A 144,179-nucleotide genomic window follows, 5' to 3' on the forward strand; every position below is an offset into this window, starting at 1 on the left:
AATCCACAACACAGGCTGGAGCATATCCTTAAGAACCTGAATTCTCCGCTCTGACTGACTATTTGTCTGTGGATGAAGAGTTATACTAATATCCACTGAAGTTGCCTAGTCCTCCTAAAATGCCCTCAAAAATCTCAAAGTGAACACAAAACCACGGTCCAAAATAAATGAAATGGACACACATTTAAAATGGGTTGTGTCCTGAACATAGATATAGGCTAACCTCTTAGTAATGAAGGACATCTAAATAGAAATGAAATGTGTTAACTTGGTCAAATGATCAGATGACCAAAATTCCATCTAAACCATGGGAAGTGAGAGGAAAATCACTAATAAAATCCACGATAATCCATTCCTACTTCCACTCAAGAATGGGTAACCTCTGAGTCAAACCACCTGGTGCTAATGCTCGGCCTTTACCTGCTGAAAGCATAGGTAACAAGCTACAAAGTCCACCACATCATTCTTCGTACCGCTCTACCAATAATAGGGTCTCAAATCTCTATACATCTTAGTTGTGCAAGGATGAATGGAATATCTAGAGTTATGAACCTCATGTAAAATAAAAGGAACCAAGCCATTGATCTTTGGAACACAAATGTGGGCATCAAATCTCAAAACACCCTTAACATCGATGGTGTCCTCTAGGACTAACAACTTAACACGCGATCATATTGGAAATGATGCTTAATATCCTTAAACAAATGATCTTAAATCTTCTCAAATAATGCCGACCTCAATTCAAAACTAGCAAGATTACTCCTGCGATCTTAAATATTAAGGTGAACCATCAAGTTGGATAAGGAATGAGTGTCCCATGCAAATGATCTATCAGAAAAAAATACAAACAAGGCTACCCATACTCACCACCTTCCGACTCTAGGCATCTGCTACCATATTATCCATGCTCGATTGATACAAGATGGAAATATTATCATTCTTAACCAACTCCATCCATCTATATTGTCTAGTATTAAGCTCCCTCTGGGTCATAAGATGTTAAAGACTACAATGATTGGTCAAAATCTCATAATGCACAATATAAAAGATAATGCCTCCAAATCTGAAATGCGAAAACTACCATCTCCAACTCTAAGTCATGACTTGGATTGTTTCACTCATGCACCTTAAGGAGTCTAGAAGTATATAAAATAACACAACCCTGGTGCATTAGTACAAATTCCAAACCGATAGCAGACGCATAATAAAATATAGTGAATCTCTCACCCTTAATAGAGAGAGATAAAATAGGAGCTGAAGCAAGGAAAACCTTGAGCTTACTAAGGCTCAACTCATAATCCTCAAACTATTGAAAAGTAACCTCCTTCCATGTCAATCTAGTCTTAGGCCCTAAGATTATAGAAAAATTCTCGATGAATCACCAATCATAATTGGCCAAACTAATTCAGCTACGAACCTCTATCGGAGATGTAGGTCTAGCCTAATAATGAATCTCATCAACGTTAGCCGGGTCTACCATAATTCCTTCTTAAGTCACCACATGTCTAAGGAATGTCATTGACATAAGAGAAAACTAATAATTGGAGAACTTGGCGAAAAGAACATGATCACTCAAAGTCTGGAGCACGATACTCAATGTCTACGTATGCTCCTCTCTACTCATAAAATACACAAGGATGTCGTCAATAAACACAATCATTAAGGATTGCAAATAAGAACAGAACACAAGGTTCATCAAATCCATAAACGTGGTTGGAAAATTATTCTACCCAAATAACATCATTAAGAACTCATAATGAAAATAACGGTTTCTAAAGGCTATCTTTGAGATATCCTCAACCCAAATCCTCAACTAATGGTAACAACGTCTCAATTAACCTTAGAAAACATTGTTGCACCCTGAAGATTGTATAATTAATCCTCAATGTAAGGCATTGGATAATAGTTCTTCATTGTCACCTTTTTAAGATGCCTATAATCAAAACACATATGCATGGAGCCATCTTTATTCTTCACAAACAATATAAGAGCCCTCCAAGAGGACACAGTCGGTCTAATAACACCCTTACAAAGAAGATCCTACAGTTTAGATTCAATTCCTTAAGCTCGATAGGAGCCATATGGTAAGGTTCCATTATCACGATCTAATTTATAGGTCAAGATAGAACCTACTAAATCTCGCTAGTACGTAAGCCAATACCATAACTCGAGGTTAATAGAATAGGTTAATTCTATAAGAAAAACCAATATATTCAAAATTCATTGTAGACAATTTAAAATATCGTCAAAAATTTCTAAAATACATAAATAGTCGTTATAAGATACCAATCCCATGACCTAGTAGAGCCGGTAAAAGTGAATCTAATGTCAATATTACAATCCAAAAGACTTAGTGTATAGTAAATACATCGCTATAGTAATACAACCAAAAATACATAGAGTATAGTAAATATCTATGACTAATCCTTCGTAATCATTAATTACTAACTACACCACTTTATATGCATTTAATACTGCTAGGTTACTCGTGGTAGCCAAATCTCAACAACCTACCCTCATTATATATAAACTTTTGTATAAACATACTATCATACAATTGCCATACATAGGTCTAGTCGTACTAGAACTTGTAAATGTACACATAGGTACATCAACAATCATCCTCCAGTCTTGCTGGGTGTATTACTATAGTCACCCTCTGCCCTGTCGGGAATCATCCTTATCATTACAATATCCTCCGTCCTTGTCTGGTATCAATGTCATCATCATAACCCCCTCTGTCCTGGCCAAGTATAAATATCATCATATCATCCTCCTGACTTACTTGGTGTCATCATAATAAGATTAAGCAAATCAATGTCAATTATAACGGATAAGCCCCAGAAGGGCTAAAGTAAATCCCAAACCCAATAAGGGATAAGTAAATTACAAGCACATAGGGGCTAAAGTAAATGAACATAAACTAAAAGTAAAGAAGGGCATAACCTCCAATATTCATCATTCATCGTAAATGTTAATTTATCAATATATAGAGAGAGAGACAGATAGATAGAAATATAGATAGATAGATAGATAAGGTTGTATAACACGAATATTATGACTATCATATGATTTCTAATATTATTAGCAACATAACATCCCATGTAGTCAATAAGTATGCCTTCTTGAATTCTTAATATCATGACTCACAATATTAGCAATGTGAGGTCTATCTAGAATTGTTACTAGTTTGGTTACTAAACAAGAGTACAACATGAGTAATAGCATAGCCCAAAGCCCAAAACAACCTCTTAGTTAATTGCTCACATAATAAGATAGACATGGGCTTAAATGATAGCATAAACAATAGTTTCTCATAGAATTTAGGATGATTTTGTGGGCAACCCATATACATCACATATAATGTCATCACTATAATCTATTTAGCCAACATGCTTCCAAGGGAGCATTTCCTAGGAATTTAGTATTCGTCTAATGTCTTCAAGCGAACTACATCAATCTAAGCTTATAGTGGGTGAAGAGCCCCCTTCTACCTCCCCTAATACATTTTAAGTCCAACTTCTACCTGAGTTTAAGCTAAGGTATCTAAATCTATTGTTAGATGTATAGCAAGCCACCAATAGTACTAAGGTAAAGATCTTTCCCAAAACTACACCTAAGTCAACCATAGTATCTAAAGCACTTCCATTAATTAAGAACTAGGGTCAACTACCCAAAACATAAGTGACAAGGTCACTCACATCAAACTACACTAAATAAGGCATCCTTATCAATGCCATGAGACATGGGGTCCAATTTCACAAGGTTCAAGCCTACAAGTAAAGCATTTCAAACAATAAGTACAAGTGACATAAATGATGCAACTTTTCTAAAGCCTTACAATTCATCAATCCAACACCTAAAACCCCTCAAAAATCTTTCAAGCTATAGCAATTATACTATAACAGAGCTCAATTTATCAAGGAACAAGCCTAACCTACCTTAAATCCAAAGAATGGTCACGAACCACTAAACCTTGGATGTTTCTTCATGACAATATTATTTAACGTTCCTAGCTATCAAAAACACAATTTACACATCATTACAAAAATATGATACCTATATTACACCATTGTGCTTTGGGTTTGAAAACAACATCAAAAACCCTAACTGGGTTCAACTTATGAAAAACATATTTTTGAGGTCAATCAAATGTTCATACACTATCAAAGAATAATAGACCTCAAGAAATTGGTGATGAATATACTTATTTGGGATAAAATCATGCCCTCATGCTATTTTGATTTTTTGCCAATTATTAGAGAAATTCAAGTATGAAATAGATGGATTAATATATCAAATATATTGTTAATCATGATACTATATGTTCACTAAGCTCCTAAGATATTCCCAAGAATCAATTCGAGTTTAGTATGCCACATGAAGGTTCCTTGATCTCCAAGATGAGAGAAAAGTGCCCAAAACGCAGTGCAATGGGCCTTTAAATATCGAAACTATGAAAAGAGATGTCGCTACTGCTGTCCATATTTCATGATTGCATTAGGTAGATCGCAAAATCCCTAGTATAATTCTGACATCCTATCATTGCACCAGGTGATAGCTGAATCTTAGAAAAATTTCCATGTTTCAACCAATTCCTCAAGATTTGTTTGGACTCCGATATAGGAAAATGAAATATTTAACTGTACTGAATTCGATGTCTAGGATGGGTTGGCGAACATTAATTTTCCATCCGATGTTATTTTAACCAAATGTGAGCCCCACACCCAAATTTCTGGTTTTCCAACTTTTCAACAAATAGGAAGAAATGAGCTCGAGTGCATTGAAGTCCAAACCAGAGGTCCACCTAGCCTGCAATGGGTATTTTGGAGTTGTTGGCATTGTCAGAATTCATATCCGAGATTGTTTTGCTGATGTTTTTGCCCAGTGTCCATTTGGAACCAATGAAGATTGGGCATCTATGGTAAAGATCTAACACCAAAATAAGCAGAAATATGGAAAATGACCTAAAGGGTCATTACAATATCCACTACTAAAGGAACTTTAATCCATGAAAAATAAAGATGAGAAAATACATGAAGTCTTGAGCATGGGAGGATATTGGGCTCGCATCTGGTTCTCGATCTCCCATGTGGATTCCTCCACGTGCCTCTACTAAAACATAACTACGGGAATCTCCCTAATATGTAACCATCTTATATCACTCTCCTAAATAAGCACCGACTTATCACCAATTATGAAATGCTAATCTAGTAAGACTAAGTTCTATCTAAGCACATAGGACTAATCCAGAATATATTGCCACAACATAGAGACATGGAAAAATAGATGAACAACAACAAAATATATAGGTAAAGCTAACTCATAAGCTACCTCACCAACTTCATGGAGAATCTCTAAATGACTGATATATCAAGGACTAAGCTTACTTTTTCTTCCGAATCTCATAACATAATTTAGGGGCAATACATGTAGGAATACACAATCACCAACTACAAATCCTAAGGAACAAAGAATACAGTTTGCAAAGGCCTTCTACCTGCTCGGTGCTGCTCTTAGCCTATCCTAGATCACCCTAACTCTATCCACAAGTCTTAAAGCAAATTAATACCATGGGGACTCACCTCGAAGTCTCAGACTATCCTACAAGAGAATGACATCTCCTACCATATAATGACTTAAAAGGCGCCATATCAATACTCAAATGATAACTATTATTATACACAAACTCTGCTAAGGCTAAGTGCTGGTCCCACTGGCCTCTAAAATACGTAGAATAAGATCACAGCATATCCTTAAGTATCTTTATAGTTCGCTCGGAGTGACCATCATTATACAGGTGAAATTTTATAGTTAAATCCACCTGAGTACCCAACTCTTGGTGAGATGTTTTCTAAAATGTTGAAGTTAACACAAGGCCATAATCTAAAATGATAGACATGGGTACCCCCATACAAATGGACTATCTACTAAACATAGATATGAACTAATCTCAAAGTACTAAAGATCATTTGAATAGGAATAAAGTGTGCTGACTTGGTCAAACGGTCCACAATAACCCAAATACATTGGAATTATGGGAAATACAAGGCAAACAACTAATGAAGTGCATATTAATCCATTCCCATTTCCATACGAGAATGGGCAATCTCCGAGAAAAAGAACTAGGATGTTAATGCTTGGTCTTAACCTGCTGATAACATAGGCAATGAGCTAAAAAGTCTACCATAGGAAATAAGCTACAAAGTCTGGCACATCTCTCATCATGCTACTCCACCAATAATACTTCCTCAAATTGCTATACATTTTTCCTGTACTAAGATGAATGGAATATCTAGAGTTGTGAGACGCATGTAAATTCAAATATATCAGATCACCCATTTGAGGAACACAAATAAGACTATCAAACCTCAAAATACACTAAGAATCAATCGTGTGCCCCTCAAAATCACCAATTTACACCTGGTCACAAATGGACCAAAGCTTGCCATTATTGTACTAGCGATAAAGAATTACTTAAATAGTGAGGACATTGCCTGCACACTAGCCAAAACCTTCTGGGATCTGAAATATCAAGGAAAACCATCAAATTAGCTAAGGACTGAATGTTCCATTCCAAAGAACTCTGAGAAACTGATATACAGGCGAAGCCATCAATACTCACTTCCTTGCAACTCAAGGCATCAACTACTATCTTTACCTTACTCTGATGGTACAAGATGGAAATATCATAGTCCATAAGCAGATCCATCTATCTATTCTAATGAGTATTAAGATTTTGCTGGGTCATGTGATACTGAAAACTGCAAAGATTGGTGAAAATCTTACAATGCACCCCATACAGATAATGCCTCTAAATCTTAAGTGGCAAAACTGTTGCTGCTAACTCAAAATAATGAGACGGGTAGTTGTGCTCAAGCACCTTAATCTGTTTAGAAGAATAAGAAATAACACAACCTCGTTGCATTAATACACAATAAAGACCAACACCAGAAGCAACACAAAACAGATGAATCCCCAAATCTAAACAGGAAAAGCTAACAAAGACGTTTAAGTGAGAAAAAACTTTAGCATTCCTAAGTTCAACATACACTCCTCAGACCATTGGAAAGGAACCTTCTTTCCGAGTCAATCTATTTGGAGAGGTTGAAATAGTAGCAAATCCCTCGATTAAGTAAATATAATATTTGGCCAAATGAAGGAAGCTACGAACCTTAGTTGGAGAGTAGGTATAGCCAAATCCCAAATCGCCTCTATTTTGACTGGGTCTACCATAATACTATCCTTAAACTCCACAACACTAAGGAATATCACTGACTCAAGCCAAAACTCAAACTTGGAGAACATAGCAAAAAGGCAAATGATCTCTCAAAGTGTAGAGAATGATCCTCAAATACTGTGTATGATCCTCACTACTTCTTGAATACACAAGGACATCATCAATTAACACATTAACAAAGGAGTCCAAATAAGGCATAAATACATGGTTCATCAAATTCCGAATTGTGGCTAGTGTATTAGGCAACCCAAAAGATATCACCAAGAACTCTTAATGACTATAACGGGTCGTAAAAGTTGTCTTCATGATATCCTCATCTTGATTCCTCAAGTGGTGGTAATCAAAGCTCAAATCAATCTTAGAAAACACTGGTACACCCTAGTGTTAGTTGAAAAATCATCAATGTGAGGCATAGGATAATGGTTTTCACTATCGCTTTATTAAGCCACTTATATTTAATGCATATTTGCATGGAACTATCCTTTTTCTTTATAAATAATATAGGAAATCCACACGGGGACATACTCACTCTAATAACACCCTTACTAAGAAGATCTTGAAGTTGTGAACTCAGTACCTTAATCTCGATAGGTGCCATACAATCAGGTGCCATAGAAATAGGTCGGTTGCTAGGCTTGAGGTAAATAGCTGATTCAATCTCACAAATAGGGGGAATACCATGCAAGTTGGTAGAGAACACATTTAGAAACTTATAAACAATAGGAACAGAGTCAAGCGACAGACTCTCAACATAAATATCAAAAATATAAGCAAGATAAGATTCCAAACTACTCAACATAAGTCTCCTAGAACCAACATAAAAGATAATCCCCATCGACTCACGATTAATCGATCCCTATTACATGACTGTAGGTACGCTTGGAAAGGCTAAGATAACGCTATTGGAAATGAATTCCATGATTTCATGATAGTGGGATAACTAGTCCATGCCCAAAATCACATCATAGTCTAGTATATCGAGAATAATAAGATCAGCAGCAGTGTCAACATCACTAACTATCACAACAAATGTTCTAAATACTCGATCCACTACTGAAGAATAACCCACGGGAGTAGATATGTGGAAAGGCAGAAATTATAAATCAGTAGTCAATTCCAACCGTGGTGCATAAAAAGCATAAATTAAAGAATAAGCACATCTCAAAACAAATAAAGCAAGAGCCAACTTCCAGCATACAAAAATTATACCTTTAACAACAACATTCGATGTCTAAACCTTGTGTCTAGCAGGTACTGCATATAACTAACCACCCCATCACCTGGCTGGGCATATCATCGAACCTCCTATCCTTCTTACCTGATATCGATATCGAGCACCATAGTATCCACCCCCATAACTAAAAAACCACCTCTACCTAAGGGATAACCTACTCTAAAGAGGAAACACCCTAGGATTAAACAACTATCGCCCTACGACTAGGGCAATCCCATGAATAGTGACAAGGGGGTCCATAAGTAAAACAAGAGAACTGAGTAGAACAAGAATAAATAGATTCGGCTAACCCAAAATAACCACCTGTCTAGACTAATCCAATGATAAAACTCTAGAAGATTGGTAACTGCCTTTACTAGGGTGACCACTAGTACCTGGCTACCCACCATAAAAAATCTGAAAAGCTTCTAGAACTATCCGACTAAGCTAACTCTGAGGCTGATAAGATCGATTCAGAGACTACCCAATATTAGAACTTCCACCTCTGAATTGGGAAGTACTATGAATCCCACTTTATTTACCCTAAAATCTTTGCCTCTTCTTAAGGACCTTGCAACCCTCATGGTATATCTCCTCTATTACCTTAGCATGATCGAAAACCTCCACAAAAATCCTCCTTGAAACAACTAAACTCTAACTAGCCATACAAATGGGGAGTCTTAAAACTCTAAAAATATAATAAACTCTATCTTACTCAGTGTCCAAAATAGAGTTGCATGCTTAGATAACTCAGAGAAACGGGCCTCAAACTCAGTATAGAGCGATGCTCCAATCTTGAGAACTAATCCCTTAATCAATCTCCAATGCTGTGTGGCATCTACATCTCTAAGATCATCATGCAGTACTGTGTCCAGGACAAGGGAGAAGATCCGACTAGTCTAGAATCCATAAAATCTCTCTACTAATGACGTGTAGAAAAATCTAACAGAAATAGTGTAATCCACACCATGAGGTTCAATAAGGCATAAAGTATCAAGAATGTTGTTACAAGTAGTAAGAAACTTATACACATCCTCGCCTGTAGCGCTAGAAAACTTAGGCGGGGCTAACCACAAGAATCTACCCAGTATCTCTTGCTCCTCAAAAAATATAGTAGGGTGGGTAACAGCTGGTTAAGCTACTATAGAGTAAGCAATTGTCGTTGCGATGGGAACCTGAACTATGGGAGCCGCAGCTGCAGGTTGCACCTCCATCTCAGTTGTACTTTGATTAGTAGACTGTGCACTACCAGTCAAAACTCCACCAATAATGTCTAATAGATTAATCAAGGAGTCTTTGAGCAATGACGAAGGAACAAAACAAGGTAGAGCCCTGGCTAGTCCCTAGCCCACCACTGGCTGTGATGGAAGAATATTTGGCTCATATTCATTAATAGGGTCTTGGAAAGGCGGCCTATCCTGTTCTTTGCCTGGGGACACATACCGAGGCTTTCCTTGACCACTAGGTCATCCATTAATAAGAGTAGGATGCTTGGGCTCTATCTCAGGACCCTCATCTCGTGTAGAGGTAGCATGTGTCCTGACCATCTATGAAAGAGTAAGCTCAAGGGAATATTCAACAAACCAACTTAGACTCATAGCAAAATAATAGTGAAAGTAGTAAAAATGTGTATGAATGTCTCATGGCCCCCAAAGATAGGAAACAAATGTCAACATACCAATCCACAAAACTCTACTAGACACTTTCTCTTGTACCAACAATATCAGTGAAACCTAGGCTCTATTAGCAATTTGTCATGACCTACTTTATAGATCATGATGGCACCTACGAAATGCCATAAGTAGGTAAGACAATACCATAACCTAGAGCTAACACAGTGGGTTAATTCGGTAAGATATGCCAACATAGGCATAATTTACTAAACAAGAGTGGAAATATAGACTGTGTTCAAAAATAGATAAACACTCATCATATAATACCAATCCCACAACCTAATAGAGTTAGTACAAGAGCATAAAAAGTTAATAATACACCCCAAAAGACTTATAGTATAATAAATACATCTGCCTCAAATACTAAAGACTGGATATAAAAGATAGAGGAAAAGTGGGTGACACAATATCTGTGAGCTAACCCAATATCTTAAACACAATAATAGCATGAGCAACAGTCAGCAGTGACAACTAGTACTCAAATCTGCATCAAAAATTTATAGAAATGTATTATTAGTACCAAAATAATGGGTACTTGATATAATGCATGATAATAATAAATAAGTCAAGGTAAAGAATGGATCATGAATCATTAATCAAATTTTGTATAAAATATTTAAATAAATGGAATAATAGTATAACATAAGGGATTAACATATGCCAACACCACCGTACACAAGTAACAAATAATTCAGAGCCATAACGCAACAAAAAGTATAACCATAAGTAAACACAATTACAATGTTATCGGCCAAACTCCAACTGGCATAAAAAGTAAAGAACTCATCACTATATCCAATGCTATGGGATATTACACCCAACAGAGAAAATAATGAGGTATTCAACCAACAACATACCAAAAACTCATCATTCTCAACTATAATCCACATTTATTATCCATTGGACATTTTATCCAACTTTTATTAGTTAACAAAATAACTGGATAACAATAATCCATACTATTACCTTCATTAGCCACTTTTTATCAATACCTACTAGCCACTATTTATTAGCTAAACAAGTATCTGTAACTAGTCCATTAGATTCCTAGCCATCACATAATGATAGTCATCTATCAGGGAACTATTCACCACATAGCCATATAAATTGCCACCATTTATTAACTAACTATTATTTATTGCTAACATTGCTCACGAAGTGAATCCTCATTTAACAACTTGTTTCCAACTTACCAACTATTCATTATTAATCACATTGATAATTTACAACACTAATCTTAGTCCTACTAAATTATTAACTACGTCACTTTATATGCATTTAAAAAAAATGGGGTACAGCCGATATCCAAATGTAAACAACCTACCCATATTACATAAAAACAAGTGTATAAGCATATAAGCATACAATTTCCATACATAGGGTTAGCAGGACTCGAATCCGTAGATGTATGCATAGTTACATCAATAATCATCCTCCATACTTGCTGGGTATAAAATAATAGTCACCCTCCGACCATTTTGGGCATCATCATCATCATCACAATATCCTCCATCCTTGCAAGGTTGCAATATAATCACCATAACCGCCTTTGGCCTTCCCAAGGTTTCAATATCATCACATCATCCTCCAGACTTGCTGGATATCAACATCAACAAAATGGGCAAACCAATGTCACTAACAAAATACAAGCCCCACAAGGGATAAAGTTAATGAAAAGACCTATGAGGGCTAAGTAAATGCTAAGCCCCAGTAAGGAAAAAGTAAATGAAAACTACAGAGAAGTAAAGAAGAGCATACCTCCAATACTCATCATTTATCTTCAATGGTAATTTATCAATAGATATGTATTGAGAGAGATATATAACATGGGTATTACAACCATCATAGGATTTCTAACATAATTAGCAACATAGCTTCCCATGCACTCAATAATCATGCCTTCTAGAATCGGTAACATCATGATTCATAATATTAGCAATGTTAGGGCTTAATAGCATGGTTACTAGTATGGTTACTATACAAGAGTACAACATTAGTAATGACATAGCCCAGACCCCGAAACAATAGCTTAATCAATATCTCACATCATAACATAGACATGGGCTTAATTCAATAACCCATATACATCACTTTTAATGTCATCACGATAATCTATTTAATCAATTTAACCAATATGCTTCTATGGGAGTATTTCCTAGGCATTTACTATTCGGCTAAGCTCTTCAAGAGAACTAAATCAATCAAAGCTTATGGTGGGTCAATAGCCCTTTTCTAATTCCCAAAATACATTCTAAGTCCAACTTCTACCCAGGACCAGGCTAAAATATATAAATCAATTCTTCGATGAATTACAAGACACCAATAGTCCTTAGGTAAAGGTCTTTCCTAAACCCTACACCTAACTTAACTATATTATCGAAGGCACTTCTATTAATGTAAGAATTAGGGTCAAATACCCACAATATGAGAGACAAGTTCACTTACATCCAACTAGTATAACTAAGGCATCCTGTTAGCCATGAGACACAGAGTTTGATTTCCCAAGGTTCAAGCATGCAAGTCAAACATTTCAATCTATAAGTTCTAGTGACCTAATTGATACAACTAATTCCAAGCCTTACGATTCATTAATCCAACACCTAAAACCCTTCCCAAATCTAAGAAGATATCATAAATAGCTCAATCTAACAAGGAACAAGCCGAACCTACCTCAAATTTAAACAAAGCTCCTAAACTACTAAACCTTTACTTTTCCTTCCTAAGAAGCTCCATCAAGATGCCAAGCTATTAAAAACACAATCTACACACCATTATGTGCATATTGATACTCATATTGCACCATTATACTTTGAATCCGAAAACAACACTAAAAACCCCAAGTGGGTCCAACTTATAGAAATAAGTTCCCAAAGTCAACCCATTGTTAAAACACCAGCAAGGAATCATAACCATTAAGAATTGGGTGAAGAGTATAGTTATTTTTGATAAAATCAAGTCCTCACACTATTTAAGGGTTTGGTCAAGAAATTAAGAAATTCAAGCATTAAATGAAAGGATTCATACCATAAATCTATTGTAAATAATGAAAATATATGTTTACTAAGCTTGCAAGACACTCTTAAGATTCAATTTAAGTCTAGCACAACATATTAGGGTTCCTTGGTCTCTAAGATAAGAAAAAAATACCCAAAATGCGACCTAAAGGTCTTTTAAATACCCCTCTCAAGTAAATATATGCCGCTACCACTGTTTATGAATCATGCTCATGTTGGGGAGATCATGAAAGCCATAGATGTGATCACGACATCCACTCATTGCACCAGGTTACAGCTAAAGCTTGGAAAAATTTCCAATTTTTGATCAATGCCTCAAGATTTTTTCTAAATTCAATAGAGACAAATAAACAATGTAACCATACTATATTTGATATTTCAGACACATTGTTGAAACTAAATTTTATCATCCGAGGTTGTTTTCACAAAATATGGGTCCCATACCTAAATTTTTCCAATTTTCCAACTTTCTTACCAATAGGTCGAAACGAGCTCTGTGCATTGGGGCCCAAACCAATGGTTTGCTCAACCTAAAATTGATATTCTAAAGCTTTGGTGTTAGTCAAAATTTACTTCCGAGATTGTTTACTAGAAATTTTTCTCGAAGACCATTTTGAACCAATGAAGACTTCTAAATAGGGGATTGACTCTAAAAACCAAATAAATTTCTTGGTAATCGAGCTATTAGTTCCAGTAAGTCATAAATTACTTGGGGCAGCTATGGATAAGCTCTAACAATAAAAATAAGAAGAATTATGGAAAATGACCTAAAGGGTCATTAAAGACATAAAAATATGTCTAGTGCTAGGCTCGAGATCAATAGCAAACTTAATTTAATAGACAAGGGGAATACTAGGAAGGTTTGTTGGGAACACATTAGGAAACTCAGAAACTACAGGAACAAAATCAAGCAACAAACTCTGCACATTGGTATCACAAATATAAGTAGGATAAGACTCGCAGACACTCAAATAAGTCTCGTAGAACTCATATAAGAAAAAATGTACATGATCTCATGGCTCATAGCTCTCTGCTATATAACTGTAGGTATGTCAAGAATGGCTAAGGTTATGATCTTACAAAAAATTCAAGATGGCATGATAGTGGGATAACCAGTCCATGCCAAAAATCACATAAAAATCCATCATATCAAGAATAATAAGATTAACATAAGTATCAATATCTCTAATAGTCACAACACATGATCTAAAAATCTTATTCACTACTAAAGAATCACCTGCAGGAGTAGATATGCCCAATTAGACATATTATAAATCAAAAAAAAAAACTCCAACTATATTACATAATAAACATATATATAAAAATAAGTGGATCCTAGATCAAATAAAGAAAGGTTCTACTAGCATCCCACCATGATCATACCTATAATAGCATCATTTGAAGTCTCAACCTCGGTCCTAGCAAGTATTAAATAAAATTAACCATGGCCTCCACCTAGATGGTCACCTAATAAACCTCCAATCCTACCTGCCTGATAACCCTCTAGAGTACCATAGTAATTTTCCCTACGACCATGAGAACAACCTCTAGCTGAGGGATAAATTGCCCAAATAGAGGAAGGATCCTAAGTTTAAACAACAATCGTCCCACAACTAGGGAACTCTTTGGAATAATGACCCAGACATGCACAATGATAATATGCTTGTTGAGCAGAACTAAAATCAATAGATCCAACTTTCTAGGAATAACCGCCATGACTAGGATGACCAAAAGATAAACCTCTTGAAGACTGACCACTACCCTAACTAGTGCAGTCGCTCGCACTAGACTTACATTTATTAATAACCTGAAGTACTACCTAAATAGGTCGACTAGGCTGACTCTATGTCTGGTAAGATAGATGTGAAAAATACCCATCATAAAAAAAACTATCTCTAAATTCAGGCTCAATCATGCATGCTAATTTTCCATATGTGCTTATTTTTACTAAATATGGGTTCCACACAAATATTTTATTTTTTTAACTTTCTAAAAGATAGGCCAAAATGAGTCAGGGTGCCTCAGGACCTGAATCAAAGGTCTACCTAGACTAAAGTTGACATTACAAAGTTTTTGGTGTAGTTAGAATTTGTATAAAAGGACATTTAATAGAAGTTTTTGCCTAGTGCCATTGGTATAAGCAAAAACTTCAAAGTAAGGAATTTGATCTAAAAACTAAATACACTTCCCGGTGACCAAACTATTAGTCCCAACATGTCGGAAATGACTTAAGACAGCTATGAAAGTTCTCTAATGGGGAAAATAAGAGGAAATATGGAAAATAATCTAAGGGATCATTACAACCACACTTATATAGTAAAAGTAGAAATACAAAGTCAAGATACCTTCAATATCCCAAAACCTTGTGTCACAATGTATGACCTACTAAATATATCTCTAATGTCAAAGATATAATAATATTCGAAAAAGGATAAGAATCTATCTCATAATAAAAAATAAGGAATGAAATAGACATAAAAAGGTAGTAGGAAAACTCTAGGGGCATAGCACAATCGCTACCTTTAATATACTCCAAATGTCACCTAAATTAGCTATCTGTGTAGCACAATCATACATAAATATGCACTAAAAAGGCGCAGCAGGGATTATTATGGTCAACTTATACTTAGTATGTATCATAGGATGACTACGTAAAGTAGAAAAATAAAGCATATAAATGAAAAATCTGGGCACGTCACCTGCAACCAAAAAATGGCTGAAATAGTATCCCATACTGTCTTCACTAACAATTGTACTATATATATATAAAACAAATATAGGTAGCGAAAAAAGAACCAATATACATGTAGACCAAATACAAGAGTAAGAAGATAAAAAAATGGATAGATATCATGTCAAGGACATAAATACAATCACAAAATAAACACAATATATGGAATGCAACAAACATTATGATAATAATGATGTGATACACGAGGTCATCACATAACCTCCATAGACACCTATTAAATTTTCCTCCTAAGGTTGGATCCATAGGGTGTTTATCAACACATATACAACCAATATTTAATACCAATATCCGTATCTCCTCTCCGATACATACATTGGTAGAAGGTTTTAATGATGTCAAATTTATTGTTAGAAAAAGCTAGTATTTCCAATATTTCCCTAATGGTACCAATTTTTAATGAATCAATATGATATGAGGACGTAATGCTCACAACCAACAAAAATAAGAATATCTAATAATAAACCAATATACCAACAAACTGAGCTAAAAATCCAGTCAAATTAACCTACTATCCCTGATTTGATATAATCCAGAAATCATCAACTTAAATATGCAAAATAATGTCATAGATTCCTTTAAAATCCCAAGATCTAGTTTTTTCCCCATCAAAAAGAGTAAAACAAAACATACATATATCAACACCTAGCAATAGTATCATACAATACCCCACATGGTCACATTTAGCAATTAATGTCTCAAGATCACCAATTATTATCCCCATAAGCTCTACGTGAGCATATAAATCACTGAATACATTTTTTGTGATACAACCCTTATACCTCGAATGCAGAAACAGAAATAAATAAGCATGTACTATTAAGTTTTACCTCACTCACAATCTCAAACAATAACTAAAACACCCAAATATGGATTTTTTTAATCAAAAAAAGTAACGATATCCATATAGCTCACTTCCAAAATATGGTTAAAACAGATCCCCAAAATGAAATTTTGACAAAAAAAGAAGTGTAAAGCTAGAATTTTTATCCAAAAGCATAGTTCTCAAGATTTAGGAACTAATGGGATAAAACACAAGTGAAAACAAAATAAAATAGGTGTTTGAATTGAAGAAATGATTATTTGGGTCTTCCTGTCCAAAATCCCCAAATTTCACCTTTAAAAGCATATTTAAAAAGATCTAAATAATTAAAATCATAGAAAATTATTTGATATAGTTGTTTTGGAGCTTAGTCAAATTTAGAAATTGAAGAAAATGAAAAAAATATCCTCATGCTCCAAATCATAAAAATGGTGTAAAACATACTAAAATAAGGTATATAAATGACCCAAGCATCCTTTAAGCAATCATCGGGTCACATAAACAACTATCGCTTAACAGACTAGGGGTATCTTAAGAGATACTTTACCTATCTATAAGTGCTGGTATGCAACACAGAAGTCGTATAATCGATATCTCATTGGACTTAAGTGGGTGCACAAGCCGGAGATTTAGAGATTTCTATGTCTCAAAGGACCCCTAATGATTAAAAATGAATCACCAAAATGAAAACAAATAATACTACCTTATAAAATTCAAAGCTCCGAACACAATGACAATATTATAGATTTTTAAAAAATGTCATTATCATAGAGTTGACCCTCAAAACCTAATTTTATAAATTTCTAAATGAAGATCAAAAATGAGGTATAAAATACATAAAACCACACTAATCATGTTACCAACCTAGAATCAATGTTCCAAATTTGCTGGAGTATTCTATTTTTCCAGCATACGCCCAAATCAAAATATGTTGACTGAAGTTAAATAGTAATCCTTTAAGACCATCAAATATAATAATCTCAATTAAATTATACTAAAATCATTAGGAACTATGCCGAATATCCCCACACCCCAAAAATATCATAATGCAACCACGGATAGGGTAAAATAGTCAAATAATAGAAAAATAACTATTTCATACAAATCATCAAAAATTAGGCCATCACATGAGGGGATAGCACAAGACCAGGCCCCACTAACTTAGAAACATATTCAAGGGGTTAAAGTTGATTTATCTAAGGTGACTATTATTTGATTATTGTTTCAGTCAGAGTTTATAGGGATAGCTACTATAGTAGGGTTTATCTTTAGATTAATTATCATAAAGAGTAGAGGGTATGAGATTGCCTAAAAAAATAGATTAGAGGAGTGATTTACTAAGATAGGTGGCTCATTAGATTTTTAATCTTGGTTTTAAAGACCCTTAGGTTACGAGAAAGGCAATAATAAAGAAGTCCTTACTACGCTTAATAATGAAGTTTTTGTAGAACCTTGTGAGGAACAGGTTGAGTAAGCCTACGGAAGATAATATGCATAGATGGGTTAGGGTTTTTTTAGTTTCCAGCCTCATGGTTGTTTATGAGATAGACTTTGATAGGTGGATTCGATATGAGATTTAGAACAGGGCTTTCCATGAGATCACAACTATTTTTTTCCCTACTTAATATAGAGAATTTGTGATATCTAGGAGTACTGGTCTTGTTAGATATTGACCATAGTGTTGAGGCTACTCGTACAATTGGTATTAGGTTTATTAGAGATGATGTCAAATCCATTGTGCTGTATAAGGTATAAACTTCTACACCTTTAGGTGTGAACCACCTTAATTGTCCTTATTGGTTAGTTGAGCATGTTGATAGGATGATATTAGGTTGTGATGCTTATATAGGTAGCTAAAAGGTAGACCCTTCTCCTACGACATGCAATGAGAGGGCTATAAGAACTTAAGCCCTAGCTTATACTTCTATAGTGCCCCCTTGCCTACCTATTTCATGCATTGTAAAAGTACTACATAAGTTCATACAATAGTTTGTGGATCATCAATAATAGTTGAGTAAGCACCAAACATATATCGACACCTAGTTGGCTAAGATATTTAGTCAAATCAGACATTGGTTATGGTATGCAATAGAGGCATTTGAGGTGCAAGTGGAAGCAAAGATGATGGTCACTATAAAGAAGTTTACAAGATATTTACGTAGATGAATTTCTACTTTTAAGGTCTGAATGGGCAATTGAATCCACAAGGCTTAGGTGCTTGACTTATCGATCTTGTGTGAGAAAGTAGTTACTTTTGGATCAAACGTTTATGATTTAGCTTAAAGCCATGTTCCTATCATCCCTTAAATTTTACCTTTCTTTATGCAGTTTATACACATACCATAACAATTGATATATGATTTGTTTGCTATGGAGTATAAGCCCCAAACTATTGAGGACAAGAGAGGATGAGAGAATGACAAGCATCATCGGCAAAAGAGAGCTTGTGCAGGGTATAAAGTAGGCTTTTAGGAAGTTTTATCCTTAGGACAATATCAGTTCAAGTCTGTGTGCCTACCACGAGTTCATCATCTTGTAAAGCACTACTACATCTTGGCGATATGCCCCACATGCTAATTGATGGCCCTATAGGGCACTTTTGTGTCTGGACCTTAGAGTGTATCAGGTATGTCCCTACACCTATATGTTCCTTATTTTCTAGTACTCACTGAGAAAAGTGCATTAGTCTTAAGTTGGGGGTTAAGGTATACCAACAACTTGGGGTTTTGTCGTTGTGTCTCTTTTCCAAGGTGTGATATGGTAGTACAACTGGTATATATAGTATTGTGTGGTGTTTATGATATTTGTTATGTTTTTTCTTGTTTGACTAGAAGCAAAATAAGGACTATTATTATAGAGACCGCATGTTCAAGTACTGTATTGTGTTCGTTATATTTGTTATGTTTTGTTTTGTTTAACTAGAAGAAAAATATGGAAGCTTGTGTAGTTAGTTTTTTGTGTTTTTATATGTTTAATGATACCCCTTCTAAAGTTTCTGAATTGTGTGTTATGAACATGAGTTACCTTTGTTGAGTCTTGTTATGGCATTATTATTAGGGGTAAAATAATCACAGCTTAACATTGCATGAATCGGATAGGTAGTATTTGATAATGTAACCCGGTACCATGGGTGTGAGGAATTTACCTAGATTATTTTTTGTATTTAATCATAACTTGTCTTGTTAGTCTTACCTAGATAGTAGGATAGTTGGTTAGGTGATAATCATAGGATATAAGTGAATAAGTCCACTCTTAGCCAAAAAGAGCAACAAAATTAGAATGAGTATTCATTAATCTCTAATTTAATCCTAAAGTGACCTATTTTCTTGTTTTAACAGTTTTACCTACATGTTTTATTATAATTAACCTATTTCTAACTCACTCACTCCTTGGGCACTATGCACCTTAACTCATACTAATCACCTAAGTTGAGGGTGGCTATCATAGGGGTGCATAGTTTAAGATGGGTTAAAAAGAAAGTGTTGAATAAAAGAAAAAAAATAGGGTTGGGTGTGGTAAAAAATTTAGGTAAAAATGATAAAAAATGAATGAAAAATAGTAAATTCAGAAATAAAGGAAAACATACCCAATCCAAATGGTATTAAAGAAGAAAAGGGGAGAATAATGGAAACATGATTATGTAGTGGAGCAAATATTGTAAGTATAGTGTCAAGGTGGGTGAATCACAATGTCCCATATGTACCATACCTACCCCAACCCTATATTACAAGTGTAGAAAAGTCCAATAGTAATCCCAGTCCAACTGTTTAAAAAATTATGGTATAGAAAATATGGGAAAGGCTATATTATTTTATGTACATTTTTTAAACTTCTTTGAGAGCGCCAGTGTTTGAAGTAGTCCTTGTATTAACATACATTATGATAAGTATTCCTTGATCTTTAATTTGAGCCTAAAGTGACCTATTTTCTTGTTTTAACCTTTTCACTTTTCCATTAAATTATAATGAACCTATTTTAGCCTAGGTCCCTCTTTGGACACTATGTACCTCAACTCATACAAATTACCTAAGTTGAGGGTGGATATAATATGGTGCGTAGTGGAAGATTGGTATGAAGAGAAGTGTTGAATAACAGAATAGATAGTGGGGTTAGATGTGGTAAAAAATTAAGACAAAAAATTAAAGGAAAAAACAAATACAAAGATGAAGTAAAACACACCCAATCTGAATATTAGTAAAGGAGGAAAAAGGAGAATTATAGAAACATCGTTAATCGGTGGAGCAAATAATATATGTGTAGAGTCAAGGAGGGAGAGTCACTATGTCCCATATATACCATACCTACCCCAAAACTTTATTACAATCCTAGAAAAGTCCTCTAGTGATCCCAGTCTAACTATTTGGAAAACTAAGATATAGAAAATAAGGGTAAGGCTATGGTATTTTAAGCAATTATTTGAACTTCTTTGAGAGAATTAATGTTTTATGTAGTCCCTATATTGACCTATATTATGCTATTATGAGAGTTGGGACATTCTTGTAATAAAGGTACATAGGTTGTATTTCTAACTACTTAATTATTTGGGTGGTGTCAACTGCATAAATGTTTGGTTATTTGTTGCTAATCTGATTCCATCACTTGATTCCTTTTGTTCTATATTATTATGAGACATGGATCCACACAGTAGTTCTTAAGGTTATAAATAGTAGGAGTTAAGAAATTTGAGCTAAAATAAGTTGACGATTGTAGGTACCTTAGGTTCCTTTAAGTTAAGCATTGTGTTTGATCAGTTTTATGTTAGTTACCCAAAGACTTACAAACATTCTAGGTGGTGAGTGATATTGTGCTATTGTTTCATGGAACTTTTGATTGTTAAAAAATTGAAATTGTGGAAATACATATGTATTTTTATTAAATGTGATGTGTGTTTGCGTTGTTTTTGTAGGAGAACAGTGTTCGGAGAAAAGAATGAGAAAGTTGATTAAGAATTGCTGAGAAGCCTACCTATGAGTTAACTTACAACTCGTAGGTAGTATATATGATCTATGAGTAGTCATGTGGGATGCATTCTGAAGATATAATATTTAGTCTCATTTCAACTAGACTACCTATGAGTCATTGGTACAACCTATGAACCATAGGTTACCACATAGGTTGAAGAATATGCAAAGGTGAAGATGAACTCTGATTTCCATGATTCCTATGCATGATTGGTGAGTTTAATCCATGACTCAACCCACAAATCATAGTTGGATGCAAATTATAGTTTCCAACAATATTTAGTACAGGTTTTCTTTTATATTTATAAATACCTATTGGATGTTTTATTGTCAGTTTATGCACTTTATATACTTTGACATTATTTTGAGTTGTGAGATATATTTTAGATATTTGAATTATTGCTCTTTGTTTAAAAAGTTTTCAGCAAATTTGAGATTTTGGGTTGTCATTTTATTATTTGTAGGTTTAACATTATGCTTTCATCTATGAAATCTATGCTTATTATTCCAATGATGAGTAGCTAAATCCCATAACTAGGGATATAGGAATCTTTATGGCTTAACAAAGCAGTCTAATTGCAAAGTCATTCTTGAATGGTGTTCTTGCATATATTGGTGTTTTCTTCATTTTAATTGCCTTATTAATGTTTACAAGTGGTAGGAACTCACATGTATTCTATACTAGCTAATGAGAGAGGGAGAAATTATGAAAAGTAGACCGCAACAGTAATTAGAAGCTATCAACCTTGATTTAATTAACTTGAGACCGTGAGGTGATAGTTAATCTGATATCATAAAATAAGGGTTAGTAATTTGATGCTCTAATACCGAGAGAAGATGAGTGAAATTTACCTAAAAGTAGGTCGTGAGATGGTTAGGTGATACATAACTTGTTAGATCTTCCATGCCAGACACTAAGGTTATTTGACACTTATGACAAGTCTGTAAAGTTTAGAAGTTTGAGAGAACACAATCCTAGCATCCATCTCATATTGATAAAAACCTTAATTTCCCAACATTATTACTGTTACTCTTATTTATACAAAAGCCATTTTTTACTTAATAGAATTTACCATTACATCAACAAGATCATGATAGATTTCTGACCTATTACTCTTGGGAACAACCCCAACCATGTTGGGTTCTATATTTTACAAGTGACCGCTTTATACTTTCTTGGTGTTGTAATTTGGGTGACATGATAGGATCCTTAAGATATAGTTCTAGAAGGTAGAGAAAATTGGGATAATGGTAGAGGTCATCCATAGAGTAGGAATAATAGTCCCAAGGAATGTAGGGATGACATCTAACCAAACCAAGGAGGTGGAAATGCATGTTGAGTTATTACTCTAATCGATAAGGAAAACACATATATCAGGGATAGGTCCTATTTCTGTATTTTTCCAATGAGCACTGAGGTATAGGCATCAAATTTTGCTATCACATTCTTTATTCTTATTTGAGATTTGATTTCTGATAACACCCAAGAAAAAACTCTTTTTAGATGATGATATGATCGTTAACAAGATATAGTAAACCAACTAAGGTTGGGGTCGTATCCCAAAGGAACACGAGCTTTGAAAAATCGTGGTGGTTACAACCTATGGAAAAAAGGGTAAGTAATAGGGGGAGTTTTTTGTAGTAGTCTCGAACACAGAACAATATTTAGTTTGTTAAAAATTATTCCTAAGTGAACACTAGTATTATGTGTTCCCCTGGCATTTCATCTCCGTAGGTTTCTCGCACATTGTTGATCTAACTTAATTACATACAGAATTAAAAAGTTATGTACCTCCTATAGTCTTTTGGATGAGTAGTAGAATTTCAACCTTTAACTATTGAGTCCTAGGATGTTACGTTACTAACCCTTATCCTTGTCCCAGTTAACTATGACCTTTTAAGTCTCAAGTTATTAGATGAAGGCTAATAATCATTCAGATATACCGTATTGGTGCAACGTATCAACTATTACCTCACTAAATGACTGATGTCTTTATCTTTTTCTAGTTACTACCCCCTTATTATAAAAACTAATAAGATCTATACGGGTATGATAGATTGTATAATTACTACACGACTCTATACAAGAGATCGTACCTCTGTACATTGGATATCAAAATCCTCCCTTAGCTAAATCAAATATGGTACACCTGTCTCTATATATCAGGATACAACCCATCTTTCTAGCTCATTGATCCATGTCAGAAAGTCAATAAGTTGCTCTAACAGTGTGGCTCTCCAAGTAACCTATCATCTAGCCTCGACCTATTAAAATTAAGTCCTGACCCCTCATCTTATCTACCCAAAGAGGGTAGTCATCTCGGTCTCAAAAACATTCAAATAAGAGGTTGTAGCTCTGTAGTACTCCCCATATATAGTAATCATAACTATCATAGGAGCTATTGTAGATAGGACAGAAAGATCTGTAGATGCACCAACTGAATTTTATGTCGAAGGTTGAGCTAAAGAAGAAATAGATTATGTTCTCTATGATCCTTTTAAGGTGTTGTGGAAACTATCATCACCTTACTATAGGCCTATCGTACTGCTACTTACTGTCTAAATCTGCTATAAGTGCCTAAAACTGTATGACCCTTTAGGTTCTGTGTCTGAGTAGCAATAATATTCACCCTCTAGTCAATACATAGTAACTTATGTACAACTGCCTCATCATATAGCCTCTAGATCATACAAGGAAATGGTAGGGTAGTCAGCTCTCCAAAAGATCTCTCATGTCGCTCATACCTAAAAATGGTAGCAAAATCAATATCATTACAAGCCATCAAGAAGGAAACCAATGAAACTCCTTCCCATATCCAATAAACAACCACCAAAATCTGGTCTCTAGTGTCAACATGCCCTTTTTAATCATAGATGGCCTCTAAATCCCTAGGGCCTCATCACCCTATGGTGAAATATAACTGGATATATACCTAGATATCTCGAGTCTCTTAGCCTTGTGCTCAGAATCCCACTTAATATGACAATCCCACACGATCCTCAATCTATTGTTGCACTCTACTATATAAGTTGGTGTAATGTAATCTAGGCCAAATATGACTTTGTGGATAGTTTCATCTATTACATCAACTCAGACCCCTATGGCTAGTCTGTGATCAAGCTATAGCTATCATGCAAATATGATAAAGCCTGGATAATGGAATATAGGAAGAAATACAGTGGCTCTATAAGATACATAAAACTTATGTGCTATATCTATTCTACAAGAATCGAGTGACCTAGTAATCCACCCGAGCTAATGCCTGTAAAATATTGCCTTCAGCTATGGAATCCTCTGCAGCCCTGATAAGTCAATCATGTGCTCCTCATAGATATCTCGTGTAGTCCTTCCTAGCTCTCAAATAGTGCGATCAAGCTAATAAATATATTGTATCCGTTCTACACATCACCTCAGTTGTCCCTCCTCGAGAGTTACATACGTGGCATATGCGGGTGTGGGTGCCTGTTGTGCAGTATGAGACACCTATGTTGTACCTTCCTCAAACTAGGGTACCTCTGTATGCTAAGTATTAATAGTGGTACCCTCCTCAGACTGGGAATCATTGATGACTGCTCCTACTAAACCTCCTTCCTTATCAACATTATTATCATCGGGTGAAGGAGTATGTATTAATGATATCCTCATAGGCTTTATCCATGGCCATGTGGGGTTGTCTTGAATACTCCTCCACTGAACCATTAAGCTTTGAAGACTCCGTCCATCTCCTCAAAGTACCAGCTGTATTTTTCTTTGCTACTTTAGGTGCCAAGTATTCATTGAAAAACCAAATATTAGTTTCAAATGAAAGTAAGAGATAGAAAAGAAGGAACAGTCGAAATTCAAAAAATTCAAATTTTTCCTCACTTTTTTTCATTAATTTTTGCCTTCTGGTTGGGGCCTAAACTTAGAATTTTAATTCGAAATGAGGCCCTATATTATGATTTTAGGCTATTTCAAGGCTCTGATATATGAGCATGATAGTTTCTTTATATTAAACCATGTACTATATATATCAACTTGTTTCAACAATAGATAAAGCGTTATACCACCATTAAGAGCCAATAAAGTTGCCTCTTATATGAGAATCCAAAAGATAATAATGAAGAACTCAAGGAAAACTAAGGTTGAAGCTTGTTTTTAGAGTATTAGGATAAGTTGGTATATCAAAAAAGTATCAATCTCACCTTATCTTAACTTCGGGGTTAGTTTATGTTTAAGGTGGGAAGTTTGAATTTAAAGAGAAAATTAATGTTTTGAGGATTAGAATAAGTTAGAATGAGGGTTAAAATATTTTTATTTAGGTGTGGGGCTGCAATAAGTCATGTTTAAATATTGGTGGGCCCAAAATTTTAATATAAAAGTTGACCCAAGTTTTGACCTAGTCACAGAACCTACCCACACCCTGTACCAATTCTCGGGTCCTCAGCGTAGGTAGCACTTGCGACCAACATGTTTTGGGTGCAGGTACTAGGCCAAAGTTTTTAGCCTGCATTTCTAAAAACCAAACTTATGTTCAAATATTTTTCTAGGTACTAATGGTCCTACAACCTATGTTTTAGGTCCCAAAAGTAAAATTAGGTTCCAAAGTCCACAACATACCAGTTCACACCTTCAAAATTTCAACTTTTAAATTTTATAATCAACTTACTATGTGGAACTTGAGACCATGATTGAAATACCCCGTACTTCTACCTATCTTAAATTCATCCCAAGGATTTCAAAGACATTCTTTAAAGATGAATACACTTTTATATATATGGAATTTTCAATATTTTCAATTTTTGTTGTGTGGGAAATTCAATAAACTTTCCATCAATATTGAATTTGCCCAAATCTGACATCCGGGCGAAGAGTTAGAGCCTTTTTAGTGAGAAAGTATATCACTTGAGTAATCAGTGCATCGCGGAGCCAGTTTAAATGGTAATTGTCAATTTCCAGTGTTGATCAACGAATATGGCGCATCACGTCATAGGCCTAGTTCATAATTGTCCTCTTCCAGTGTTCCAATGCGATACCATAGTATTGCGATGAGATTCTAGGTCGCATCCAAGTTCGCAACGGAATTGTACCATGTCGCGCCACCATGCAATTTTCTAGTTGTAACTTTCCAGAGACACGGTGCAATACCATCGCATCACACCAGGGATCTAGATCAAGAATTTTTTACAAAAATTAAAAGACACGTCCAGGGTTTAATGGGTGTTTTCCCATGATTTTATTCCACCCAGATGTGGGATATAAGCCCTAAAAACATCCTTAGCTACTTATTATTCACTTTTTAATAAATATCAAGAACATTCTCTCTTAAGAAAACAAAACCCTATCCTTTGCAAATCAAGGTCAACCTCAAGAGATCCATCCAAGAACTCTAAGAACCTGCAAGGTTTCCTTTTCCAGGTATGCATAGTATTCATTCATGGATTTCTTTCGTCCATGAAGCCCAAGAATCAAGTTTTAAACTATGAATTATGATATTCAAGTTATGTGTTGAATATGATCATGTGGTTGTTGTTGTATGATTTCAAAGTTTGAATCTTTACTTGTTTTTATGAAAATATGTTAGCATGCAAGTTGAAAACCATGAATTTTAGTTGGTTATGGTATGTTAATTTGATGATTATGCCATTCCCTAAGTCATGCACCCTAAGTGTTTGACTAAATGCCTATAACACTAGAAATTATGTAATATGACTTAATTGTGACTTAAGTGAAGGATTCATGTTTTACCATTATGTTCGAATAACTCCCATGCTATTGATGTGCAATGTAGATGTTTGTCTGAATTCTCATGATGTTAGAGTATGGAACTATGACATTGAGTATTTCTATTTCTACCATGTACAAGATTATGATAACTATGTACTTTATGAAATCCCCAACTTATTGTATTATGGATTATTGATGTTGGTCTTGTATTCAAGAATGTCATTCCTTGTCAGTTTCCTTCTATCTAGTCCTGGGGGTACTTGTACACAAAAATTTAGCTAGGTGCCTAGAGCCAGTGTCATGTTTTCACAATATCCTTAGTCATGCCATGTTCAGTAGAATTCAGTTAGTCATGTGACTTAGGGAAACTCAGTAAACTCACTAATCCCAGTAATCATAGAAAACTCAGTACTTCAGTAATCTCAGTAGTATTTTGTCATTCAATGGAACTTAGTGAATTCTATCTAGTTAAGTTCAATTAATCATGTTTGGTGTCTATTCAGATGGGAGTAGGGTTTAGCTCTGAGTGAACCCAAAGATGATGACAAACACTGACAATTGAGGGTGTGATCCTTAGAAGAAATTCTTGCATTCCAGAACTATGTATCCATCACAGGTTGAGACATCAACACTGATAGATGAGGGTTGATGAGGTAGATAAACACTGTCAGATGAGGGTCCCCCCATTCTCTTTTAGGGACACTGTTAGATTAGGGTCACCCATAACTTGTATTTACCAGTGGCGCGGTATTGACACCCTTCTAATTAGGGTTACAGATTAGGCCCCAACCTAGCTATAATTCTTTCTGTAGGGCATGTCGGTTGGATGAATACATCCCACTATTACAGTTTCAGACATAGACATAATAATAGAACTCAAATAGTTCTTTAGAATTTTAGGACTGTCAGATACAGTCAACTCAGAACCGTACAAAACTTAGTGAGTTCCCTCAGAACCTAGATTGTCAGATACAGTTTCTCAGTATCAGTTATGTCTGTTGTCAGTGACTCATGTTATCATTAATCAAACTCAGTAGTCAGTACCATTACTAATTCAGTCACAGTTACTTATTCATGCATGTATTCTGACGTTCATGTGATATAGTCAGTTAGCATTGTTCATGCATTTAAACCCTTTGCATTCTACCTACCTCACATGCATACAAGTACATTCAATCGTAGTGAGGCATAATTTTCTTTTGTGCTATGGTTTTTAATACCATAGGTTCGGACGCTCAGGTTCCCAATCGCACTTAGCAACGTAGGTTTCAGTCAGTAGAAGTAGATGAGTAGTGAATCATCATCATTCGAGGATGGTTTATAATTTCAATATTTCAGTACGTAGGTTACTTCAACAGTTGGACTTAGTTGGGGACATGTCCCATCAAATCCTCATTTAGACAGTTTAGAGGCTTTTAGACTAAATATTAAGACTTTAGTATTTTCTGTTATTTTACTTGTTTTGTCATTATTATACCACATCTAGTATTAATATTAGTCTTTATTTTTGAATTCTATGGCCTTTTAGCCTTTTTTATTAATTCATACAGTATATTATTCAGTTCTTAGTTACAGATATCAGTCATGAGTTAGCTTCTGGTCCTTCGGGGTCATGAGACCATGTGGCATTTCGGGTACCAGATTCAGGGCATTACAATGATGTGTTGATCAGACAGTCCCCTTACCTGGAAAGCAATTAAAATAGTAATGTTTACTATATTTCATTTAAGATCCAAAAGTTAATACCCTACAAAAACAAACACAATCACTAATTTATAGTGGGTTACCTCACAGTAAACACTTAATCTAACATTGTGGCACGACATAGCTATGTTTATTACTTAGAGTTTACCAATAAGCCCATGGGTTACCTCCTTTGCAATTCTTGATTTAATGTTGGGACATGACATGGGTATCTTATCTACTCATAATTTATCAAGATAACGATAGAAATATCCTCTAGGGCTATCAATACAATCAATCACTGGCATCACCCTTATGTCGGTTGGTTGCTTCATAGGCTTTTAGATGTTTAATATTGTTTACTTTCTATTGACTTTGAATTTTATCTCACCTTTTTCCAGGTCAACCATAGCTCTTTCTGTCACCATGAATGGTCTTTCCAAAATAATGGGCATCTCGGTATTAACCTCATATTCCAAGATGATAAAGTCAATTGGGAAAATGAATTTTCCCACCCTGTTGATCACTTCACAAGACATTCCCACAACTTCTCCACTATGCGGTCAGCTATCACTAGCAGCATTGAACTCAGTTTTGGAGGGTTCAAGCCTAATTTCTTAATGATGGCCAGAGGCATCAAATTGATGTTGACCCCTAAATCACACAAGCCTCAGTCAAACCTGGATGACCCAATAGTATATGGTATAGTTAATGCTTTGAGATCACCTTTTTTTATGTTGCAAGGACCAAGTCAAGACTGCACTGCAGTGGTGCACACCATCAACATCCACAAAAAGTTGCTCCTTTCTTTCTTATGACTAACTATTTCATAAACCTGGCATATCCAAACATCTGCTCCAATGACTAAAGAAGAGGCATATTCAAACTCAATTCTCTTAGCATCATAATAAATCATTTGAAGTTACCTTTCTTTTTTTTCTACATCAGTCACTAAGGAAAAGGTAGAGGTGGTCTATGAATTTTTCTTACCTGTGGCTTAATGACTGAACAATTATCTTAATCTTTAGAAATAGTATCTTTATCACCTACTACCTTCTCTGACTTGGCAGCATGTGTTTCAGTATCAACAACTTTTATAGCAGGCATTGGGGGATCCATTGTAGTGATACCACTCTTTGTGGTAATAGAAAGTACGTTACTATTATTTTTCAAATTTTACACCATGTTGCTTGGAAGGATACCTGGCTACTTCCTGTTCAAAGTTGCTGATATCTTTCCAAACTAGTGCTCCAAGTGCTTGATAGCTATGTCATGTCACTCGACCTTCTTACTCAATCCATAAATATCAACCTTAATCAGTTTAAGATTGGTTTATTGCTTTTTCTAACTCTTCACCAATTTAGCAAGCATCTTTTCCATTCTAGATTCTGCATCGCATCTACCAGGAGAAATTTATCTATATCCCTTCTTTTTATAGTAATCCCTGGTCCCCCAGTCACCATGTCGCTCACTCCTATGATCTCTATACCCATCATAATAGTTCAAACCATGGTTCACTTGCCAATGGGCTTGAAACTCGCCATCTAATGATCTAGGTAGTTAGCTTTTTGTTCTAATTAAGACTCATATGCTTTGGAAGTTGCCCCCTGTGTCGCTACTACATTCACTTTCTCTGAACTTGTCGTTGCAAATAACTTTGCTAGTAACTGATGTGTGATCTAATGCTATCATATTTGAGGCTTTTAACTAGAAATAATTGTAATGTTTTAAGAAAATTTGTCATTTTTGATTGCTTTCCTTTTGATAATGCTGAAAAGTCAAGATGTAAGAAAACCAAAGACAATAAGAGAAAATCGGTGAATTTGGAAAAAATGGCTATAAAAGTGTAGTTGATGACTTGTCTGATAAGTCGTCAAATATATGATAAGTTTTCAGAGTCATCGTCAGCTATAGACAGTGTGAGGATGTTAGAGCATAAGTGTGATGACATCTCTGATAAGTTATTACAATTCTAATAAGCCATCGTGGATATCGTCAGCATAAGGCAGTACATGAGATTTGAAGTAAAGAAGTTACGACATTGTCAGATATGTCGTCAAAATCCTGATAAGTTGTCAAAGTCATCATCAGCCTTAGGCAGTGTATGGGAGTCAGATTTTAAAAGTGACGACATCTGCTGATAAGCCATCAACTTTGTGATAAGTCATCAGGATTCTCATTAGCCTTAGGCAGTGTTCAAAAGCTGAGTTAAAGAAATGAGGATATTCCATGATAAGTCATCCGTTCTTTGATAAAACGTTAGACTTATCATTAACTGAGGATGGCGACATATCTAATACAAAGAGGAGTTGACTACATATCTAATAAGTCATCAACCCCTTGATAAGTCGTCACATATTGTCATCACCTATGCAAGAAAAAGCTGTGTATTATGATTTGCTTCCAAAATTAGGCTATGTATATAAGGTAAAGTTAAAGGTTTTCTAGGGAATCTTGAAATTCATCAACTTAATCATTTTATCTCTAGTTGGTAGGGATTAACATCTTGAACTTAGTCCAAAGACTACTTTACTTCTGTTTGGTCTCTAAACTTGGATTTCAATTGTCAATTCTTTGATTTAGTTGTAGGATATTCTTCTTTAATTTCAAAAAAAAATCAATTTTTGATTACATCTTTTGTAAGTTTAATCACTTTGAATTATGAATTAAGTTATTATTATTGCTTTCTCTTTAATGTGGAACTAAAACCCACAACGAAGGTTGTGGGATCTATGATTACTCCTGTATTATCTTAACAGTTGGTTAGGGTTCTAGTGATTTGGGGAACATCTTGATAATTCTTTTGTATTAATTAGTTTTTGTTGGTTGGTAACAATATATCTTGCCTTATGTTGATTTGCTCAAACTGAGAAATAAACTAAAGGTAGTAAATTATCAATGAGGATTTGGGAAGGTTAAGTTCCCATCTAATGATTAATGTTGTGCCAAGATTAATCAACTCAAAATAAAATTAGTATGAATAGAAGGTTCCTAAGTTTGAGAGAATTAGGAAACTCAACATCTAGGTAGGTTGAGAAACACTTAGATGAACTTTCGATACTGATAATTTGGTGTTTTCGATAAGTCTCAAAAACCAATACTACAACTATTATTCAATAGAGGATTACTAATCATAGTGATCACAACTCTAGTTTCTCTATATCATTGATTTGAAATATTGCAGTTTAACCTTTAAGTTCTACGGTGAATTGAAGTGTTAATAACTTTTGTTCAATCATTAAAGAAACCCCATTTTATCTTTTTGCATCATTTGTTTGAATTTAACTTCTAGCTATAGTTTCAAATTAGTTTAACTGCCACTCACATTGTACCTCATGGATTCAACCCCGACTCCAAAGTTGGGTAAATATATTGACGACGATCACCTTGCACTAAATTGATCTCTTAGTTGAGCGTTATGAGTAACCCTAAATCAGTCCTTAGTAATAAAAGTTATTGTGCTACTATATCATCAACTAATCACTGGTTGTAGGAAGCACTAGTAACATAAGTACTAGATTCCCTCTCATCCTCTTATGTTTTCAACCCTCGATTAGTGAGTGAGATCCAATCTAACATCTCTAAAGTTGCCTCCCAGTGTAGTCTTATAAGAGCTCCTCTAGAGATCGTGTCTTTGATGGCTCTGGAGCTGATGTTCAGGGCTAAGTAGAATATCTTTGATAAGTTTTTCCCTAAATACTTATTATTCGGCACCAAGTACAACTTCTTCTTAAACCTGAACCAAGCCTCATAAATGGATTCTGAATGCAAGTACCTGAAATTATAAATCTCATCCTTAGGCAACAACATATTATATAGATGGAAGAACCTATTAAAGAATTGCCTACGTAATTCATTCGAAGTCGTGATAAAGCCTCTTGGCAATTCCACCAATCATAAATATATTTCTTCTATAAGTGATAAAGGAAAAACCTCACTCTAAGTGCTTCCTGATTTACCCCTAGTTTTGCATACAAGCTACAGTTCAATAATTTGATAGACCTTAATTTAATAGAGAAAGCTCCTATGTTTTTCAATGAAAAATTGTTTTAGTACGAAATTTGAAAAATTGAAGAAGAAAAAGGTAAAATCAATGCTTAAGGTAATAGTTATTGGTGTTTATATTTTATGTGTTATGGTTGGGAGTGATATAAAGGGTGTTAGAAATATTCCCATGATTGTAGAAAATGAGACAAATTGAATCTTGAAGGAAAAAGCAATACACCCATCATGTGTGTGTAAAAATGCTTAAAAGAGATAGGGCAAAGTAAAGGTGATGGGTGGATGGAAAAAGTGCAAATTGGTTGTTGGAGATTGGTTTTAAATGTATAATGTAGTGTATTAAAGCACTTACATGGGTTAGTCATTATTCTCAAATAGTTCCTTCTCATCCCTTAGCCTACATTACAACCCGAAAAAGGCCTATTTGATCCTAAGCTTCATCATTCCAATATTAGAGGAGTACTACACTAAGGGTAAGTCTATGGTTAATTATGTGTAATTTGTGAATTCCTTATAAGAGTGAGTGTAATTTAATTCTTGTACCCATTGTGCTACATATTGCATTTATTTGAGTAATTATGGGTAACTCTCTTGTTGTGAAGGCACATGTCTGATCAATATGGGTGATTAGTATGACGTCCTTTAATAAATAATGAGCATGATTTTACCAACTAGGTGAGTCAATTCGTGAGGGTAGGATGTTTTGGTGTGGTGTTCATGAACTTTCAATTGTGTTTGTAACAAGCTTTGAGTAGAAACTTGCATTCCGCATGGTCATTGTAGTACAATCTTGTCTTTTTTTTAGTCGAAGTGCAGCATCACCTCATATTTTTATTCTTAGAGTAAAGACTTGTGCGAGGAAGAACAAGGATTTAAGTGTGGGGTGATGATCAGAGGTTTTTTTGTACCCTTCGGTGTCATTATTCTAGCTTATTTTGCCTTTTTTGAGTGTAACTTGAGTGCTTAATGTGTTGATATTGACATAATAAGCATTTATGTGTCCAAGTACATGATTACAATGTTCAAATTATTTTTGAAACAAGTTTGTGCTTAATTAAGTCATTTAGAGCTCAGTCGGGAAAACTAGTTTTACTAGCTTGAGCTAGTTGTATATATAGTTTATTTCGTTGGATTCTATTTTGTTTAAAAGGTTTCAAATAGTTAATGGTGTAATACTATGTGTTAAAACTTGTTTTTAATGTGCAAAGTGCAATTTGATTAAGTCAAGAGTCTAAATAATACGTGGAAGATCATTGCGAACTAGCCTTATCGTAGCTCTCGTTTTGATTCATCATTGAGAGTATTATGTTGTTCTGATCTCTAATATGTGATGTGTGATATTGTAAGAGACTTTTTGAGATGAATATGGTGATATAATTGTGATAAAAAGGCTTAAAATTAATAGGAAATACACAACAAAAGGTATGAGCAAAGAAAAGGACATTCAACACTTAACCAAAATTTTTGATTCAAATTCAAGTGAGTCAATGCGATCTCGATGCGTCGCGTCAAATCATCCACATAAATTAATGTGATAATTGATGTTTCACATTGATCATGACAGCACGATCATCAAATAATCATGATGTTGATCCATGCACGGCCAAATTGATTTATAATTAGACATGAATTTTCTACTTTCCTATTATCAATATAATATATACTTCCAAATAGGGAATCTTGGTAGGAATAAATTTTGGGATCCGTCCAATTTCCTTAATCCTATAAGGATTAGGAATATTTTAATATATACACATACATTGTACACACTACTTGGAGGAGGAAAAATTTATGAATTGCTAGATATGTCTTGGACAAAATTGGGTGGAAGCGGTGGCTGCATTCATTTATGTTTAATATTTTTTTATTAGCTGTTAATTATTCATATCATGTATTCAATTATTTGGATCATGATTATGAATATTATAAGCTAAACCCCCTCTTTCCGGGGTTGAAGCCAAAAATGTGTGTACTATTATTTTTGATGAATTTCATTTTATTTTGCTTATCATATTTGGTTATTTGTTTATTCCCTTTTAAGTATTTTATAGATTGATGACCCATAAAATACATATATTGTCGACCTTTTGATCTTGAGAGAGGGAATAGAGAGATAGAATAGGTGAATAAACAAAGTAGGGTTTGTATTCTTTTATAAAATAAGGAATTCAAATTAGCGTCTAGGACAGGGATGTACTTAGATGCCTTGCTTGATTTACACGTATGATGATATCTTAAATAACTAAATTAGACTACTATATTACCACTCAACAATGTAGTTGTAATGTCCAAATTAGGTCAAAGGCTAGAGGTCGAGAGACCATGATCATGCAATTAACCCTATGAATCAACAACAAAGATAACCAAGTTAACGAATAAACTTCAATAACATAGTAAACCAAGTTAACGAATAAACTTCAATAACATAGTATGATTGTTCCGAGTGCTTTAACCCTGACTTTACTCCATTGATTGTTCCAATTAATGTTATTTATACATTATTATTTTAGTTTTAATTACAAATTTTGAAACTCTCTTTGGGTTACCTTTGCATCAAATTAATCTTAGAAGATAAACTAGAAATGAATCGTTGTTCAATCAGGTCTCTGTGGGATTCATACTTGGCTTTAATTAGGCCACTTCACTACTTGATAAGACAATGTAGACTTGTGTTTCCACCATCACCAAGTAAGAACAAAATGAATCACTAAAACCCATAAAATGTAATAACATCATTTTATGAATTTACACCATGTTCCCCGGTAAAGGTGCCAAAATTTGATAATCTCTAAGCAACACCTTCTTTTAGAAGATGATACGGTTGCTGTTAAGATATAGTAACCCAACGAAAGTTGGGGTTGAATCTTAAAGGAACACGTTGTTTGACAAATCTCAGTGGTTACAGTCCATGGGCAAAACAGGAAAGTAAAAGGGGGTTTTTGTTTGTAGTAGTTGTTACCGCTCAAGTCACGCCCAAAATTAATGGGTAATGCAGTTAATTTCAAGCAACCCAATTTGAATTGGGGTTGCATCTCAAGGAGTGAATTATAGACTTCAATTCTTATGGATGCTCAAATTACTATGATATTACATGGAATATTAATAAAAATGACATATAAAATAATTTGGGGGGAATTTGTTTTGAAATTCTTCACAAAAAACATTAACAAGCACTTAGTGAATGAAACTTTTACTTAGAATTGAAGATAAGAGAGAAATCTTTGAATTATGGCCCTCTAGAGGTAATGCAAGTTGGTTTATGTTGGTTCGTGATGAAATTTAGTTGTTTACTAAAAGATAGGCTATGTCGATGATTATTGGGGTCAATCTTTCAACAAAACCACAACGATGTCACCCGTTGGCTCTTTGGAGCACCTAACAAGTGTAACAATTTTCATAATCACCCAGGACCTCAATCTAGCATCCCTATTTCTAGGATGATCCTCTTGATATGATTTACACTCCCAATATATTTATTTCTAAGATTGCAAAAGGTAGTAAACCATCGGCTTAACTTTTTGCCATTGTGTTGTCCCCTTATAACCCTCTGTTGAGGATGTTATGGGTTACCTAATGTTCACCTTCATCCATTTTTCAAGGATGATAAAGGGTTGATAGAGTTTGGGGTTTTCACCCATCAAACGCATTTGGAGACTTGGGGTTTCCACCCATTTAATTCCAACCTATAAGATCAAGAAATGATGGAATTCATACTCAACAACTAAAATCCATATGAATAGAACAATATCCACACATAATTGAACTCTAGTTCAACATAATCTTAAGACTAAATTATTTAGATACTCGTGAAGAAAGTAAAGAGAGCTATACCATAAGGGTTATCCAAATTATTCATTCTACACAAAAATCCTAAGAAATTTAGCCTCCAAAGTTAATCACACTCTTGCCCTATTAGGGTTTCAATTATTGAATTCAAATATATCGTATGAGGTAACCAATGCCCAAAGAAGAAAGGGTTTTTTCTTAAAAATTGTTTGGGATTCGTCTAAGTTCTTCTACAGATCTACCCCTAGGTATATTCCCACTGAACAGCGATCACGCATGTCTGTCCGCGACCGCATCCATGTAACCATAGTTGTGTGCCTCGATCATGATGAGATGACTATCTTGACTGACTGTGACAGCAGATTGAGGACTGTGGTTGTGGTAACTGAGGCTGATGTAGTCTAGGTCTTCAGCTGCAATCTTCTTTGCTCCCTTTTTATCATTTTTAGCTCCAATCCACATCTTTTGATCTTCTTAACTTTATGTCTGTAAAGAGTGTATAATAGTACATTTACTCAAGAATATTTCTCATTTTTTCATTAAAAACAAGGTAATGTACATGAATGTTGAGTTAGAACGAGTGGTAAAATTGCCACTCATCAGCACCGCCAAAATAAGACCTTGCTTGTCCTCAATCAACACTACCCTTTTATTAAGAGACAATTTCATATGTATCCCTTATTATATCACACAATGATCATGATGACTCAAACATGATTTGTACCACCAAAAAATTTACACACAAAGGTAAATAGGCTTTTAGTAACTCCCCTAACCATAAAAGAAAATAGCGAAGGATGCAATAGACTTTGGGGAGGAACCATGCAAGAACTACTAACACTCTAGAAATGAATCCCATGGTGACTACCATCATACAATACTTTAGATTATCTCATTGTGCCAAAGATGATAGAATATTCCACCCCAAATAGTTTACATGCCTGCTTTCAAGAAAGGAAATATTTACAAACCTAGTCACCATGAATGCAACAAGTAATTTAAAGTGTAATGACTCACTCTGTCAAGAAATTCTCCAATTTAACAAGCACCATTCCATTGGCTTGCCCCTATATTCAATCACCACTACAATGACCACACTTAGTTGGGAATCACAAAGGGTTTTTTGTGCTTGTAATGTATGTTTAGGGTTGGGGTAAGATATCATTTGGGAATAACATAGCTACACTCCTCCTTCAGTATTCACACACACTTTTTCAATCCTCATTTTTGGATAAGGGCCACTCTTTATTAATTTCTCTCTTTTCCAATGGCTACTAATAGCATTATTTGCACCACTTTTCTTTCATTTCTTTTTCATAGAACTTATGCACATTTCATTCCTTTGAAGGACTCATTCATTTTATATTCCTTTATTTTTGCGTTCAAGCTTATAAAGAATTTCACAAACAAATTTTTGGCCTTACAGTTTCTTCCATCAACCTTTACCACCCCTAACTTAGGCTTTAAGGCACAAGTTACATTTTAAATTTGACGGAGGGTTTGGTTCATAAGAGAGATAAAAAGGATGGGTCAGTAGATATAATGAGTTTTCCAAAGAAAGTTCTAAAGGCTCAAATTGGGTACTAAGGATAAATATGCATGGGTATCCTTTTTAGGATAGAGTGGACTTCCAAAATCACAAGATGGCCTGTGATCATTTTACCAACAAAGCACAATGAAAATTTACATTTGAAAGACTAATGGGGCAATTTCTAGATGGTACAAGTAGACATGAGATAAAGACAATTAACCTTACACACATGGAATTCGAGGGTTCAACTGTTCTACCCACTCAAGACAAAGATGGAGTATTCACTATTTTTCAAAAGCCAACTTTTGGAGTCATAGAAAGAGGGAAAAGTTTCATCACCTAGTTGCTCACGTCCATACCTTTAAATATTTCAAAAGTTTTGGACGGAGGGGGTTGTTTGCGTTTGTATTCACACCACGCATAATTAGCTAATCATGGTAGCTAGCAAAGCTATCGTCTCACATTGTAAATAATAGTACGGGCGACCGACCATATGGTTAGTCATACTTAACCAATGGATAATTCTGTAATCCTAGATTATCAATGCTATAGGTACTTAGACTTTCCTTGAATTTTATGGCCTCGGTTCCATGGGTACTCAGAATTCCCCTGCACCCATGGTTAGAAATCCAAACACAGTGGAACTAAAATAAGATAACAAACCTAGAAAAAATAGCAAATCCTAGTTACTACCCCTTTATTAGAGAAAGTAATAATATCTAGGAGGGATCCTAATGTGTGAACCCATTAATAAATCAATCATATCAAAGATAAAGCAATACATGCCATGGCTATGGGTTTCCCGTCAACAATCTCACATCCCCTACTTTGTGAATTTTCTAGGGTTTCTACAAACCTAGCTATGGATTTTAGCCACTAATGATTGTGAAGAGATCAATAACATTGATGTTGGATAGAAAATTTGAAATTACAATGATAAAATAAAACAAACCCACAACTATAAACTTAATAACCAAGCACAGTCAATACAATAAAATCCCAAGATTAAAGATGGATCGTGTTTCGATATGCCAAAAGTGGTTACTCTTTCTAAAAAGTACATAAAGGGAATTATACTACAAGATAAAACACTAAAAACTAAACCTGAATGAAATAGGAAAAATTAGGGTCGGTTGCCACCCACTTCTTGTACTGCGGTTTGGTCCTGGCTATAGATTGTAGCTGCGGTCTGGCCTAGGCATAGGTACTAACTCCAGGTATTAGATGGGAATTTCCCTGCTGGTTGACTATCAGGATTTTGGTCTTTCTTGAATATGCTTTATCTACGTACAATCCGTAGTATGTGGTCCGTATATTGATTTAGTAGGTGTGGAGAGTTGGTTTTTCAGCTCTACTTCTAATCTAGAACATGCATTGATCAGGATAAAGTTAAAAAACATCCCAATCATCCACAATTGCTCAAACAGTGGACAGAAACACTTTTTTAACCATTCTCACAAATTTTTCATTCAAATCATGGGTTTCTACAAAAAATAGATCATACCTAACAAAAAGGCCTAAGAAACTTGCATATTTTCCTCTTTTTATGCGTCAAAAGTGCTATATTTCTATAGAACATCAACACCATCAACTTAGAATATTTGCCTGTCCTCAGGCAACACAAATGCAACAAAACAAAAATAAGGTATGAATAGTCAGTCATCACATTTTGTTCTAGTCATAACATTCCCTCCTATATGTCTTTTTGAACCCAACCGTGTATGAATATGAAGCACAACAATATGACACAATGGGATTAAGGTATGGAAATTACATTATCAACAAGCAACCACTCATATGTACAAGTTACGCTACCTGACACTAATGAATACCTAGCAACATGACTTAACTACCCTCACAACAAAAATGTCCCACTCATATGAAATTATGCATATCAATGCAGAGATGGTCAAGAGACACTCACACTTATCAAAGAAGTTCTAGTCAATGCATGAAAAATACCATAGTCTTGCCCTTATTTTCTTTACCTTATCATTCAGTTAGTAAAGTCAGGATCACTATAGAACTATACTCATGTTTTAATGTTAACTCGGGAATGGTGTGATATATATTGACATTTAAAGTAACTACACCACCTTGTCACTATAATATCTTTGGGGTCTCAATTATTAACCAATTTCCTTTTATTTCCACCCTTATTTCTCCTTCTTATTCTTTTATTGCACATTCAGGCTGGGTGTGGTTTTTGTTCTTTATTTTTCACCTTTTTAACAATTTTTTCTTTTTCTGCCACACTATCCAAAATGCACCTCTATGATAGACACCCTCATTATAAGAGATTTGTCTCAGTGAGGTGCACAATGTCCAAGGACGGAAAGGCTAAAATAGGCTTATTGTAACACAAATAAAAGGTGAAAGGTTTAATAAAAAATATAGGCTATAAGTCTCAAAATAAGGATCTAGGGATATAAATCACATATGGAAGGTCATTTAGGCTAAAAGTGGATTATAATAAAAATGACATGTAATCCTTTTATAACTGACTATCCTTCAATCTACGCAACTTTAACCAGGCAAGTTTTGAATTTAACAGACAAAGGAAACTAGGTAGTATCTCATAATGACATAACATAGAGTCAATATCACCAACTACTACATATTAAATTCATACAATAGCAAGAAAATGGTTATTATATACCTAATACTAATGCAATAACAAGATCAAAAGAGTTCACACATATATACATTAACACATAAATCTATAACACAAAATTTTAGAGGGTTATCAAAAATCAGTTAAAATTTGACTATTGCCCTAAATACTCAAAATCTACTAATTACACAAAACTTAACAATATGAAAAAAAATATGACACAAAATCATTCTAGACATTCTGGTTTAACAATCATACCATGACCAATAGGAAAAGAAGCACGACAACAAAAGCCCGCAGTTGCATGGCATGCCCACCCCCAACTAAAAATTGTGCATTGTCCCTAATACTTGAAAATCAAAACAAAACATAGGTAAGTGAGAACATACCTAGGATTCACTAAGCGCTCGAGTCAGAAGCCTCCTCATATGGGGGTATAAAAGCTAATGAAGGCGGTGCACTACTACATGAGGCACCCATTGCTATAACATCATGCCTCTGTATATTTACGAATGTGGTCTCCAATGGTTAATATCTGGGCTTTGTAAAGGCCCTATTCTTTTTCATAACAGGATCCTACAAATCGTTCAACTGATCTTTCTAGTCCCAACTACTAGGACCTCCTCCTTATCCTACACAAAAAGGTCAAAATCTCTCGCTGAACATGGAGGTTAAATTTAGACTATAGAGGTATCATACAGGGTATAGCTTCTGCATGGATTTTTACAAAAGAGATCATCTTTATACGTAGGATATAAAAAATCCTTCCTCATCTAAATCGAATCTGGCACACCTATCTCTATATATTAGGATATAACCCATCTTTCTAGCTAATTGATCCATGTTAGAAAATTGACATGTAGCTCTAATAGTGTGGATCTAAGCAACCTCCTATTTAGGCTCGGCCTATTAAAATTAAGTCTTGACCTATGATTTCATCTTCCCAAAGAGGGTAGTCATCCCATTCTCAATAACCTTCAATCGAGTGGATATAGCTCTAAGTATATCCTCTAGACTGTACAAAAACACTCTGGATACAATAATCATACCTATCACTGGAGTTGTAGTAGATAGGAGAGCAAGCTTTGTAGATGCACCAAGAAAATTTGATATCAAGGTGGGGCTGAAGAACAAGTAGCGTGTGTCCCCTAGCCCTTATTACTATAATATAAAGCACTGGTATTATCCCATATATCAATATGTATACCAATACTTATATCATCTCTGTGTGACTCGTAAGGTGCTGCAAAAACTATCGGCCCCTTACTATAGGCATATCGTGCTACTACTTGCTGTCTAGATCTCCTAGAAGTGCTCGAGCCTGTCAAAAACTTTAGATTCTTTGTCATTGCAGAAGCAGTAATATTCACCCTCTTATCAATACCTAGTAACATAAGTACACCTACCTCTTCACATATCCTCTAGATCATACAAGGAAATAATAGGTTAGTCCACTTTCTAAAAGCACTCTCATATAGCTCATACTTAAAAAAGGCAGCAAAATTAATATCATTACAATCCATCAAGCAGACAACTAATGTAGCTCCTTCCCATATTAATTCATTATCTAATGTCATGGGAATAAGGAGATATTAATTCAACAACCACCAAAATATAGTCTCTAGTATCAACAGGCCCTTCTTAATCATAGCTTGCCTTTAATTCTATGAGGCGTCATCACCCAGTGGTGAAATATAACTGGCTATCTACCTAGCTATCTCGAGTCTCTTAGCCTTGTGCTCAGCATCCCACATAATATAACGATCCCGCACGATCCTTAATAAGTGGTCAAACTATGCTATGGATGCTGGTGTAATATAATCTAGCCCAAATATCACTCTGTGGATAGTCTCCTTTCTTACATCAACTCAGACCCGTAGGACTAGTATGTGATCAAGCTGCGGCTATCGTGCCAATCGAATAAAGCCTGGATGATGGCGCATGTGAAGGACTATGGGGGATCTATAATATGCATAAAAAACAAGCACCATAGGTAGGCTATAGAACTGAGTGGCCTATTAATCCACCAAGATAATGCCTACCAAATATTTCCTTTAATTATGGTAACCTCTGTAGCCTCGATAAGTTAATCATGAACTCCACAAAAATATATCACGTAGGCCTTCCTAGCTTCCAAAAAGTGAAATCAATCTAAAAAATATGTTGAATCACTTCCACACACCACTTTAGTTGTCCCTCCTCGGGCTTGTGCGGGTGCGGGTACCTGGTGTTCAACATGGGATACTTGTGTTGTATCCTTCTCAACTAGGGTACCTCTGTCTGTTGTGTATAAATAGTGGTGCCCTCTTCATACTAAGGCACTACTGATGACTGCTCCTTCTCAACCTCTTTAGAAGAATCGTAGGATCCTTCCTTATCACCATCATTATCATTGGGTGGAGGAGTATGTATTGGTAATATCCTCACGGGCTTTATCCTCAAACATGTTGCAGATATTTGACAAGCTAGACGAGTCTATCCTTGTGTGAATCTGCGAGTCGCTAAAACTGTAGCATAAAAATGGCATTGTCTCGAATACTCCTATACTGAACCGTTAAGCTCAGAAGTCTCTGCCCGTCTCCTCGAAGTACAAACTGCTTTCTTCTTTGCTGCTTTATGCACCAAGTATTCCTAAAAAATCAAATATTAGTTTCCAATGAAAGTGAGGGATAGTGAAGTTGAAGAAAAACTCAAAATTCAAAAAATTCAAATTTTTGCTAACTTTTCACACCCCTATGATATAATTGAGATCCCAAAAAGTCCAATGTATACACACTAATTAAAATTCATGACTTTCTAATCAAAAAAACAAGTTCAACTAATCCAATTACTTTGGTTCATTTAAGTTCAACATCTGGTAGGGGCCTATACATACAATTTTAACTCGTAACGAGGCCCTACATTATGATTTTAGGCTATTTCAATGCTCCGATATACAAGCATGATAGTTTCTATATATTAAACCATGTACTATACATATGAACTTGTTTCAACATTAGATAAAGCATTATAAAACCAGTAAGAGACAAGAAAGTTACCTCTTATATGAATATCCGAAAGATAATAATGAAGAACTCAAGAAAAACTACGGTTGAATTTTTTTTAACATGTTGGGACAAGTTGGTCTATCAAACAAGAATCAATCACGTCTTTTCTTAACTGTGCGGTTGGTTTATGTTTAATGTGGGAAGTTTGAATTGAAATGGAAAATTGATGTTTTGAGGATGGGAATAAGTTAGAATAAGGGTTAGAATATTTTTATATAGGTTAGGGGATACAATAGGCCATATTAAAATATTGGTGGGCCCAAAATGTTAATTAAAAAGTGGGCAAAATTTTCGACCTAGTCGCAGAACATACCCGCACCCTGTACCAGCGGTCGGGTCTTGGGCTTAGGTAGCACTTCTAACCAGCAGGTGCTGGGCATAGGTTCAAGGCCAAAGCTTTTGGCTCACTTTTCTACAACCTCAGACATGATGTGGCAACATTTTTCCCGGTAATAATGGTCCTGCAACCTATGTTTTAGGTCTCAAAAGTAAAATTAGGTGCAAAGTCCACAACTTACCGATTCTCATCTTCATAATTTCAACTTTTAAATTTTCTAATAAACTTACCGTGTGGAAATTCTGACAATGATAGGCTGATCGCATAGTCCCCTTTCCTGGAAAGCAATGAATCTATAAATGTTTACCATATTCCATATAAGATCCAAAATATAATAGCATACCAAAAAAGAAAAAAATATAATCTCTAAATATAGTGTGTTACCTCCCAGTAAGCGCTTGATTTAACATTGCAGTACGGCATTCCTATGTTTGTTACTTAGACATCACCAACAAGCCCATGGATTTCTTTCTATGCGGTATTTGATTTAACATTCCGACATTACATAGGTATCTTAACTACTCAAAATTCATTAAGATTCCCATAGAAATATCCTCTAGGGTCAACAATACAATTAATCACCAACATCATCCTCATGTCGGTTTGCTGTTTCATTGACTTTTGGATGTTGAATATTGTCTCCTCGTCGTTGACTCAGAATTTTTTCTCAACCTTTTCCATGTCAACCATAGCTATATTTGAGGCTATGATTGGTCTTCCTAAGATAGTAAGTATCTTGGTGTCAACCTCATTGTCTAAGATGATAAAGTCAACTAGGAAAATGAATTTTTCCACCCTGACTATCACTTCACAAGAGATTCCCACAGGCTTCTTCACTATTGGGTCAGCCATAACTAGCCACACTGAAGTCGGTTCTGGAGTGTTCAAGCCTATTTTCTTGAAGATAGCCTGAGGCATCAAATTAATGTTGTCCCCTAAATCACACAAGGCTTCGGAAAACCTGGATGACCCAATAGTATATTGCATAGTCAATGCTTTAGGATTACTCTTTTTCTTTGCAAAGGACCAAGTCATGACTGCAATGCAGTGATGCATACCCTAAATATCCTCAAAAGTTTCTTTTATCCTTCTTGTGACTAAATTTTTCCTAAACTTGGCGTATCCGTAAATCTTCTCTAATGCCACAAGAAGAGGTATATTCACATTCAATTCTCTTTGAATCATAATGAATCACTTGAACTTACGTTCTTTTTTTCTACATCAGTCACTGAGGAGAAGGTAGGGGTGGTCTCAAAATTTTTCTTACCTCTTTCTCAATGACTGGACCCTTACCTTTATCTTTAGCAATAGTATTATTGTCATTTTCTACTTTCTCTAACTCAGCAACATATGTCTAAGCATCAACAACTTCAATAGCACGAATTGGGGGATCCATTGTAGTGACACCACTCCTTGTAGTAATAGCAAGTATATAACCATCATTTTTCAAAATTTTCACTATGTTACTCAGAAGGGTACCTGGCTGCCTCTTGTCCAGAGTTGCTGACATCTGCCTAAACTAGTGGTCCAAATACTTGATAGTAGTGGCATGCGACTCGACCTTCTGGGTCAATCTAAAAATATCAACGTTAATTACTTTAATGCTGGTTTCCTAATTTTCCTTGCCCTTCACCAATTTAGCATGCATATTTTCCATTCTAGATTTGGCATTGCATCTACTATATGGAATGTATCAATATCCCTTCTCTCTATAGTTATCCTTATTTCATCAATCACCATCTCGCGCTCTTATATGGTCTCTATACCGATCATAATAGTTCAACCTTGGTTCCCTTATCTTTGGGCTTGAAACTCACCATCTGATGATCCTGGTAGTTAGCTTCTTGTTCAAATTTAAACTCATATGATTTGGAAGCTTTCCCTTTGACACTACTGCAGTCACTTTCTCTAAACTTCTTGATAAAAATAAATTTGCTGGTAACCCTAAATTAGTCTTTAGTAACACAATATCTTGCACTGCTGTATCATCAGCCAATCTCTGGTCGCAGGAAGCACCAATAACATAAGTACCTAATTCGCTCTCAGCCTCTCGAGTTTTCTATCCTCGGTTATAAAGTGAGATTTGATCTAACATATCTAAAGTTATCTCCTAGTATATTCTTATAAGAGCTCCTCCAAAGATTGTGTCTTAGAGCAGATGTTCAGGGCTCAGTAAAATATCTTCGATAATATTTTCCATTAATACTGATTATTGGTCACCGAGTCTAGGTTCTTCTCAAACCTGAACCACTCCTTATACATGGATTGTTACTACAAGTGCCTAAAATTATACATCTCGTCCTTAAGCAGAAACATCCTTGATAGAGGGAAGAACTAATTTAAGAATTGCCTTCGCAACTCATTCAAAGTCATGATAAAGCCCCTTGGCAATTCCCCAAACCATAAAGATGTTTCTCCTATAAGTGAGAAAGGGAAAACCCTTAGTCTAAATTCATCCTTATTTACCCTTGGGTTGGTATACGAGATAAAAATCATAAAGAAATTTGCAAGGTGCAAATTTACATCATCGGTAGAAAATCCTACAAACAAAGCCTTCAAATTTAGAAGTTCGATCATAGCACTCATGATGTTAAATATTATTCCTGGGGGCAAAATAGGAGGTACTTTGTCTCCATTATCTATCAGCTTAACTTATACCATAACATCCTCATCATCAATATACGACTAGACATGCTGATATTCTGGGATTACTTTAACATGGCCACCTCTAGCTCTATTGTGATTTCCATTGAGTGTTGCTCGATGGTCTGATGCTTGTCTCTAATCGGCTAGATCTATGTCCCTAGCTATCCTATGAGATTCTTTCTCTCTTATCCTTTTGTATTCCATTTGAGCTAAAAGTTCACCCATTTGATGGTCACCAATATCTTGTACCTTATTTGTAGGAGGCACAATATCACAAACCCCTTATGGATTATCATTTCTTTTAGGCTCAGACATCCTACCAGGTATTTGTCGGATCCTTTCGGATTCAAATTCACTAGGAGTAAGGGATTTTAGATTCTCCGTGTGCTAGGCATAAAGTAGCTTATGCCCAACTTAGATCTAAAAGAATTACTAAAAATCCAGAAAATGAATAACCTCTTTCTATAAATCAATACTGTATTACCCGACAAAGGTGGCAAAATTTGATAATGTCTAAGTAATACCTCCTTTTAGATAATGATACGGTTGTTGTTAAGGTACAGTAACCCAATGAAGGTTAGGGTTGAATCTTAATGGAACACGTTGTTTGAAAAATCGTAGTGGTTACAGTCTATGGGCAAAACCGAAAAGTAAAATGGGGGATTTGCTTGTAGTTCACAAGAGAGATAAAATAGATGGATCATGGATTGTAATAATTTTTCCAAAGAAAGGTCCAAAGAATTAAAGTGGGTACTGAAGATAATTATGCATGGGTTTGATATTTAGGCTAAAGTGGACTTCTAAAAATATCAAGATGGCCTATGATCATTTTACCAACCTAGCACAGTAAAACTTTACCTTTGAAAGGCGAATCGGGAAAGTTCTAGATGGTAGAAGTACACATGAGATGAAGACAATTAACCTCACACATATGGCATGCAAATGTTGTCAGGGGGTTCAATTGTTCTACCCGCTCAAGACAAAAATGGAGTATTCACTATTTCTCAAAAGTCATCTTTATCAATATTAGAAAGAGGGAAAAATTTCATCACCCAGTTCTTGATGTCCATGCCTTCAAATTTTGCAAGAGTTTTAGATGGAGGGGGTTATTTGCATTTGTATTCACACCAAAATGAATTTTCTAGTCATGGAAGATACCCAAGCTATAGTCTTACATTGGAAATCATAGTACGGTCGATCAACCATATGGTTACGCAGACTTCACCAATGGATAATACTATAATTCCAGATTATCTATACTACAAGTACTTAGAATTCCCTTACATTCAATGGCCTCGGTGCCACAGGTACTTAGACTTCCCCTGAACCAATGGTTAGAAACCCAATCGTAGTAGAACTATAAAAGATAACAAACCTTGAACAAAATAGCTAATCCAAGCAAATGTGGGCACTATTAGAGTGTCCGATTATTACAAATCCAAATAAAAATAAACATAAGAATTATCCAAAAGGGCAAAAAACTATGCATAAATATGAATAATACAAGCCTGAATTAAATGAATAAGACTAAGGAGACACACCAAATTGAAAAGATAGCAGTATCACCATTTCATAAATAATCTATGGTAAAAGAGATAACAGTGTTATCTGAAACCACATCAAGGGCTGCTATAACCATTTGACTCTGCATCACCACCCTCTTCCTTAAGATTAGACCACTCGACTGGACCCTCAAAAAGAATGAAGTCTATCTCTGGACCGTAGAACTTCCCTTAGGCCCTTCACACCCTTCCACATCCTGATAAAGAACTCATTCCTGTTCTTCTCCCTTGCAACCATTTTTTATTGTGCGATCCAGAGGTCTCGGTGTGACTCTGCAAAAGAGAAGTAGGCCTTTTCAAGCTTATCAATGATAGTTTCTTGCTTCTTATGGTCTTCTTTTTACTTCTCATAATCGGTGCATGACACATAAGAATGACAAGCAGCGGAAAGATCCCCTATTGCTTAGGGTAAACTTGACACAAGCTCTTTGATGGTTGAATTATTTAGTGTAATCTTATCAAGAGGCCCCACAGTGGTTAGCCTATGAGAATCAGGCTCACAGCATGCCATCTTTTCCATGTCGATCTTTCTTTTCTTGCTTTTGTTGAGTACACCCTCACCTTAAATTATCAAGGAGTAGATGGGAGCTCATGAACATTATTTATTTGTTTATCCCTAACCTTCACTGGCTTTCCCCAAAAATTAATAGTCAGATTGAGTGGGTCCGAATAATAGAATTCACTGATGTTTGCATAAAATTCACTGACCCATTGCTCATTTGACATTCAAGGATATGGGTAAAAGAAACATGACCTTATGGATTCAAGTTTGTCATGTAGTGCCGGTAGTTTCTCTGGTGCATTTTCTAAGAGAATTCTTTTTTCTGACCAACAACTTTATCCTCAGAAAACCCCGATAGTAAAGAGTGTGGCACTTAGGTGTCATGAATCGGATGTGATCATACTTATTCATGATTTTTTCCTGAAAGCAGTAAGCACACATTATATCTTTCGATAATATTTTAAGCATGCAAACCGTGCTATATTGATCACTAGAGTTCATTGGACTAAATTTTTGGTGTTGTTTGACTAAAATTTGGTAATGTAGGATTTGCGGCATGGCAGGAAGTTGTCCTATATTACCATGATTTTGAGTTAGGACCGTATTTTTGTTACTGCAATCACAGTCCATGATCGCTGTCGTGCTAACTGAGGCTGGTTCCGTGTCGGCTCTGTATGTTTATATTTCTTCCAAATTTCATCTACTATTATGTTCTTCGATATGAAAGGATGTGACGATTATTGAAACGATGCTGATAAGTGCGTGAGTGACATTTAGAAAGCAAATATTAATATTGAAAGTTCATTTCAACATTTTATCAAACACATGGTGTGTATATCTCAATTGTCTACCTATTTCACACATAATTGGGTACTGATGATTTCCCCACTTGAGTGCATAACTTAATTAAACTGCCAACATCACACCAATACAAAGTATAACAACATCAAAAGTATAACAATTAAAATTTTAGGCCCTTCATAGCCATGCATTTTGTTGCCTATTTTTACAAGAAATGGCATAGATTTATGTCACCTACTATAGTTGTGATGCAACGGAATGCAAGGATATTTTTTGAGAGATAAAAAACATGACCAAAAATTAGCCAAAATTAGAGAGTAAAATTTTCAAAGGTAGTGTGAGGGAATGAGGCTAACTAGGGTTAAAATGGCAGAAGGGGCCACGACCGTCATCAAGGGACTGTGATTGCGGACACCCAAGGGACCGCTATAGAGCTTGGGTACCGCATTTACTGTAATCGAGAGAAATTTTTCTCCCTTTTTTCTCCTATTCAACAATTTACTCAATTTTGACACATTTATCCCCTGTTCAGCTTATCTAATGCACTATACAGTGCCATAAATGCATGGGTTATTCATATGCGAATGATAACATCAATCCTACAAAACTATAATAAAAGCATACAAGCCAATATAGTGGCATGTGTGGGTTACCTCCCACCTAGCACATTATTTATCATCGTGACGCGACGTCTTTCTTCCTTCATTCTCAAGGGGGTCCTTGAACTACTCTTCATTCATGTTCTCATTTTTAACATCCACCATGAATACTAATTTCAACTCTGTGGTTTCTTCTTTGACTTGGAAATTTTGGAAGAGACCTCACCCTCTTGCACTCTAAATTTCAATTAATTTGGGCCTTTATTATTGATATTTTTGCATACTTTTCTGCTCTTTTGGATAATTCTTATTGTTATTTTTATTTGTGTTTGTAATAATCTGGCACTCTTATTGTGCCCATATTAGTATGGATTAGCTATTTTGTTCTAGGTTTGTTATCTTATTGTAGTTCCACTATGATTGGGTTTCTAACTATGGGTACAGGGGAAGTATGAGTACCTGTGGAACCGAGCCATAGAATACAAGGGAAATCTAAGTACCAATAGCATTGATAATCTGGGTTTGCATTATTATCCATGGGTGAAATCTAAGTAATCATATGACGGGTGACTCGGGTTCAATCCCTAGCAATGGTTCCACTTTTATAACGCTAAACTCACCCCCGAAATTAAGGGGTAAGGTGGTCATTGACAAGTAACCCAATTTGAATTGGGGTCGAATCTGAAGGAGTGAATTATAGAATTCAATTCTTATGGATATATAAATTACAACGAGATTACTAAGAATTCTATGAAAAATGACATGTAAAATAAAATGGGAGGGGGGTGGAATTCATTTTGATATTCTTCAAACAAACTTTAACAAGCAATAGGTGAATGAAACTTTTACATAGAATTCCAGATTTGAGGGAAATCATGGGATTATGTATACCTAGAGGTAATGCTTGTGGGTTGATGTTGGTCGTTATGAAATTTAGTTGTTAACTAACATATAGGCTATGTCGAAGATCATTGGGGTAAATCTTTAAACAAAACCACAATGATTTCACCTGTTGGCTCTTTCGAGCACCTAACAGGTGTACAAATTTTCATAATCAGCCATGACCTCAATTAAGCATCCCTATTTCTAGGATGATGCTCTACACATGATTTACACACCCAATACACTTATTTCTAAGACTGTAGAAGGTAGTAAACAATAGGGTCAATTGTCCACCATTGTCTTTTCACCTATAACCCTCTTTCGATGATATAATGAGTTACCTAATATTCACTTTAATCCATCTTTCGAGGATGACAAAGGGTTTCTAGAGTTTGGGGTTTTCACAGATAAAACCTATTTGGAGATTTGGGTTTTTCACCTATCAAATTCAAACACATAAGCTCAAGCAATGGTGGAATCCATACTCAACAACTAAATTCCATGCACAATACTACAATCGAACAATTACACTTTAGTTCAACACAATCCTAAGACTAAATTATTTAGCTACTAATGAAGAAAGTAAAGAGATTTATACCATAAGGGTTATCCAAAGCATTCATTCTTAACAAAAATCCTAAGAAATTTAGCCTCAAAAGTTAATTACAAACTTGCCCAATTAGGGTTTCAAATCATTAATTCAAAGATATCTTACTAGGCAAGAAATGCCAAAAAAAGAAAGTGTATTTGCTTATATATGTTTTGGGATTCGTCTAAGTGCTTTTATAGATCGGCCCCTGGCCGTGTTCCCATTATACCACGATTGGGGATGTCTCTCCATGAATGCATCCACACGACTATGATTGTGTTCCACGATTGCAATGTGCTAACCATCTTTAAAGACCATGATGGCGGATTGAGGACTACAGTCTAGATAACTGAGGCTGATGTAGTACAGCTTTTCAGCTGCACTCTTCTTTGCTCCCTTTTTATCATTTTCAGATCCAATCCACATCTTTTAATCTCCTCAACTCTATTCCTACAAATAGTGCATATTAGTTCATTTACTCATATATATGTCTCATTTATTCATTCAAAACAAGATAATGTACACGAATGTTGAGTGAGAATAAGAGGTAAAATCACCACTATTCAGTAGTCTAGAACACAAAATTGTATTAACTTGATTGAAAATCAGTCGTAAGTGAACACTAAGATAGTGTGTTCCCCTAGCATCTCAACTTCATAGGTTTTTCGTGTGCTTTTTATCCAACACAATACTAGGTTTGCAGAATCGATAAGTTATGTACCTCCTACAGTCATTTGGATGAGTAGGGGGATTTCACCCTTTACCTAATAAGACTCAGGATGTTGCATTACTAACCCTTATCCTTGTCTAGTTAACTATCACCTTTTCAGTCTCAAGTTATTAGATAAAGGCTATTAATTATTCAAATATACCATTGAGTTACAATGGATCGACTATTAGCTCGCTAATTGGGTAATGTCTCTAAATCATAAGTACAAAAACTATCACCGTAAAATCGAAATAATGAGAAGGGTATTTGCGCTCATGCACCTTAATCTGTTTAGAAAATAAGCATTAGTATGACCTTATTGTATCAAGTCACAACTAAAACCAACACCAAAAGCGTCACAAAACAGTGAATCCCTCACTCCGAATAGAAAGAGCTAACAATGGATTCTTAGTTAGAAAATACTTGAGCCTTCCTAACTTCAACTTACACTTCTAGGACCATAGGCAAGGAAACTCCATTCGAGTCAATCTGTTTAGAGGGGCTGAAATATTAGCATAGCCCTCGACTAAGTAGATATAACAACTTGCCAAACCAATGAAGCTACAAACCTCAGTTGGAGAGTAGGTCTAGCCCAATTCCAAATACCCTCTATCTTGGTTAGGTGTACAATAATACCATCCTTAGGCACCACATTGCTAAGGAATGTCACTAACTCAAGACAAAACTCACACATGGAGAATTTGGCATAAAAGCAAATGATCTCTCAATGTCTAGAGCATGATCCTCAAATATTACGTTTTCCTCTCACTACTCCTTGAATTCACAAGGATTTCATCAATGAACACAATCACAAAGGAGTCCAAATAAGGCCTACATAGACGATTCATCAAATTTAGGAATACGACTACGTCATTAGTCAACCCAAATGACATCACTAACAACTCATAATGACCATAATGGATCCTAAAACTTGTCTTCGTGATATCCTCAGCACGATTCCTCTACTGGTGGTAACCAGACCACAAATCAATCATAGAAAACACTGCTACACCCTAAAGATAGTCGAATAAATAGTCTATGTGATACATAAGATAATGGTTTTAACTATCACCTTATTAAGACACTTGTAATCAGTGCACATTTGCATGGAACCATCCTTCTTCTTTATAAACCATCATGAAGATCCCCTTGGGGACACACTTAGTCTTATAAAACCTTTACCAAGAAGATCTTGAAGTTGAGAATTTAGTTTATTAATCTTGAAAAGAGACATATGGTAAGTTTCCATAGAAATAGGTTGGGTGCCAGGCTCGAAGTCAATAGAAGACTCAATCTCACGTACAGGGGGAATACTAGACAAGTAGAGAACACATTATGAAACTCACAAACAATAGGAATAAATTCAAGCGATGAACTCTCCACATAAATCTCACTAATATAAGTGGGATAAGACCCGCAACCGCTTGACAAAAGTCTCCTAGCACAAACATAAAAGATAATCCCCATCGATTCATGACTAATTGATCCCTGATACACAATTAGAGGTATGCTACGCATGGCTAAGATAATACCCTTAGAAATATACTCAATGACTATATGAAAATGTGATAACAAGTTCATGCTCTAAATCGCATCAAAGTCCAACATATCAAGAATAATAAGATCAACATAAGTGTCAACATCTCTAACTATAAAAATAAATGATCTGAATACTCGATCCACTACAAAATAGTCACCCACATTAGTAGATATGTTCAAAGGCAAAAATTATAAATCACTACTCAAATCCAACTGTGGTGCATAAAAAGCATATATATAAGAGCATCTCGGATCAAATAAAGCAAGAGTTGGCTTGAAGCATACAAAAATTATACTTGTAACCACAACATTCGAAGTCTCAACCTTACTTTTAGTAGGTACTACATATAACTAACCATCCCCATCACCTGGCTAGGCACCTGATCGAACATTTTTTCCTTTTATCTAGAGAACCACCTCAAGCATCATAGTAACTACCCTTATCAACATGAGAACTACTACAACCGTAGGGATAAACTTCTCTAGGGAGGAAACACCCAAAGATGAAATAACTAGCACCCCACGGCTAGGGTAATCCAATAAATAGTGAACATAGAGTCCACAAGTAAAACAAGAGAGGTGAGTAGAACTAGAACTAATAGATTTGACTAACCCAAAATAACCACTTGTTTAGACTTATCGAAAGATAAAACTCTCAAAGATTGTTAACCACCTTTACTAGGGCGATTACTTGTACCTGGCTGCTCAATGTCAGTATTTTGAAAATCAACCTAAACTAGTTGACTAGTATAACTAAGAGGCTGAAAAGATAGATGCAGAGACTACCCAACATTAGAACTACCAACACTGAATTGGGAAGTACTACGGCGCCTTCTTTATCTACCCTACAATCTTGGCCTCTTATCGTGGACCTTTCTACCCTCATAGTGCATCTCTTCTATCACCCTAGGAAAGTCCAACACCTCAGCAAAAGTCCTACCTAAAACAACTAAACTCTAACTAGCATACGAATGGGGAGTCTTAACCGTCTAAAAAAGTAGGGAACTCTCTCTTACTCAGAGTTAAAAATATAACTCGCATGCCTGGATAACTCATAAAAATGGGCCTTATACCCAGTAATTGTCGTGTAGCTCAGCTCCAATCGGGAGAACTAATCCCTCAATCTATCGCCAAGGTGGTGCGACATTGTCATTTTCAAGAATATCTTGGAAAACTACGTCTAAGAAAAGGGAGAAGAGTCGACTGGTTTAGAATCTATAAAACCTATACACTAATTACAAGTAGACAAATCTGACAATAATATGGTTTAACCCACACCATGAGTCTTAACAAGGCCTAAAGCATGAAGAATGTCCTCACAAATAATAAAAAAATCATACATATCCTCACCTGTAGTGCTAGAAAAGTTAGGCAAACAAACCTCAAGAATCTACGCAACATCTTTTTCTCCTCAGAAAACATAGCAGGCTGGATAACAATTGGCTGAGGAACTACTTGGTGAAAAACTACCGTTGTAGGGGGAACCTCAACTCTGGAAGCCATATTTATAGGCTACGCCCCCACGTCAGGGGGACTCTTATTAGTATATTATACACCATCAGATGACACACAACCAATAATGTCTAAAAGATGAATCAAGCAATTTTAGCAATGAAGAAGAAACCAAATAGGGTGGGGCCTTGGCTGGTCCCTGGCCTACCACTAGTTATAGTGAAAGAATCTTTAGCTCAGGTTTAGGAATAGGGTCTAGGGAAGGTGGCCTATCTAGGTCTCTACCTGGGGACATATACCGAGGTTATTCTCGACCTCTAGGTCATCCACAAATAAGAGTTGGATCCTTGGGCATGGTCTTAAGACCCTTATCTCATGTAGATGTAACACTTGTCTTGACCATCTACGAAAGCAAAAGGTCATGGGAATATTCTACAAACCAACTCAAACTCTTAGTACAATATGAGTAAAAAAAGTGAAAAACTCCTTAGAAAGTGTCATAGCCCCCCCAAACATAGGAAATTGATGTCAACGTTGCAATTTGCAGGACTCTAGTAGACACTTGCTCTTGTACCAGCAATACTGATGAAACCTAGGATCTAATATCAATTTTTCACGACCTAATTTTCAGGTCATCATGGAGCCTACCAAATCACAGTAGTAGGTAAGACAACACTATAACCTAGAGCTAACACAATGGGTTAATTCGGTAAGAAATGCCAATATAGGCAAAATTCAATGAACAAAAACAAAAATATAAACTAAGTGTTATAAAATAGATAAACAGTAATCATAAAATACCAATCCCACAGCCTGGTAGAGTCAATACAAGAGCAGCTAATGTCAATAATACAACCAAAGAGACTTAGAGTATAGTAAATACATCTAACTCAAATGCTAAAGACTGAATATAAAAGATAGATGGAAAGTGGGTAGCTTAAACTCGATGAGCTCACCCTATTTCTGAGACTCAATAATCATTTGAGCAATGGTCGACGATAACCACTAGTACTCAGATCTGTACCAAAAAGGTATAGAAATGTAGTATGAATACCAAAACCATGGTACTCACTAGGCATCAATGCCAATAGAGCTAAGTCATGATATAAAGATGATATGATGGAAGATAATAGTAAATAAGTCAATCTAATGAATCAGAGCTTAATCAACAATCAGATACTATATAAAATAAGTACTTAAATGGAGCTTTTGTATAAGATAAGATATTAAGACATGCCAACATCATCGTACACAAGTAACAAAAAATTCAGAACCATAACGCTTCAAAAAGTCTAGCAATAAGAAAACAAAATTATAAAGTTAGGGCCCATACTCCAAATGGTTGATATAGTAAAGAACTCATCACTGTATCCCATACTATGGGAGATTACACCATAGAGAGATAATAATATGGAATTCAACTAAGAACATTCCCAAAACTCATTATTTTCAACTGTTATCCACATTTATTATACATCAAAAGTTTTACCCAGCTTTTATTAGTTACAAAGAAAATTAGATAGCATTAATCCATTCTATTACCTTTATTACCCACTTATCATCAATAACTATTGGCTACTATTTATTAGCTAAGCTAGGATTTCTAACTAGTCCATTAGATTTCTAACCATCACATAATCATAGTTATCTATTAGGTAACTCTTCACCACATAGCCATATAAATTGCCAACTATTCATAACAAACTATTATTTATTACTAACATTACTCACTAAATGAATCCTTATTTTATAACTAGTTTCCCACTTACCAACTATTCATGATTAATTATGTCAACACTATCCATCACTAATCCTTAGTCCTCCTATATTATTAACTACACCACCTTAGTTACATATAACACTAGTGGGCTACAACCAATATCCAAATGTTAACAACCTACCCACATTACATAAAAATAAGTGTATAAGAATATGAGCATACAATTGACATACATAAGGCTAGCCGGACTCAAACTGGTAGATGTACTAAGAGGTACATCAGAAATCATCCTCCAAATTTGATGGATATATCATCATAGTCACTCTCCTGCCATTTTTACCTTCATCATCATCATCACAATATCCTGTAGCCTTGCCAGGTATCAATATCATCACCATAGCCTCCTTCGACCTTGCTGGACTTTAAACATTATCACATATCCTCAAGCCTTTTTGTGTATAAACATCATTAAAATAGGCAAAACAATGTCAATAATAAAAGAAAATCCCCACAAGGTCTTAGGTAAATGACGTGCCCCATGACAGCTATGTAAAATACAAACCCCACTAAGACAAAAGTAAATAAACATAATGGAGAAGTAAAGAAGTGTATACCTCCAATACTCATCATTCCTCTTCAGTGTCAATTTTTCAATAGATATGTATTTACATATCTATATACATATATATATAACATGAGTATTACAACCATCATTGGATTTCCAATATAATTAGCAGCATAACTTCCCATGTAGTCAATTATTATGCCTTCTAGAATCATTAACTCCATGATTCACAATATTAACAATGTGAGGGCTTATGAGAATGGTTACTAGTTTGGTTACTAAATAAGAATACAACATGATTAATGACGTAGCCCAAATCTTGAAACAATAGCTTAATCAATGTGTCACGTGATAACATAGACATGGGCTTAATTGATAGCATAAACCATAGTTACTCATAGCATTAACGCTAATTTAGTCAACAAACCATATACATAACTTCTAATGTCATCACCATAATCTATTTACTCAATTTAACCAATATGCTACAAGGGATCATTTCCTAGGCGTTTAGTATTTATCTAAGGTCTTCAAGAGAACTACATTATTCAAATTTTAAGGTAGGTCAAAAGACTCCTTCTATTACCCCAATTGCTTTCTAAGTCAAACTTCTACCTAGTACTAGGATAATGAATATAAATCAAGTCTTAGATGTGTATCAAGCCACCAATAGTCCTCAAATGTTTCCCAAACACTACACCAAACTCAACCATAGTATCTAAGGCACTTCTACTAATGTAAGCACTAGGGTCAACTACCTTCAACATGAGAGACATATTCACTCATATCCAACTAGTGTAACTAAGGCATCCCTTATGTTAGACATGAGACACGGAGTCCAATTTCCCAAGGTTCAAGCCTACAAGCCAAGCATTTAAATCTATAAGTTCTAGTGACCTAATTGAGTTAACTAATCCCAAGCCTTACAATTCATAAATCCAACACCTAAAACCCTTCCCAAATCTAACAAGTTAAAAAAATTATACTATAATATAGCTCAATCTAACAAGGAATATGTCTAACCAACCTCAAACCCAAAGAAAGCTCCCAAACTACTAAACCTTAAATTTTTCTTCCCGAGAATCTTCATCAAGGTGCCAAGATATCAAAAACAGAATCTACACATCAATATGAAAATGTTGATACCCATATTACACTATTATGCTTCAGGTCAAAAAACAACACCAAAAACCCCAAGTGGTCCCACATATGCACAACATGTTTTCAAAGTCAACCTAATATTTATACACCATTAAGAAATCATAACCCTTATAATTGGGTAAAGACTATGCTTATTTTTGCTAAAATCAATCCCTCATGCTATTTAAGGTTTTGGTCAAGAATTTAAGAAATTCAAGCATTAAATGGAAGGATTCATACCTCAAATCCATTCTTAATCATAAAAATATATTTTTACTAAGCTCGCAAGACATTCGTAAGACTCAATTTGAGTTTAGAACATCATATTAGGGTTCTTTGTCTCCAAGATGAGAGAAAATTGCCCAAAATGTTGCATAAAGGTCCTTTAAATACTCTTCTAAGTTGAAAAGATGCCGCTACCACTGTCTATGGATCATGATCATGTTAGCGAGAAGATGGAACCTCTAAACCCGATCGCGACATCCTCTAATTGCACCAGGTGACAGCTAAAGCTTGGCAAAGTTTCCAAGTTTCAACTAATGCCTCAGGATTTTTTTGGAGCTATTGCTTAGTCGAAATTTCCTTTCTTGATTGTTTTACTGGAGTCTTTGCTTGAAGGCCATTTGGAACCAGTGAAGACTTCTAAATAAAGGATTGACTTTACAAACCAATTGAATTGCCTAGTGTTTGAGCTATTAGTTACAACAGGTCATAATTTACTTTGGCCAGCTATGGAAAAGCTCTAATACTAAAAATAAGAAGAAATAAGAAAATGACCTATAGGGTCATTAAAGCCCTAGAAATAGGTCTGGTGCTAGGATCGAGATCAAAGAAAACTCCATCTAATAGACAAGGTGAATATTAAAAAGGTTGGTAGGGAAGACATTAGGAAAATCAGAAACTACAGGAACAAAATCAAGCAACAAATTCTGCACGCTAGTATCATAATATATGCAGTATAAGACTCCCAACCCCTGGAAATTAGTGTCCTAGCACTAATATAAGAAATAAAGCCCATTGGCTCACGGCTAATATTTCACTTCCATATGAATAGGGGTATATCGGGCATAGATAAGGTAATAATTTTGGAAGAATAATTCAAGACTGCATGATAGTGGGATAAGCAGTCTATGCCAAAAATCACAAAAAAATCCACTATCTCTAGAGTAATAAGATCAGCATAAGTATTAATATCAGTAACATTTATAACAAATAATGTAAAAATATTATACTCTACTATTGAATTGCCTGCAGGAGTATATATACACAATGGCACAGATAATAAATCCCACGACAACTCCAACTATGCTGCATAATAAGCAGATATATAAAAATAAGTGGATCTTAGATCAAATAAAGAAGGGGTATACTAGTGTTACACCAGAATCATACATGTAACAACATCATCTAAAGTATCAACCTCAACCCGAGCAGGTATGAAAAAAACTAATCACGATCACCACCTGGAAGGGTACGAGACCAACTTTCTACATGGCCTACCTAAGAACCTCCTCAAGTACCCTAGGAACCATCCACACAACCATGAGAACCATCTCTAGATAAGTGATAAACTTCTATAATAGAGGAAGGATCCTAAGTTAAAAGAACAACCATCCCACAACTAGGTCTCTCTCAACAATAATGACCAAGACATGAACAATAATAACAAGCTTCTTAAGCAGAACCCGAATCAATAGATCTAACTGACCAGGAATAACTGCCATGACTAGAATGACCAGAAGATAAACCCCTGAAAGATTGACCGCCACCCTAGCCAGGGCAGTCATTGTCCCTAGACTTACATCTTCCAATAACTTGAACTGCTACCTAAATAGGTCGACTAGGCTGACTCTGAGTCTGATTGGATGGATGTGAAGAATACCCATCATAAAAAATACTACCCTTAAATTCAGGCTTCATAGCGCACACAAACTTTCCATCTGAGGTCATTTTGACTAAATATGGGTCCCACATATATATTTCATTTTCTTAACTTTCTAACTAATAGGTCAAAATGAGTTGGGGTGCCTTAGGACCTGAACCAAAGGTCTACCTAGACTAAAGTTTACATTTTAAAGTTGTTGGTGCAGTTAGAATTTGCATACACGGTTGTTTCATTGAATTTTTTGCCCAGTGCCAATTTGTAATAGGTAAAGACTTCAAAATACAAATTTGCTCTAAAAAACTAAATACACAACCTGCTAACCAAACTATCAGTCACAGCAAGTAAATATTAGTTAGGCCAGCTATGGAAGATCTCCAACGAGAAAATAACTAGAAATATGGAAAATAACCTAAATGGTCATTACTACCACACATATATAGTAAAAGAAAAATACAAATTCCTGATAACTTAAATTATCACAAAACATTATGTCACAATTTAAGAACTACTAAATATATCTCAAATGTCAAAGATAAAATGATAGTATAAAAAGGATAAAAAACTATCTCAGATTACTAAATAAGGAACAAAATAGATATGAGAAGGTGGTAGGACAACCCTTGAGGTATAGCATGACTGCTACCTAGAATATACTCTAAATGTCGCCTGAAGTAGCTATCGGTGTAGCACACTCATACATAGATCTATAATAAAAGGGTGTAGTAGGGATGAATATGGTCAACTTGTAATCAGCATGTATCATAAGCTAACTGAGTAAAGTAGAAACTGAAGCATACAAATGCAAACTATGGGCGCATCACCTACAATCATAAAATTTCCCAAATAATAGCCCACAACGTCTCCACTAACAATTTTACTATATACATATAAAAAAATATAGGAAGGGAAAAAAGGAACAAATATACACATAGACCAAATACAAGTATATGGAGATAAAAAAATGGATAGATATCAAGTCAAAGACAAAAATGCAATCACAAAATAAACATTATATATGGAATGCAACAAACATTATGATGATGATGATTTGATGCATGAGGTCATAACATAACCCCTGTATACACTTGTTGTGCTGTTATCCTAAGGTAGGACCCATACGGTGTTCATCAAACTATATACAACATATATTTAATAAAAATATCTATATCTCCTCTTCGACAAATACATTGGAAGAGGGTTTTAATAATGTCATATTTTTTTGTCAAAGAAAGCTAGTAATTCTAGTATTTCCATGATGGCACCACTGTTTCATAAATGAATGTGATAGGAGGATGTAATGCTCACAACCAACCAAAATGAGAATATCTAATAATAAACCAACATACCAACAAAGTGAGCCAAAAATCCATACAAATCAATCAACTATCCATGATCTATTATAATCTAGAAATGATCAAGTTGAATATGCAAGATAATATCATAGATTCCATATAAATCCCAAAATCTAGTCTTTTTCCCACCAAAAATAGTAAACCAAAACATACATATACCAATAACTGGCAATAAAATCACATAAGACCCCACATGGTCTCATTTAGCAATTTATGTCTCAAGATCACCAAATATTATCCACATAGGCCCCATACGAGCATACAAGTCACTAAATATATTTTTTATGATAGAACCCTAACACCTCTAATGCCAAAACCAAAACAAATAAGCCTTTATTGTCGAGCTTCACCACACTCATGAGCTCAAAAATTAACTAAAACACCCATACATAGTATTTTTTCATCAACAGAAAGACAACAATATCCTTTTTGCCTACTTCCAAATTGGGGTAAAAAGGGATCCCAAAATGAAATTTTGGAAAAAGAAGTACAAAACCAAAATTTTTGTCAAAAAATATATTTTTCATGATTAATGGACTCATAGGAGAAAACACTAGTGAAAACAAAATGAAATTGGGGTTTGAATAAAAAAAATAATTGTTTGGGTCTTCCAGGACAAATCCCTTAATTTTACCTTTCTATCCATATTTAAAAAGATTTAAATAATAAAATTAGACAAAAGTAGTGCAAACAGGAGTTTTGGGGCTTAGTCAATCATAGAAATGGAAGGAAATATTCAAAATCTTAATCCTCAAGCTCTAAATCTAAAAAATAGTGTAAAAATTGCAAATATATGGTGTATAGATTACACAAGCATCCTTTAAGCAATCATCAAGTCACATAAGTGACTATCTCTTAAGAGGCTAGGTATCCCATATGTAATACTTCACCTATCCATAAGTATCACATATGCAACACTGAAGTCATATAACCGACATTTTGCTACTCATTTGGGTCTCTTAAGTGACAAAAATATCAATTCAATCGGTACACTAGTTAGAGATTTAGAGAATTCCATGTCTCTATCGACCCCTTGTGTTTCAAAATAAATCTCGAAAATGCAAACATACAATGATACCTTTTAAAATTTAAATCTATGGACTCAATGACGATATGATAGATTGTCAAAAAATGTCATTTTCAGAGAGTTATCCCTTGAAATCCAATTTTATAACTTTCAGAATGAAGAGTTAAAATGAGATATAAAAAACATAAAACCGCACCAATTATATTATCAATCTTGAACCGATGTTCCAAATCTATTGGCACAGTCTATGTTTTCATCCTATGCACAAATCAAAAAATATTGACTACAGTCAACTAGAAATCTTTTAAGACCATCAAATACCATTATCTCAATCAAATTATACAGAAAAACATCAGAAACTATACTAAATATCCCCAGAACCCAAAAATACCATAATGTAACCACAAGGACATAAAATGGTCAAATAATAGAAAGATAATTATTTCATACATATCATCAAAAGTTAGGTCATTACATGTAGGAAGAGCGCAAGATCAGCCCCCACTAAATTACAAATATATTAGAGGGGTTAAAGTTGATTTATCTAAGAAAACTATTTTTTTATTATTATTTTAGCCAGAGTTTATGGGGCTAGCAACTATAGTAAGGTTTGAATTTAGATTGACATTCAAAAGGAGTAAGGGGTATAAGAGAGCCTAACTAAATAGAGAATAGAAGAGATTTAACAAGTTGGGTTGCTCATCAAATCGATAAGCTTGATGTTAATGTCCCTTGGGTTAAGGGAAAGGCAAGGATAAAGAAATCCTCATTGCGCTTAACACTGAAGTTTTTGTGAAACATTGTAAGGCATAGACTGAGTTAGCTAGCTGCAGATAATGTGCTCAGATGGGTTAGTGTTTTATTTATTGTCTGCCTCATGGTTGTCTATGACATAGTCTTTGGCAGGGGGATTTGATATTAGATTTAGGAGAGGTCTTTCTATGAGATCACAATTATTTTTTTCCCTTACTTGATATAGAAAATTTGTGATGTGCCAGGAGTAATAGTCTTGCTAAATATTGATCATAGTTTTGAGGCTACTCAGACAACTAATATTAGGTTTATTAGAGATGATGTCAAACTCGTTGTGCTATATAAGGGATAACCTTTTATATCTTTAGGTGAAAATAGTATTGATTGTACTTATAGGTTGGTTGAGCATGTTTATTGGCAGATATTAGGTGATGATAATAATAAAGGTAGCCAGAGGGTAATCATTCTCCCATGATAGGCAATGTGGGGGCTACAGCACTTCAGGCCCAGCTTCTACTTCTATAGTGACACCTTGCCTGCCTATTTTAGGCCTAGTTATAGTACTGCGTGAGGTTTCACAATACTTTTTGGATAAGCAGTAAGAGTTAAGTAAGCACTAAACATATATTGAAACCTAGTTGGATAAGATATTTAGTCAAATTAGGCCTTAGGTATTGCGTACAATATAGGCATTTAAGGTAAAAGTAGAGGCAAAGTTGATGGTCACTATAAAATAGTTTACTAGATAGCTACATAGATGAATTGATAGTTTTATGGTCTAAATGGGGGATCAACTCTACAAGGCTCAGGTGCTTGACTTAACCATCTTGTGCGAGGAAGTGGATACTTTTAGATTAGAGGATTTTAACTTAGCTGAGAGCCATGGTCGTATCATCCCTCTAATTATAACTTCCATTATACAATCTCACCCATGCCACAACCACTATTATTTTATTTATTTGCTAAGTAGGATGAGAGCAAGACAAACAGCATGAACGAAAGAGAGTTTGCATAGGTTATAAAGAAGGATTCTAGGGATTTTGAGATTTAGTACCGTATCAATGCGAGTGATTATCGCTACCACTAGTTCATCATCTAGTAGAGCACCACAACTTTTTGGTGATATACCCCATATGCTACTTGATGGCCCTACTGAAGGCACTTCTTTATCCGGCCCTTAGAGGGTCTCAGGTATGTCCCTACACACATAGCTTTCTTATTTTTCTAGTATGAACAAAGGACAGTGCATTAGTTTTATGTTAGGGGTGGTGGAGAACCAACCACCTAGATTTTTATTATTGTGTTTCTTTTCCTAGGGTATTCTATCATAGTACAACTGACATGTTTAGGTATTGTGTTGTGTTTGTGATATTTGTTATGTTTTGTGTTTTTTAACTAGAATCAAAATGAGGACTAACATTGTATAGCTCGCATGTTCTGGTATTGTCTTGTGTTCATAATGTTTTTTATGTTTTGTGTTGTTTAACAAGAAGAAAAATGTGGAAGTTTGGTGTAGTTAATTTTTGTGTGGTTTTATGTATTTAATGATTACCCTTATAAAGTTTCTGAATTGTGTGTTGTGAATATTTGTGTAACCATTGTTGATTCTTGTTATGACTTTATTATTAGGGATAAAATAATCACAGCTTAACATTGCAAGAATCAAATATGTAGTAGTTGATAATGTAACCCTGTACCATGTGTGCCCCATGTTTAACAAGATCATTTTGTCTATTTAATCTAGAACTTGCTCGGTTATTCTTTCCTAGATAGTAGGATAGTTGGTTGGGACATAATCATAGGACATATTTGAATAAGTCCCCTCTTAGCCAAAAAGATCAACCAAATGAGAATAAGTAGTCCTTGATCTCTAATTTAAGCCTAAAATGACCTATTTTCTTGTTCTAAACTTTTTACCTTCTCGTTTAATTACAATGAACCTAATTTGAACTTGCTCTCTCTTTGGACACTATGTACCTCAACTCATACAAATCACCTAAGTTCGGGGTGGCTATCATAGGGGTGCATAGTTTAAGATGGGGATCAAAAAAAGTATTTAATAAAAGAAAATAAAGTAGCATTAGGTGTTGTAAATAAATTAAGATAAAAAAGATAAAAAATTGAAAGAAAAAAATAAATGCAAATATTAAAGCACACCTAATCCAAACAGTAATAAAGTAGAAAAATTGAGAATAATGGAAACCTGATTAAGTAGTGGACCCAATATTGTAAGTATAGTGTCAAGGAGTGTAAATCACAATGTCCCATATATACCATACCTACCCCAATCCTACATTAAAAGCCTATAAAAGTCCAATAGTGATCCTAGTCCAACTATTTGAAAATCTAAGGTATAGAAAATAAGGGTAAGACTATGGTATTTTATGCATATTATTGAAACTTCTTTGAGAGCGTGAGTGTTTAATGTAGTCCCTGCATTGACATATATTATGATAAGTGTTCCTTGATCTCTAATTTTATCCTAAGGGGACCTATTTTCTTTTTTGAACCTTTTTACCTGCCCATTAAATTATAATAAACCTTCTTTGGCCCAGGTACCTCCTTGGACACTGTGTACCTCAAATAATACAAATTACCTAAGTTGAGGGTGGCTATTATAGGGGTGCGCAGAGAAAGATGGGTATGAAGAAAAGTGTTGAATAAAAGAAAAGAAAGTATGGTTGGATATAGTAAAAAAATTAAGATAAAAACGAGAAAAAATGTTAGAAAAAACAAATTCAAAGTTGAAGTAAAACACACCCAATATGAATATTGATAAAGGAGAAAAATGGAGAATAATGAAAACATTGTTAAGCAGTAGATCCAATAATGTATGTGTAGTGTCAAGGAGGGAGAGTCACTAGGTCCCTTATATACTATACCTACCCAATCCTTTATTACAAGCCTATAAAAGTCCTATAGTGATCCAAGTCCATCTATTTGGAAAAAAACGTATAGAAAATAAGGGTAAGGCTATGGTATGTTATGCATATTGTTTGAACTTCTTTGAGATTTTTAGTGGTTGGTGTAGTCCCTATATTTACATATATTGTGATAAAGTGAGAGTTGGGACTTTCTTGTTGTGAAGGTACATAGGTTGTATTGTTAACTACTTATTTTCGGCGGTAGTGTCAATTGCATAAATGTTTGGTTATTTGTTGTAAACCTGATGCCATCACTTTAATCCTATTATTCCATATTGTTATGATACATGGATCTACACAGTAGTTTTAAAAGTTATGAGTAGGAGGGGTAGTAAATTTGAACTAAAATAATTTGACTATCGTAGGTGCCTTAGGTTTCTTTAAGTTAAGCATTGTGTTTGTTCAATTTTTTGTTAGTTATCTAAAGACATCCAAATATTCTAAGTAAAGAGTGCTATTTTCCTATGGTTTCATGGAACATTTTATGCTTAAAATAAGAAAATTGTGAAAGTACATATGTATTTTTGGCAGATGTGATGTATGTTTGTGTTGATTTTGTAGGAAAATACAATTTGGAGAAAAAAATGACAAAATTGATGAAGAATTGCTGAGAAGGCTATCTACGAGTTAACCTACAACTCGTGGGTAGTACATATGAGTCGAGAGTAGTCATGTGGGATGAGTTCTGAAGATATAAGACTTAGTATCATTTCAACTAGCCTACCTATGAGTCGTTGGTACAACCTATGACCCATAGGTTACCACGTTGGTTGAAGAATCTATAAAGGTAAAGATGGAATCTGAATTCCATGATTCCTATGCATGATTGGTGAGTTTAATCCACAACTCAACCAACAAATCATGATTTGATGCAAACTATAGTTTTCTAAACAATTTAGCATTGGTTTCCTTTTATATCTTTAAATACCCATTGGATATTTTATTGTTAGTTTATGCATATTATATACTTTGAAATTATTTTGAGCTATGAGACTATTATTGATCTTTGAATTATTATTCTTAGTTTTTAAGGTTTTCACTTTATTTGAGATTTAGTGTTGTCATTCTTATTATTTGTAAGTTTAACATTACGGTTTCATCTATGAAACTATGCCTGTTCTTAGATTCAAGAGTAGCTAAACCACATAACTAGGGATATGGGAATCTTTATGGCTTAACAAAGCAGTCTAATTGTAAAGTCATTCTTGAATGGTATTCTTTCATGTATTCGTATTTCCTTCATTTTAATTGCCATCTTAATGGTTTCAAGAAGTATGAACTCACATGTATTCTATACTTGCTTAATAAAGAGGAAGAAATTATGAAAAGAAGACTGCAATAATAATTTTAAGCTATCAACCTTTATTTAATTAACTTGATACTGTGAGCAGATAGTTAATTTGACGTAATAAAGAAAGGGTTAGTAATTTGATGTCCTGAGATCGAGAGATAATGTGTGAAATTCACCTAAACCATTGTTGAGAGATGGGTAGGTGATACATAACTTGTTAGATCTTCCATTCAAGACACAGAGGTTGTTTGACGAGCATGAGAAGTCTACAAAGTTTTAAAGTTAGGGGTAATACAATCCTAGTATCAATCTCATATAGATAAAAACCCTAATTGCCAAGAATTATTACTATTGCTCTTATTTTTACAAAACCTTTTTTTAATTTATCTAATTTCCAATTACATCAGCTAGCTCATGAAAGATTACTAACCTATTCCTCATGGGATCAACCCCAAAAAGTTTGGGTTCTATATTTGACAAGTGATCGCTTCATACTTTCTTGGTTCTGTAATTTGCGAGACATCATAGGATCCATATGGTATAGTTCCAAAAGGTAGGGAAAATGGTTATAATGGTAGAGGTCATCCATAGAGTAGGAATAATCGTTCAAAGGTAGGTAGGGATGACATCTAACCAAACCAAAGTTGTGGAAATGCATATTGAGGTAGCACTCAAATCGATAAGGACAATACTTAAAAATCAGCATTAAGGCCCATTTCTATGCTTTTCCAGTAAGGCCTGATGTAGAGGTATCAGATTTTGTTATCACATGTATTATTAATGTTTATGATTAGATGTCTAAAAACTTCCAATAAATAACTGCTTTTAGATGATGATACATTCACTGTAAAGACATAGTAACCCAACTAAGGTTAGGGTTGTATCCCAAAAGAACACGTTGTTTGACAGATCTCAGTGGTTACAATCGATGGATAAAACAAGAAAATAAAAGGGTGGATTTCCTTGTAGTAGTCTTGAATATAGAACAAAATTAACTTGGTTGAAAATCCATAATAAGTAAACACTAAGTTTGTGTGTTCCTCAGGCATCTAAAATCCGTAGGTTTCTCATGCGGAGTTAATCCAACCTAATACCTTGCATGCAGAATTGATAAGTTATGTACAACCTATAGTCTTTTAGATGAGTAGGAGGATTTCACCCTTTACCAATTGATTCTCAGGATGTTGAATTACCAACCCTTATCCTGATCCCAGTTAACTATGACCGTTTGAGTCTCAAGTTATTAGATGATGGCCTATAATCATTCAGATATACCGTGTTGCTGCAATGTATTGACTATTATCTCACCAAATTACTATTGTCATTATCTTTTCCTAGTTACCACCCTTTTATTAGAGCAAGTAATAACATCTAGGTGTTATCCTCACATGTACACCCATTAAGAAATCAATCATATTAGTGATAAAGAAATGCATACCATGGCTATGGGTTTCCCGTCAATAATTGCACTTCCCCTACTTTGTGAATTTGCTAGGATTTCCATAACCCTAGCTATGCGTTTTAGCTGCTCATGATTGTGAAGAGATTAATAACATTCATGTTGTAAAGCAAAGATGAAATAGCAATGATAAAATGAAAAAAACCCACAATTATAATTGAATGAATAATCAAGAAAAGTCAATAAAATGAATTCCCAAGATCAAAGATGGATTTTGAAATCAAAATATATAGCAAAGTGTTAAAAGTGGCTAATCTTTCTAGAAGGTACATAAATGGTATTTATCGTACAAGAGAAAACGCTAAAAGCTAATCCCAAACGAAATAGAAGAAATCAAGGCCAGTGGCCACCCACTTCCTCTGCCTGTGGTTTGGTCCTGGCCATAGGTATACAGTGCAGGTATCGAATGGGAATGTTCCTCCAAGTTGACTCTCAGGATATTGTAATTTCTGGAACCCGCTTTGTTTACTTACGGTCTGTAGGTCAAATGTGGTCCGTAGATGTCGGTATTATTTTTTTCATCTCTACTTCGAATCTCAAACATCTGTTACCATAATAAAGCTAGAAACATCCCAATCATCCACAATTGCTCCAAAAGTTGACAAAAACACCTTTTTTTACAATTTTCACAAGGTTATAATTCAAATCCTGGTTTCCTGTAAAACATATCCAAAATGTATCATATCTAACAAAAAAAGCCTCAGAAACATGCATATTTTCCTTGTTTTATGCATAGAAAGTGCTATATTTCTATAACACATCAACACCCTCAACACAAAAAAACAAAAAGGAAGCTAAACTAAAAGAATCTAAGATATTCAAGGAAGGCAATCATCACATTTTTTTTAAATCAAAACATCCCCTTTTATATCTCTTTTCGAACCCAATCGTTTATGAATATGAAGCACAACATTATAAAATAGTGGAACTAAGGTATGACAATTACATCAGCAACAAATAACCACTAAAATGTAGAAATTACACTACCTGAAACAAATGGATAACTAGCAACATGACTTAAGTACCCCCACAAAGAAGTTTATGCATGGAAGGACAAGAGACGTTCACACTCAACAAAGAAGTTCTAGTCAATGCAAGTCAAATAACATAGTCTTGCCCTTATTTTCTTTACCTTATCATTCAGGTAATCAAGTCAAGATGACTATAGGACTTAACTAATCTTGTAATGTAGGCTCGGGGTCTGCTGTCATATATATTGACATTTAAAGTGACTATGCCTCCTTGGCACTACACTAACTTTAGGGTCTCACTTTTTAACCTATTTTCTTTTATTCCACCCTTATTTCTCCTTTTTATTCTTTTACTACACATTTAGGGTAGGTGTGCTTTTTATTCATTTTTTTTTTTTACTTTTTTCAGAATTTTTTATTTTTTATGTTTTTCTTTTCTTTTTCTTTTTCGACTACACCCATCCCTAATTTTTTTTTCTCTAATTTTACCCTTCTTCATACCCAGTTTACACTACATACCCCTATGATAGCTACTCTCAACTTAAGTAATTTGCCTCAGTGAGGTGCACAATGTCCAAGGAGGACCAAGTCCAAAATAGGTTTGTTGTAACACAAATGGAAGGTGAAAGATGTAATAAGAAAAAAAGGCTATACGACTCAAAAGATGGATCAAGGGATCTAACTCACACATGGAAGGTCATTAAGGTTAAAAGTGGACTACAATAAAATATGGCATATGATCCTTTCATTACTGACTGTACTTTAACCTTTGTAAGACTAACCAGGCATGTTCTGAAATTACCATACAAAGGAACTAAGTAGTATTTCCCATTCACATACCACAGATTCAATATCACCAAATACTACATATTCAGTTCATACAATTGTTAGAAAATGGTTTTCATTTCCCTAATACATATGCCATAAAAAGATCCATAGAGTTCACACATATATATATCAACACAGAGTTCTGAAACACAAAATTTTTGAGGATTAAAGAAACACAATTAAAATATGACTATTTCCATAAATACTCAAGATCTCCAAATTACACAAAACTTCACAATATAAAAAAAACATAATATGACACAAAATTACCCGAGACATGCCGATTCTATAATCATACCATGACGAATTGGAAAAGAAGCATGACAACAAAAACCCACGGTGGCATGGCATGCCGATCCTAAACTAAAAGCTATGCAAAAGGCCTAATGCACTTAAAAGAAAACAAAATATAAGGAAGTGAAAACATACCTGGGATGCACTAAGAACTCTAGTTAGAATCCTCCTCAGATAGGGTATAAAAGCTAGTAAAGGCGGTGGTGGTGGCTGTGCACTACAAGATGATGTACCCCCTGCTATATAATACCATACCTTTGTCTATCTACTAATGCAGTCTCTATTGAATAAAGTCTACCTTTTTAAGTGCCTCATTCTTTGTCAGAATAGGATTCTGCAAATCGTTCAAGTGACCTTTCTAGTCCTAACTGTTGGGACCTCCTCCTCATCCTCCACAAAAAAGTCAAAATATCTCAATGTACGTGGACGTAAAATTTGGATTATAGGGGGTATCAAAGAGGAAGTAGCTGCTACACGACAGTCTAGAAGAGAGCGTACCTCTGTACATAGGATATCAAAATCCTCTCTTATTTGAATCAAATCAGGTACATATATCTCTGTATATTGTGATATAACCTATATCTCTAGCTTATCAATCCATGTCTTAAAGTTTCCTCATTCATATGATAATGTTTCTCACTAAGAATCCTCCCATCTATCCTCGACCTATCAAAAATTAGTCCTAACCCCTGATCTCAGCTATACAAAGAAGGTAGTTATTTCTATCTTGGCAAGCTTCAGTCGAGCGATTATATCTCTCTATCCATCCACTAGGCTATGCAAAAATTTATAGGATAGAGTAATCATAGAGGATAAAAAGCTATAGTAGATGGGCAAGCAGTATCTGTAGATACACTAACAGACTTTGATGTTGAAACTGGGGCTAAATAAGAAGTAGTCTGTGTCTCCTCGCCCTGAGTACAAGAATCTAGAGCATCTCTCTGCTCTAATATCTACATATCTTTACCAATACTCATATCATCTCTATTTTCTTTATAAGGCTATGTGAAAACTCTCAGCTCCTCACTCTGAGCTTGTAGTATAACTACCTGCTATCTAGATCTCCTAGAAGTTCCTAAACCTATCAGAACCTTTAGGTTCTTTATTTATGTTGTAGCAGTTATAGTCACGCTCTTATCAATACCTAGTATCTTAGGTACACCAATCTCATCATAGAACCTTTAGACCATACAAGGAAATGGCAGTTTATTAGCTCTCCAAAAGATTTTTCATGTACCTTATACCTTAGGATGGCAAGAAAATCAATACCATTACCAGCCATTAAATAGTTAGCCAATACAGCTCCTTCCTATATTAATGCATTATTAAAAGTATGGGAATAAGGGGAGATCAAATCAACAACCATAAAAATCTGGTCTATAGTGTCAACAGGCCCTTCTTAATCATATCTGGTCCCTAAAACCATGAGGCCTCATCACCCTGTGGTGAAATATACCTTGCTATGAGCCTATCTATGTCGAGTCTCTCATTCTTGTGCTCAGCATCCCGCATAATCTGCCAATCCCTTATGATCCATAATCTGTGGTTCCACTCTACTGTAGATGCAAGTTTAATGTAATCTAGGCAAAATATGACTCTGTGGATAGTCTCCTCTCTAACATTAACTCTGACCCCTATGACTAGTACGTGATCAAGCTGAAGTTGTCATGTAAATCTGATAAAACTTGGATGATAGGGCATAGAAAGTACTACGGTGGCTTTATAAGATGCATTAACTCATGCGCTATAGCTACTCCATAAGAACTGATTGGCTTAGTAATCCATCTGAGTTGATATCTGTCAAATATTTCCTTCAGTTGTGGTAACCTCTACTGCCCTGATAAATTGATCCTACTCTTCTCATAGATATATAAGGTAGGACTTCCTAGCCCCCAGATAGTTTGATCAAGATAAAAAATATGTCACATCCCTTCCATACACCACCTCAATCGTCCTTCCTCGGGAGGTAAATATACAGCATGTGTGGGTGTGGGCACTTGCTGTACAACATGGGACGCCTGTGTTTCACCATCCTTAGATTAGGGTACCTTTTTCTACAATGTATGAACGGTGGTACCTCCTCAAACTGGGAACTGCTAATAACTATTACTGCTCAACCTCCTTAGAAGAATCCATGGATCCTTACTTATCATCATCATCATCATCATTTATTAGAGGAGTATGTGTTGGTGATATCCTTACGGGCTTCATCATCAGCCAGGTTGTGACTATCTATCTAAGAAGATGAGTCTATCCTTATGTGACTATATGAGTATCTAAAACTGTAGCATCAATATGGCATTGTCTTGGATACTCCTTTACTGAACCCCAAAGCTTAGAAGGCTCTGTCCGTCTCTTCAAAGTACTAGCTACTTTCTTCCTTGCTGCTTTAGGTGGCATTTATCCTGAAAAAAAATATTAGTTTCCAATGAAAGTGAGGGAAGTGAAAGTTGAAGAAAAACTCAAAATTAAAAAAATATAAATTTTCCCTCACTTTTCACACCCTTATGACCTATTTGAAATCCCAAAAAGTCCAATGTGTACTCACTAATAAAAATTCATGACTTTCAAAGTAAACAAACAAGTTTAACTCATCGAATTACTTTTTTTCATTCAAGTTCAACTTCAGGTTGGGGCCTAAAGTTAGAATTTTATCTCAGAACGAGGCCCTATATTATGATTTTAGGCTATTTCAAGGCTTTGATATAAAAACATTATAGTTTCTATATATTATACCATGTATTACGCATATCAACTTGTTCTACAATTGATAAAGCATTATACAACCATTACGATCAAAGAATGTTACCTCTTATATGAAAATCTGGAAGAAAATAATGAAAACCAAAAATAAAATGAAGGTTGAAATTTATTTTTACCGTGTTGGGACAAGTTGGTATCTCAAAAAAATATCAATCTCACCTTTTCTTAACTGGGGGGTTGGTTTATATTTAAGGTAAAAAGTATGAATTTAAAGAGAACATTAATGTTTTGAGGATTATAATAAGTTAGAATGAGGGTTAGATTATTTTAATATAGGTGGGAGGCTGCAATAGGTCATATTTAAATATTGGTTGGCCCAAAATATTAATTAAAAATTAGGCCTAATTTTTAAGCTACTCACAACACCTACTTGCGCCCTGTACCCGCAGTCAGATCCTGGGCGCAGGTAACACCTGTGCAAGCAGGTGCTTGGTTTACGTGCTAGCCCAAAGTTTTTTCCACGCGTGCTAGCCCAAAGGTTTTTCCACGCTTTTCTGCAACCTACACCTGATTTGGAGATCTTTTTCTAGATACTAATGGTCCTACAACCAATGTTTTAGGTCCCAAAAGTAAAATTAGGTGCCAAAGGGCACAACTTACCATTTCTTATCCTCATAATATCATCTTTTCAATTCTCTAATCAAATTGCCATATGGCAATTTTGACCATGATGGGCTGATCACCAAGTCCCCTTACCTGGAAATAGATGAATGTAGCAATGTTTACTATATTCCATGTTAGGTCCAAAAGTTAATAACCTACAAAAACAAAAATAATAAAAAAATAATCTCTAATTTATACTGGGTTACATCTGACTAAGCACTTGATTTAACATCAAGGCACGATGTGGCTATGTTTGTTACTTAAACTTCACCAACAAACCAATGGATTGCCTCCTATATAGTGATTGATTTAATGTTGTGGAATGATACAGGTATCTTGACAACTCAGAATTAATCAAGATACTCATAGAAATATCCTCTAGGTTCATCAGTACAATCAATTACCAACACCACCCTCCTGTCGGTTGTCTACTTCATAGACTTTAAGATGTTGAATGTTGTCTCCTCGTTGTTGACTCACAAATTTAGCTCTCCCTTTTCCATGTCAACCATATCTCTGTCAGTGTCTATGAATGGTATTCAAAAAATAATGGTTATCTCGGTGTTAACCTCACAGTCTAAGATGATAAAGTCAACCAAGAAAATGTATTTTTCCACCATGATAATAACTTCACAAGAGATTCCCACAGCTTTCTTCACTGTGCGGTCAGCCATCAATAATCACATTGAAGTATTTTACAGAGGGTTCAAGACATGTTTCTTGAAGACGGCCTGCGGCAATAAATTAATGTTGGCCCTAAATCATATTAGGCTCGAGCAAATGTAGATGACCTAATAGTACATGGTATAGTGAATTCTTAAGGATCACTTTTTTCTGCATCAAGGACCTGGTTGTGATTGCATTGTAGTTGTGTACAACCTAAACATCCTTAAAAGTTTGTCTTTTCTTTGTTTTGACAACTAATTTCCTAAACCTGGCATACCCAAGCATCTGATCTAATGCATCAAGAAGAGGTATTTTCAAACTCAATTCTCTTAGCATCATAATGAACCATTTGAAATTAACTTTCTCTTTTTTCTACATTAGTTGTTAAACAAAAGATGGGGGTTATTTTAGAACTTTTCTTACCTATGGCTCAATGATCGGACCCTTACTTTTATCTTTAACAATAGTATTTTTGTTATTTGCTAATTTTTCTTACTCGATAGCATTTGTATTAGCATCAAAAACATTGATAGCCGGCATTAGGGGATCCATAGTAGTGATACCACTCCTCATGGTAATGGAAAGTACGTGATAATGTTTTTTGAATTTTGCACTATGTTTCTTGGAAGGGTACCTAGCAGCCTCTATTTAAGAGTTGTTGATATCTACCCAAACTGGTTCTCCAGGTACTTGATAGAAGTAGTATATGACTCAAATGTCAGGGTCAATCTAGAAATATCAACCTTAATCTCATTAAGGCTGCTCTTTTGATTTTCCTGACCCTTCACCAATTTAGCAAGCATCTCTTCCATTATAGATTCTGCATCATATCTACCAAGAGAAATGTATCTATATCCCTTTTCTATATAGTCATCCTTCTTCCACCGATCACAATCTCACTCTTTTCTATGGTCTATGTGCCTATTATAATAGTTCCACCTTTGGTTCCCTTGCCCTTGGGCTGGAAACCTTCCATCTGATGATTCGGTTAGTTAGCTTCTTCTTTCAATTTAGACATATTCTTTGGAAGCTAAACCCCATGTCGCTGTTGTATTCACTTTGTTAGAACTTATTGATTGAAATAGCTATGGTATTAACCCTAAATCATTCCTTAGTAATGGAATTTCTTGCGCTACTCTATCATCAGCTAATCTCTGGCCATAGGAAGAACTAATAACATAAGTATGAGAGTCCCTCTCAAGCTCCCAAGTTTACCACCACTGGTTTGTGAGTAAGAACCAATCTAACATCTCTAAAGATACCTCCCAACATAGTCTCATAAAGGATCCTCTAGATATGGTGTCTTCGATGGCTCTAGAGCTAATGTTTAGGGCTTAGTAGAATATCTTCGATAATCTTTTCCTTGAATACTAATTATTGGGTACCAAGTATAGATTCTTCTTAAATATGAACCAAGACTCGTACAAAAAAACTGACCGCAAGTGCCTGAAATTATAAATCTCATCCATACTTGACGGAGGGAAGAACCTATTTAAGAATTGCCTACACAACTCATTCATAGTCGGTGTAAAGCCACTTGGCAATTCCTCTAACCATGAAGAGGCTTCTGATATAAGAGAGAAAGGAAAAGGCACAGTCTAAGCGCTTCTTAATTTAACCTTTGGTTCGTATATGAGTTACATATCGCAAGGAAATTTACAATGTGCCAATTTGCATCATCTGTAGGCAATCCTGCAAACACACCATTCAAATTTAGAAGTTGGATCATTTCATTCGTGATGTCAAATTTTATTACTGGAGGGAAAATAGGATGTACAATGTCTCCATTAACTGTCTATCCTATATCTTTCTCATCATCTATATGTGGCTGCACGAATTATTAATCTAAGGTATGCGTAGTGTTTATCCATGGGTTCATTTCATCCATGGATCTCAAGAATCATGTTTTAAATTATAAATTATGATTTCCTTGTTGTGTTATGACTGTATGCATGTTGATGATTGTTGTTTGGATTCAAGGTTGTATCTTGCTGTATTTTTCATGAAGCATGAGAATAGGTTAGAGGAAACCCATGAATTTTAGAAGGATTAGGATTGTCAAATTGATAAGCACACCTATGCCTTAAAGAGTGCATTCAAGGTGTTTGATAAAATGCTTAGGATGCTATAAACTCATGTTTACATGGTTCCATGATATCTTAATGACAAGTCCATGTTAGCTATATACTTCAATATGAATTCCATGCTATTGATGTATTGCTATTGTTGTGGTATGAAGCACGTATGATAATGAAGATATACAATATACACATGAAATATATCCATGCACTCCCTACCATGCTTAAGATGTTAAAGAACTACAAGAAGTATAGTATCCCCTACTTATGTCACTGTGAATTATGGACTCCAATCTTATGATCAAGTCTGTCATGTTGTGTCAGTTTCCTTCCATCGAGTCTTGGGGGTATGTATACCAAAAACTATAGCTGTATGCCTAGAGCCATATCATGTTATCACGATACCCTCAGTTACGCCATGATCTAAAATCTCAGTAGCTCAGTATTCTCAGTGATCCCAGTACTCAGTAATATTTATAACCTCAGTATTCAAAGTCAATCTGAGTAACTTCAGTACTCTGAATCAATTATCAGATACTCAGTACATTTGTTTAGTCATCGTAATTCAGTAAACTCAGTTTAGCCCCGCTAAATAATAACAATACTATTAGTTTAGCTAATCAGTTTAGTTATTTAGTTCAGCCCGATTATTCAGTACAGTGTCTACTTAGTTGGGAGTAGGATTCAGTACCTAGTGAACCCAAGGATGGGGACTCACCTATTACAGTTAGAGGGTGTCATTCCTAAATGCAATCAATGCTTACCAGAACTATGTAGCCAGTGTAGGTTGAGATGTCCCTACCCATAAGGCCGATAGTAGGGCAGATAGAATGAGCTCCCAAACATAAAATAGGGTTACTTACATGTTGTCTGTACCCGTGGCATGGTATTGAAGCCCTTCTAATCAGGGAAAAGATTAGAACTCACCAGTTCAGTTTTGAGGCATGTCCATTAGATGATTACCTTCCAAAGTCTCAGTTTTAGTATCATTCTTAGTATTAGTAAAAGAACTCAAATGGTTCTTCAGATTCTAGACTGTTAGCTACAGTCACCCCTCAATGCGGAACTCAACAAGTTCTACCACATTCATGACTTTCAGATACAGTCACTTATGCCATCAGTTATATCAATTTTTAAAACTCATATTATTAGTCCCATTAGTTATTAGAATTCATGATATCAGTATTCTGTTTTAGGACTGTTAGACATAGTCAATCAGACCAGTTCTTCATAACTCAAACTGTCAGAAATTATTATTTAACTATTCAGTATCTCAATATCAGTACACTCATATTGTCAGTATTCAAACTCAGTAGTCAGTATCTCTACGAGTTTAGTTACAACTATGCATGCATGTATGTATTCTCAGATTTATATCAGTCATTATGTTCAGGAATATAACCTTTATCATTTAGCCTACCTCACTCGTATACTCAGTACATTCAGACGTATTGATGTATTTGTGCTATGGTGCTTTCTCTTTTGTTACACCATAGGTTCAGAGGCATGAGCTCCATATCAGCAGTAGATTCTCATATTAGTAGTCAGAGTTAGAAGTAAGTCCTCATCTTTCAAGGACATGATGATTTCATTACAATTTAAGTTTTCAGTTTATTTCAGTTGTTGGAGTTAGTTGGAGACATGTCCCATCAACTCCTTATTCAGACAAAGGCTTTTAGATTATCATATTTAGACAGTTTATTTTAGTTGTTTTGGGCATTTTATACCCCACTTAGATGTTATGTTTTTATCAGAGTTGAACCCTATAGCCTTATAGCCTTTATTTATGCATTTATTCAGTATATTATGCAGTATACAAGTATAGATATCAGTCATAGGTTATCTTTCGGTCCTTCGGGGTTATGAGCACCATGTAGCATTCTGGTTCAGAAAATCAGGGTGTTACAAACTTGGTATCAGAGCCTAAGGTTCATTAAAGTCTCAGGAAGTTTGAAATCCACATCTAGTGGAGTTTTATACATGCATGTGTTGTGCATCACACTTATGTGCAGGAGGCTATGAAATGTTTTAGGAATAGTTTCCCTTCTTTCAGTATTCATGTTGTACCTGTGAGAAAATACTCTAATTAAATTCTCAATCTAATTCGCTTCTTCCTTTCGTTTATAGAATATGTCTTCATAAAGGACTAGTGAAAGAAGAACTAAAAATTAGTCAGTACCTCAGCCCGTCCAAGGTTCCCTGGATGAACACGTTTCTCATGCAGCATTTAGGACTGCATTCACTACTCTAGCCAGTTCAGTCGTATCTCAGAATGAATAGCCAGCCGCTATTTTAGCCGACCCAGAGTCCAATGTGACTACATCTAGGATTCGAGATTTCACCCGAATGAATCCTCCTCTATTTACCAGTTCCAAGTCTGAAGAAGATCCACAGGAGTTCCTCGATCAAGTTTAGAAAGTCACAGACATCATAGGAGTGACTTTCAGTGAGAATATATATTTATTCGCCTATCAGCTACAAGATATAGCCCATACATAGTTTAAATAGTGAAAGGTAGACAGGGGTACAAATACAGAGCCCATAGAGTGGGAAGAGTTCGCTACAGCTTTCTTAGATAGTATTTTTCCCATAGTGTAGAAGAAGGATAAAATGTTATACTTCATCAATCTCAGGAAGGGTACAATGAGCGTGAAAGAATACTCCCTTAAATTCACCAGTTAGTCAGGTATGCTCCCCATGTAGTGGCAAACAGTAATCTAGAATAAATAAGTCTGTATCTGGGTTATCAGGTAGAGTGGTTAAGGAGTGTTGGACTGCAATGTTGATTAGTGATATGGATTTTTCTTGGTTAATGTTCTATGCTCAAAAGATTGAGGAGCATAATCTTCAAAAAATAGAGATAAATTAAGAGGGCTAGAATAGATAGTTACAGTCCTTCTCAGCTGAGGTCAGAGGGTAGTGAGCGCAGAGTCCTTACCTATCTCCTTTGTCAAACTTATGGTAAGAATCATAAGCGTGTGTGTATAGACAGTAGTAATGTTTTTTCTTGATGTGGTGGGTTAGGTCACAAAGTCTGAGATTGTCCTAAACCTGGTCCCTATGGTCATCACGGTCGTGCTTCAATTCAGCCCAGTCGCCCAAATCAGCAGGATGCCACTTCCAATGATATCAGTGGGCAACGCCCAAATAGACTCCTTGATCCTTAGTCCTGACAGGATTAGGAAACTCCTTCTAATATAGTCACTGGTATGTTTTAGATCTCCCATTCGCATGCTTATATTTCGCCTTACTCATATGCCCCTTTTCTTTTAATACTCTTTGTATAATGGTCAAACTTAAGGTCAGACCAAATATGGAGAGGACCTTACCCAACCTCTACCCAATAGTTCAGTCTACTATAGCCCAACAGGTATACAAGGACTGTCCGGTTATGAAAACTCAGAAAGTCAGGCCTTCAGAATTCTATTAGTTGTGCAAAATTAGTAAATGTGGTATCATTATTTTCTTTTATCTCTCATTTATCATGTTTCCCATGCATACTTCACATCTTACTTCTATGAATACGATTAATATTCACAAATTTGCCCTTAAGGATAGCATACGCTTTCAGTTTCCAGTGTAAGGTGTTCCAAACTTATTAAGTGTGACAAATCATATCTCATGAACATAGAAACTCCAAAACTTAAGTCATGCATCTCATGACTCAAGTAATCATGCCAATCTTTATAGTATGCTTAGTTCCTGCTATCTATTCTATGGTCCTAACGATCGTATAAATTTAGAACATGTCCTAAAAATTCTCAATTTAGATCTTGTGATAAATTCAGGATATTGACATTCCATTTCTAGTATCTATCACTCATTAATAAGCATTCTATTCAGTCTCAGAACTAAGAACCTGATTGTCAATCAAAACATCAATTTTAGAAATTCAGTTAATCGAACCCTGCATTTTGTCCTAATTCAGTAATCAGATCCTAAAACTCAATTCAATCTCAGATTCGTTATGCCATGGTATGCAACTATTAGTTTGTATCTTATTTGTTAATACCTCAGTTTACTAAATCTTTTCGAATCATATTACACGTGTGGCATTTCATTTTCAAGTAATACAGTTTTCATGAATCCATGCTCAGTCACCTCATGGTACTCAGCTAATCCTTACCTCCTATGTATAATATTTTATAGTCCCAGTTCAGTTATTTCAACTAAGTTCATTTTAGTCTTACATGCCCATTGTTCAGTTATTAGCTTAAATTAGTCAGTCCAGTCAGTTTAGCAGATGTGCGGTCAATTTGGTAAGGGTTGTTCTTCCATCTTCTTATCCAACCATACTAACAAACATCTCAAGGATGTAACCATCTCCAAGATAAAGTTTACAAGTATATCCAAGCTTATTTTAGTTCATGTATCAGTTTCCAAATTCATTTATGTTCTCATATTTTCACTCATGCATGTTTAGTAAACGATCTCAAGATTCATTAGTGTTTCCGTTAAAGGTAATAGTCCTATTTAAGCTTATTCAGCTTCATGTTAAGTATTCAGTACAAACTTGGTGTTCAATTCCATGTTCAGTTCCCAGTTCAAACTTGGTATATTTACCATTGCATATTCACTACATGTTCAGGAGCTAGTTTAGTCATATATTCACATATTAGATATATGTGATCATCTTATCAGTACTCTTCCTCATGTACTTATCAATCAGTTATGCATGTTTCAGCTATGCATGTTTAGTATGATATGTTCAGCTTACCAATCATGTCAGCCATGAAATCATGATCAGTTGGTTACACTATATATCCATATTAGTTGTCTTTTCTATCATCTCAGCCAATCTCATTCGAGGATGAATGTTCCCAAGAGGGAGATATTGTAATACCCTATATATTGGACTAGGGTGAAAATTTATCAATTCTATGCATAGACATTTCAAAAGCCTTGAAGCCTATGTAAATTTAGTGTGTTAATCAATTTTGAAGTGTTGGAATCTATTTGAGAATAAATTTAGATCATTGAGGTCCCCTAACTTAAGAACAAGTAGAAAGCTTTCCTATCGTTAAAGTTTTAGTGAGCATTAAAACATAGGCCAACTTCAATCGAGCATTACTCGTTGTATATAATGAACTGAGTGGCTTACTATATATCTAATGAAGTCTCTTTAAATTATCTTTGAACAAAACCAATTTCGCCTAAATTGGATACCGGAGCAAAGAGTTATACCTATTTTACTCCAGCATGTCTGGTGGGAAACTGGTGACGATAATTGTGACAAGCTATCACGTTCGTGATGGCCTACCAGTAATGTCATCAGACCTGGGCAGATTTTTCACCCTGGTGATGACATTTTGTGACAAGCCATCACACCCGTGATGGCCTATCACCAATTTCGTCAACCTTAACCAGAAACTAAAAATTTCACCCTTTTGTGATGACAATTCATGACAGCCTATCACAAACTTGACGGCTTGTCACGAATGTCGTCATTTATTTTTCCTAGTAATTGAGGGATATTTTAGTAAGGGTACTTTGTTCTTTTTTCTTCACTTTCCATGACTTGTAACCCTCAAGAAGTGTATTATCTTTCATTCTCTCTAGTTAAACATCTCGAAAAGCTCTCTCATAAACTCTAAACCACAAGATTAGGGTTTCCTTTCAAGATCAAAACTCCCAAGAGCAAGCCCTAGGGTTTTCATAGAAGAGTCTATTTCAAGCACATTTTGTAGTCAATCTTCATGAATTCTTAATCTAAGGTATGCATAGTGTTCATCCATGGGTCTCTTTCATCCATGGAGCTAAAAGATCATGTTTTAAATTATAAATTATGATTTACTTATTGTGTTATGACTACATTCATGCTGATGATTGTTGTTTGGATTCAAGGTTGTATCTTGAAGTGTTTTTCATGAAGCATGTAAATAGGTTAGTTGAAACCCATGAATTTTGGATGGATTAAGATTTTCAAATTGATAAGCACACCTTTGCCTTAAAGAGTGCATGCAAGTTGTGTGATAAAATGCTTAGGATGCTAGAAATTAATGATTACATGGTTCCATGATAGGTAAATGACAAGTCCATGTTAGCTATATACTTCAATATGAATTCCATGCTATTGATGTATTGCTATTGTTGTGCTATGAAACATGTATGATAATGGAGATATAAAATATGTACATGAAATATATCCATGTACTCCCTACCATTCTTAAGATGTTGAAGAACTACATGAAGTATAATATCACCTACTTATGAGAATGTGAATTCTGCACTCCAATGTTATGATCAAGTCAGTTATGTTGTGTCAATTTCCTTCCATTGAGTCTTGGGGGCATTTGTACCCTAAATTATAGTTGCGTTTCTAGAGCTATGTCATGATATCATGATACTCTTAGTTAGGCCACGATCTATATAATTCAATCAGTCATGTGACTTAGGAAAACTCAGAAATCTCAGTATTCTCAGTAGCTCAGCAATATCAGTGATCTCAGTACTCAGTAATACTTATAACCATAGTATTCACAGTCAATCTCAGTAACTTCAGTACTCTCAATCAGTCCTCAAAACTTAGTATATTTTGTCTGTTATCAGAATTCTATTAACTCAATTTAGCCCCACTTAACATTACCACTATTATCAGTTCAACAAATTAGTTTAGTTTATCCCAGTTATTCAGTTAAATATCTACTTAGTTGGGAGTAGGATTCAGCACCGAGCGAACCCAAGGATGGGGACTCACCTACTATAGTCAGAGGCTGTGATTCCTAGAAGCAACCTTTGTGTTCCAGAACTACGTAGCCAGCGTAGGTTGAGATGTCCGTAGACATAGGGCTAATGCATGTCCTTTGAGTTTACCTGATAGTAGGGCAGAAAGAATGAGCTCCCAAACACCGAATAGGTTTACCTATATGTTATCTCTACCCTTGGCATGGTATTGACTCCCTTCTAATCAAGGAAAATATGGGACCTTTCTAGTTCAGTCTCGAGGCATGTCGGTAAGATGATTACCTAGTCTCAGTAAAAGAACTCAGATAGTTCTTCAAATTCAGGACTGTCAATTACAGTCACCACTCAATTTGGAACTCAGCTAGTTCCACCACTTTTATGATTGCCAGTTACAGTCACTTATGCCATCTGTTTTATCAGTTCTCAGAACTCATGTTATCAGTCACATCAGTTATCAGAATTCATGATATTAGTATTCAATTTTAGGACTATTAGACACAATCAATCAGATCAATTATTCATAACTATAACTATCAATAATAGACATTCATCTATTTAGTATCTCAGTATGAGTACACTTATGTTTTTAGTATTCGGACTCAGTAGTCATTATTTCCACGAGTTTAGTTACTGTTATGCATGTATGTATGTATTCTCATGTTTATATCAGTTAGTATTGTTCATGCATATAAACCTTTGCATTTAGCCTACCTCACTCGCATACTTTGTATATTCAGACGTACTGACGCATTTGCGCTATGGTGCTTTCTTTTATTTTACACTATAGGTTCAGAGGCACGAGCTCCAGATCAGTAGTAGTTTTATGTATCAGTAGTCAAAGTTAGAAGTAAGTCCTTATCTTTCAAGGAAACAATGATTTCATTACTATTTCAGTTTTCAATTTATTTCAGAGGTTGGAGTTAGTTGGGGACATATCGCATCAACTCCTTATTCAAATAGTTAGAGGCTTTCAGATTATCATGGTCAGATAGTTTATTGCAGTTGTTTTGGGTATTTCATACCCCACTCAGATGTTATTTTTTATTATATTTGAACCCTATGAACTTACAACCTTTATTTCCACATTTATTCAGTATATCATCTAGTGTACAGGTATAGTTATTAGTCATGGGTTAGCTTGTGGTCCTTTGGGGTCACGAGCACCATGTAGCATTTTGGTTCATAAAATTAGGGCGTTACAAGTCCAATCATAATCTATAGAATATCCTTACATACAGCCAATAAGCATGCCTTTGAGCACAAAGAACAACATCATCTCCAATATCGATAACAAAAGAACATTTCTAACATGATTATTATATTAGTTATTAAGTTTTTTCATAAAAAGGGCAATAGCATAATAAAAATCCCAAACACTAGCTTTATCAATGGCTTACTCAAGAGTATAATCAAGGACTTATCTAAACATAATCCACAATGTAGTTATTTAGACCCTGAGCATAACCATAAGCAATATCATAAATAGTGGCTTATTAGTAGAATATTCATTAGTCTATTAATGGCATAAAGATAATTTATCATTAGTGTGAGAAATAGCTAAAATAAGTCAAAATCTATCGCTAATTCATAGCATGTCCAATAACAATATTTATGGCTTAGTCCCTCTTATAGTCAAACGCTCATTCAATAGCATGTTTATTATCCAAATCAATTGCTAATCACAATAACATTATTAATAACTCAACATAAGCTTTATCCAATAGGACATACAAAGGGATAATCACTTTGGAATCATTATCAACGGAATTCCACATAAAGAACAAACACAAAGAATCATCAATATTTCCTCAAAAGGGCAGTCTCTGGTCAATCACTAAGCGTAGGGGGTTCAAGGAAACTAATCATAATTCCTGCCTTAAAGTGGGTCAACAAGCCCACATCTAAATTTCAAAATGCATTTTATGTCAATTTCTACCCAGACTAGGCAATGGTATATAAATCAACTCTTAGATGTAATGCAAGCCACCATAAGCCCTAAGGTAGATACTCTACTCGAGTATTTTTACAAATCTCAATAGAACAAAGGCAATCTTTAATAGTATTAGCAACTAAGGAAAATTTACTCCAAGAATGAAAACTAAAGCATTTCATCCAATATTAAGTATTCCATGGTATTCTCATGCTAAACATCAGTAATGAAGTCTATTTCTATTAAGTCAAAGGGAAATAAGTCAATATTTTAAGCTATAAGATTCACAGCCTAAATTATCCAACTAACCTAAGTATTGCACCTAATCAATTCAATACTTAAACCCATCCTAATCTAACATGATATCATAATTATACTATAACATAGCTCAATATAATTACGAGTAAGCATATCCTACCTCAAATTCAAAGAATGCTCAACAATCCACTAAACCTTTCTTTTCCATTCAAACAAGACTCCTTAAGGTGCCAAGTTATCTAAGAACACAATCTACACATCATTAATAGAACATCGATACCCATATTGTACTATTGTACTTCTGGTCCAAAAACAACACCTAAAATCCAAGTCAATCCTACATTAAAAAAATGTTTTCGAGACCAGCCCAATGTTCATAAATCATTAGTGTAATATAAATACAACAAATAGGTGAAATTTAAGCTTGTTTGGGCTAAAATCAAGCACTCAATTTATTTGGGGTTTTTTAACACCTAGGATTTTGGTCCTATGGAAATTACTGAGCTTTGAGCTTAGCTCCCACCCTATGACTCACCTTATAATTTGTATTATGTCTTTATAGGTCATCAGACCCAAGTCATAAGGTGACCAGTGAAGGTTACCCTAGTTTTTTCCTTGGACACGTCTGGACTTAACGAATCATAAAGACTCATTGGAATTCGTAGTGTTCCCATCATAGGGTTACTAGTGTGTTGGACAAACTTTTTAATCAGAGTACAACTAGGACATAATGATTTATATTGACTCTCTATGAGTCCTTTAGTCCCTTTTATATCCAAACAAGTGTCGTAGCCCTTTTGTTTTTATTGTGACCATGACATCTGTACATGAGTCGTAACGTGTCTATTCTAGTCGTATAACTCTAATCATAGTTTGAACATTGTGGATTTCTATGTGTACTATCCAGTTTGAAAGATAACCAGTCTAAGCCCAAAATCACATCAAAACTACTATATCAAGAATACTAAGATCATTATAAGTATCAACATCACTGACAGTCACAACACATTATCTATATACTCGATCCAATACTAAAGAATCACCCACGGGGGTATATACGCTCAATAAAATAGATAATAAATAAATAGACAACTTAACATGTGGTGTATAATAAGTAGATATATAAGAATAAGTGGATCACAAATCAAATAAAGCAAGGGCCGAATGGCGTCACATTAAAATCATACCTAACCTATAGTATCTAAACTCTAAGACTTGGGTCTATCATGTACTGCATATAACTCACTGCGCCTGCCACCTAGATGGGCACCTGACCAACCACATATTATGTCTTTTTAACAACCACCTCGAGTGCCCCAATAACCACCCAGCGACAATAACAACCATCTCTAACCGAGGAGTAAACTGTTCTTACAGGGGAAGCGCTCTAAGCTGAATCAACCATCTCCCCACAACTAGGACCATTTCGCAAATAGGGACCAAGAAGTCCACAAGTAAAATAGGAAGTACGAGCTAAATGAGAACCAAAAGATCTAACTACCTGGAATGACCAACACATCTAGAAATATCAAAAACTGAATCCCTCAAAGACTGACCATTTCCCTTAACAGGACGATCTCTAGCACTAGAATAACCTCCGTCAGTAATCTAAAAGGCTTCCAAAATAGGTCAACTAGCCTAACTAAGAGACTAAAAAGATCGATGCAGAAGATACCTACTCTAAGGAAAATTATGAATAGAAAGCCCAAACTCTCTAACAAAGCAATGAACCCTTCCTTACTCATCAAAGGGTGTAGCGCCCTTCTCCAATATGGGGAGTTGTATCAATCGATATCTAAGCCTGAGCAACAAATGCTTCTCTAATAACATCTTGGAGAACCGAGTCCATGACAAAAGAAAAGATCCATTTTTTCTAGAATCCATAAAACCTCTCCACCAATGACGAGCAAACAAGTCCAATTTAAATATGGTGTAATCCATACCACGGGTCTCAACAAGGCCTAAAGCACAAAACCTAACCTCACTAACAGTTAGGAACATTTGTGCATCTTCTCCAGGCACACTAGAAAATCTCGGCAGAACTTTTGTCCATCCTCTCCAGGAGCACTAGAATATCAAGGAGCCTATAGCTACTCCTTAGAAGACATAGTAGGCTAGTAATCCTTTAGCTATAATACTACCAATGCAGGAGGAATCTCAACTAGTGGAGGTGCAGCTATTGGCTGCTCCCCCACCTTAATATCACTCTAATGTTCAGACTATCTACCATCCAATGGCATACCGCTAATAATTCCTAATAATTAAACTAATGCATCTCTAAGTACTACTAAAGAAATAAACCTTGGTTGAGCTTGGGATGGTGCTTGGCCCTCTGCTGGTTAATGAAAAAGAATCTCTTGATCAGGTGTAGGAATAGGTTTCGAAAAAGGTGTCCCATACTGGCCTCTAGCAAGGGACGTATCTCTAGGCTATCCACAAGTTCTAGATCGTACATGATTAGTATAGGGGTAGGATCCCTAGGCTCAGTCTCAAGACCATTATCTCGTGTAGCGGTAGCATGTGTCCTGGTTTTCTGCGGAAGAGTAAGGTTATACAAAATTCTACAAATAAACTTAGACTCTTGGCATGATGAGGTAAAGAAGTGAACTTCTCCTAAGAATGTCCCATAGCCTCTCGAAGATAGGAAATAGATGTCAACATTCCGCTCCATAGGACTCTGCTAGATACTTGCTCTTGAACCAACAAAAATGTATAACCTAGGCTCTGATACCAATTTGTCACCACCCAATTTAAGAGTCATGATTTCGCCTACCAATTTCTACCAATAGGTAAGCCAATACCATATCCTGGAGCTAACACAATGTGTTAAAATGGTAAGAAAGACATAACGTAGGTGAAATTTTAGGGAATCAATTATAATAAAAGGGTTCAATATTGAATAAATAGTAAAACGATACATAAATTCAAATACTAGGTAGAGCTATTACAAGAGTAACTAATAGTATAAATACAACTCTAAGTTTAGAATAGTCAATACATCCTTCTGAAGTACAAAAGACTGAATACGTTAGATAGAAGGAAATTGGGTGACTCAAATCTAAGAGCTCTCCCTATCTGTGATAATTAATCTTCACACAAACGTCAATTAACAATGATAGAAAATAAGAAAATTTGCACCAAAAAGGTACAAAAGTGTAGTATGAGGACAAATATAATGGTTACTCAATGGGCAACATCAGTCGATTGAGCTAAATCATAATATAAGAATGATAAAGTTCAAGATAATCATAACTAAGTCAAGGTACAAAATTGAATCTCAATCATCTCAATCATCACTATATATAATAAGTAAACAAACCTAAATAATAGTGTAACATAAGGCATCAACATATGCCAATACCATTGTACATAATAATCATTAAATATTGGAATAACAATATAACCTAAGCAATCAACGCATGCAAATATAATTGTGCATCACAAGTATTTAATGTTGGAATAATAATATAACACAAGGCATCGACGTATGCCAATTCTGTCATACATAAAGGATAAACAATTGAAAATTATAAAGTAACACTAGAATAATCCCAAGAAAACATAATACAGAGTTGGCACCCATACATTAACTAGTGCATAAAGTAAGGAACTCATCATGGTATCAAATACCACCGGAGAGTACATCAACAGAAATATAACAGAATCAAATCAATAATATATCAAAACATCCTAATTATCGATAATTTTCCTTAATTTTTGTCAAACGACCATTTTCCGACATTCATAATCATCCTCAATAGTCATAACAAAATATAACATACCAGTATATTACTAACCATAACCATACCATCATATCGACCTCTATCTCATCAATACATCTTATTCACACATTATTAGCTAGCCAATATTTCATACCAAACCAATTACTCACTAGTCATCATAATACGTCTTAGTATTATGAATGCACTATTCATCACATAATCCCTATTCATGATTAAAAGTCTAACAATTATTCACTAACTAGCCAATACCTAGCATCATGTTAAGAGTAACCACTAGACCATATCCATGAATTAACCAATATTTATTTCTATACATCATAATTCAACTCACCACCATCTAATGAAAGTCCTCTTATCACCACATATTCATTATCCATCTATCAACTAACGTTGTTTATTGTCTAGTATCATTAATTTGCCAATCACCGCTTAACAACTAACCACCATCATTAACGTTGTCATCAATAGCAATATTGCTAATCCCATTATCACTAATCTCCATAATAAAATAATCATCACTACTAATAGCCATTAATGCCACTAGTTTTCTTTATTTCTAAAGTTCAGAATTCTATTAGTCACTATGAGACACTTAAGCAATATCCACCACTAATAACCTTTCACCCTTAAATCAACAACTATACAACTTTATACTATAACTTATTAGAAGACTATAACTGATATCACTAATATCAAAATAATACCAAATAGCACAAGAGCATAAATAAACATATAATGGCCATACATAGGGCTAGCCATATTTGAATCAATAGATATACTCATAGGCATATCAATAATTATCCTCTGGCCTTGTCGGGAATCATCATATCATCATAGTATTCGCCATTATTATTGAATATCAATATAATATCATAATATCATCTGACCGCACCAGGTATTATCATCTTATCATAATATCATCCGACCACATCAGGTTTCATCACATCATTCTCTGACCTTGATGGGTATCAATATATTATCATCATATCCTCCAACCTTTCCTAGTATAATCATAACATCATTACATCCTCCGACCTTTGCGGGTATCATCATAACATCATCATATCCTCTGGCCTGGCCGAATATTATTATAACAACAGAACATGTAAATTATATCATTAATAATAAACAAGCCCTATGAGGGAAAAATAAATAACAAGCCCCGTAAAGGCTAAAGTAAATAACAAGCCCCATGAGGGCTAAAGTAAATAACAAGCCCCATGAGGGCGAATATAAATAGATAAAAAAAGGAACGAGTAGCATACCTCAATAATCTAACATTAATTATCAATGTCACTTTATTAGTAGATATATATATATGTAACATAAATATTATGAACTATCATGGGATTTCATAGAGACTTATATCTTTAATGCCAACATCTTCCCTCCATCTCAAACTAGAATGATCGGTATATATTTATGTACATAAAGTGGAAAAAGCATTAGCATAAGTAATCATATAGGAAAGTATCATGAGTCTAAGCATAATCTATAGAATATCTTTACATACAGTTAATAAGCGTGCCTTCTAGCACCACTAATAACATTATCCCCAATATCTGTAATACAAACGATTTCTAATATAATTATTTGCATAGTTATTAGGCATAATTAAAACAAGGGCAATAGCGTCGTTAACAACCCATACACTAGCTTAATAATGGCATATTTAAGAGTATAACCAAAGTATTATCCTCATATAATATATAATCTAGTCATATAGACCATGAACATAACTATAAGTGATATCATGAACAATGGCCGACTAGTGGTATATTCATTTGATATTATTGGCCTAAGGAGAATTTATAATTAGCATGAGCAATAATTACAACATGTCATAATATATAGGTTATTCCTAACATGGTCAATAACATCATTGATTGATTAGGCCATCTTATATTCAGGGGATTATTCAATAGGATATTCTTTATCCCAAACAATTGCTAATAACAAGAACATAAATAATAACTTGGCATAAGCTTTAACTAATATGGCGTACAAAGGCCTAATCACTTCAGCGTCATTCTCAATGACATTCAACATAACTAATAAATACCAAGTATCATCAATATTGCATCAAAGAGACACTCTCTAGTTAATTAGTAAGCGTAAAGGGTTCATGGGAACTAATCATAAGTCTTGCCTTAAGGTGGATCAACAAGACGACATCTAAATCCCCAAACACATTCTAAGTCAATTTCTAATGCAGACTAGGCTATGGTATCTAAATAAACTCATAGAGTTATAGATAGCCATAATAAGCTCTAAGGTAGGTATTCTACTTAAGCATCTTTACTAAGCCCAATGGAACTAAGGCAACCTTTTCTAGTATTAGCAACTAAGGCCAACTTAATCTAAGTATGAAAACCATAGAATTTTGCCTAATATTGAGTATTATAAGGCATTCTAATTATAAACACGAGTAATGAAGTTTATTACACTTACATCAAAGAGAAAAAAGTCAAGTTTTTCAATTTTAAGATTCACATAGCCTAAACGGTAAAACTTAGCCAATTCTTGCACCTCATCAACCAATACTTAAAAATTATCCCAATCTAATAAGATATCATAATTATACTATAATATAGCTCAACCTAACATGGAGTAAGCCTAGCCTAGCTCAAATTCAAAGAATTCTTAACAATTTGTTAAGCCTTTGCTTTTCTCATGCAAGAAGCTTCTTCAAGGTGCCAAGCTATCAAAAACACAATCTGTACATCATTACGACAATATTCATACCCATTGCACTATTGTTCTTCAGGTCTTGAATGATATCAAAAACCCCCATAGGGTCCTACGTACGGAAAACATTTTTCCAAGAACAAACTAATGTTCATACATTAGTAGCGAAACATAACCCTAAACAAATATGTGAAATATAAGCTTACATGGGCTAAAATTAATCCCTTAAGCTATTTGGGGTTCTAGTCAAGACTTCAAGAAATTTAAACATGAAATTTAAGTATTTATGCCTCAATTTTGATGTTAATCACCAAAAAATATGTAAATCAAGCATCCAAGATACTTTGAAGACTCAAATTTTGTTTAGAACATCATAAAAAGGATTCAAAGTCCCAAGAAAGTGGGAGAAAGGCCTAAAATGTGGCCTTAAGGGTGATTACATACCCTCACCAGGACGTTAGCTATGAATTTTTTTTTTTCTATGGATAGACATCGTGCAATGGCAAACCAGGCTAATTCCATGGTAATCGTACAAAGATGATCGCGGCCACTTGCATGACGATCGTGCCACCTCAGCACTAGAAATTTTGAAAATTTTCAAGTTTTCCAACATCACCCCGGGATTCATTCAGTATAAGATATGAGAAAAAAATATATAACCATACCAATTTCAATGTTCTAGACATGACGAAAAAGTCATATTTTTGATACAAGGTTGTTTCGACCAAATATGGCTCCCACACCCAATATTTTAATTTTTTGTCTTTCTGATCAATAAGTTGAAATAAGCTCAGGTGTGCAGGGACCCAAAACAAAGATTTATCTAGCCTAAAATAGATATTCTAGAGCTATGGGCACAATTAGAATTTACATATGAGATCTTTTTGCAGAAGTTCTTGCCTGGTGGCCATTTGGAACAAATGAAGACTTTTAAACTGTAAATTGACTATAAAAACTAAATGAACCAACTGGTAAACTATCAGTTCAAAAAATTCATGAATGACTTGGGGCATGTATGGATAAGCTCTAATGATGAAAATAAGTGAAAATTATTGAAATTGATCTAGACGGTCATTGTAAGTAAAATTTTCAAATCACATAATCATGAATAATTTACATAAATCACATAAAATTAGGTCATCCACCATAAAGAACTAGTTCATCCTCGGACTAAAGGCAAGGGAAATATCTAAATCAATAAAAATCTAGGGATATTTACCTCGCATATCTAACTCAACTTCCCAGGTATACTTATCTATATGTTGATGCCTCTACTGGACCTTAACCACTGAAATATCTCTACACTCGACCATTTAACATCCCTAGAAAAAAAGTGGATAGGTTCTTAAACGAAAGACAAAATCTTATAATAATTGACTGAATCACTATGAATAATACGAAACTCATCCAAAATACTATAGCAAAGAATGTAGATCTGAACAACTAGATGAAAAACTAATATATCTAGGGGAAATGGTAAATCATAAGCCATATCCCCAATATTCGAAAGAATTTTAATAGCTCCAATATACTTAGGGTTAATATTGCATATCAACTAGATGAAAAACTGATATATCTAATAGTCCAAAGAATCACAACAACTCTAATATACTTGAGGTTAATCTTACATATATTCCCAAATCTCTTCACGCCCTTCATGGGTGACAAATGAACAAAGACTTTGTCAACAACACTAGATATCAAGGGATATATTCTATAATCTTCAGAACACTTTTTCCTACTTTGATCTTCTAAAAGTCTATCCTAAATGACCTAAACTCTATCAAAAGTATCATGACGCAAGTCTGTACCTCGAGGTCCAACCTTAGAAACCTCAGACAAACTAATTAAAGACTGACAATGCCAATCATTCAATCTGAGATGATAGACATTGGCACAACATAAAGGCAAACTATATTTAAAGTATTAATATGGGTTGACCTCTCAGCACTGAAAGAAACCTTAATTGGAATAAACTAAGTAGATATAGTCAATTAATCCACGATGAACCAAAATTTATCTGCACCACAAGCCAACCCAATAAAAAAGTTCATATCAAGCCATTCTTATTTTAACTCGAGAATAGGTAACTTCTAAAGTAAACTATAAGGCCTTAAATGCTTGGCTTTCACCAATTAACAACAAAGGCAATGTCCTACAAAATCTACAACATCTGTCCTCATACCACCATACTAGTAATGTTTTCTCAAATAACAATCCATCTTAATCACTCTTATATGGATATAATACCTAAAATAATGAGCCTTATTCAAAATTAATCTAACCTAATCCCCACTCTCAGAACACAAACTCAGCCTCCAATCTGCTAGACATCATCAAAATAAATCGAGGCTTTATTAGCACCTCCAGTCAATACCTTATCCTAAATAACTTTACACTCGACATCATCAAACTGTTGAGCCTAAATATCTTTAAAAAATCTAGACCCCATAAATGCCAAAATGAAACCAAGTGTTAATATATCTAGCTTAACTATCTGGTGAGCCATAGACTGAACCTCTAATTCTAAAGGCATTGCCTTGGTCAAAAAAATTTTATAAGTACCCATGCTATTTGATTTTATCCTCAAGTCATATGCAACCGCATTAGCCTTGCATAAATGATAATGAATAGCTAAGTTATAATACTTAAAAAACTCAAGCCAATGGCATTGCCATATATTAAGATCTTGTAAAGTGAAGAAGTAATGAAGGGTATGATGATTCGAGAAAATTTCACAACAAACTCCATACAAGTAGCACCTCCATAACTTTAAGGGAAAAAAACTACATAGAACTCCAAATCATTGGTAAGGTAATTCCTCTTATAGGGCTTTAACTGATGAGAAGCATACACAATTACCATACCCTCTTGCATTAACACAATATCTATTCTAATATAAGAAGTATAAAAATAATGGTAAAACCCATACCCTTCTTTGGCAAAATCAAGATAGAAGCTGCAATAAAACACATTAGGTTTGGACCCTTAGAAAATTTCCTAATTTTTTTGGATTCTTGATATCATTTGACTTGTGGGTAAAAATTGTATGATGGGGTACAATTGGTATTATCCTGGTTGTATGCTAACCAGGGTTGGTTGGTGGGTTGGATTGGTTTCTAAAATTGATACGACTTGGGTGGGTATGAGTCGTATGATGTGTAATGGTTCATATGGTTTGGCTTTATCCTTAAATTAATCTAATACTAAGAAACTTAACTTGTATCTTAATATAGGAATGAGTCATACTATTAAATCATATGGTAGACAGTGTTTGAACTTTCTTTAATTTTATTCTTCCAAGGATATAGTTTGGGGGTACTGATTATATAGTTAGGTACAACATGGTTTATGTAAGTCATATGTTGGATAATGTTGGATCCAAGGGGGAGACCTAGGGTACGAGTGGTAGGTACCACTCCAATGGAAGGGTGTTAGTATGGTGGAGTCATACCATTTGACAGGAATTTTAAAAAATTTAAGTTGGGGGTAATCTGGACATTTCCACACTTAACATCTTCAGGTCCCATGACTTATAACTCTATAGGGATATAATTTATCCTATTATTCTAATCTTAAACACTTAAAAACTCTTTGTAATTCTCTCTAAGGTTCTTAGGTAAATAAATGCAATGGTTTCATCTAGAGGATCAATATAAGTCTTGTACGGGTTATTTCACTCTATCATCTTTGTAATCTAATGCATATACTCCTCCCTCAATGTTAGATCCAATTAATGTAATTTTTTATACAATGTTATGATGGCATGATTATAGTGTGGTTTGAGGGTTTTAAAATATAAGTTTGGGTTCTAGTATTAAATGATTGGTTATTGTTTCATTTTAATTAAGTTTTTACATGTTGTAATGGTTGTTTGGAAAATTCTTTGCATGGGAATGGTAATTTGGTAATTTGAAATACTACACCCCCAATATGTTTGATAAATTGCCTATAAAAATGCTTTTTTGTATATTTTGTGAATTTTAATGGAATTATTGCATAGTATGATTTCGTAATGGAACCCTAAATAGTATAAATAGTTTAAATAGTCTAGAATGGTTAAATTGTAAGGTCTGGTTGTCATGGTTAAGGTTAATTAACATTTTTTATGGGTACAGGGGAATCCCCAAAGTAAATATGTCAATAAACAACTTATGGGGTACATGGGATTCCTTCAAGCAAACATAATAATGGAACACTTATTGGGTACATGGTATTTTCTTAAGTTAACTTGATAATGTAATCTATGGGTACATATGAATCCCTTTACAAAAAATAGTTAGCTACATATATTCCCTATAAGTTATAGCCGGTATGATAATACCACTACTCATAGCCTTGGTTAATATTAATGGAATAATAGTTTGGTTGGATAGTAACAGTTTTAATTGGGTGATAATGGTATGGTGTGATAGCTAACCATGAAGGTGCAAGTCAAATGGAAGTACACTAGAAACTATTATTTGCAGACATGAGGGTTGCTTATAGTGACCATGTATGATACTAAGAGGTACATGGAAATCCTCTAAGTATACTATACATATGTATCATGGAAAGAGAATGGTACTTGGGAATCCCCTACCCTGATGGTATATTTAGTTCTTGCGGTTACATGAATGGGGCTCATTAAGGAGGCTACATTGGACCCATATAGCACGTGGGTGGTTCTAATATTTTTTAGCCACACATACCTAGGTTAATAGTTTTAAATATATGTTAAAGCCTATTCCTTTACCTGAGATGGTTATATATATATATATTGTATATATATTATTGGTTTACTTGGGTTTACTGGATGGCATCATTTTATTCTTATCCTTAGTTCATGCTAGTGTTCACCTACTAACCCATCTTTGAGTGGTTTTGTGCCAACATAAAGTAGGAACTGGTCATTCCACTCCTTTTACATGGTGATTGAATTCAAGATCAAATAATTAATTGATTTTTTGAGCTTTTAAATTCTTCAAGGCTCTATTTTATGTCATGGATGTCCTAACATACTTTGGTTTATTCTTGGATATTGGTTTTGGCTATGGTCGAGGGAATGTCCTAACTAGATATTGTTTTTCTTTTCTTTTAAAGGCTTTGTGTGACTACTATGGGTTTGAATAGGCTGTATCAATACTGGTGTTACACTTAGTATTTGAATTTGTATTAGGGATGATATTGTTGGGCTGAATTAAAGATTGTTCTATACTTTTATGTTATGTTATAGATATAAACTTGGTTTTTTTATTTGTGTTGTTATGGTTGTCGATTGGTAATGATGGTAGAATGGTAGTAAACATTATCTTGTTACATATTTAAAATTCATCTGACTCAGGGTATGCATATTTGAAGGTTGGGTTGGGTAAAAGGGGTGGTTCTCATTCCTAGATGTACATGGGATGCCTATTATAATAAGGCCCTGGTTTTGGTTGTGTAAAGTTTGTATCAGAGCGTTACGTTCATGGTTAATTAGGAGTCCACAAAGCTGTGTCAAGTAGGATCTCTTTTAAGGGTGTGTAATGCGCCATAGTCAAAAGAGAGAGGCAACAAAACATTTAGGAATATTTTATATTCTTGGTATTCTATATTAAAGCTTGGAGTCTATGTTCTGGAATCTTCTCTAATCTTGGATTATTCACTTTAACATGCCTCAATGATCTTAGATGCGAGGTAACTATTTTGACCCGACTGGGGATAGTATTTAAGTGCCATAGTTTACTCTTAGGATCCATACTCTGTCGAAGGGTCCATTCCCTAATATTTTTAGAATTCCACTGGCTGCTACTAGTCCTTCTCAGGGTGAAGTGACAAATGCACGAATTTAGAAATCAATTCATGTTATTTCTCAGTTAATTATTGCTCAGGCTAAGCGGGATGCATCTGGTGTTTCATCTACTGAGGCCATAAAGGGTTGGAAAATTGATGAAGATAATTACTCCTATATTTACAGGTGTGAAGATGGAAGAGCATCCATATAGTTTCTTGGATGAAATAGAAAAACTCAATAGGGTGATGTAGTCCAGGAATATGGAAGTGGTGAATTTTGCTACTTATTAGCTTAAAGATGTGGCATACCAATAGTACGAGGAGTGGGATAGGGCGAGAGGTGATGTTGAAGAGTCAACTTTGTCGGAGACTTTATTAAATGCTTTTTTTGATCTCTTATGCAAAGTTGGAGAAATTTGTTAATTTGAGACCAGGGAAAATATCTGTCAAGGAATATGCCTTAAAATTTCATTAGCTGTCAAGGTATGCTCCTTAATTGGTGTCTGATATGAGGGCAAGGATGTGAAATTTCACTTCTAGACTATATCAGGATTTGACCTTTGAAAGAAATATTACATTACTGATCAAGGATATGGATTTTTCTAGGTTGGTGGTTCGTATGCACAATGTGAAGAAGGAAAAGAAGAAGTAGGTTGAGTTTGAGTAAAGGTAAGGTTAGAAGTTTAGGTCATCTCAAAAGGGTGGTTCTTAATAACATAGTGGTCGAGATGGCAGTAAGTGTCCAAAGAAGAATTTGAGGAGTTCTGGTTCCTTCTCTTTAGCTATTTCTCCTTACCCAAAATAGTTAGGTGATAAGCGTCAGTAGGGTGGTGATAATTTCTTGCCACAGAGTACCAAATCTCAAGTAAATATGTCTCACTCTGCCTCATTATGTCCACTTTATTACTTCTGTGGTAGGTTGCATAAGGGTTTCTATTATAAGGATAGGGACATATGTTACAAATATAGTCATCTATGTCATATTCTTAAAAATTATTTAGTTGGTGAGGGTGCTTCAGGAGAGAGTAAGGCTCCGATTAGTTCATCTTCTTCTCTTGCACCAAAGTGTGCTGCTTCAGAATTAGGTTTTGCTTCTTATTATGGTGTTGGTCAGAATAGGCTATATGATCTTGCTACTGGACAAGAATCTGAGGTATCATCTAATATTATTACTTGTACGTTATAACTCTTTTTTTATGATATGTATTATTTGATTGATTTGGGGTCCATTCCCTTTTATGTGACCCCATTTGTGGCTGTGTATTTTTTTTATCCTGAGGTTATTTTGGATTTTTTTTCCTATTTCTACCCAGACAGGTGACTGTGATTACTAAAAGGGTCTATAGGAGGTATGTGGTATCTATTTGTAGTATGCAAACCTTTTTGGATTTGTTTCAGCTAGATGTGTTGTATTTGTATGTTATTCTAGGGATAGATTGGTTAAAATTTTATTACGTATCATTAGATTATCGGGCCCATAAGGTTATCTTTAGGTTCTCTTGTTAACTAATTACTGTATGGGAGGGTGGTTCCCTAGCTTCTAGGGAGAGGTTTATTGCTTATCTTAGAGCTTAGAGATTAATCTTCAAAGGATGTATCTATCATTTGGTTTGGGTTGAATATTCTAACTTTCAATATCTTTACATGTATTCATTGATGACATATTGGTGTATTCTGAAAGTGAGATGGGTTAAGCTAATCGCCTCTGTATGGTATTGCATACCTTAAAGGAGCAGTAGTTATATCCCAAATTCTCTAAATACTAATTTTGGTTGGACTCTGTAACTTTTCTTAGTCATTTTATTTCTAGTTAGGGGATCATGGTGGATCCACAAAAGGTAGCTATGGTTAAAAGGAGGCCTATACCCATGATTCCAATTGGCATGCAGGTCTTTTAAGGTTTTGTATGGTATTATAGAATTTTATAGAATATTTCTCAATGATAACTTCCCCATTGACTTAGTTGACTCAAAAAATGGAAAATTTTTATTGATCAGATGCTTGTGAGTGGAGTTTTGAGATATTTAATGATAAGCTAACATTGGCTCCAATTTTGAGATTGCCTGAAGGTAATGAGGGTTTTGTAGTTTATTATGATGTGTCTCGGGTGGGACTTGGTTCCATTTTAATCCAACATGGTAAGGTGATTAGCTAAGCTTCTAGGCAATTAAAGGTGAATGATAGGAATTATCCTACTCATAATTTGGTGCTTTTAAAAGTGGTTTTTCTTAGAAAATTTTGCGGCATTATTTGTATGGGGTGCAGGTGGACATCTTTTCTAATCATAAGAGTCTAAATTATATGTTCACTCAAAAGGAGCTAAATCTTTAGCTGAAGAGATGATTGGAACTTCTTAAGGACTATGATATGAGTCTTCACTATAACACATGTAAAGCTAACATGGTTGATGATGCTTTTAGCAGGTTATTCATGGGAAGTTTAGGTTATATGGATAAGGAGAAATGGGAATTGGTGAATTATATTCACTATTTGGATAATCTTGGTGTTCGTCTCACAGACACCGATGATGGTGGTGTAATGGTACTGGAAGTTGTTCGGTCATCTCTTAGTGCCGAGATCAAGAAAAAGCAAATTTTAGATCCTATCTTGATGAAAATCAAGAGCGATGTTAGTGGGCAAAAGGTAATGGTATTTGAGATCAGCGGTGATGGTACCTATATGTACCAAGTGAGGCTATGTGTTACTGACATCAATGGTTTGCAGAAAAGGATCTTTGCAGAAAAAGATCTTTGCTGAGGAGCATGAATCACACTATGTTGTTTATCCCGGTTCGATGAAAATGTATCATGATCTCAAGGAGATGTATTGGTGGAGAGGTATGAAAAGTGATATGGTTAATTTTATGTCCAAGTGTATAGTGTGTTAACAAGTTAAAGTTGAGCACCTAAGGCCAGAGGGATTGTATTAGGAAATTTATATTTTGGAATGGAAGTGGGATGTAAAAAATATGGATTTCGTTACCGATATTCCATAGTCTCGGAACAAATTTGATTTGGTTTTTATTATTATGGATAGGATGACAAAGTCCTCTTACTTCTTTCCAGTGAGGACTAACTTTTTGGGTAAGGACTATGTGCAGTTGTATCTTCATGAGATTGTAAAGGTGCATGGGGTAACAGCTATGATTACCTCTTATTGGGGTAAATATTTTTATTCTCATTTCTGGCGGTCTTTTCAGAAAGGGTTAGGGACAAAGGTTAGTATGAGTACTATTTTACACCAGAAGACAGATGGCCAAGAAGAGAGGATTATTCAAACATTAGAGGACAGGCTTCGTGTGTGTGTGATTTATTATGGTGGGAATTGGGTTGAGAATCTACCTTTCATAGAGTTTGATTACAACAATAGCTATCATTCTATCATTGGGATGGCCCTTTTTGAGGCATTATTTATTTAGAGGTGTAGGTTTCTTATTAGTTGGTTTAAGCTTGGTGAGGTGGATATGTTTGGTCTGTATTTGGTTTATCAGGATATGGAAAAGGTGAAGGTGTTTAGATATCGGCTTAAGGCTGTACAAAGTCGCCAAAATGCCTTTATGGATGTAAGGTATAGATACTTGAAGTTTGAGGTTAGTGATAAGGTATTCCTAAGGGTATCTCCCATGAAGGAAGGGGTGTGGTTTGGTAAAAAGGGGAAGCTCAGTCCCCATCATGTTGGTCATTATGTAGTTTTGTGGAGGGTTGGTAACATAGCGTATTAATTGGAGTAGCCTACGAATTTGAGCTCCATTCATCCGATATTTCATGTCTCTACGTTAAGAAAGTGTCTTGGCGATCCTTCTTTGATGGTTTTTAGAATAGTTGGGTATCTTGAATTCTTTGTCTTATGCAGAGGCCTCGATTAAGATATTAGATCGATAGGTTCATTAGTTATGGACCAAGGATATGGCCTCGAACAAGGTTCTATTGCGGAACCATAAGGTGAAAGCGGCTACAAGGGAAGCGAAAGTGGATATGAAGTCTAAATATCTGCAAGTATTTTCTGCTCTGGATATTGGTGCGGAAGGTATGTTTTCTTGATAACATCTTTGCTTTCTAACTTGGTTACAGATTGGATTATTTTTTGATAATGCAAATGAATCGTGTTTGTGTTTTACCTACCTTATCCATCATTCGGGGACGAATGATCCTAGTACGGGTGACTGAAACATCCTGGGTTTGGATCCGTAGAAAATTTCATGGATTTCTTGATTCTAGACATCATATGATTTGTGGGTCCTTATAAAGACCCGATTTTCTTGAATCAGAATATCACATGGAGGTCACGATTCCAAAGAACCACAAGCTAACCCTATACTGATATCTACACCTGAGCACTGTATAATATAGATAATAAATACGAAAACTGGCCATAAGGTTCAAAACATCTAAAACTACTCAAAACTAAAAATTGAATACTAATACATCCGTCCGAAAAGCTTCTAAACTGTCAGAACAGTGGAGTTGATGGGACATGCCCCCAACTAACTTCATCTACTAAAAATAAACCAAGTCTGATGCGATATTAAAAAAATAAGGATCATCCTCGAATGAAGAGGACTCACTGCTACGTCTACTCTACTAATAGGGACTGAACTGCTAGGTATACTCAAGATTTCGTGCCTCTGAATCTATGGTGTCAAATAAAACACCATAGTGCAAATGCGTCAGTACGGGAATGTACCAAATATGAAGATGAGGTAAGAGTAAATGCAAGGGCTTATGCATGAACAATTACGTAACTGGATAACCATTAGAGCACTGAATGAGAACACATGCATGAATGCATAAATCATAACTGAAATCATCGTGACTTAAAATACTGCAACTTGGGAACTTCTTTACTAGCTTCAGAACTCACTACTAATAATGAAATACTAAACAACTGAATCTTTTGATATTGATAACTGAGTACTAGAGTTAAGATCTGTCCTCTCTAGCGAGTGACCTCAGAAATAGATGTTATTAGAGCTGATTAATTGAATCTACTCACATCAATGATTGCACTTTGAGCTTGTTACTCTCGACTAACTAAATCTGAGGTCAAACCTCTCTAATAAATAATCCTTGAATTTAGTATCAATAATAAGAAATAATTATGTCTAAGGTCCATCCTTTCAAGCGAAAGATCTCTAAATTTGATAATGAGAATACGCAACTAAGTCCGAGAATGAGATCAGGCCTATCTAATGGGTGACCTTTGAATCTGATGATGAGATTACTCAAATAAATATGAGACTCAGATCAAGCCTATCTAAAGGCTGATCTCTGGATCTAAAAATACAAATACTGAATAACTTTATATGTGACCATGCCTATCTAGCGGGTGGTCCATGAATCAAATGGAACTATCTAAGTTCCTTACTGATATAGGTGACTGTATCTGACAGTCCTGATTTCTGAGTTCTACTCTGAAGTATGATTCTTAACTGAACTTAAACTGAGTTGAATCTGATAATGATCATGTTTCTTGAATGATCTGACTAAGTCATGCTGAATTCACTTGATTCTATATCTGACAGAATACTAATGAATCTCATCATCTGACTAAATCATACTGAGCTCTAAAAAGATTACTCGAATCCTACTGAGGTCTAAAATGAATACTTGAAAACTACTAGATATGAGCTGAGTACTAAACTGAGGCTAGAATATTAGATTTCTATAACTACTGAGACTACTTAATTTCTTCATCTACCTGAGAATATAGATTTCTATAACTTACTAAGTTCTGAGAATTATGGCTTGACTGAGTTATTGTGAAAACTAACACTGGCTCTAGATTGTAGCTAAATTGACTGAGGTTATTGTGAAAACTAACACTGGCTCTAGATTGTAGCTAAATTGTTAGGTATAAATTCCCCCAGTACTTGATAACATAAAAGTAAATCATAACTAGTCACGACCATGGAGATTCATTCACCATCACAATCATTAAAGCATTTCTTCAAACACTTAGTAATCATAAACAGGTGATAAGCACTCAGACATGCTTTCAGTAAAATGACCATAACTTCTCTGACTGATGTCGGATTTTGACAAAATTCATATCGATGGAAAGCATATTAAATTATGTATATGAATAAAAGTCGATATTAGGGAAATTCTACATATTTCAAATTATTTCTCACTTGCAAAGACACTTCTTAACTTTTTGAGCTTGATTTACACTTCACTGAACAGGCTCTAAGGCTCAGACTATGAGAGAATTTTTTGGGGTCTTATAGTCCAAGTCGTATGATGGGATACAGTTCGTATGCTATTGGTCATATTCTAGTAAGTGTTGGTTGGTGGGTTGGTTGCGGTTCTAGAATGTATAAGACTAGGTTGGGTACTAGTTGTATGGAGGGTAGAGGTTCATAAAATTTAGATTTCTCCTACACTTAATTTGAGAAATAGTAACTTAACTTGGATATCAGTACGAATGTCTCATCATAAGATGTAAGATAGTGTACAAGTCGTACAATTAACTCATATGGTATAAAGTGTTCAAACTTTCTTTGATTTTATTTTCCTAGGAATGCAGTTTGGTTGTACTGACCTTATGGATGGGTAAGACTTGGTTTGGGCAAGTCATATATTGGATAGTATTTGGTCCATGGTGAAGGCCTAGGGTATGAGTTTTGAGTGCCACTCGTATGGAAGGGCACGACAGCTATGTGAGACTCATACAATTTGATGGGAATTTTAAACAATTTATGTTCGGGGTAATCAGGACATTTCCACACAAAACCTCTTAAGTCCCCACAACTTATAACTCTTTTGGGACATTATTTACCCTATTATTCTAATCTTAAACACTTAGAAACTCTCTATAATTTTCTCTAACGATCTTGGGTAAAGAAAAGCCAAGGTTTCATCTACAGAATAAATTTGGGGTTAGAGTAGGTGATTTCTCTTCATCATCTTCATAATCTAAAGCATGTACTCCTCCCTCACTATTACTTCCAATTAAAGGCATCTTTTATACAATCTATTTGTGGCATAATTATTGTATGGGTTTAGGGTTTTCAAATATATATTGGGGTTTTTGTTTTAAAGGCTAGGTTGTGGTTTTCCCATGTTTGAATTATGTTTTTGAATGTTTTAATAGAGTTTTAGAGAATTGGTTGCCATGGAATGGTAAATTGGCAATTGGATTTGGTTTTGGAAACACTGTGCGCGTAAAATATTTGATTAAATGCCTATGATAATATTTTTTCTATATTATTGGATTTTTAATGGAACCATTGTGTTATATGGCTTTGTAATGGGACCCTAAATGGTATAAATAGTTTAAATAGTGTTGAATTGTTATATTGTAAGTTTTTGTTTTCAGCATTATGGTTAATTAAATTTCCATGTGTGGTACAAGGGAATTCACTAAGTAAACACATTAATGAATAACTTGTGGGGAAAATGGGATTCCCCCAAGAAAATATAATAATGGAACACTTATAGGGTACCTAGGATTCCCCTAAGTTAACTTGATAATGTAATCTATGGGTAGATGGGAATCCCTTTACATAAAAAGGTTGGCTAAGGACATTGCTTGCAAGTTATAGTCAATATGACGATACCACTACTCATAGCCTAGGTAATAATAATGGAATTATAGTTTGGTTGGATGGTAATGGTTTTAACTGGGTAGTAATGGTTGGTTGTGATTGAAAACCGTGAAGGCATGAATCTAATGAACGAGCATTGGAAACTCATGATTTCAAAAATGAGAGTTGGTAATAGTGACCAAATATGATACTAAGAGGTACATGGAATCCTCTAAGTGCATTGTACATATATATCATGAAGAGAGGAGGGTACTTAGGAATCCCTTACTCTTATGGTATCTCCACTTCATATGGCTACATGCAATAGGGTCAATTCAGGAAATTACACTTAACCCATATAGCCTAAACACTTAGAATTTGTACGATTCATAGAAACTCTCCATTTGTTGTTACAGGGGTTTGTATGACTATGGGCATGTGTCATACCCCTTGGATATGAGTTGTATCCTTTTGTTCCTCCTCTCTAGTATCATAGGAAGTATGGTGAGGATTACTCACTGTCTTAGGTATGATTGACCCCTTCCTAAATCTTACCCTATGTATACAAGTCATAACCAATATAATCGTATAGAGGGAAGTCCTAGATTGTGTTAATAGTTTTGGGTGAGGGTGGTATATTCAAGAAAGGGTTGAGTTATACCATTTGGATATAACTAGAGCGTGTGTGATCGTACCCTTAACAGTATAGGTGACTTAGGAGAAGCTTAGAGTATGAGTTGGGGTACCACTCAAACCTAAAAGTATGGCGGATAAGTTGAGTCATAACCCTGTATGGGTTCATTTTATAGCTTTTAACTAAAGGCCTTATGGTTATTTTCCATGCCTTCAATTATAAGTACCTACACTCTATAAGTGTATAAGGCCTGCTTAAACATACTTTGACTGTATCAAACATTAAAAACTTTATCTCAAACATAATTTGTGAAGAATTGGAGGCTACGGTTCAAGGATATTCATCTAGGAGCAAACTGAAGTCAAGAGTCTTTGTGAATCAAGTTGCCTAACGCATGTAACTTTTCCACTTTTTAAATAACTATAAACCTATGCATTTTGCACTTGTATAAGTAAGTGTGCATAGGTATTTGGAAGTCAAATGAAAAGGGTTTTATTACCTAATTTTTAATAATGTTGAATCTGCCTTACACTTGTGTTTATACATGTTATTCCTCAATCTTGGAACCAATTCGATTTGGTTGTTATTATTGTGGATAGGATGACAAAGTTCTCTTACTTCTTTCTAGTGAGGACTAACTGTTTGGCTGAGGACTATGTGCGGTTGTATCTTCACGAGATTGTAAAGCTACATGGGGTACCTTCTATGATTATCTCTTATCGGGGTACATATTTTTAATCTTATCTCTAGCGGTCTTTTCAGAAAGGGTTAGGGACAAAGGTTAGTATGAGTAGTATTTTACACCGAAAGACGGATGGCCAAGCAGAGAGGATTATTCAATCATTAGAGGATATACTTTGTGCGTGTGTGATTTATTATGGTGGCAATTGGGTTGAGAATCTACCTTTCGTAGAGTTTGATTACAACAATAGCTATCATTCTATCATTGAGATAGCCCCTTTTGAGGCATTATTTATTTAGAGGTGTAGGTTTCTTATTAGTTGGTTTAAGCTTGATGAGGTTGATATGTTTTGTCTTTATTTAGCTTATCAGTCTATGGAAAAGGTGAAGGTGATTAGGTATCAGCTTAAGGCTGCACAAAGTCGCCAAAACTTCTTTATGGATGTAAGATGTAGATACTTGAAGTTTGAGGTTAGGGATAAGGTGTTCCTAAGGGTATCTCCCATGAAGAAAGTGGTGTGGTTTGGTAAAAAGGGGAAGCTCAGTCCCCAGCATGTTGGTCGTTATATAGTTTTGTTGAGGTTTGGTAACATAGCGTATGAAATGGAGTAGCCTTCGACTTTAAGCTCCATTCATCTGGTATTTTATGTCTCTATGTTAAGAAAATGTCTTGGTATCCTTCTTTGATGGTTTTTGGAAGGGTTGGGTATCTTGAATTCTTTGTAATATGAAGAGTCCTCGATTAAGATATTAGATCGACAGGTTGATCTATTATGGACCAAGGATATGGCCTCAAATAAGGTTCTATTGTGGAACCATACGGTGGAAGAGGCTACAAGGGAAGCGAAAGTGTATATGAAGTCTAACTATCCACAATTGTTTTCTGCTCTGGATATTGGTGTGGAACTTATGTGTTCTTGATAACATCTTTGTTTTCTAACTTGGTTACAAATTGGATTATTTTTTTATAATGCAAATGAATCGTGCTTGTGTTTTACCTACCTTGTCCATCATTCGGGGATGAATGATCCTAGTAGGGGCGAATGAAACACCCTGGGTTTGGATCCTTAGAAAATTTCATAGATTTCTTGATTCTAGATATTATATGATTTGTGGGTCCTTGTAAAGACCCGATTTTCTAGAATCAGAACGTCACATGTAGCTCATGATTCTAAAGAACCACAAGCTATCCCTCTGCTGATATCTATACCTGAGCATTGCATAATATTGATAGTAAATGCGAAAACTGGCCATAAGGTTCAAAACATCTAAAAATGCTGAAAACTAAAAATTGAATACTAATACATGTGTTCGAAAAGTTTCTAAACTGTCTGAACTATGGAGTTGATGGGACATGTCCCCAACTAACTTCGTCTACTAAAAATAAACTAAGTCTAATGCAATAGTAAAAAAAAATAAGGGTCATCCTCGTATGAATAGGACTCACTACTAAGTCTACTGCTACTGATAGGGACTGAACTTCTAAGGATACTCTGGATCTCGTTCCCCTGGATCTATAGTGTCAAATAAAACACCATAGCGCAAATGCATCAGTTTGGGAATGTACCAGATATGAATATGAGGTAAGACTAAATGCAACGTCTTATGCATGAACAATTACTTAACTGAATAACCATGAGAGCACTGAATGAGAACACATGCATGAATGCAGAAATCATAACTGAAATTATCATGACTTAAAATACTGCAACTTGGGTACTTCTTTACTAGCTTTAGAACTCACTACTAATACTGAGATACTAAACGACTGAATCTTTTGATATTGATAACTGAGTACTAGAGTTAAGATCTATCCTTTTTAGCGAGTGACCTCCAAAATGGATGTTACTAGAGCTGATTAACTGAATCTACTCACATAATGATTGCACTCTAAGCTTGCTACTCTCGATTAACTAAATCTGAGGTCAAACGTCTCTAATAGATAATCCTTGAATCTACTATCAATGATAAGAAATAATTATGTCTGAGATCCAACTATTCTAGCGGAAGATCTCTAAATCTGATAATGAGAATCCGCAACTAAGTCTGAGAACGAGATCAGGCCTATCTAATGGGTGATCTATGAATCTGATGATGAGATTACTTAACTGAATATGAGACTTAGATCAATCCTATCTATATGAATAAAAGTCGATATTAGGGAAATTTTACATTGTTAAAATTATTTATCACTTGCAAAGACACTTCTCAACTTTTTGAGTTTGATTTACACTTCACTAAACAAGCTCTAAGACTCATACTATGAGTGAATTTTTTGGGGTCTTATAGTCCTAGTCGTATGATAGGGTATAGTTAGTATGCTCTCAGTCATATTTTAATAAGTGTTGGTTGGTGGGTTGGTTTGGGTTCTAGAATAGATAAGACTAGGTTGTGTACTAGTTGTATGGAGTGTAGAGGTTCGTATAATTTAGATTTCTTCTTCACTTAATTTGAAAATTAGTAACTTAACTTGGATTTGAGTACGAGTGCCTCATCATAAATGTAAGATAGCGTACGAGTCGTACAATTAACTCATATGGGAGAAAGTGTTCATATGTCCTTTGATTCTATTTTCCTAGGAATGTAGTTTGATTCTATTTTCCTAGGAATGTAGTTTGGGTGAACTGACCTTATGGATAGGTAAGACTTGGTTTGGGTAAGTCATATATTGGATAGTATTTGGTCCATGGTGAAGTTCTAGGGTATGAGTGTTGAGTACCACTCGTATGGAAGGGCACGACTGCTATGTGTGACTCATACAATTTGATGGGAATTTTAAACAATTTATGTTGGGGGTAATGAGGACATTTCTACACAAAACCTCTTAAGTCCCCACAACTTATAACTCTTTTGGGACATTAGTTACCCTATTATTCTAATCTTAAACACTTAGAAACTCTCTATAATTCTCTCTAATGATCTTAGGTAAAGAAATGCTATGGTTTCATCAGCAGAATAAATTTGTGGTTAGTGTAGGCGATTTCTCTTCATCATCTTCATAATCTAAAGCATGTACTCCTCCCTCACTCTTTGTTCCAATTAAAGGCATGTTTTATACAATATATTCATGGCATAATTATTGTATGGGTTTAGGGTTTTAAAATATATGTTCGGGTTTTTGTTTTAAAGTCCAGGTTGTGGTTTTCCCATGTTTGAATTATGTTTTTAAATGGTTTAATGGAGGTTTGGACAATTGGTTGCATGGCAATGGTAAATTAGCAATTGGATTTGGTTTTGGAAACACTATGCCCCCAAAATGTTTGATAAAATGCCTATGATAATATTTTTGCTATATTATTGGAGTTTTAATGGAACCATTGTGTTATATGGTTTTGTAATGTAACCCTAAATGGTGTAAATAGTTTTAATGGTCTTGAATTGTTAAATTGTAATTTTTAGTTTTCATCATTATGGTTAATTAAATTTCCATGTGGGGTACAAGGGAATCCACCAAGTAAACTCATTAATGAATAACTTGTGGGGAACATAGGATTGCCCCAAGAAAAGATAATAATGGAACACTTATGGGGTACATAGGATTCCCCCAAGTTAACTTGAAAATGTAATCTATGGGTACATAGGAATCCTTTTACATAAAAAGGTTGGATAAGGACATTGCTTGCAAGTTATAGTCAATATGACGATACCACTACTCATAGCCTAGGTAATAATAATGGAATAATAGTTTAGTTTGATGGTAATGGTTTTAACTGGGTAGTAATGGTGCGTTGTGATAGCAAATCGTGAAGGCATGAATCTAATGAACGGGCATTGAAAACTCCTGATTTCCAATATGAGAGTTGGTAATAGTGACCAAATATGATACTAAGAGGTACATGGAATCCTCTAAGTGCATTGTACATATATATCATGAAGAGCGGAGGGTAATTAGGAATCCCTTACTCTTATGGTAGCTCCACTTCATGTGGCTACACGCAATAGGGTCAATTCAGGGAATTACATTTAACCCATATAGCCTAAACACTTAGACTTTGAACCATACATAGAAACTCTCCATTTGTTGTTACACGGGTTTGTATGACTACTGGCACATGTCATACCCCTTGGATATGAGTTCTATCCTTCTTTTCCTCCTCTCTAGTATCCTAGGAAGTATGGTTAGGATTACTCACTCTCCTAGGTATCAGTGACCCCTTCCTAAATCTTACCCTATGTATACAAGTCGTAAACAATATAATCATATTGAGAGAAGTCCTAGATTGTGTTGATAGTTTTGGGTGCGGGTGGTGTATTCGAGAAAGGGTTGAGTTATACCATTTGGATATAAATAGAGCATGTGTGATCGTACCCTTTATAGTGTAGGTTACCTAGGAGAAGCTTAGGGTATGAGTCGGGATACCACCCGTGCCCTAAAGTATGGCAGATAAGGTTAGTCATAACCCTGCATGGGTTCATTTTACAGCTTTTAATTAAGGGCCTTATGGTTATTTTCCATGCCTTAAATCATAAGTACGTACACTCTATAAGTGTATAAGGCCTCCTTAAACACACTTTGACTGTATCAAACATCAAAAACTTTATCTCAAACATAATTTCTGAAGGATTGGAGGCTATGGTTCAAGGATGTTCATCTAGGAGAAAACTGAAGTCAAGACTCTTTGTGAATTAAGTTGCCTAATGCATGTAAATCTTCCCCTTGTTAAATAATTATAAACCCATGCATTTTGCACTTGTATAAGTAAGTGTACATGGGTATTTCAAAATCAAATGAAAAGGGTTTTATTACCTAATTTTTAATAATGTTTAATCTCTCTTTCATTTGTGTTTATACATGTTATTGAAGATGATCACATGTGGTGATATGTTGAACTAGGGAAATATCTTAACAAGTATGAATGATTTATAAATGATATTGTAAGAGTATTATAAGCCATGTATTGTGTAATGATGACCTTGTTGAGCTGAAGATAAATAAGGGGTTGAAGTCCCTCAATATGATGATGAACTTTAATTATTTATTAAGTTATAATTTAGTAAGAATATTGTAGAGGATTGTTAATGTAATGTGAATAGTTTGTGGGGGTCTTGATGACTATAACTTAAATTTCATAATGGATTAAATTAAGGCAATGTCCTATTGAAATGGTTGAGCAAAGAAGGTTCCCATAAGGACCATAAGGTCTTGTATAATGTTGAGTTAGTTAAATGGTTAACGTTCTTAAGTATTGTATGGAATGAGTGTTGATGTATAGTAAAATAGGTTAAAGTCCCAATGTAAACTAATGATAGTTGTGATGGCTTGTGGTTGAAGTCCCTTGCTTTATGAAATGGCTCACAGTTGAAGTCTCTTGCCTTATGAAATGGCTTGAGGCTAGAGTCCCTTGCCCAATGATATTACTCAAGGTTAAACACTCTTATATAAAGACATCGCTTAATTTTAATATACCTTGCCGAATGAAATGGTTTCAAGTTAGAGTCCCTTGGAATGAGGTTAGAGACCCTTGTCTAATGAATGGGCATGAGGTTGGAGTCCCTTACCTAAATGAATGTGCATGCAATTAGATTACCTTATTTGAATTATTATATATGTAGTTAAAGTCCTTGTCTTAGGAATGTGTTAATTTTATTAAAGTCCTATGCTTGATGAGAAATTCTTAAATCCATATGTGTGGAGGGTCGGAGTCCCCTACTTCATATCTAATGAATGAATATTCAAGAATGTTTTTGAGCCTTGATTTCTTGATTAGCATAGGATATTCCTATATGAAATGTAAGTGTGTGTATATGATCGAATATGATATATAGACTTGTTATTGAATAATTATGCATGTTATCCTTATCCTTGAGTTACACGCTAGTACTCCAACTTCTAATTATCACTGGATACTATGTCCCCATGTGATATAGGGGCCTGCGTATCATCTTCTCTTCCTCCACATTTATTAGGTGATCAAAGTGGTTTGTGCAATGACAATGGAGGGGTTAGCTTCCTTATTTAGCAAGACATTCATTCTTGGTCCCCTATCTTTGGACTTAGTCTAATTTTTATTTGGTTTGGCTATTGTTGGGGGCTTTTCCTTAAAAATATACTTCTAAACATCAGTTTGTATAGAGGTATTGTGGATGACTATGGACTTAGGTATATTAGCTAGTGTTTTGATATTTGTAAAATTGCTAGATATTGTTAAGTTATAACTTCTGGTATTATTTCCGCTATCTTTTTATATCGTTGGGATTCACCCAACCCTTATGATTGATGTGATGACTATAATGGGTTATAGAAGAAAACTTTGGGTCATGTGGGATTGGGATGTCCATATGACATGGCTTAGTTTCGAGGCGTGTCAAGTTTGTATAAGATCCTAGATTCATGGTTAGTTGGGTGCTCGTAATACCTTGTCAAATAGAGTCTCTTTTATTAGTGTGAAGTGTTCGGCATTTATAAAACAGGGGCTTGGAGATATTTTAGGAATTTTTTCCCTTCCTTGTGTTTCAATCTCAAGCTATTAAATCTAAGTTCTTGGACGTGTCTAGTTTCCATTTGCTATATTTTAGATCATGCCTCCATAGAGCTTTAAGGTTCAGTCAAACACCTTTGCCCCAATTGAGGGCCAAATAGAAGAAACTCATCCAAGATTTGGAGTTTGAACCCGAGCTAGGGCTGCGACATTCGACCATATTTGTGGGGTTCCACTTGTCCCTACAAATCTCGACTATGAGAGTGACCGTGCTATTATGTAACCTCAAAGGGATGCTACTAATGTTGAGTTTTATCGCTCTATCAACCTCTTGACTTAATTGGCATCTTCTCTATTAAAGCATTGTGATCTGGCTACTATTTCATTTATGACTAAAAGAATTTTCCATTTTATGAGTTTGATCCGTCCTATGATCTCCAGTATAAAAGTTGAGGAAGATCCTCAAGGCTTTATTGATGAAATGGAGAAGATATTCCAAATCTTGCATTCTTTGAAGAATGAGGCTGTTGAGTTTTCTTCCTACTAATTGAAAGATGCAGTATACCAATGGTACGAGGGGTAGGAGTCTTATAGAGGGGTTGATTCTAGTCCCACCATGTGGGAATAGTTCTCTAAGGCTTTCTTAGACTTCTTATTTCCTCAAGAGTTGAAGGAGGCAAAGGTGGTAGAGTTTGTGTACTTGAAAAAAGGGGAGAATACCTTGAAATTCCATATATTTTCAAGGTATGCCCCCAATATTGTTTCTAGCATAACGGCTAGAATGCATAAGTTTATCTCAAGATTATCCCATGAGTTAGTCGTTGAGAGCAATATGGCTTTGTTGATTATGAACGTGGATATTTCTAGGTTGATTGTGTATATGCAACAATTGAAAATATAGAAAAATAACCAATTTGAGTAGTTAGAGGCAAGGAAATAAATTTAGTCCTTCTTAGCATAGTTGTGGTGATGGTGGAAAGTGGCCACAAAAAAAATGGAGGAGTTCGAGTTCAATCTCCTCGGCTAGTGTTTTCTCTAATTACCCAAAGTTTTTGGGTGGTCATCGGTCTTTGTTTTTTGGTGGGTCTCAGGCACAGGGTCCCCAATTCTAGGTTAATGGTGCACAGTTGGCTCCAACCTACCCTTATTATAGATTGTGTGGTTAGAGTCATCATTGTTATTGTTAGAAGGGGAGAAATAGATGTTTTAGTTGTGGTCAGATCGGCAGCATGCAACGTGAGTTCCCTGTACATACAACATGCAACTCCCGCACTTAATAGTTCTTTGTCTACCTCATCTTCTGTTTCTTGTATCGGTGTTGGCCTGAATTGATTGTATACACTTGCTACTATCCATAATTCTAAGGTGTCTCCTAATATTATCACAGGTATGTTGAGACTTCTATACCATGATGTGTAATGCTTAATTTATCATGGGTCAACCTTTTCTTATGTGACCCTACATGTGGCTGTGCATCTTGACTGTGGTCTTAAGACTCTATCAATTCATTTTTCTATTTTTACCTCGTTTGGTGACCCTGCAATTGTTAGAAGGGTCTATAGGGGTGTGAGATATCAATTGGTGTAGGGATTCTCTTGTAGACTCGATAGGGTTGGACATGGTTGATTTTGATGTCATTTTGGGGATGGATTGGTTGTACTCTTGCTATAGATAGTCAAAACCTTATGGTCATGGTCAAATTCCCTAATGAGCTAGTCATTGTATGTGAAGGTGGTTCCCTAGTGCCTAAGGGAATATTTATTTCTTATCTAAAGACCCAAAAGTTGATTTTGGAGGGGTGTTTGTATTATTTGTTTTTAGTTAAAGATTTTAACTCAAAAAATCCTTCTCTAGAATCCGTTCCCGTGGTTAATAAGTTTCAAAGGTGTTTCCTAAAGATCTTAATGATGTTCCTCTCGATAGGGAAACTTATTTTTGGATTTATCTTGATCTGTACACTAGTCCAATTTCTATCCCTCCATATAGAATGGCTCAAGTGAAGCTAAAAGTTCTTAAGGAGTAATTGAAAGACCTTTTAGATAAAGGTTTTATCCACCCTTGTGTGTCTTCATGGGGTTCTCCCATGTTATTCATGTGAAAGAAGGATCGTTCCCTCAATGTGTGCATTGATTATAGTCAGGTGAATAGAGTGACCATAAAGAATAAATATTCATTTTTGAGAATCAATGATTTGTCTGATCAACTTAGGGTATGAAGTGTTTCTCCAAGACTGATCTTATATTAGGTTATCATCAGCTTAATATTAGGGAGGCAGATATCCTTAATACTGCCTTTAGAACCTTGTATATTAACTATGAGTTTCTTGTCATGTCTTTTGAGTTTACCAATGCCCCATCGGCATTTATTGGCTTAATGAATAGGGTCTTTCGTCCGTCCCTTGACATGTTTGTCATTGTCGTCATTGATGATTTCTTAGTCTATTCTAAGAGTGAGGTAGATCATGTACTTTACCTTTGTTCCATGTTACAAACTTTGAAGAATGGTCGTTTATACGCCAGGTTCTCCAAGCAAGTGTTTTGGTTGAAATTCATAGCTTTTCTTGGTCATATTATCTCTAGTGAAGGGATCATGGTAGATCCCTAAAAGGTTGTGGAGGTTAAGAACTGGCCTAGACCTATGAATCTAATCGATATTTGGAGCTTCTTAGGTCTAGCTAGTTTCTATAAAATATTTGTAGAGAGTTTCTCCACTATAGCTGCCCCATTGACCAAGTTGACCCAAAAGAAGGTCAAGTTCTTACGATCTAATGCACATGAGGGCAGTTTTGAGAAGTTGAAAGATAAGTTTACTTCAGGTCTGGTTTTGACCTTGCTCGATGGTAGAGATGGTTTTGTGGTATATTTTGAGGTCTCTCATATCGGTTTGGGTTGCATATTGATACAACATGGTAGTGTGTTGACTTATGTTTCTAGGAAATTGAAAGTTCATGAGAAGAACTACCCTACTCATGACCTATAGTTCTTAGCAATTGTTTTTCTACTAAACATTTGGTGGCATTATCTTTTTAGGGTTCATGTGAATATATTTTCCGATCAAAAGAGTCTCTAATATGTGTTTACCCAAAAAGTGTTAAATCTCTTACAAAGAAGGTTGCTCGAGTGTTGAAAGACTATGATATGAGTCTTTATTACCAACTAGTTATGCAGAATATAGTCGCCTATGTTCTAAGTAGATTGTCCATGCAATGTTTCTCCCATGTAAATGAAGATAAGTGGGTATTGGTGAAGGATGTTCACCATTTGTCTAATCATTAAGTTCAACTTACGGACTCTGAGGATGGTGGTTTATTTGTGCTTTTGGTATCCCAGTCATCTCTTTAAGATAAGGAGAAGCAAGCATTATGCCCCGACTTGATAAAGATCAAGGCTAATGTGGATCAACACAACATTGTGGATTTTGTGATTGGTGGTAATGGTATCTTCAGATACCAAACTAGACTGTATTCTCGATGTCGATGGATTGAGGGAAAGGGTCATGGCCAAGGCTCATGAATCCCATTATGCTATTCACCCTATTTACACTAAGATGTAACACGACCTTAAAGAGTTCTATTGGTGGAGTAATATGAAACGTGATGTCGCTCGCTATGTGGCCAAGTGTTTAGTGTGTCAACAAGTGAGACCTGAGCACATAAGGCCTGATGGGTTGTACCAAGAAATTATGTTGCCCGAATAGATGTAGGAGGCGATTAATATGGATTTCATTACCGATCTTCCTAGATCTCAAAATCTATATGACTCTATTTTGGTCTTTGTTTATAGAATGACCAAGTCCGCCCACTTTTTGCATATGATGACATATTACTCGACAGAAGATTATGCTATGTTGTATTTTTTGGAGATCATAAAGATACACGATGCTCTAGTTTCTATTATCTTAGATCATGATCCTCCATTTTTATTCTAATTTTGAAAGTCATTCCAAAATGGTTTGGGTACTAAAGTATTCCTTAGTACCACTTTCCACCTACAAATGAATGGGAAAGTAGAAAGGACCATCCAAACATTGACGGCTATATTGTGGGCTTGTGTGATTGATTATGGTGGTAGTTTGTATGACCACTTACCTTTGATTGAGTTTGCCTATAATAATACTTACCACTCTAGTATTGGCATGGCCCCTTTTCTGGCATTGAGTGGTTGGAGATGTTAATCTCCTATTAAGGGGTACCAAGTTTTTGAGGGTAAGTTTCTTGACCCTAATTAAGTTCACCAAGACTTAAAAAAGGTAAAGGTTATTCGTGATAGGTTGAAAACCGCTCAAAATAGATAAAAATCCTATGCAAATGTGAGACGTAAGGACTTAGAGTTTAGTATTGGCGATTGGGTATTCTTGAAAATGTCTCCCATGAAGGGAGTGATACGATTTGGTATAAAGGGGAAGCTTAGTCCTTGATGTTTTAGACCTTACTTGATTTTGAAGAAGGTTGGAAGTGTTGCCTACGAGTTTGAGTTTTCTTCTAGTATGAACTATATTCACCTAGTTTTCCATGTCTCTAAATTGTAAAAATGTCTGGGTGATCCATCATTGTTTATTCCCTTGAGTGATGTTTATATCTCAAACTCTTTGAAAGTTTGCCAGTTGAGAACGAATGAGGTGGGATCCTTGAAAGTTCTATGGATGAACAAAAAGTCCAAGAGAACTGCGTGGGAGTGCAAGAGTACATAAAGTCCGAGAATCCACATTTGTTTCCTATTTTGGAAACTTATGATAGAGGTATGTGTTGATCTCCTTTCTTTGATTTATGTCTTTTATAGAAAATAGGTTAAAATCCCATGTGTGTTGAGTTTATTTGTGTATTGTTAGACCATGGGTTCATGTCCCTAATTGTTTCAGACTATGTGTCCTTCTTGTTATGGGTTTAAGTCCCTAGTATCTTGAGTTGATTCATGTCTTTGTTAAAAAAAGGGTTCGAGTCACTAATCCTTGAATCGATAAAGTATCCTTGATAAGTCGAGGGTTGAAGTCCCTAATTTGTGAAATTAGTAAGTGTTGATAAGTAAGGGTCTAAGTCCTAAGCTTTTGCAATGAACAAGTGTCTTGATAATAGACGATGAAGTGAATGATTGATTGATAATGAGCATGATGTGTGTTATATCCTAGTTTTATGCTTTTTCTAACTAGTTCAAGGGTTGGTTTGATATGTGATAATGTATTAAATTGTGTTTATCACTTGACCTACCTGTCATTCATGGACAAATGTTCCAAGTGGTGGAGAATTTAAACACCTAGACTTTGAACCATTGAAAGAAACTCTCCATTTGATGTCACCGGGACGGGTACAACTAGGGGTATGAGTTTTACCCCTTGGATATGAGTCACATACTCCTTCCCCTCCCAAATCATATCCTAGGGAATGTGGTGAAGGTTACTCAATGTCTAAGGTATGAGTGACCTCCTCCTCAGTCGTACCCTAAGAATATAGGTCTTACACAACATGATCGTATAGAGGGAAGTCCTCACTTAAGTAAACTATTTTGGGTATGGGTGGTGTAAATGAGTCAGGATTTGAGTTAGGGGACCGAATGTTGTCCATGCTCGATTGTACTCATAGCCGAATCTGGTATCCAAGATGAACAATCTCTGGTCAATGGAATAATGTTGGCAAGGCATGTTGGTAAAATAGATCCATTAATTTGGGAAAAGGATTGGCTCTAAGGGCAGGGCATGGGGGTCCTAGTCCCAAAGCCGTCAGCTGATGCTTAACTACTCGAGCTGATTTTGCGGCCACTGCAGGAAACCTTCGGATACAACTCAAAAGTGTGTGATCTTACCCTTAATAGTGTAGGTGACCTTGGAGAAGCCAAGGGTATGAGTTGGGGTACCACCCGTACGCAAGGGTACGATTCATAACGTGAATCGTACCCCTGTATGGGTTTATTTTATAGCTTTATACTAGGGGCCTTTCACTCATTTCCCATGCCTTAAAACCTAAGTCCCTACACTATATAAGTGTATAAGGCCTCCTTAAAGAAACTTTGAGTGGATCAAATATTCAAAACTCTCTCTCAAACATAATTTGTGAAGGATTGGAGGCTAGGGTTCACGTGTGTCCATATAGGAACAAAGTAAAGTTAGGAGTCATGGTGAATCAAATTTTCTAAAGCATGTAACTCTTTCCCTTATTAAATAACTCTAAAACCATGTATTTTACACTTGTATTAGTAAGTGTACATGGTTATTTTGAAATGAAATGAAAAGGTTTGTTTTCCTAATAATGAATATTGTTGAATCTTTCTTAGACTTGTGTTTATACATGTTGTTGATGAGTGGTGATTTTACCACTCATTTTCACTCAACATTCATGCATACTACCATATTTTGATCTAATAAATTAGACATAATTGTGATTAAATGCACTAATATCAGTATTTTGTAGTCACATTATTGAAGATATAGAATGATGTAGATTGGAGTTAAAAAGGATAAAAAGGAATGAAGAAGTACAGCTGAAGAACAAGAGTAGACATAGCCACATTTACTGTGGTCTGAGGACCGTGATCGCAATCAGTCAATAGGGTCAACCTACCTCGATTGTGTGAGTTAATCGCGGTCGTGGCCAAGTCTGTGGGATCGAGGTCTAAAGGACAAATGCAGGCCAAGAGAAGAAATATGCACGTGGTTGATCCCAAATTTGATTAAAGAAAGGCTCAAACCCTAATCATTTATCATATTCTTTCTTCCCTAACTTTTTGGTTTTCTTTTAAGGTTTGTAGCCTCTATTTTTGGAGAGGACAATATTGTATAAATTTTGGGTAAAGAATATCTTGGAGTCACTTCCAAGCTAAGTTAGTGAACTCCCATTGAGGATTTGTTGGGTCTCATAGTTTGAAGTAATATTCACTTAGATTTTCCCAAATGAAATCAATGGAGATTTTGGGTAAAATCTTTACTTATTTATCGTATGAATAGTTAGTTTTTACTCTTGGTATTATGCTAGAATAGGGTGTAAATATGAGTGGAATGTGATTTGTTTGTGCATTTACTAGTTTGTGGTGTTGGATTCTACTATTGCTTGAGCAAATTGTTTGGGATTTTTCGGTGAAAGCCTCAAATACACAAATGGATTTGATGGATGAAAATTCCAAGCTCTTGAAAGATCAAGCCATCCTTGAAAGAGGTGTTTGGTGAACTTTAGGGACCCACATCGTCCATGAAAGAGGGATGTGGGAACAAAAGTAATAATAGACTATTTATGAGCATCCTTGACTAATCTTCACTAGCTTATACATAAGGGTGATTGTGAAGTTTACTAAACTTAAGGAACAATCCTAGGAATAGGGTGTTTAATTGAGTTATTAGGTGGTTTTGATTGAAGCACCCATTATGTAAAAGAAAGTGCTAATGAGTGACACATTTGGGGTTTTGTTGACAAACTAGCCTTAAGGATTCCTAACACAGCCTACCACATCACAAACACTTAGAATTTGCATCAACTTATCACACACCCATGCATATGTTGCCCTTAGGAAAGAATAATCCCAAGACATGTTCATAATTGACCATACTCTAATTATTTGTAGCGCCAAATTAATACTAGAAAATCCCAAAATGAAACAGTAGTGTTAGTAAAATTCTCACCCCGTATTTTTATCTTTTTATAATATCTCTTTGAATTTAACAAGTATCCATTATTTCGAATTAACTTAATTTCCAGTTACACTATTCCTCATGGATTTAACCCTGACTCCAAAGTTGCGTAAGTTTATTAATGATGACCGCCTTGACTTAAAGTGATGTGAATGTTGAGGGTTATCAGTTATTAGTGATGATTTGTATATATAGGTGCATGTTTTATGTGGGTCAACATGATGGTCACGAGTAACCATAATCTTTATGATTTCTACCATGAAAATAGCCTAGATAGAGCTATGCACATAAGGTGTTTATGTCTAAGTGAATTGTCTAGTCACATGTGTTGATGTGTTGAACTAGGGAAATAGCCCAATAAATATGAATAATTAATAAATAATGTTGTAAAAGTATTTTGACCTATGTATTATAAAACGATGACCTTGTTGAGCTAATGACTAATAAGGGGTTGAAGTCCCTCAATATCAAGGTGAAATTTAATTATGTGTTGAGCTGTAGTGTAGTGAGAATACGGTATAGGAATGTTAATATTATCTGAATAGTTTGTGAAGGTCTTGATGACAATAACTTGAATTACGTGATGGATTGAATGAAGGCAATGTCCTATTAAAATGAGCAATGAAGGCTCCTATAAGGACCATGAGGTATGTATAGTGTTGAGTTAGTTAAATGGTTAAAGTCCTTAAGTGTTGTATAAAATAAGTATTGATGCATGGCAAAGGGTTTAACATGCCAATGATAACTAATGATAGTTGTGACGGCTTAAGGTTGAAGTCCTTTGCCTTACAAAGTGGCTCGAGGTTGAAGTCCCTTGCCTTCTAAAATGGCTTGAGGTTGGAGTCTCTTTCCCAATGATATTGCTCTAGGTTGAAATCCCTTGCATAAAGAGATCTCTTAAGATTAATTTAACTGGACAAATTAAATAGCTTGCAGTTAGAGTCCCTTTGAATGAGGTTAAAGTCCCTTGTTTGAATGATTATGAACGGGGTTAAAGTTCAATGCTAATGAATGTTCGAATATGGTTAAAGTCGTATTCTTAATGAGAAATGCTTGAATCCATAAGTGTGGAGGGTCGGAGTCCCCCACTTCATGTCTAATGAATGAATGTTCAAGAATGTTGTTGAGCCTTGATTTCATGATTATCATGTGATATACCTATATATAAGGATAAGTGCGTAGATATATTTCGATATGATATATTGACTTGTTGATGAATAATGATGCTATGTTATCCTTATCCTTGAGGCACATGCTAGCGCTCCAAAAACTAATAGTCTCTGGATGCTATGTCCACATGTGACATAGGGGCCGGAGCTTTATATTCTCCTCCTATGTAGTGAGTAGGTGATCAAAGCGGTTCGTGTATTAACTATGGAGTGGTGATCTTCCTTATTTCAGAAGACATTCATTCTTGGTCCCCTATTATTGACTTTGTCTCATTTTCACTTGGTTTTACTATTGTTCCGGGCTTGTCCAGACATATATATTGCTTAATATCGGTTTGTATAAAGGTATTTTGGATGACTCTAGACTTGGGTATATTATCTAGTGTGTTGATATTTATGAAATGGTTAGATATTGGTAAGTTATGACTTCTAGTACTGTTTCCTCTATCTTATTATATTGTGGGGATTCACCCGACACTTGTGATTGATATGATGATTATGCTGAGTTATAGGGGACACCTCCGATTCATGTGGGCTTGGGGTACCCAAAGGACATTTCCTATTTTTTGGGTGTGTCATAACCCGAGGGTGGTTCTAGGTCGGTTAAATACACATACCAAGGTTAATGGTTTTAAATGCATGCTAATGTAATATCTATATATATTTGTATAGGTTATATGTATATAGTTGGATTACTTTGTTTTACTAGATGGCATTATCTTGTCCTTATCCAGAGTTTATACTAGTTTTCACTCACTATCACTCACTAACCCATCTTTGGGCAACTATATCACCATGCAATACCGGAACCGTTCATTCTATTGCTCCTGCTTAGTGATCAGATTTGGGATCAGCTATTGGATTGAAGTGGTGAGATTACATATTTCGAAAGGCTCTATTTAATATCATGGATATCGTTACATACTTTGGTTTATTCGTGGATATTATTTTTTTCTATGGTTGGGGCATGTCCTAAACTGTAACTCCCCGCGTATATATCCCAGATGTTATATGGTGCTTATAATCCTAAAGGACCACAAGATAAACCATGATTAGTAACTACTATAATAACTGAATAATAATACTGTAGTATGCGGAATTAGAAAGAAAATATACCTTAAGATTAAATACTATAATAAAACTAAAAACGGTATGACAAATACCAAATTCGATACATCTGTCTGAAAATACTCTATTTTGAAAAAGACTTTACACTACCTGAAATATAGAGTGTATGGGACAAGTCTACAAGTAACTCCGAACTATTGAAATAAGCTGAACTACTAAAATAATCATCATGTCCTCGAACTAAGAGGACTCACCACTAATTCTATCAGTTGAACATCTAAATTGCTAAGAATGATCAGGAGGCTGCACATCTGAAACTATGATATAAAACATCATAGAGCAAAAGAAAGGTATGCGTCAGTACTTCTAATGTACTGGTATGCAAAGTGAGGTAGGCTGAAATGCATGGGTTCCTATGCATGAACAATAATGACTGAATGACATGAATATAACAAAATGATAGTACATGCATGAATACGTATACTATAATCTAAGGTTGTGATAACACTGGATATTAAGTTCTGAAATATTGATTTACTGATATGTGAGTCTATTGATACTATGAAACTGATTACTGAGGGACTGTATCTGACAGTCTTGATCCTGTGGAGCTATTCTAAGTTTCATACTGAACTGAGTGACTGTATTTGACAGTCCTGAATCTGCAGAACTAAACTGAGTTCTATTCTGAGACTGGAACTGAAATTGAGACTTTGGGAGGTAATCATCTAACTACCATGCTCCTTTTTCTAATAGATCCTCATTTGGAAGGGTGTCAGTACGTGCCACGGGTAAAGAAAACTATGAGTTAATCCTCTCTGACAGAAATCTCTTTCGTTAACCCTCGCTGGCAGGAAATCTTGTACGAGATGTATCAACCCTAATTTGGCATAAAGATATTTCAAGCTACGCAAGCTACATAGTTTTGCAACGTAGGGATTGCTACTAAGGGTCAAGCCCTCTGCTTACAGGAGTGCCCCCATCCATGGGTTAACTCGGTGCTGAATCCTACTCCTCACTGAAAAGACACTGAACTGATTTCTAGTTCATACTAGGCTTGACTGAACTTTTACTTATTATATTATCTAACTAAAATAAACTGAGTTCACTATGTTCCGTTGACTGATGAAATACTATAGAATTTTGTTAACTGGGTGAATTTATTGAGGCCGGAACTATATACTTAACTGGAATAGATTGATACTGAGTATACTAAATTTTTCCTGAGTTTTATAATAGACTGGGAGTGCTACTGATCGTGACATGACTGATAATATCGCAAGACTGACCATGGGTCAGGGTAATCAGCTAAACTGTTGGGTATTAAATACCCCCATGACTTGATAGCATAAACTATATGACATGACACAATCTTGAAACATGATAAATAACTACTTGATCATCATTGATTCATTGAGACATTCTAGCAAACACTAGCATGACATGAACTTGAATACATGCTAACATAATATAATTTCATTATTTAATTGTCATGAATAACTCATCAAATACATGAAAGGCATTGTTTATAAATATAGTACTAATCAACACATGAACATCACACTTTCAAGGCTTTAAAATAAATTAACATGATACTATATATATAATAGTAGTTTTTACATAAAATTTGCACTTAATCATTGAATAGGAATCCAATCAATATTATAATCATGAATACTCTTCAATCCAAATCATCGAAAGCATTAAATCAAGCTACTTGAATTTTAAAAGAGTTTCATAGACTCCAAGGGTGGAAGGAACCCTTGTTTGAACACTTGACATACCTTCATTGCTAAATTCTTGAAGAAAAACGATGAAACCATAAGCATTGGCTTTGAAATTAAATCACCTAGGGTCCTTGTTCTTGAGCAATTTGAGAGAAAGTGAGTGTATTTTGCTTAATGAGGTTGAATCTCGTGTTTTAAGGCTGAATAGGGGTGGAGAAAAAGACCCAAATACCCCTATGGATGAGGCTTTTTAATGACCGAAAACCAAATTGTTGACGCACAGGCCGACGTGCCACGTCGTTGGTATCGATGCCATAGCCAACACACCACATCAAGTCTGCATTGGTTCTCTAGAATTTTCCACTGGAAACCAACAATAATATTAATCATAGTAATGGATGACATGTCACATCGAGATCGCATTGATACACTATTTTGGGTGCCCAGACATGTGTCAAACAAGGTTTGAAAAATCCAAAACTCATTTGGGAACACCTACTGATATTCCTGACCATGATTCAACCGAAAAATTGATACTTCAAGGTCATAAGAGTCATGAAATAAAGTTTCCCACTTACAAAGGCCAAAATAATGCTAAGTCTGAATACTTAGCTAGAACTTTCTAAGTCTGGGACCCCTTAGCAAGCTTAAAAGACTGAGTTTAGCTTAGGATTTTGCTGGTCTTACAATATCTCCCCCTTAGAAACATTCGTCCTTAAATAAGACTAATTAAACTGATAATAAAGATAGACTGGACTTAGACACTGAACACACACAACTAAAGCATTATTTCATGACTGAAATTAGGGATATACTAAATTATCATACTGAACAAGCATATCTGATACATTAGTACAGAGATGAACATGATTCATGAATGCATGACTGGGATTGCTGATAAGCTGTGCTTACATATTTGACATGGATGTTTGATGCATAAGTACATGACTGAACTAATTCGTGAATGCATGGCTGAGTATGTGTAACACCCCAATTTGCTAAACCGAAATTTTACACGGTGCTCATGACCTCGAGGGACCACAAGCTAACCTATGACTGATATCTATAACTGTATACTGCAAATAAAAAATAATAATGAGAAATAAATGGAAATGTAAGGCCATAAGGTTCAACTGAATACAATCATATGGGCAAAAATACCCAAAACAAGTGAATCTAAAAGTAAATACGAAAGCCTCTAAACTATCTGAATAAAGAATTGAAGGAACAGGTCTCCAACGAACTCCGTAAAACTTAAATGAAGAATAAATAAATGAATCAAATCATATTTTCCATGAATCAATGAGGACTCACTGTGTCTCTGCGACTAGAATGCTACCACTACTGCTGGGCTGGAGCACGTATCTCGGAACCTATGGTGTAATATGAAAAGAAAGCACCATAGCACAAATGTGTCAGTACAATTAGAGTATTGAGTATACAAAGAAGGTAGGATGAATATAAAGGATTTCATGCATGAACAACACTGACTGACTAATATAAACGTGGGAGTCCAAACACACATATATAGAAACTGTGATTGTGAATACATGATAGCATGACCTATAAGCTAATACATAGTTTACTGATAACTTGTCATAACTGATACTGAAACTGATAACATGGATGACTATATCTGACAGTCCCGTATATACTGAAATCTGATGAACGCCCTGTTTTTTTACTGAGACTGTTAATAAAACTATGGGAGGTAGTATTTAACTGATATGCCCCATGTATGACGTTATGGCTAAGCTGTGGTCCAATCTCTGCCCCGACTGGAGGGGTGTCAATACCGCGCTAGTGGTAAGGGCAACTGTGAGTGACCCTTATTTGGTGGGTACTCAATGAGAATGGTGGGAACCCTAAACTAACAGGTTAAGCCATCTCATTAACCCTAAGCTGACGGGTTAAGATGTCTCAACCTATGCTGGCTACGTAGTTCTGGAACACAAGGATTGCTACTAAGAATCACACCCTAAACTAGCAGGTGAGTTCTCATCCTTGGGTTCACTAGGTGCTAACTTCTACTCCCATCCGAACGACACTAAACTGACTAACTAAGTTGAGCTGAATAACTGAACTGAAATGATTAGCTTAACTGATACTTATTAACTGGACTGATACTAGTGGTACTGTTTAGCAGAGCTAAACTAAGTTTACTTGATTCCAATGACTGATGGAATGTACTGAGTTTTGAGGATTGGTTGAGAGTACTAAATTTACTGAGATTGACTACGAATACTGAGGTTGTTGAGGTTACTGAGCACTGAGATTACTGAGATTACTGGACTACTGAGTTTACTGAGATTTCTGAGTTTTCCTGAGTCACATGACTGACTGAATCCTATAGATCATGGCTTGAATAAGAGTATCGTGAAAACATGACATGGCACATCGATCTAGGCACACTACTATATTTTTTGGGTACAAGTACCCCCAGGACTCGATGGAAGGAAACTGACACAACTTGAATTTCTTAAGTACACAACCATCAATAAATATCCATAGTACATGAGTGGGGGATTTCATGAAGTACATGGTTATCCTAATATCTATCATGAATAGGAATGATTATAATCAAGTGATGAATCTCATATTCTAATGTCATGGGCATTCCGACAACATATACTATTCATAGCAATCGCATGGAAACCATTTAAGCATAAGGGAAGAACAACATGTAATGCTTAGTTCATATTGTAATGATTTGGGGATATTATACTTCATGTATTTATTCAACATCTCAAACATGGTAGGGAAAGCATGGATATATTCTGTGTACAAAATTTATATCTCCATTATCATACATGCTTTATACCACAACAATAACAACACATAATTTGCATGGAAATTCATATTGTAGTGTATGACTAACATGAACTTGTTATTTAGATATCATGAAATCATGTAAATATGAAGTTCTAACATACTAGGAATTTTATCGAACACCTTGCATGCATTCTTTAAGACATAGGTGGATTTCATACTTGCATTCGATCAATCCATCTAAAGATCATATTTTTCAACTAACAACATAACTTTCATGAGATATACAGTCACGATACAATTATATAGCTAAACAAACAAGCATCAACGTGGGTATCATCATATCACGACAATCAACCAAGCTTTTGTATTTTAAAGATTGATTCTTGAACTCCGCGGATGAAAGAAATCTGTGGATGAAAACTACGCATACCTTAGAAGGAAGATTCTTTATGATTGACAGAGGAATTTCCTTGAAATCGGATCTTCAAGCTTAATTATGCAACCCTAGTGGTTTTTCTCCTTTAGTTCTCTTGGATGATGAGCTTTGAGATGAAAATAGGGTTGCAATATGTTTAGAAGCTGTATATTTTGTAAGGTTAAGTTTAGGGAGGTGTAAGGAGTATTTAAAGACTTAATTACCTTTAAAATAACTCCAAAAGGAGTGTTTTTGACACCGGGAACTGACTTAGGCGGTGCCCAAGTAATCGCCAATGGTTGGGTTGGGCGGCGCCTAACCAATGGCCTATTCTTGGGTTCGGCAGCGCCTAACCAATCGCCTATGCTTACTGTCTCTCACAAAAATGGACATAACTTTTCGCTTGGGTATTGGATTAAGGTGAAATTGGTATCGTTTGAAGCTAATTTGATTCTCTACAATTGGGTGGGTCTAAATAAGCCAAAATACCATATTAGCATCTAGTTATACTCGTTCAAATATGACCCTTGCAAAATCAAACACTAAAACCTGATGGATTCAAAAAGTCTTAGCTTGTATTACCTTAAGTGATTCATATGAACATGGTTAATGCATCATAAGCTATCCTATCACTAGGATATTCATTGTAAGTGATGTACTCAAGTACGAATCACAGGATATGAGATTTCATATGTAGGAAAACTTATTCACTTTCTAGCTTAGAAACATGCAGGGTATTATAATATCTCCCCCTTGGAAACATTCATCCTCGAATGGGAATTTACTGAGAAGGAATACAAGACAATAGAACCTGAACTGAACATGAAGAACTAAAACTTGATCCTATGACTGACATGCTAAACATACTGATCTCGTGCATATTTGATGCACGGACAACTGACATATGAATGCATGACTGTGTATGAAATGGTTAATAGGTACCAAGTTTATACTAGAAACATGAAAGTGAAACTGAATAAGATTTAGAAGAACCATTACCTTGAGCTTGATCTGAATTGGCAGGAAAGTGGTGAGGATACTTGGTATGCATATCTGCTTATGATTTTCAAGTAGCTCCCTCATGAGACTGGTTTCGCCAAAGAACCTTGACTTGAGGGACTTCTTTCTTCCTCAATCTACGAGTCTGATAATCTAAGATTTCAACTGGAATCTCTTTATAAGAAAGGATGTTCTAAATGTCGATGCTCTGAATAGGGACAACAACTGTTGGGTCACCTATGCACTTCTTTAGCAAAGAGACATAGAAGACCGGATGGACTGAGGCTAGATCTGAAGGCAACTCAAGCTCATAAGGTACATTGCCGAAGCAACAAAGAATGTTGAAGGGACCGACATACCGGGGAGTGAGTTTCCCTTTCTTACAGAACCTCTTCACTCCCTTCATGTGTAAGATCTTAAGATAGACAAAGTCATTGACCTTGAACTCGAGATCCTTTCTACGAACATCTGTATAAGACTTCTGTCAGCTCTAAGCAGCTCGGAGTCTCTCTCTAATGAACTGAACTTTCTCTAAGGCATCCAATACTAAGTCAGGACCTATGACTGAGGCCTCACTAACTTCGAACCAACCAATCAGAGATCTACATCTCCTACTATAGAGATCTTCGAATGGAGCCATCTGAATAATAGAATGATAGCTATTATTGTATGGAAGCTCAATCAAAGGCAAGTGGTCATCCCAACTTCCCTTGAAGTCAATTGCACACGCCCTTAGCATATCTTCAAGATTCTGAATGGTCCTCTCTACTTGACCATATGTTTAAGGATGAAATGTTGTGCTGAGATGGACTTAGGTATGGAGACCCTTTTAGAATGCTTTCCAAAAGTGAGAAGTGAACTGGGTACCTCTTTCTGAGATGATAGATAGTGGAATACCATGTTATCTGACTAACTCCCTAATATAGTGTTTGGCATAATCCTCGGCATAATAAGAAGTATGAACAGGAAGGAAATGAGCTGACTTGGTCATTCTAACTATAATGACCCAGACTAAATCATGCTGATGACGAGTTCTAGGTAAACCTGTCATGAAGTCCATGTTAACTTAATCCCACTTCCAAGTAGGAATGGTGAACTCTTGCAAGGAACCACTAGGTTTCTGATGTTCTATCTTAACGTGCTGACATGTAGAGCACTTAGCCACAAACTCTGCAATATCTCTCTTTATCCCACTCCACTAATAGATCTCCCACATGTCACAGTACATCTTAGTGGCCCCTGGATGAATAGAGTATTGCGCACCATGCGCTTCTGCAAGTATTCGCTACCTCAATTCATCTACATCTGGAAGACATAGACAACCCTGACAATGAAGAACACCATCTCCCCCTTAGGAGAGAATCTCAACTTTCTAATTCTTAACTACCTCTTTGAGCTTGACAAGGCTAGGATCCCTGTCCTATTTTACTTTTATCGTGGAAACTAGAGATGACTTTGAACTACTATGAACACATACACCACCCTCTGAAGAATCGACCAAGCAAACACCTAGTCTGGCAAGCTGATGGATCTCCTGAGCCATCTTATTCTTACTATCCTTAACGTGAGAAATACTACCCATGGAGAGTTGACTGAGAGCGTTGGCCAAAATATTGGCCTTGCCCGAATGATAAAGAGCACTCATGTCATAATCCTTTAAGAGCTCTAACCACTTTCTCTGATGAAGATTGAAATCTTTCTGGGAAAAGACATACTGGAGGCTTTTATGGTCTGTGAAGACATCTATATGAACTCCATAGAGATAATGCCTCTAAATCTTCCAGGCAAAAACTACCGCTACTAACTCAAGATCATGAGTAGGATAATTCTTCTCATGTGGCTTTAACTATCTGGAGGCGTAGGCTATGACCTTACCATGCTTCATGAGCAACCTAAACCCGCTCTGAATGAAACAAAATAGACTATAAAACTGTCTGAACCATCTAGAATTGATAGAATTGGAGTGAAGGTGAGTCGAGTCTTCAACTCTTGACAACTCTTCTTGCAAGAATCTAACCACTAAAACTTAATATTCTTCTGTCAATCTGGACATGGGAGATGTAATAAAAGAAAATCCCTCGACAAACCATCTATAATAGCCAGCCAAACCCAATAAACTCCTAATATCCGATGGAGATACGGGTTTGGGCTAGTTTCTTACTGCCTCAGTTTTCTGAGTATCTACTCTAATTCTATCACCGAAAACAATATGGCCAAGGAATGCTACAGATCTTAGCCAAAATTCACACTTGCTAAACTTAGCAAATAACTGGTGATCCCTGAGAGTCTGAAGAACAATTCTGAGATGGTCTGCCTGATCATGCTCTGTGCAAGAATAGAGCAGCATATCATCTGTGAAGACTATGACAAACATGTCCAAGTACTACTTGAACACACGGTTCATCAAGTCCATAAAAATTGTTGGGGCATTGGTAAGACCAAATGACATGACTAAATATTCAAAGTGACCATACCGAGTACGGAAAGATGACTTCGGAATATCAGATTCTCTAACTCTTAGCTGATAATAGCCTGATCTGAGGTCTATCTTGGAGAAATAACTGGCACCCTGAAGTTGGTCGAATAGATCATCAATCCTGGGAAGAGGATATCTATTCTTGACCATGACCTTGTTGAGTTGATGATAATCGATACACATCCTGATAGAATCGTCTTTCTTGCACATAAATAATACTGGCGCACCCCATAGGGAAACGCTCGGTCTGATGAATCCCTTATCTAAGAGATCCTTCAATTGATCTTTTAGTTCCTTGAGTTCTGTTGGTGCCATTCTGTATGGCAGAATAGAAATAGGTTGAGTATCCGGAAGAAGGTCTATGCTAAGTCTATTTCCCTTTTAGAAGAAATGCCTGGAAGATCTTCCGGAAAGATATCTGAGTATTCATTAACAACAGAGATTGTTCCAAGGATGTGAGATTTAGAACTAGAATCTTTAACTTGCACGAGATGATACATACACCCCTTAAAAATCATTTTTCTTGCCCAAAGGTAGAAAAGAAGTTGACCCCTGAACGCTGAAATGCTACCTTTCCACTCTAGGACGGGTTCATTCGAGAACTTAAACTAAACCATCCTATTTTTTACATTCGACTGTGGAATAGCAGGAATGAAGCCAATCCATGCTGAGAATGACATCAAAATTAGTCATCTTTAACTCAACTAAATCTGCTGATGTGGATTTTTGAGATATCATAACCAGGTAATCCCTGTATACCTGCCAAGCTATGATGGTTTTACCCACTGGGGTAGAGACTGAGAAGGGCACTGCTAGGACTTCGGGACTGATTCCAAAATCGCTTGCTAGGTATAGAGTAACAAAAGACAAAGATGCGCCTGGGTCTATCAAAGAATAAACATGAACATGAAAAATATGTAACATACCAATAACGACATTAGGAGAATTTTCCTGATCCTGTTGGGACTGAAGAGCATAGATTATATTTGGGTGTTGCCCACTGGTAGTACTGGAAATAGCACCCTGCTGATTCGGGTGACTGGACTAAGCTGTAGAATAATTTTGCTGACCCTGAAGACTTGACTGCAGACACTCTCTAATCCTATGGCCTGGCTTTCCACAACCAAAACAAAAATTAGTACCGGGCTTTGCAAATGCCCTTGTGGTTCTTACTATAAGTATTACCAAGGGGATTCGTTCGGGCACTGCTAACACTGCTCTCAGATTAGAGCCTGGTGCTTTGTGTCTATTGCCATTTTCGAACTTCGGCACTGGAGCACTGGTACAGGAAGGAGCTGGAATGGCTGACTGGGAGAGAAACTATGAGCGGTTTTCTTCATCTAACTTGGGGTGAGCAAAGTTGAAATTACCTGACTTTGCTCTCTTGTTCTGCCTTTCCCTAGTCTTAAACTACTACTCTTCTACTTGCTAGGCATGGTTCATTAGTCTTGCTAAGGTCATATCACCGATAGCATCGCAGACCTACACTTATTTACCATGCTATCATTGACCCCTGACACGAACTTGCTTATCTTAGCTCTATTGTCTGCAACCACATCAGGAGCATACCTAGCTAGCTGAGTAAATTTGAGAGAATACTCCCTAACCATCATATTCCCCTACCTGTGGTTGATGAACTCAAGAACCTTGGCTTTTCTCAACTCTTGAGGAAAGAATCTAATTAAGAAGGCTGTGATAAATTCCTCCCACTCGATAGGGCCTGAATCATCTAACCTTTCAGACTTTCACTGTTTGTAATAATCATGAGCAACATCCTGTAACTAGTAGGCGGCTAACTCAGCACACTCAATAGAAGTAGCACGCATGATTTCAATGACCTTCTGGACTTGGTCAATGAACTCCTGACCTCATCAAACGTAGACCCATGGAAAGATGGAGAGTTCATCCGGGTGAAGTGCTGAACCCTAGCTGCTCTGGGAGTGGCCACTGAATTGGCTAAAATGCCTGGTGGCCATTAATTTTGTGCAGCCATGGACTGAGCAAGTGTGGTAAATACGCCTCTAAACTCCGCATGGGAAACATGTTCACCCAAAGGATCTTTGGGTTGAGGAGCTAGCTGGTTTCTTCTCTTTAGGGCCATGGTCTGGAATAAGAGAAGAATGGATTTGACTGAGAGTTTAACTTGTGCTTATGCTCACTAGCATGACATGAATAATGAAGAAAGGGGACTATTCCTAAAACATCTTATAGCCTCCCGCTCATATATATGGAGCGAAACACACTTATGTACAAGCCTCTACTCGTTATGGCTTTCAGACTTCCTAGGACTCTATTGAACCTTAGGCTCTGGTACCAAGATTCTAGCACCCCGATTTATTGAACCGAAATGCTACATGGTGCTCATGACCTTGAGAGACCACATGCTAACCCATGACAGATATTTGTACCTATATACTGCAAATCATAATATAATAATGTAGAATACATGGAACTGTAATGCCATAAGGTTCAACTAAATACAATCATGTGGACAAAAATACCAAAAACAACTGAATCTGAATGTAAATCTGAAAGCAAATTCGAAAGCCTCTAAACTATCTGAATAAGGATTTGAAGGAACATGTCTCCTACTAACTCCGTAAAACTAAACTTAAGAATCAATAAATAAATCAAATCATATTGTCCTCAAATCAATGAGGAATCACTGTGTCTCTCCGACTTGAATGACCTGTAAGCTAATACATGGTTTACTGATAACTTTTCATGACTGATACAGAAATGGATAACATGGATGACTGTATCTGACAGTCTTGTATATACTGAAATTTAATGAACGCCCTGAGTTCTTTTACTGAGACTATTACTGAAACTGTGGGAGGTAGTTTTTAACCGACATGCCCCATGTATGCTATTATTGCTAAGCTGAAGGCCAATCTTTGCCCCGTCTGGAAGGGTGTCAATATCGCTCCAGTGGTGAGGGCAACTATGAGTGACCCTTATCTAAAGGATAGTCAATAGGAACGGTGGGAACCCTAAACTAACGGGTTAAGCCACCTCATCAACCCTAAGCTAACGGGTTAAGATATCTCAACCTACGCTGGCTACGTAGTTCTGAAACACAAGGATTGCTACTAAGAATCACACCCTTAACTAGCGGGTAAATTCCCATACTTGGGTTCACTCGGTGCTAACTTCTACTCCTATCTAAAGGACACTAAACTAAATAACTAAACTAAACTGAATAACTGAACTGAACTGATTAGCTAAACTACTACTGATTAACTGAACTGATACTAGTGGTACTGTTTAGCAGAGCTAAACTAAGTTTACTGGATTCTAATAACTGACGGAATATACTGAGATTTGAGGACTGCTTGAGAGTACAGAAGTTACTGAGATTGACTATGAATACTGAGGTTGCTAGGTTACTAAGCACTGAGATTACTAAGATTACTGGACTACTGAGATTATTGAGATTTCTATGTTTTCCTGAGTCACATGACTGACTGAATCCTATAGATCATGGCTTGACTGAGAGTATCATGAAAACATGACATAGCTCTAGGCACACAATTATATTTTTTGGGTACAAGTACCCCCAGGACTCGATAGAAGGAAACTTACACAACTAGAATTTCTAGAGTACACGACCATCAATAAAAATTCATAATACATGAGTGGCGGATTTCATGAAGTACATGGTCATCCTAATAGCTATCATGAATAGGAATGCTTATAATCAAGTCATAAGTTTCATATTCTAATATCATGGGCATTCCAACAACATATACTATTCATAGCAATAGCATGGAAACCATTTAAGTGTAAAGGAACGGCAACATGTAACGTTTAGTTCATATTGTAATGATTTGGGAATATTTTACTTCATGTATTTATTCAACATCTTAAACATGGTAGGGAAAGCATGGATATATTTTGTGTACATAATTTATATCTCCATTATCATACATGCTTTGTACCACAACAATAACAACACATAATTTCCATGGAAATTCATATTAAAGTTTATGGTTAACATGAACTTGTTATTTAGATATCATGAAATCATGTAAATATAAAGTTCTAACATACATGGCATTTTATCAAACACCTTTCATGCATTCTTTAAGGCATAGGTTTATTTCATACTTGCATTCTATCAATCCATCTAAAGATCTTGCTTTTCAACTAACAACATAACTTTCATGAGATATACAGTCACGATACTATTGTATGGCACAACAAATAAGCATCAACATGGGTATGATGATATCACCACAATCAACCAAGCTTTTGTATTTTAAAGATTGATTCTTGAACTCCATGGATTAAAGGAATCCGTGGATGAACACTATGCATACCTTAAAAGGAAGATTCATGATGATTGACGGAGGAATTTCCTTGAAATCGTATCTTTAAACTTAATTATGCAACCCTAGTTGTTTTTCTCCTTGAGTGCTATTGGATGATGTGGTTTGAGATGAAAATTTGGTTGCAGTATGTTTAGAAGCTATATATTACGTAGGGTTAAGTTTAGGGATGTGTAAGGAGTATTTAATGTCTTAATTACCTTTAAAATAACTCAAAATGGAGTGTTTTTAACACCTGGAATTGACTTAGGCAGCGCCCAAGTGATCGCCTATGCTTGGGCTAGGCGGCGCCTAACTAATCGCCTATGCTTACTGTCTCTCACGAAAATGGGCATAACTTTTTGCTTGGGATTAAGGCGAAATTGTTATCCTTGGAAAGATAAATCAATTCTATACAATTTGGTGGGTCTAAATCAGCCAAAATACCACATTAGCATCGAGTTATACTCGTTCAAAGATGACCCTTGCTAAATCGAACACTAAAACCTGATGGATTCAAAAACTCTTAGCTTGTATTACCTTAAGTGACTCATATGAACATGCTTAATGCTTCATAAGCTATCCTATCACTAGGATATTCATTGTAAGTCATGTACTTAAGTATAAATCACAGGATAGGAGATTTCATACGTAGGAATACTTATTCACTTCCTCGCCTAGACACATGCAGGGTATGATAGTATGCAACCTTTATTGATACCATGTTGGTAGCTATATCCGAACATGAGGCTGAGTAAATTCCAAGAAAACCTGTTACCTTGGGTTGAGTCTAATCTTGTGGATATGATGTGAGGATACTTTTCTGCATGTCTGTTTCTGCTTTTCTAGTAGCTCTCTCAATGGTTCATTATGCTATAGTACATTGACTAGAGCTACTTCTGTGTTTCTCAGTTTGCAAATCTGATAATCAAGGTTTTGTAGGGGAGTTACTTCATAAAAGAGGTTATTTTGAATATCAATGCCCTCTATAAGGACTACAACTGCAAGGTGACCTAAGCATTTCTTAAGCTAGGAGACATGGAACACTGGTTGCACTGAAGCTAATTCTGAAGGCAACTCAAGCTTGTAAGATACCTTTTCAAAACAACTGAGAGTTCGGTAAGGACCGACATATCAGGGACTGAGTTTCCCCTTCTTGCAAAACCTCTTCAATTTTTTCATGCGAGAGATTTTCAAATACACAAAATCTCTAATCTCTAACTCGAGATCCTTTCTGCGCATATCTGCATACTATTTTTGTCAGATCTGAGCTATCTTAAGCCTTTTCCTAATCAATTGAACTTTTTCTAAGGTATAAAATACAAAGTCAGGCCCTACCATTATGGCCTCACCCACTTCAAATCAACTAATGGGAGATAGGCACCTCCTTCTATAAAGTGCCTTAAATAGATCCATCTGAATGCTTGAATGATAAATTTTGTTACATATGAATTCAATCAAAGGAAAGTCATCATCCCAACTACTTTTAAAATCTATCGTACATGCTCACAGCATATCTTTTAAAGTCTGAATGGTCCTTTCTACTTGAGTATCTGTCTGAGGATGAAAGGTTATACTGAGGTGAACTCGAGTACCAAGACCCTTTAGGAATGCCTTATAGAAATTAGAGGTGAACTGGGTACCTCTATCGGAGATAATGGACAATGAAACACCATTCAATCTGACCAACTCCCTGATATAGAGTTTGGCATAATCCTCGTCTGAATAAGAGGTATGAAATGGTAGGAAATGAGCTGATTTGGTCATCCTATCTATAATGACCTAAACATAATCATGTTGGTGACGAGTACGAGGAAAACCCATCGCAAAATCTATGTTCACTTCTTCCCATTTCTAGGTAGGAATACTGAGCCCCTCCATGGACCCTATTGGCTTCTGATGATCTATCTTAACAAGAAGATATGTTGAGCACTTAGCCACAAACTCTTCAATGTCTCTCTTCATCCCACTCCACCAATAGATCTCCCACAAATCATAGAACATATTAGTGGCCCCAATAGATCTGCAAGAACTCGCTGTCTCAAGTCATCTACACCTGGCAGACATATCCGACCGTAACAATATAAAACACCATCTCCCCCTTGGGATAGGACCTCTACTTTCTGATCTCTGACTGGTTCCTTCAACTTGACTTGACTGGGATCCCTATCCTATTTTTCCTTTACCTTGGAAACTCGAGTTGATTCTAAACTACTCTTCACCCTTACACTACCTTCTACTAAATTGACTAAGTGAACACCTAGTTAGGCCATCTGATGAACTTTTTGAACTAACTTCTTCTTACCATCCTCCACATGAGAACCACTACCCATAAACATCTTACTAAGAGCGTTAGCCACTATATTGCCTTTACCCAGATTAAATTTTCTAGAGGTGTAGGACGTAAAATTGCCTCTCTAAACTAAAACACACCCCAACCCGACTTTGGAAGCATCACAATACCTAGCAAAGCCATCTGAACCATCTTGCAGGGTCAAAACTAGAGTTGTAGTGAGTCGAGTCTCCAACTCATACAAAAACTTTTCACAAGAATCTGACCACTAAAATTTGACTTTTTTATGAGTCAATATCGACATAGGGGATGCAATAGATGAAAATACCTGAATGAACCATCGGTACTTGCCAGCAAAGCCCAAGAAACTCCTGATATCTAAAGGAGAGATAGGCCTAAACCATTTTCTCACTACTTTAGTCTTTTAGTGATCAACTCTAATGCTATCACAAGAAATGATATGTCTATGAAAGGCTACTAACCTTAGCCAAAATTTGCACTTACTGACTTTGGCGAATAGCTGATAGTTTTTGAGAGTCTGTAATATAATTCTGAGATGGTCTGCATAATCATGCTTACTATGGGAGTAGACAAGAATGTAATCTATGAAGACTATGATGAACATGTCCAAGTACTTCCTAAAAACATGATTCATAAAGTCCATGAAAGTTGCTGGGGCATTGGTAAGACCAAATGACATGACTAAGAATTCAGAGTGACTATACCGAGTTCTAAAGGTTGTCTTTGGTATTTCTTATTCTATAACCCTCAGATGATTATAGCTTTATCTGAGGTCTATATTGGTGAAGTAACTGGCACCCTAAAGTTAGTCAAACAAGTCATCAATATTGGGAAGGGGATACTAGGTCTTGACCATGACGATATTTAGATAAAGGTAGTGAATACAAATTCTGAGAGAAACGTCTTTCTTACACACGAATAAAAATGGGGCACCACATGGGGATACACTAGGTCTAATGAATCCCTTATCTATGAGGTCCTTTAACAATTCTTTTAATTCTCTGAGTTCTTCAGGTGTCAATCTGTATGGCGGGATAGATATGGGCTAAGTATCTGGAAGAAGGTCAATTTCAAAATCGATTTCCCTTTTAAGAAAAACTCTGAGGAGATCTTTGGGAAACACATCTAGAATTCATATGCTACTGACACTAATTCAAGATTAGGGAGTTCTGAACTAGAGTCTTGGACTCGAACGAGATGGTAGACACATCTCTTAGATATTATTTTTCTTGCCCTTATGTAAGAAACAAGATAAACCATAAGTGCTGAAGTACTACCCCTCCACTCAGGGATGGGTTCATTCAGAAATTGAAACTGGACAATTCCATTTTTGAAGTTGATTGAGGCAGAACAGGAATAAATCCAATCCATGTTGAGAATAACATCAAATTAAGTTATCTCTAATTTAACTAAGTCTGCTGAAGTGACTTTTTAAGATAGCATAACCAAACAGTTCTTATATACCTACCGGGCGATGATAGATTTGCCCATTGGGCTTGAGACTTAGAAAGGATCTGCTAGGATTTTGGGATTGACTCTGAAGTCAACAGCTATATAAGGAGTAACCAAGGACAAAATGGCTCCTGGGTCTAGCAAAGCATAAATATGTAAATGATAAACTTGTAATATACCAATGACCACATCAGGAGAAGTCTCCTGATCCTGTTAGGACTGAAGTGTGTAGAGTCTATTTGGGTGCTACCCACTGGTGGAACTGGATATGGCACTCTACTTATTCAGTCGATCGGACTGAGCTGGTGGACAGTTATACTGACTCAAAAAACCCACTTAAGGATATTGTCTGACCCTGTAGCTTAGCTGGCCACATCTGAGACACACATCACTGTCAACTCTATAGATACCCTGGTGGTTTCTACCACACTTCTGACAAGGGTGATTTGTTTGGGCACTGCTAACACTACCCTGGGGTTTAGGGCCTGACACCCTATCTCTATTACCGCCTCTGAATTTTAGCATAGTAACACTAGCTATTGATAGAGCTGGAACTGAGTATTTTGGGTTGAACTAAAAATGATTCCCACCTTCAAAATTAGGTTCAGCAAAGTTAAAACTACCTATTCTTGCTCTCTTATTCTCCCTCTCCTTTACTTTATTCCCTGACTCCTCTATCTAATGAGGATTGACCGTGAGCCTAGATATGTCTATCTCCTTAATTAATATTGCGGTCCTACACTCCTTAACCCCACTATTAAATATGCTAAACACAAACTTACTCATCTTGGATCTGCTATCTGCTACCATATCAGAAGAATATTTGGCTAATTAAGTAAACTTAAGAGAATACTGTTGTAACTTCATGTTGCCCTACTTCAAATTTATAAACTCCAAAACCTTTGCTTCTCTCATCTTTAGCGGAAAGAACCTATACAGAAAAGCAACAGAAAACTCTGCCCATTATATGGGCCCTGCATCTGCGGCCCTTTCTACAATCCACTGCTTAAATAAAGAGTGTGCCATATCCTACAACTGATATATGGCGAATTCAGCGCTTTCAACAGCTGTCACTCCCATAATATCTATAAATTTCTGCAACTGATTAAGAAACTCCTAAGGGTCCTCATCTGACTTAGATCAAGAAAAAAATAAAGGGTTCATTCGGTTAAAATCTCGAATCCTAGCTGCAGTAGTATACGTCACTAGGTTGGCCATAACATCTACTATGCATTCATTCTGGGTTGCCAAAGAATAAGCTGGGGTGGTAAAATTTGCTCATAATTCAATGTGAAAGACGTGTTCGTCTAGAGGATCTTATTGGACGGGTTGGGGTTTTGACTAGTCTCCCATTCCTCTTCCCTTAGTCCTATTTGAAGCCATATTCTATAAATGGAAGAGAAATTTCGATTAGACAGGTAGTTTAACTAGAGCTTATTCTCACTTGCATGACATGAATTTTGATAGAAGGGAAACATTTCCTAAAACAACTCGCAACCTCTTATCCATAAGTGTGGTGCACTACACACCCATGCACAAGACTTTACTAGCCATGGATTTAACATTTCCTAGGACTCTGTTGAACCTTATTCTCTGATACTAAGTTTGTAATGCCCTGAGTCTGTACCCCAAATGCCACATGATGCTCACAATCCCAAAGGACCACAAGCTAACCCATGACTGGTACCTACTCCAATAACTGAATAATAATACCAAAGTATCAAGAAATTAGGCATAAAATATTCCATAAGGTTCAATACTATAATAAAACTAAATACAGTATAACAAATACCAAATTTGATGCATCTGTCTAAAAATACTCTAGTAAAAAAAAAACTCTAAACTGTCTGAAATATAGAGTTGATGGGATAAGTCCCCAACTAACTCTTAACTACGGAAATAAGTTGAACTACTAAAATAATCATCATGTCCTCAAACTAAGAGGATTCTCCACTAAATCTATCAACTAAATATCTAAATAGCTAAGTATGATCGGGAGCCCATGCGTCTGAACCTATGATATAAAACACCGTAGCATAAAAGAAAGGTATGCACTTATAATTTGAATATAATGGTATGGAAAGTATGGTAGGGTGAAATACATGGGTTCATATGCATTAACAATACTACTGGGTGGCATAAATATAACTAAATGGGAATATATGCATAAATACATATACTGTAATCTGAGGTCATGATAAATATGGATACTGAGTTCTAAATTACTGATTTACTAATATCTGAGTTTATTGATACGGTGTAGTTGATAACTAAGGGACTATATCTGATAGTCTTGATCCTATGGAACTATACTATGTTTCAAATAGAACTGAGTGACTGTATCTGACAGTCCGGAATTTGTAGAACTGAGTTGAGTTTTATTCTAAGACTGCAACTAAAAATGAGACTGTGGGAGGTAAGCATCTAACTGGCATGCCCCTTTCTAAATATATTGGGCTCCAACCTGTAACCCCAGTTTGAAGTGTGTCAGTACTGCTTCATGGGTAAAGACAACTATGAGTTTACCCTCTATGATAGGAAATTCTTTCGTCAATCCTCACAAGCAGGAAAACTCATACGAGATATATGAACCCTAATATGGTAGGAGGATATCTCAAACTATGTTGGCTACATAGTTTTGTAATGCATGGATTGGTACCAAGGGTTAAATCCTCTACCGGCCAGAATGTCCCTATCCCTTTGTTAACTCGGTGCTGAATCCTCCATCCAACTAAATAGACACTAAACTGATTTCTAATTCATACTAGTCTTGACTAAAATATTATTAATTATACCATCTAATTAAACTGAACTGAGTTCACTGAGATCCATTGACTGATGGAGTAGTACTGAATTCTATTAACTAGCTGAATTTATTGAGGCCTAAATTGAATATTGTACTAGACTTGATATAGAATAAGCCTGCTGAGTTTTTCGTAAGTTATGTAAGTAATTAAGAGTACTACCGATAGTGACATGACTGATGCTATCCTAAAATTAACCATGGCTATAGGTAATCAGCTAAATTGTTGGGTATTAAATACCCCCAAGACTCAATAGAATAAATTATATGATATGGAACAATCTTAAAACATGATAAATAACTACTAGATCATCATTCATTCATTGGGACATTCTAGCAAACACTTGCATGAACTGAACATGAATACATGCTAACATGATATAATTTCATTATTTTATTCTCATGAATAACTCATCAAACACTTGGAAGGCATTGTATACGCACATAGTACTAATCAACATATGATCATTACAATTTCAATGAATTTACATGATAGTACATACATAATAGTCCTTTTTACATAAATCTCGTTCTTAATCATGTAATAGAAATCGAATAAACATTATAATCATGAATACTCTTGCATCCAAATAATGGAAAGCATAAAATCAAGCTATTAGGATTCGCTTAGGCAACTAGGCAGGTTTTAAGGCTCACCGCTAAAGCAATCCCCTAATTACTTAAGTGACCACCACTTAAGAAGACAAAGGTCGACTTAAGAAATTACACCAGATAAGGCCAGACATTAAATTTTTCTAAGTCTAAAT

Source organism: Capsicum annuum, chromosome 3 (assembly GCF_002878395.1).
Source record: "Capsicum annuum cultivar UCD-10X-F1 chromosome 3, UCD10Xv1.1, whole genome shotgun sequence".
NCBI classification, from domain to species: Eukaryota; Viridiplantae; Streptophyta; class Magnoliopsida; order Solanales; family Solanaceae; genus Capsicum; species Capsicum annuum.